The sequence below is a fragment of the Bufo gargarizans genome, chromosome 7, assembly GCF_014858855.1.
Source record: "Bufo gargarizans isolate SCDJY-AF-19 chromosome 7, ASM1485885v1, whole genome shotgun sequence".
Taxonomy (NCBI): domain Eukaryota; kingdom Metazoa; phylum Chordata; class Amphibia; order Anura; family Bufonidae; genus Bufo; species Bufo gargarizans.
Window position 1 is genome coordinate 14,264,018 of NC_058086.1, and position 144,179 is coordinate 14,408,196.

The 144,179-nt window shown below is 44.9% G+C and overlaps 1 protein-coding gene across 1 annotated transcript; it reads left to right on the forward strand.

The window, feature by feature from the left end:
- Positions 1-4,330: 4,330 nt before the first annotated feature.
- On the forward strand, positions 4,331-106,288 carry TNRC6B (trinucleotide repeat containing adaptor 6B). The gene is given in 25 exon segments (XM_044301510.1): positions 4,331-4,385; positions 7,935-8,018; positions 12,283-12,378; positions 56,285-56,372; positions 59,733-60,102; positions 64,337-66,775; positions 77,278-77,436; positions 77,607-77,782; positions 81,041-81,115; positions 82,653-82,698; positions 82,812-82,960; positions 87,760-87,930; positions 89,890-90,015; positions 90,122-90,253; positions 90,984-91,082; positions 93,698-93,731; positions 93,734-93,859; positions 94,049-94,174; positions 94,502-94,678; positions 96,254-96,400; positions 97,210-97,293; positions 97,725-97,961; positions 101,295-101,365; positions 102,156-102,295; positions 105,142-106,288. Coding segments are annotated over 23 exon segments (5,577 nt in total). The 5' UTR covers positions 4,331-4,385; positions 7,935-8,018; positions 12,283-12,343; the 3' UTR covers positions 105,512-106,288.
- Positions 106,289-144,179: the final 37,891 nt, after the last annotated feature.

Below are 144,179 nucleotides of genomic sequence, written 5' to 3' on the forward strand. Positions count from 1 at the left end.
GGGCTTTGTTGGTACGCCCTACATCCTGTAGGCCATCCAAGCAATATGGTCCAGCCCATCTTCTCACTCCTCACCAAGAGCATTATATGGCTATGTTGGAGTGCTATGCTTACTGTAGATCCTTAACCACAAATAGACAACCAGACAGTCACAGAAATAGTTCACCCTGCCTGCATTGCCCCCAAGGTAGACCGCCACCGAGGCATGGCGGCACCCATGCCTCGGTGCAGACACGGCCGCAGAAGCCGCCAAGCCTGCAGACACGGCCGCAGAAGCCGCCAAGCCTGCAGACACGGCCGCAGAAGCCGCCAAGCCTGCAGACACGGCCGCAGAAGCCGCCAAGCCTGCAGACACGGCCGCAGAAGCCGCCAAGCCTGCAGACACGGCCGCAGAAGCCGCCAAGCCTGCAGACACGGCCGCAGAAGCCGCCAAGCCTGCAGACACGGCCGCAGAAGCCGCCAAGCCTGCAGACACGGCCGCCAAGCCTGCAGACACGGCCGCAGAAGCAGTCAACCCTGCAGACACTGTGGTAGAAGCTGCCAGCCGATCATAAACAACTGCACTAGATAAGCCCAGCAGCAGAAAACAGACAGTTACAATGCGAGGCTGCAGGAGCAGTCATCCCAGCAAGCATAAGCACAGAAGCAATTGCTCCATAGGCACATGAAGCCATTCAGGCATATACTAAAGGCAGTCAGCCAGGAAAGCCAGCCACAGACGCTACAGGCGTACAGCCAACCAGGCATCGTAGGTATAAAGCAAGACATTCAACCAAGCAGGCATAGATGCAAAGGCGGTCAACCATACCGGCATCAGAATTTGGATAAAAGCAACATAAAGGGTCCAAAGGCATACAGCCAGGAAGGCCCGAAGTCCAAAGGCAGACACCCGGGCCCCAAAGCCCTGAGGTAGACAGCAAGGCTCCGAAGCCAAATAACACAAATACTCACTGTAAAACCTTTGCTTATTTGGAAGTGACATCCACTTCTTGCGTTTTCTCCTTCTCTGGACCGCATGCATAGGAAAACGCCACTCCAGAAGAGCCGAATCCCTGCTGGGTCCCGGCAGCATGCTGAGTCATACAATACCCCACATGGGGCTGCTTCCATTTCCTTTAGGTTTCAGCGTGGCCTGACTCCTATTAAGGAGCGCACACGCACCTGCCGCAAGAGCCAGGTGGAAGCCCCGAACCACCACCGACTCCTAGGGTCCTGCCAGCCCAAAATATGGGCAATAGTCCCCAGCAGGTATGTACCTCATAGACTTCCAGAGCATCTCTGGAACTTCCTTGCTATGGGTAAGAACCTGAAAGAGAAACTGCAGGTCTCCCACTGAAAGACGAGCAGGGTCCAGAACGAAGGATCACACTTGTGTGAAACAGTCCTTAGGCCTCATGCACATGGCTATTCACTTCAATCGGGCCGCAAAATATGCGGACAGCACTCTGTGTGCTGTCCGCATCCGTTGCTCTGTTCCGCGGCCCCGCTAAAAAAATATAACATGTCCTATTCTTGTCCGCGCTTTGTGGACAAGAATAGGCATTTATATTGACGGCCACCCGTTCCGTAAATTGTGGAAGGCACACGGGCGGCTTCCGTTTTTTTGGCGTATCGGCGGTTTGGTCGTGTGCATGAGGCCTAAATCGCACAGTCAGTAAATGTTTATTATTTTTCTCAATTCTGACTTCCCTAGTAAGTGACTGGTCTTTTTTCTTCCGACGAAGCTGGGCAGTCAAAGGATAGGTCTGAGGGCCATCTAGGGACAGTCAGAGAGGGTTTCCATCTACAGTTAGGACACAGGGACATTTGTAGGGGTTGAGACCCAGCATCTGTCTCGCTCTTATTTCGCTATCCCTGTTTTCTTCCTAACTCACCCTCTGAGTGGGCCAGTGAACATACCTCCTGGCTGCATTTTTTTCTTTCCCTACCAGTTCACCTAGGTTGTCAGGGACATGTTACCTCCTAGTGAGGATTTTGTTACATGTCCATTTCTGTTGGGCCTATCATTTTAAATGGTACTATTAAAGATACATTTTAAGGCATTCCAATATTCAATTTATTTGACTAAAAACATCCGAAGTCGATTCGCATAAAACTTTGTTAGAACACTGTACAGAGCGAGCGCTCCGTACAGTATTAGAATGTATTGGCTCTGATGAGCCGACGTTATTACCGTATTTTTTACTCTATAAGACGCACTGGCCCATAAGATGCACCTAGGTTTTAGAGGACAATAGGAAAAAAAATATTTTTCCATCAGACCACCAATGTTAATCAGACCTCAGCTGACAGCCCCCAGTCTCATGTTTGCAGCCTGCAGCCCCCAGCTTCCTTTATGCAGCCTCAGGTCAGATAAAATAAAAAATCACTTACCTCTCCTGCCGCTCCACACCGCCAGCGCTCCTCATCCTTCTTCTCATTCGGCTGTGCTGGGAATCGGCGCGCACAGCGTGAAGGAAGCGCTCATTAGTATTCGTCCCATAAGACACAGTGCGTCTTATGGGGCGAAAAATACGGCACTTCGCGGGACTTTGTGTAATAACTTCAGAAATGTATTTGTACTGTAAAAAGCCTTTTACTGAACTCTAGTTTGGTTCCAAGGTTGGAACCAAAACAAGGTTTGGTAAAAGTTTTTTTACAGTGCAAATTAATTTCTGAAGTTATTACCGGAAATCCCACGAGACTTTGCGAAGCAATACCTTCGCTCATCGGAGCCAATACATTCTAATACTGTACAGAGTGCTCGCTCCGTACAGTATTAGAACAAAGTTTTATGCAAATCGACTTCGGATGTTTCATTTGAAGTCGATTCCCTCATCACATCATTAGATTATATAGTTCAACATCAATCCTTCATCGAAAATGACACTTTATCTAAGGGCTTATTCACACGTCACTGAATCACACGTGTGCTGTCAGTGTTCTCCATAGACTGCACACGGATCCATTGATTGTCATGTGTTTATTCACACATCCTTGTGTCCACAGACAGTGTAAAAAACAAAAACAAAAAAAACATGCAGTACTTTGATCCGTGGGGTGGACCAAACAAGCCCATTGAACACTGACCCCTGTCACAGACATGTGAATAGCTCCTAACAGATCACAATTTTTGTGTTAAAGGGATTATCCCTGATTTGTTAACTACGGAATTATTGGAATCTTTAATAAATCCTCACAAGCGCCACATAATTTCATGTGACGCGCAGAATTAAAGGGGTTCTGCAGTTTGTTTAAACTGATGATCTATCCTCTGGATAGCTCATAAGCACCTGATCGGCGGGGTCCCGGGGCAGCCGCGCTCCAGGAGTGCCGCAGCCTTCTCGCTGTTTACCGCAGGCCCAGTGATGGCACGACTTGTATCAACTGGACTGGGCGTGCTCCATTCAAGGGAACAGAGCTGCCGCTGCCTTATCAAATAGCTGACTTGCGGGGGTCCTGGGTGTCGGACCCCCGCCGATCAGATGCTGACGATCTAGCCAGAGGATAGATCATCAGTTTAAATAAACTGCAAAACCCTTTTAAATTGCTACGTAGAAGAAAACGCGCCCACGTCACGCGAGAAAAAAGATTTTAAAGGGAACCTGTCACCGGGATTTTGTGTATAGAGCTGAGGACATGGGTTGCTAGATGGCCGCTAGCACATCCGCAATACACAGTCCCCATAGCTCTGTGTGCTTTTATTGTGTTAAAAAAATGATTTAATACATATGCAAATTAACCTGTGATGAGTCCTGTATGTGAGATGAGTCAGGGACAGGACTCATCTCAGGTTAATTTGCATATGTATCAAATCTGTTTTTTGACACAATAAAGGCACACAGAGCTATGGGGACTGTGTATTGCGGATGTGCTAGTGCTATCTAGCAACCCATGTCCTCAGCTCTATACACAAAATCCCGGTGACAGGTTCCCTTTAAACTCAATATACATCAAAAACATGGCCCCTGATGCTCGTCATGGTGATCGCTATGGAGCCGCACGTAACGTCACAGCCTATAAGGACGCCCATTGGCAGCCTGTCCTCAGCCTGTGGTTGGTGGCCCAGAATCCTCTCGAAATGACTTCATTCCCGCAGTAACAGGGAAGAAAGAGACTTGGAACGCACACGCTCCCGCGTCATGACGCCATCACGTCTGTCTAGCGTCCACTGCGCCTCTCGGAAAGGCGTGTTCAACGCAGGCCCAGTAAGGAGCCAGGACTAATAATGAGGCGGGCCTCTGCGATTGACAGTCAAAACAACCAATCCGAGTTCGAAATCTCGAAGCTGTGGTCCAATAGGAGCGGCAAAGGGGCGTGTTCTTGTCGAGTCATGTTGTGGTGTTGTTGCCAGTGGGCGGAGCAGTCTGTGGTGCAGTCAGGCAGGGGAGCGCGGAGTTGGCGGAGGTGGGAATTACCGGGGACCGGTGAGAGGGGATGACGGGGTGTCTGGTCTGTAGGGTCCGCGGCTGCTCGCTGCCGTCATGTGGACGCGTGCCTGTGCTGAGTATGAGGAGGAGGGGTGGGGGGGGGTGTGTGTCTTCAAGGCCTACGGTTCGTGGGAGAGTGTGAGGTGCATGACCTGTGGCTGGGGGCAGCTTCTAGTCTATGCTGTGTTCACACGGTGCGGCTTTGTGGTGTTGCAGGGTTCTGTGCGTATGGACCATGTATGTAATATGCAGTGTCCATGTTCTGTAAGTAGGGGCACAGCCCTCAGTGCAATATGGAACAGGGTATAGACTGGCACACTGGGCAGGAATGTGGCACTGGCTGCCCACAGGGTTGTTCTATATATTTGTCTCTACCGTTTATATGATTGCTGGCAGGCCGCGCCGTAACCTGGTGGAACGTAATGTTTAGGGCCTGTACATACATGCGTTATATATATATGTGTTTTTTCTTTGCTACCTGCGTTTGTGTGTTTCTCTGCTGCTTTTTGCACACAGTGGGGGTCATTTATCAGTGTGGTGTTGTACGTCTTTCTTTGATATCCCCTGCGCTGCCACTTCATTTATGACAAGGTGCAGGCCTTGTCATCCTCCGCCAGGCCAAGGAGTCTTGACTGAAATATACTCTAACCCCTGACTGGACAGATTTCGGTTGTTATTTACGCCAGGGCCCCCCCGATGGCCACACACCACCCCGCCAATGTCAAGGGCATCATAAAATGCTACCTGCACCTAAATGTAGCGTATAACTGGGCTGTGCAACTTTTTTACACAAAAAAATAGACTGGCGTTGGGGATGAGCGAACTTCTGTTCTCAAGTTCGGTGTACAAGGTTCGGGTTATCTAAGAACTCCATATGGATTCCGCTACCACGGACCGCCATAAGTTAACCCGAACCTTGTACGCCAAACGTTTTTGAAAAGAAACAAAAAAAGCCACATAATGAACAAAACTGGCAGTAGTTCATTATGACCTTCAGCTGTCAACCGCCTCTAAAAAAAACTATGTGTGAAAGCAGCCCGATCCAGTGCCCATGAAAATCGGTGGACGCCGCTCTAAGGGTGTATTCACATGCACCTGATTTGTTGCATTGCTGTTCCATACATCTGGATGCGCAGACTATTCTGGGCTGGGTGCCGATCAGGAGCCCCTTTTTCTATTACCGCCATAAAGCTCCTGTGTGGACACTGGCATATGACACGACAGATCCGCTGCATGGCAGCTCCTGGCGCTTGGTTTAGTGGATGTGTCAGGTTTCCGGTTTTCCGCAGTATGCATGGTGCAGCAGACTGACAGCGTTTGCTGTACTGGGAGACACTCCCTGCGTGTACCCTGAGCGGGTCCAGTCACCCAGCAGATGCCACTAGGCAGCTATAATGGCATGAGATCCTGGTAAATCTGCTCCACGCTTACCTTACACCACATGGAGTTGCTGCCGATGCCCATGTAGAAAAGCACTTGCATCCATTGCCTTTCCCAGATGGCCCCTGGGTCTTCTACTGTGAATGTGATGAAAGTGTCCAGCACAGATCCGTGGCATCCAGGGAAGCGTGGACGGTCCTGTGCCTACGCTTACCGCTTTCAGGTCATGCGCAGTATAAGGCTACTTTCACACTTGCAGCAGAGTGATCCGGCAATCTGCATGCAAACTGACAGCATTTGTAGACTGATCCGGATGCGGTTCCGTCTCGCAAATGCATTGCAAGAACCGATCTGTTTGTCATATGGACAAACTGATCCGTTTCAATTTTTTTTCTTCACATTTTTAAACGTTTGCGCAGACTGAAAGGACTGATCCAGCATTGCGGTATTTTTAATGCCGTATCCGGCACTAATACATTTCAATGTAAATTAATTCATGCATGCTGCGATATTATCTCCGTCCTGAAAAGCCAAAAAGACTGAACTGAAGACATCCTGATGCATCCTGAACTGATTACTCTCCATTCAGAATGCATGGGGATAAAACTGATCAGTTCTTCTCCGGTATTGAGCCCCCAGGACGGAACTCGGTGCGGGAAAAGAAAAAACGCTAGTGTGAAAGTACCCTAAGATGCGCCATTTTGGGAAAGCTATGGGTGCCCGTGCTTGTTTACATTGTTACCCAGGGGCACCAGGGACAACTCTGTGCCAGCTAAGATAAACCCAGAGGGGATTTACCAGGGTCTTATGCCATTATTCACTAGTGTATGGCATTACTTAAATTTACACGCAAATTGAAGATTTTGGGGAAATGCACCACGTTTTTTTAGTAGGTGCGCTCCATAGTGTATCTTGGGCTGTTGGAAGCCAGAAAATGACATGTACGTCCTCTATGGGCTCTAGGGCAGTTTCAGACAAGTGTGTTCACTACATGAAACACTCTGTGGGACCGTAAATACCCCATAGTGACCAGACCGCAGGGCATTATAATGAATTATACTGCTGTGTCTCTGCTTGACTTGAACTGTAATAACCTGTTCTGGCGGCAATATCTGAGTACGAGTCATTACAGTGGAGGCCGGGCAGAGACACACAGCATTATAATGCTGTGTGGTCTGATTACAGGAGTGGAGGTCACTACGGGAATTCATGCTCCCGCACAAAGCACGTTTAACACAGTGTTGTGCAGGGGTTTTATATTGATGGCCAAGGCTCAGGATAGGTTATCAATATCTAATTGACGGGGGTCTGACACCGCGCTCCGTGCAGGCACTGCTTCCTCTTCATTACACTGCCCGTCGTCTTGGAAGTGAGTGTAGTTGCATGTTCTTGTAATAACCCATGGGAACACCAGGCAGTGTATTGAAGAGGAAGCAGTGCTTGCATGGAGCGCCGTCTCCTTCATACATGATCGGTGGCGGTGCTGAGTGTCGGACCCCCACAGATTAGATATTGATGACTTATCCTGCAGCTAGATCTTCAATATAAAACCCCTTTAATATATCTCGTGTCTGTGTGTTTAGGCCGTTCAGAGTAGTAGGGTAACAGTGCTTGTAATGGTTGGCGCCCAGCTTTTGTATAACTTCAGAGATAATTGAAGTATAGGCCGGGCCCAAATCCTGGCCGGACCATGGATCTAATGACCCGAAGTCAGAGCATCATAAGTCCTTATCAGGCTGTCAGTTCGGGTCGTCGCGGTCCAGGCTGGAATTTGTGACCATGATGTGGGTCTATGATGGCTAACCTTGACACTCCAGCTGTGGAGAAACTACAACTCCCACGATACACACTTGCTTGGCTGTGCTTAGAACTCCATAGAAATGAATGGAGCATGCTGGGAGTCGTAGTTTCTCCCCAGCTGGAGTGCCGGAGGTTAGTCATCACTGGTGTGGGTGATGAAATGCGTCCTGTCGTGTGACAGCCATGTATTGATTTAGAGAGTAAGTTCCCTTTTATTGCTCGCGCTGCAGTATAGAGTATGGGGTCCAGGAGATGGGCAGTCTGACATCTGCATATTGCAGCACATTTGGGGTCAGAGGCCTGATGCTGTCACGTTGCTTATCCCTTGTTTTCTTTCTATTCACAGGTCTTTTGTCTCTTACTCTGTGCACTGACTCTACCCAGGATTTGACGCCTTGCTGGCTGTTGTCACACACAGAGCTGGTGAAAGGTACGATCACGCATTCGCACCCCACGGGTGCATCAGCAAAACCATTCAGCCCTTCATAGTGTTAACAGTTGCAATGGACTTTTTTCTTTTTAATAATGATGATTTTCAGCAGACTGCTTTTTTTTTTTTTTTTTTTTTTTTACTCTGCAACATTATCTATTTGCTTAAAAACCCACAAAAATACATTTTGGGGATCATTTATCAAACATAGCAACCAATCAGATTCCTCCTTTCATTTTGGACAGCTCTTTTGGAAAATGAAAGGTGGAATATGATTGGTTGCTATGGGCAACGAAGCCAGTTCTACTTTACATTCATTCAAGGTGCAGTCATTTTATGTGCAGCATAAACAAAAGATCACCTGCTGAACTGGAGTTTTGGGTGGTTGGTAGCACATTTACACTGGCCATCTGTTCACCCGAGTCATCTTTCCAGATTATTGTCCCAATTATCTACCCATGTAATTTGGCTCTAAAAGTCAGGTTAGCAGTTCTAGATAGAGCATTATAAATTTAACACGCACTGGCACCCATGGCCATGTCGTCTTTTTTTTTTTTTATGGAACCTCTGAGATGTTTTAAAGGGTGTTGTGGAAAAATAATTTTGGTATTGATGGCCTATACTCAGGATAGGTATACTCGCCCACTGCCTATGAGTTGTTTGAAGAGACTACAGCCCTCCGTTAAACACTGTGGCTTCTTCCTAGGCCAGTGCCATCATGTTCATTGGTCACGTGACCTAGGTGCAGGTGAGCTGCAATACCAAGCACAGCCACTATATGATGTACAGCGCTGTGCTTGCTAAGCTGCGTGTAAGCCCCTGTGTTTAATTAGACCCCTTCAAGCAGCTGGTTGGCGGTGGTGCCGGGTGTCGGACCCTGCAGATCTGATATTTAATGATCTATACCCAGGAGAGGTCGTCAGTATTAAACACCAGGAAAGCCATTTTAACCCTATAACCGTTTTGCCCAAGCTGTGCTCTGGCTTTGAGAAAAGGCACTGACAGTTCAGCCTGCGCAGAGCTCAGGCATCAGGGGAAGGCCCGCTTTAACCTCTCATATCTCAGGCTTGTTAACAGCTAGCGATATAAGATTTGATTTGGAAGCTTTAACATGGGACCATAATTACAGCATGATCTCCTCCACCTCAGGAGATATGGCTATTACAAATTGGTCAGGAGTGAAAGCAAGGTTCAGCTGCTTTTACTCCTGACTCGATTTCTAATGGCTATATCTCCCTATGTAGAGGACATAATGCTTGTTTTGTTAAAGAGCCTAGACTGTCATATTTTTTTTTTTTTTTAAACCTAATTCCATATATCTATGCATATATTGGGGCCAGGCATTGAAAACGTCATCACGCCTGGCCCTGTCAATCAAAGTGGAGAGTGCAGCAGTTGCAGAGAGAGATGAGCCTGTATGTGTAACAGCAACGGCCCCGTTGCATCTAGAGGCTCATTTGCATATACTAAAACACAATTTGTTTTCAACAATGCAGGACATGGCGTTAAAGAAAAAAACAAAAACTTTATTGGAAAAAATGGTATAAAAGGCTATCTGCCCACCAACTTATAATAAATAAAAAAAGGAGGGTAGGGAATAAATAACACCCCAAGAGGCGTACAGCTTGGTTACCACTGCTAGCTGCGCTAAATGCCCTGAGCCTAGCTGAGATGATCACACCTTCACTTGGGGCAGCAGCACTTGTGGTATCACATCCAGCAAACGCACACTGTATAGGGGGTGTAACTAACAGACGCCTCCAGGGTCATACAGACACATATACACCAATCTGTGACCTATCTGCTATATTTCTTTCAGTCCTAGGTACACTAGAAAAAACGGTGCAGTCCTGACCACCCAGTCTGTTTCCCTAAACTAATCCTTCTAACGTAATATTGAGGGTACGATTATAACTCTCCTAAGTGCTCTACGCGTTTCATTGCTGCTATAAGAACAGCAACTCGTCAGGAGCGGCATAGAGAAGAGTGAACTGTATCAATAGACATAGTACACTGCGCGCCACTGGTGGCGTGCGCGCAGCAGAACAGAGCCTCTGGCACTATGATGGCCGCCAAGCGCTGCTCCTAAATAGCAGTAGCCACACCCCAGGGGAGGACCCTGCCCACAGGACGACGAATCATGCGGGAAGGTAACAGAAGATGTGCCTTTCCCCTTGGGTTACGTCATTGGCTTGATCCGAGGGTGAGAACAATATCTTTATTTAAGGTGAATCCTAGGTGGCTTAAAGGGGTTGTCCAGGTTCAGAGCTGAACCTGGACATCCCTCCATTTTCACCCCGGCAGCCCCCCTGACATGAGCATCGGAGCAGTTCATGCTCCGATGCTCTCCTTTGCCCTGCGCTAAATTGCGCAGGGCAAAGGCATTTTTCTGAGTTCCGGTGACATACCGGGCTCTCTATGGGGCTGACAGGCAGCCCGGTGACGTCACCGGCACTGATGGGCGGGATTTGGCTCTGCCCTAGCCAGTAAAACGGCTAGGGCAGAGCTAAAGCCCGCCCCTCAGAGCCTGTGACGTCACCGAACACACTGCTGGGCGGAAGTTACCGCCCGGCAGTGTGTTATTGAAAACACAAGAGCCTGTGCCCTGCGCGATCTAGCGCAGGGCACGGGAGCGCATCGGAGCATGAGATGCTCCGATGCCAGGCTCAGGAGGGCTGCCGGGGTGAAAATAAGGGTATGTCCGGGTTCAGCTCTGAAACCCGGACAACCCCTTTAAATACTTTTCCCATGTAGGGGACATGGCATATCATGTCGCTGGGCATATGTAGGGGAGATATCAAAGCACAATTAAGTACAGTATGTGTGTAATGCCCAACACCTTCCGTGTGTGTGTGTGTATATATATATATATATATATAATACCCGACCCTTTCTTTATTAAGAGGAGCAGTGGAAGGAAAAAAGTGCCACAATAGTATGCCATCTTGTCATTATGACACTATAGCATGTGTGTGTAATACCTCACGCTTGGTGTCACGCGACAGTAGATACAAGGTTTCATATATCCCCCATACCGCCACATAATGTCACTAAGGACGTGAAGAGGTATATCGATAGGATCGATCAGGGCGTAAGGAGGCTTTTCAATCAGATATTCGTAGTGCCCACCACCTACTTAGTAGAAAACGGCAGTGGATGCAATCATATGACTGAAGTGCCCTACTAATATGCAATCATACTGTTCCATTATTTACAACATGGATGCATATAAACGATAGCCTCTTGCCATGCATCATACCTGAACATAAATTCACTGTGACACTATTGTATAGAGCTATTGACAGTTAGCCATGAAGATCGGAATCAAGCAGTTTATTGACGAGGCAAGTGTCAGAAATGAACTCATTCAGGCCCTTAGGTTTCACAGTATGTAGCCTGAAGGCCCATTCCGCTTCCTCTTTGTCCGTGTCGCCTCCTCTTGGGTTGGCCTCGCATGCTCAATCCCCTGGAAACTCGCACAGTCAGATCTCCCTAAACGGAATGTCATTACGTGCTGTGACAATGGGTTGTTCAGCGATATTTTTTTAAATTATAAGTTGGTGGGCAGATAGCCTTTTATACAATTCTTTTCCAATAAAGTTTTTTTTTTTTTTAACGTCATCTAACCTTCTACTCTGATAAGCGTAAACATACTATCACTTTGAAGTTAAGTAATGCAGGACATGGGACCAAATCTGTTGAACATGGGTACAAATTTGCTGACAGATGCCCTTTAAACAGAAGTAATAGATGGGAGAAGGATAGAGCACTTTCGTCATATGATTATTCCTGAGTGGTCGGAGATGCCATTAGAACTAAGGGCAGGGAGTAGCACTCGGGCACCAGGGCTGATTTCCTAAATGGCACTCTAGTAACTTTACCTCTGGGTTAAGTGGCAGAATAAACCTGTAGGTCTCTACGAGTTACCTATACATTCAGCAGCATTACAACCAATTTCTGATAAGTGGCTGCACACTAAAGTGTTAAATTATCCTCTTGTCATTTTCTGACCTCATGAGTCCTGCAGGCTTCGCTGTAGACCACATTTGTCTCGACCTGCTGTATACACGAGCTTGCTCTCAAGAGACATTACTTGCCATGCCTACACGTTTATTAGTTAAAATGTATTTATGCGCAATCCATATTGCTTTTTTGTTCACAGGTATGCCCAACATAAATTGCCTCTGCATCCAGTGCAGTCGCAGCCATTGTACGTGATCTACGCACTGATTGCAATCTATTTTTCATCTGTTTTTGCCTCTAGACAATACCTGCGTGTGATTCTTCACCATTTTGCACACCGTTTTTCTTTCCCATGCAGACGAATGAGGGAGAAACACTTAAGGAAAGCTGCCCCAAGGTCAGTGCAAGCAGCGTTTTGGTGGTTTGAAGTTCCATAGTAGATAAATGGCCCCAAATAAGAGCAATATAGAAAAGTTATTAAAGGGGTTCTCTAAAACTTTTATACTGATGACCTATCCTCTAGGTAGATCATCAGTTTCTGATCAGTGGGGTCAGACACCTGGGACCCCCACTGATCAGCTGTTTGAAACTTCATTAAAGCTCTCAGTAGCATTTCGGCTTTCTCTCAGCTCACCAAGCACCGCACCGTACATTGTACAGCGGCTGTGCTTAGTACCACACCTCAGCCCTTCAGCGGGGCTGAGATGCACCTAGGTCATGTGATCGACGTATTGTCACATGACCTAGGACAATTTGCAAGAAGGCTGCGGTGCTACTGCGAGCGTTGGTAACTTCTCAAACAGCTGATTCCTCGGTGTCAAATCCCCACTGATCAGATATTGATGACCTGTCCTGAAGATAGGTCATCAGTATAAGGCTCCATTCAGACGTCCGTAGTGTATTGCGGATCCGCAATACACCCGGCCGGCACCCCCATAGAAATGCCTATTCTTGTCTGCAATTGCGGACAAGAATAGGACATGCTCTATTTTCTTGCAGACCGGTAGATCGGGGCTCATAGAGTGCTCTCCGCATGTCTTCCGGCCCGATAGAGAATGAATGGGTCCGCACCCGTTCCAGATAATTGCGGAACGGATGCGGACCCATTCTACGGACGTCTGAATGGAGCCTGAAAGTTTTGGAAAACCCAGGAAGATTTATTTTTAAAGAGGTTGTCTCACTTCAGCAAGTGGCATTTATTATGTAGAGAAAGTTAATACAAGGCACCTAGTAATGTATTGTGATTGTCCATATTGTCTCATTTGCTGGCTTGATTCATGTGTCAATGACATTATACACTGATCCTTTCCATGGTTACAACCCCCTTGTAATCCATCACTGGTGGCCGTGCTTGCACACTATAGGAAAAAGCACTAGCCTATGTGCAGTCCCAGGGTCCCAGCCACCAGAGAGGTTGATTCTTTTTCCTATAGTGTGCAAGCACGGCCACCAGTGATGGATTGCAGGGTGGTCGTAACCTTGGAAACAAGCAGTGTATAATGTGATGGAAAAATGAATCCAGTCAGTAAGCAATATGAACAATAACGATACATTAGTAAGTGTCTTGTATTAACTTTCTCTACTTAATGCCACTTGCTGAAGTGAGAAAACCCCTTTAAGGATACAGATCAGAGGGGGTTGGAGTCACTGCACTCCTCCACCAACTCCCCGCCACTGCCATTCTGACTCTGCTCCAGTTGCTGCAGTTTTTCTTGGTCCTGGCTCCACATGGTGGAGAGGTCTGCCCAGCTAAGTACTGGTCATAATGGTGACCCTCCTTAGCCTGTGATTGGCATTTCTGGCTTGTTGAACCAGGACCAGAAGTGTAGTACATGTGGGACTGGCATAATGACAGTGGGGGGGGGGGAGGCTGTAGGTGAGTAATGATTCTTTTTATTATTTTTTTTTATTTTTATTTTTTTTAACCCTTCTGACCTGTCATATTAAAAACCATTTTCTCTATAAAGCCCCTTTAAAGTATATGCTGATATAATAGCTTTGAAAATCAATACATGATCAGTGTGCACAGTTAAAGAGAATCTGTCATTAAAAAATCTATTTAATGGGCTCCTTTCCCACAACAATTTTTCCAACTACCGATCATAGGTTTGAAAAATTGCTGCAGAGGATCTGGTGGACACTTCAGTCCTAGCTGGCGGTGGGTTTCCTCCTGGCAGTGAGCATACTCGTTGCCTAGTGTGGCAGGCAGTATTGTAGGAGTAAGGCTGGTTCTGCATGGCGGCTTTGTCCATGACCCACAGATTGCAGTGTAGCACTGCTTGAATGGGTTCACATAGCGACTTGAAATTTACAGCAACCCAGCCACTGCAAGAAGTTTAGTTGGGTTAGATCTCTTTCTGCCAGATTGTGGCAGCTTATGGCTCAACACTTACATTACTTGAGATTTAGGCAGCTTTACGCTGCAATCTGTGTGTTACGGGCAGCGTCGCTTTGTAGCCTTTGCCTTACAGATCGTGTCACTGAGTATTATGCCTTTTGTGACAGAACAGTTGATCCACGATAAGCAGTAGTTTTTTCATTGATTTCCTCGTTCACATTGAGCAGTCTCTTGTAGATAGCAAACTGTGACGATAATTGTGTGGGTTACGCAAGGCCATGAATTGGTGCATCTTCATCACTTTTATATCGAAAGTTTTAATCATTGTTCAAATGGGTTTTCTGAGTTTTTACCACTAATGACCTATCTTCAGGGTAGGTCATGAGTATCTGATTGGGGAGGGTCTGACACCCGGGACCCCTGCCAATCTGCTGTTTGAGAAGGCAGCAGTGCTCCTGTGACCGCGGCTAGATTCTCGCAGCTTACCAAGCACATCACTGTACATTGTATCGCAGCTCAGCCCCATTTACGTGCCTAGACCACATGACTGGTGAACGTGCTATCGCTGGCCTAGGAAAATCTGTGAGAAGGCTGCGGGAATCACAGGAGCGACACTGCCTTCTCAAACAGCTGTTTGGTGGAGGTGTCAGACCCCCACCAATCAGATACTGATGACCTATCCTGAGGATTAGGGATAAGCGAACTTGTGTTTCAAGTTCGGCATACAAAGTTCTGGTTATCTAAAAATTCAGTTATGGATTTGGCTACTACAAACCATAAGTTATGGTCCGTAATGGATATAAATATAGTGACACCCCCCTCTCCCCCAGTAGTGGCCTCTTTACAATGCCCTATGTATATGTGCTTCACCAGCCTCTCCTCTGTAATGCCACCAGTAGTGTCCACGACCACAAACGAAGAAAAATACAAAATACTCGCCTCACTCCCGCTGTCTGCAATGTAAGCCTCTTTCAGCCTGTTGCCCTGGCTGCCTTCATCATGGCACAGGTGGCCACAAATGTTATCGTGACCTCTTGCGCTGGGTCTCTGGCGGTGTGATGAAGTTGTCACGCTGTCTGTGACCCGGTGCAGGATGTCGCAATGATGTCATTGCCCTGGGGCCTTTATAGCCTACAAGACTGAACGTGGGGACACTGGAACCAATAGTTCCTGTCCCCGTCGTTCAACTCCGGGGCCCCCTGTGGACCAGTAACAGATGATCCTCTGCCTAGTACTGGTCTGCGGCCTGGTGGTTGGGGATATCTGTACTACATCATTCAGTGAGAATAATAGAAAGTTCAGCAGCTCTCACCTGCCCTTCCTCCAGCTGTGAGCACGGATAACCTGAGTCGGGTAACTGAATGCAGAAAAATTTTAAGAAAAATCCAGCTCCACTTGTATAAAGGAATGTGTTTATTTTGCTTGCGATAAAATCTCATCCATAGGTTACGAAAATTAGCAGTCTTGTCTACGCGTTTCGGGCTACCAAAGACAAATTTCAGCCGTTCCTCATGACACCTAGTGTCATGAGGGGGCTGAAATTTTTCTTTGGTAGCCCGAAACGCGTAGACAAGATTGCTAATTTTCGTAACCTATGGATGAGATTTTATCGCAAGCAAAATAAACACATTCCTTTATACAAGTGGAGCTGGATTTTTCTTAAAATTTTTCTGCATACAGCATTCAGTGATCCAACATTAATGACGTGTTCTCTTAACAGGTAATAACTGCTATTCGTGTGCATTTAGCCTAAACGTTTTATCCCACAATCAGGATTGTGTGCGGATTTCCGTGTGGGAAAATCCGCACTGTAGGTCATGTACATTGTATTTGATGCAGATTTTTTTCCGTGTGGATTTTGACCTGCGGTGCGGATTAAAAAATCTGCAGCATGTCTATTTATTTTATTTTTCTTGACTGGATTTTATTCATTCACTTAGGAAAATCCGCACTAAATCCGCATGCAAATTCACACCACCTGATGCGGATTGACTGTACAGATTTGCCTGCAAACACCTGCGGATCTAGTACGGAATCTCCGCACATGAATCCTGGATGTGTGCATGTACCCTTAAGGTGTTGGAGGAGGAATTGATCCGCTTTAGGCCTCATGCACATGACCGTTGTTTTGGTCGCCATCCGAGCCGCAGTTTTTGCAGTTTGGATGCAGACCCATTCACTTCAATGGGGCCGCAAAAGATGCAGGCAGCACTCGGTGTGCTGTCCGCATCCGTTGCTCCGTTCCGTGGTCAGCAAAAAAATATATAACCTGTCCTATTCTTGTACGTTTTGCGGACAAGAATAGGCAGTTATATGAATGGCTGTCCGTGCCGTTCCAAAAATGGCGGAATGCACACGGACGCCATCCGTGTTTTGCAGATCCGCAATTTGCGGACCGCAAAACACACCGGTCGTGTGCATGTAGCCTCATAAAGTCTCCTACATGAACTAATCTAGCAAGATCTTATTCTGTGCCAGATTCTCTTTTAATTTGAAAGTTGTTTAATTTATTGTGTCATTTGTGGTTTGTGGTGAGAAGGAGGTTTTGGAAAAAGTACTTTCTGACCATGACATTTCCAACTGGCTATAAAACGATTAGTTACTGAGCACTGTTCTTCCTCATCAGACCAATGGTTTAGTGGTTCTGGACTTACAGTTTTATCACTTGTGGACTTTTGTGTGACCAACAGCTGTTTTATGTAAAGCTTATTGTGTCTGAATTTACTATGTGGACATAATGAAATATCTAGCACCATCTAAAGAATTTTCCAACAAATGTTGCAGCGTAAAAAAAAAATAAAAGTGCAGAAAGTCTAGAAAACAATGCGATCCCCTGATAAAGAGGGAAAATTATCTGGTGGCTCGCCTGGCCACGCTGGTGGGCACTCTGGTGAGCTTATGGGTTGCCTTCACGCATCGAGAGGCTCGTGGGTTCACTACTCTACACGCTGGGGGGGAGGGGGGTGGGGCTCGTGGGTTCACTACACACGCTGGGGGGGGGGGGGGGGGGATCTTGTGGGTGTAAAAAGCATTGCTTCCTATAGGCCTCATGAACACGACTGTTTGTTTCTGTGTCCGTTCCGCCGATTTTTTGCATTTCTGATGCGGACCAATTCATTTCTATGGAGCCGTTGAAAATGCGGAATGTCCACAGTTTGTTATCCGCGTCCGTAAAAAAAGAAATATAACTTGTCCTATTCTTGTCTGCGAAAAACGGTTAGCGGACCTATTACAGTCAATGGGACCGCCAAAAATGCAGATGCACAACCGTCTGTCATCCGCATCCGTTTTTGTAGAATCAGTTGCCTGGTGACTAGCATATATACCAGTATCCTGGGTGGTGATAGTAAAATTACACTTTTTATTTAACCTTCCTTTTTTGAGCGGTCCACAAAAAATAAAACTGGCGACACACTGAAACAAAAACGGCAACGGATAACAGATCCCCAATTAGCAAAAAAAAACTGTCGTGTGCATGAGGCCTTACAGTGAGGAACAGAAGTATATGAACACCCTGCGATTTTGCAAGTTCTCCCACTTTGAAATCATGGAGGGGTCTGAAATTCACATTGTAGGTGCATTCCTACTCAGAGACAGAATAAAAAAAAAAATCGGGAAATCACATGATGATGTATGATTTTTTTTTAAAGAATGTATTTGTCTTGCACTGCTGAACACAAGTATTTGAACACCTGAGAAAATCAGTGTTAATATTTGGTACAGAAGCCTTTGTTTGCAATTACAGAGGTCAGATGTTTCCTGTAGCTCTTGACCAGGTTTGCACACACAGGGATTTTGGCCCACTCCTCCACACAGATCTCCTCTAGATCTGTCAGGTTTCGGGGCTGTCACTGAGCAACACAGAGTTTCAGCTCCCTCCAAAGATGTGCTATTGGTTTTAGGTCTGGAGACTGGCTAGGCCACTCCATAACCTTGATAAGCCTCTTACGGAGCCACTCCTTAGTTATCCTGGCTGTGTGCTTCGGGTCATTGTCATGTTGTAAGACCCAGCCACGACCCATCTTCAATGCTCTGACTGAGGGAAGGAGGTTGTTGCTCAAAATCTTACAATAAATGGCCCCATTCATCCTCTCCTTAATACAGTGCAGTCATCCTGTCCCCTTCGCAGAAAAGCACCCCGAAAGCATGATGTTACCACCCCCATGCTTCAGAGTAGGGATGGTGTTCTTGGGATGCAACTCATCCTTCTTTTTCCTCCAAACACGGCGAGTGAAGTTTAGACCAAAAAGTTCTACTTTGGTCTCATCTGACCACATGACTTTCTCCCATGCTTCCTCTGGATCATCCAAATGGTCATTGGCAAATTTCAGACGGGCCTGGACATGTGATAACTTGAGCAGGGGAACCTTCCGTGCAATGCATGATTTGAAACCATGACGGCGTAGTGTTCTAACGACAGTGACCTTTGAAACTGTGGTCCCAGCTCTCTTCAGGTCATTGACCAGCTCCTCCCTTGTAGTTCTGGGCTGATTCCTCACCGTTCATCAGTGATACCCCATGACTGACAGTCATCTTTAGCCTCTTCCATTTTCTAACAATTGCTCCAACAGTTGATCTATTTTCACCAAGCTGCTTGCCAATTGCCCCGTAGCCCTTTCCAGCTTTGTGGAGGTCCACAATTTTGTCTGTGTCTTTTGACAGCTCTTTGGTCTTGCCAATGGTAGTAGTTGGTGTCTGACTGTGGGGTGGACAGGTGTCTTAAAAGAGCTCAGACAGGTGCTACTAAGGTAGATTGAGTGGAGTAGTGGTGGACTTTTTAAAGGCACAATAACTCAAATACTTATGTTCAGCAGTGCAAGACAAATACATTTTTTTTTAATCATGCAATGTGATTTCCTATTTTTTTATTTATTATTCTGTCTCTGAGTAGGAATGCACCTTCAATGTGAATTTCAGACCCCTCCATGATTTCTAGGTGGGAGAACTTGCAAAATCGCAGGGTGTTCAAATACTTCTGTTCCTCGCTGTATGTTTTCTGTCTTTAATCATCTGGGCAATACAGAATTACCTTTTGAGGGGCCTGAGCTAAAAGATATATGATGTTTTTTCATTTTAACTAGTATGTGGTCTTGTTACTTTAACATGTGCTTAGCTCACATGCAGGTGACATTGTGTGTATTACCGTCTCAATATAATTTGTGTGTAGGACTTAAACTTCACATAATAAACCTCCACACAGCAAACCCTAAGGTATGGAGGTGGGGCGGATACTGTACCTAAATGGCCTGGACATTATCCCCACCAATTAGGGACAGTGTCCATGGCGCCTACCATAGGGTTAGGGTTTGTTCTGTAAACCAGAAGAGCACACTATTTCCACAGAGCCTGAACTGAGCCGGTAGAGCATGTGCTAAATTGGCACCAAATGGTCAATAGAAAAGAACAGAAGAACTCTCTCGTGGCCCTCCCTCCCATGGAAGCTTTATTGTAGACACATAATAGACAACCGCATCATGCACATGAAGAAACTAGAACAGAGCTCCGCAGTCAAAAGCCGGTTCTCATTTCCTATTGCTTTCCTAAGGCCCAGTGCCTGCCATTGAGAAAGATGTCAAGAGGTGCAAAACAGTCTTTGGCCACTAAGCTTGGTTCCAGTTTCCTCATGCATCATGCTGCTGCCATGTATCTTCAGTAAACTTTCAAACGGATAAATGGAGCGTCTGCTTTTATTTTCATAGCAACCAATTAGATTCCACCTTTCATTTTCCAAAGGAAAGGAGCTCTGAAAAATGAAAGGTGGCATCTGATTGGTTGCTTTGGGCAACTGCACCAGTTTTCCTTTCCACCAGTTTTGATAAATCTCCACCTTTGTCTGTTTTGCATATTGCAGAGCACCACCTTTACCATCCCATTACTTCAGATGTGCGAGATGCTCACATAGTGCCAACCAGAGTCTTGTACCCTCTTTGTGTAACATAGAAATTGCTGATAAAGTTCTATCCCTGGCATGGATACCACAGTGTTTGCCCTTCACCATGCCAAGAAACTTGTTTCGCCTCTTTGATCTCCACATTGTCTAATAATCCAAAACAGCTCTTTCATACCTTTCACTCCCTAACGCTTAGACGCCTATGGCAGATCCCGTGCTGAGGACCTGATAATTTTATGCCGGATGTTGTAAATTTGATCTCCCTTCACCCAAGTAGCATTGATCCCCTTCCCTTCTGCAGCCTGTCTTCTTCACGCTCAGCATTCTGCCCAGTAACAGAAGTCTTCTCCAGGCTCCTAGGTGCATTAGTGACCCTGTTCTGGCATTTTTCCAGTTTTGTATGGTACCACAGGGCCTTTGCTCTTTGACATTGTGATACTAATAATGTTATGTTAACTCTCAGAGCGCATTCACATGACCATGCTGCGCTTTGTGGTCCACAAATTGCGGATCCGCAAAACACGGATGTCGTCTATGTGCGTTCCGCAATTTGTGGAACGGGCAGCGGCCCGTTCGCGATTACAGACGAGGTTAGGACATGACCTATATTTTCTGATTAATTGAAATGAATGGGTCTGCACCCGTTCCGCAAAATTGTGTAACAGATGCGGAGCCATTCATACGGTCTTGTGAATAAGGCCTTACACAGTCATGGTGTGATGACATCCATACTGTTCAAGCATTATATGACTTTCTATCACATGCTTGTTAAATGGGTTGTCCATGATTTATTATATTGATGGCCTATCCCCAGTGTGGGCCATCTTATCTTATTTACGAGAGTCCAACACCCTACAACTTTACCCATAAGATGTTCGAAGTAGCTCCCGCACCAAAACACCACAGCATTATCCTGTTGTATAGTGGACGGAGCTGGTTACTGCAGCATTAAAGTGAATTCCAGAGTTTTTTTCTTAATCAGCCGTTTGTTGGGGGGGTATGGGGTGTCGGACGATGTTGATAACTTAGGCTGCATTCACACAACCGTATTTTTCATGTAGCTCCAGTCTGCATTTTTTGCAGATCGCACACGGACCTGTTTATTTCTATGGGGTCATACAAAAATGCAGACAACACACGTACTGTATGTCATCCGTGTGCTGTCTGTGTCCGTGCAGCCATTCTGCAAATTATAGAACATGTCCTATTTGTGTCCGTTTTGGGACAAGAATAGACATTTCTTTAATAGGGCTTGTAGAATATATAGGATGCACACAGCCAGGATCGGTGGTGCGGACCACAAAATGGATATGGCAGTGTGAATGCAGCCTTAGGCTAGGGCTACATGGCGACACGTGTTGTGGAGTGCATTTTACGCCATCCAAATCATTTTCATTGCAACACCATTGAAATACCTTACATGAAATGTGGCACGTCATGTTTGTCAAACATTAATTGTTGCCATGTAGCTCTACCCCTAGCCGTATCCTGATAATAGACCACCAATGTTAAAATCCTGGACAGCCCCTTTAAGGTTATACAAGAGGTAATCCTAAAATCTTGAATCACGTTACAGACGTGAGGCTTTTTTCACTCTGCACTCTGGAACAGACGGCCTAGAATGCCATCGCGCTCAGCAGCCCGGATTGTGGGTTAAATCCTCTCTGCAGAACATGTGACTTTCTTTGTATATTGTAATTAGCAGCCTTCCTGGGAGCATCGGGCATTTCCCATCCCTGGCAGATTGGAGGGCGCTCAAGCGTGTAATCTCGTTTGGCTGACATGATATTTTTGAGTTACTTAAACATGTTCTTCACAGGCTTAACCCATGTAATGTCAGAATTTATGTGCAGCCTCATATAATGTTGTGGTACTCCAAGCTCGTTTTTTTTTTTTTTTCCGGGGAAAAGACGCTGGTTATATCACCTTGAGACAAAAAAAAAAATGTAAAATGTCATATTGTAAACGCATTGAGCAGACAAGGATTGCTTTAGGGTACTTTCACACTAGCGTTATTCTTTTCCGGCATTGAGTTCCGTCCTAGCGGCTCAATACCGGAAAATAACTGATTAGTATCATCCTAATGCATTCTGAATGGAGAGCAATCTGTTCAGGATGCATCAGGATGTCTTCAGTTCAGTCTTTTTTACTTTTCAGGACGGAGATAATACCGCAGCATGCTACGGTTCTATCTTCGATTTTTTTTTTTTTTTTTTTTTTTTGCCATTGACATGCATTAATGCCGGTTCCGGCAAAATGGATCCGGCATTACAGTCTGCGCATGCTCAGACCGCGAAAAATGTGAAAAAAATAAAGGTCACATCCGTTTTTCCTGATGACACCGGAGAGACGGATCCGGCATTTCAATGCATTTGTCAGACTGAGTCTGCATGCGTTTTGTCGGCTCTGGCAGGCAGTTCTGGCGACTGAACTGCCTCCTGGAATCCTCTGCCGCAAGTGTGAAAGTACCCTTACTCTGCAAGATCTCTGCAGGAAACAATTGTGGCAGAGTGATGCATCTTTTGGTTGTCTCTGCACTAAAAAGCAAGGAGTAGATCTACGGCATTTTCTGACGCAAGTCATTGTAAATTGGTCAATCCTCTCAGGCCAAGCTAAACCCTGCCCACCCTTCTCATCACTTTTGAAATCATCACGGGAAGCGCAAAGAGCAGAAAGTCGCATAGTTTTACAAAAGCCATTGATACATTTTCCCCTTTGTAATATACCTTAATTGAGAAAAAAAAAACAAAACCCTCTTCCACCACTTTTGAGACTCCCCCCTTGCGTCCTGCGCAGATCACTTACTCTCAATTCAGTCTTCAGAGAGACAGATATAAATACAAATTATTAGCTCAGATCAGGTCTGAACTTTTTTTTTTTTTTTTTTTTAATATATATAAATTGTTGCCCCACTACTGGATTGACAGCTACACTGTCCCGTATCGTATATGCTACCTCTGCCTCTTTGTATTTGAGAGATCGTTTTGACCAGCTCCTATCTCCAGAGTAGGCCCCCACCCAAAGTAAAGAAGAATGCACTGTGCAAGTGCAGACACCCTCTGTTCGCCGCTGTGAGAATTCCCCAAAATAGTTAAGTACCGACTTGGCTATTTCCAGCAGTTCTATAAAGCCGAATGGAGAGGTGGCCGTTCATGCGCAGTACTGTCTTCATTCACTGCTACAGGACTAGTGAAAATAGGCAATTGCGCTTGCTCTGTATTTTCAGAACTCCTCTAGCAGTGAATGAAGAGTACACGGCGACTGCGCTGCATGCTCTTCTTCCCTTCGAGGGCCGTGTTCTGGAGATAGGTGCAGGTCCCTAACTATGTGCCATCAATGTCTGGATGGGCATACCTCTTTTAAAGGCTTTTAGGTGACTTAAAGGGGCTATGTAGGGATTGAAAATGATGACCTATCCTTAAGATAGGTCCTCATTATCACATTGGCGGGCTGGCCTCTTCTAACAGCTGATCGGCGGGAGTCCAGGGTGTCGGACTCCCACCGATCTGATATCGATGACCTATCCAGAGGATAAGTCACCAATATAAATTCCCAGTTAACCCCTTTAAATATTGGTAACCTATCGTCAGGCTAGGTCATCAATATATGATCATGAGGGTCCAACTTCCAGCACCCCCTGCCAATCAGCTATTGGAAGTGGGCACAGCCTTGTGTGTGCGCTGTGTGGCCTGTGACATTACCAGCCGCCATACAATGTACTGCACAGTGCTTGGTATATAGGAGGGATGCTCAACCTGCGGCCCTCCAGCTGTTGTAAAACTACAACTCCCTTGATGCCCTTCTGTAGGATGATAGCTGTAGGCTGTCAGGGTATGATGGGAGTTGTAGTTTTGCAACAGCTGGAGGGCCGCAGGTTGAGCATGCCTAGTATATAGTATAAAGATGCCACAGCCCTAGTCTCTAAACAGCTGATTCGTGGGGTACCATGTGTTGACCCCCACCGATCTGATAATGAAGACCAATCCTGAGCAGTCGTCCAGACTAAAAAAAATGACCCAGAAGGCAGCCATTGGCTCCTAAACTGAAAAATGTAGACGCCAAATAAAAATTGTAGCAGTCAAATTTAAATACTTATATAATTAAGGTTGTAATTAAAAAGGGCTTATTGTGTGCAGTGCCCCAGATTTCTCGGTGTCCTCATTCCTCATTTTCACTTTTTGCAGCTCATACTAAACTTTGTTAAAAGGTTTTCTGTCCGACTCCTGTTTATTGGTACAGATGCGGGGTGTTGATGGCCTATCATGAGGCTAGGCCATCTATATAAAAAATTCTGGGCAATCCAGTTTATGGCCACACCGTTTTTGTGATTTAGCACATGTGCTGGTTAAACCTACAGGTCTTTTATTTATTTATCCTCGGGATAGGTCATCAGTATCTAATAGGTGGGATACTAGCACCCAGGACCCTCGCCGATCAGCTGTTTGAGAAGGCAGCGGCTCTTCCTAAGCACAGCGCCATACATTGTATAGTGGCTTTGCTTAGTATCGCAGCTCAGCCCCATTTACTGAGGAGGCCCATTATAGAAATGCCTATTCTTTCCCACAGAACGGACAGGAATAGGACATGCCTCATAATTTTTGCGGGGCCACGGAACGGAGCAACGGATGCAGACAGCACACAGAGTGCTGTCCGCATATTTTGCGGACCTATTGAAATGAATGGTTCCGTATACGGTAATGAACGTGTCGTCACTGGCCTAGAAAACACTGGAGAAGGCTGCGGCACTACTGTGAGCTCAGTTGTCTTCTCAAGCAGCTGTTCGGTGGGGGTCCCAGTGTCGAACCCCCACCAATCAGATCCAGATGATAGGTCATCAGTAGTAAAGTCTTGGAAAAACCCTTTAACCACTCAACTGTTGCGGTAAATAGCAACCAAGCGATTAGACATGATGAAATCGCGATACACTGCACTACAGAAATAGTGAAGTCTATGGTACTAGTGCAGCTCATCATGCACAGCGCTGTCCATTGTGTAGCTTCAGAAATTCACCTTTAGGCGCAAGGAACCAACGCAACAGGAAGAAGTAGAAGAATAGTTTATTTGAAGCAATAAACATGTTTTAAGGTTTCAGTGCACGTGCTCCAACATATAGGACTTATATAGCGTATTTAGCAGATTTTTTTTACCGAAATCTGTGGAAATCCCTGACAATTATGTAACGAGGTCAATATAAAAAAACAAAAACATGCAGATGTATTGTACTGTACTGGCTGAGGCTTGACAGTGCTGAATCTGCAGCAGCTGCCTCTACTTCTTGCTTGATCTGACCTTGCAGTAGGTGTTTGCTTTGGCATCGAAAATGTTGCATGGTGATTGTGCCATTTCGACTCCTCGGCTACACAAAATACTATCAGTGACAGTTGTTTTTAAATGTGACCGTGCGTTCTATGCAGATCCAGGCAGGGTCATTTTGTGCTCCAGGGATATTATGGGTGGCAGACCATCTGTCAATTAGGGTTCATGCACACTGTCGTATTTGGGACTGGTACAAGTCCTGGCTTTTATGGACGCAAAATACAGTGCTTATGTTACACTATGGTGGTTACAAGATATACGCCATGTTTACGTCTCATGCACACGACTGTAGCCTATTTTACGGTGTGCAAATTGCGGATCCGCAAAACACTGATATCGGCTGTGTGCATTCGTCATTTTGCAGAATGGAACGTCCTGCAACATAATAGAACAGTCCTATCCCTATCCATAATGTTTTGCAGATAGAACGGACAAATGGACGCAGACACCACACGGTGCGCCGTCCACATCTTTTGCAGCCCCATTGAAGTGAATAGGTCCGCATCCGACCTGAAAAAAAAAAGCAGATTGGATGGGGACAAAAAATAAGTTTGTGTGCGTGAGCCCTTACCTTTAGGCCAGACACACAAAAGCGAGTTCAAGTCGCTGCGTGTGGCAGTATACATTTCCGTTCTGAACTCTACTCCTCTGACAGGATCGCACAGCGGTATAATGATTTATAATGCTGTGTGTGCCTGTGAGACCTGGAATCCACTGAATTGCACTGACAGAATTATGTCAGTGTAAGGACTCATGCACACGGAGTAACTTCTGGGCAAAAAAACAACAAAAAATGAACGTACACGGAAAGAAAATATGTTTGTGTGCATGAGCCCTAATTCAGTAGATTCCAGAACTCTCAGGGTTACACTGCATTATAAATTATAAAAAAAAAAAAAAAAAAAATGTTCCAAAACAACATCAGCCGTCTTCATGATAGAAGATGGCCGCAAAAACGTTTCCCCCCCCCCCCCCCCTCCTCTCCTGCCGGCAGGGTTTTATTTATGCAAATTCTGGCATAATGCACAAAAAAACACACTGGGAAAAAAAGGGTGGTTTTCGTGCTGAATTTTGTAGGTGTATTTTTAAAACCTGTTGTGTGAACATATCCCAAAAGTACTTAGAGCTTTTGTCCGGTATTAGAAAAAACATGTCTGCTTTCTTCCCAAAACAGCACCACCCCTGTCCACAGGTTGTGTCTGGTATTGCAACTCAGACCTGCAATACCACACTCCACCTGTGGACAGGGGTGGGGCTGTTTTTAAAAAAAGGCAGCCGTGTTTTTCTAATTCTGGACGCCCCCTTTAACCAGTGTAAATTAGCCATAAGGTCTATGCACCATTTTGATTATTCTGTTGCCGTTTGTGTTCCCTAATCTTATGCGACTTAAATGTGACTTATGGCCATATTGCAGAATTTCCCCATGATTCTTGTCTGTTTTCTAAGATTTTAAATTTTTTGAGCAATTCAGCATAAAAAATAAAACGCAGACTAGAATAAAAATATATTTAAGAAACAATGTATTTAGAGTGTATATTCTATGTACACCAGACGTCAGAGGAAAGCTCCGTGTTTGTGTCTCTTCTGTCTCCTCTGGTTACTAAGAAATCACGTAACCTGGCTGCCAAACTGGTTGCTGCCCCTTTAAGGCTGGCAGCCCCTCCCCCTTTTTTTCACTTGCTCTCCTGATTGACAAGTCTAGCCCTGGTCACATGACCTGCCTCTATTTGAAGGTCACAAAAAAAGCTGCTTCCTTCAGAGAGGGAGAGCGAGCTAGAGGGAGGAGAGAGCAGAGAGAACGATCAATGCAAAATGGCTGCCAGTCTCTGGTTTATGCACATTTACCTTTAAAAGAAAGCAAGGAACGCCGAAGCCCGTCTGGAATCTGTTGTTGTCGTTGGTTTTTTTTCAATTCCGTCTCTTTTTGTTTTGTGTGTTTTCCTCGTTTATTGTTGGGGGTTTTTTTTTCATTATTTTTTTTTTTTCTTTTTGTACTGGATTTACCTTGTATGCCTCAAATCGCTGGATTATAGCACAGTTGCACTTTATAAGGTCAGTACCGAGAAACGTCTCCTTGCTCCTGCTTGTGTTTGCAGTGTCATTTCAGCAGCAGGAGGAGAGCGGCGCAGCGTTTGTGTGTTTTTTTTTTTTTTTTTTTTGCTTTCGTTGTACACATTGTTTATATTGTCGGTGGAAAGCCTCCAGATGATTTGCTGCAGTGTCTCTGCCTTCGCTCCTGTGCACGGGAACTTCACTCCGTCCTAATGATATAGGATTAAATGCAATTATTGCGCGCCCCAGGGGGGGCTCAACAATGTTTCCCCCTTTTTTCCTCTCCTGCCGGCAGGGTTTTATTTATGCAAATTCTGGCTTAATTTGATAAAGGAAAAAAAACGCATCCGTTTCAGCCTGTGCGCCGTCTTTGCGCGCCGGGGCTCAGGCAAAGCAAAGGGTTTTTTTTTTGTGATATTTGCAGTTAACTGTATATTTCTAGCTGCAGATTACGGCAGTGAATGTTGCTTCAATATCAACGGATTTGCATTTTCAAAGCCTCTAAAGGCCTAACAGGAGGGGAGAGAGAAGGAAGGAAGGGAGGGGGGAGGAGGGAGAGTATGGTGGGGGTTGGGGGCATTTTTTTCTCCCTGAATGCGTACGAGCTACTGTATATATGCAAACTGCAGGCATCTGCAATGTTTGTGACCTGCGTCTACTCGGGATTTTATTTTAAAAAAAGCTTGAAGGGGTGTGTGTCTGTGCTCCGTGCTGGGGAAAAGGTGCTAATTATTGTTTGAGAGCAGTGTCACCTAGGATTAGATCTCTCTTCGGTGTGTCTCACTTAACCTCTTCCTTTCTGGCACAGGGAAAAAAAATATGTTGGCAGACATGTCTGCAAGTACGAAACGCTTCCTTCCCGTTTCAATGTGTACGAACGTGCCAGCGAGCGGTTAATAGACTATCACCGGGAACCGATGAGTGTAGTTTTAAGTCCTTTAGTTTGTGCCCGGGCGGTTTTGTAATCCGGTCTCGGTTAGTGCCGGCTGGCAGTACAGATCCTGGTGGACTGGGCCTAGGTGTTCACGAGGTGATTTTACTACATACCTATGACACACAGCTCATAATGACAGGTTGTCCCTTCTGCCGTCATCGCGTAGGATCCGCTTCCAGGACAGCCAGATGTTTTCTCCATTATCGTACTGATCGGCATAGGTGAAGGAAAGGTAAGGCTACTTTCACACTGACATTTTGGCTTTCCGTTTGTGATATCCGTTCAGGGCTCTCACAAGCGGTCCAAAATGGATCAGTTTTGCACTTAATGCATTCTGAATGGAAAAGGATCCGCTCAGAATGCATCAGTTTGCCTCTGATCCGTCTCCATTCCGCTTTGGAGGAGGACACCAAAACGCTGCCTGCAGCATCTTGGTGTCCGTCTGACGAAACGGAGCCAAACGTCCCCATTGACTTACATTGTGTGTCAGGACGGATCCGTTTTCACTGACACAATCTGGCACAATAGAAAACGGATCCATCCTCCATTTGACTTTCAGTGGTGTTCAAGACAGATCCGTCTTGGCTATGTTGCAGATAATGCAAACAGATCCGTTCTGAACGGATGCAGACGGTTGTATTATCTGAACGGATGCGTTTGTGCAGATCCATGACGGATCCGCACCAAACGTGAGTGTGAAAGTAGCCTAACGCTAGACCTGTGCGGTCAGAAGTTTTTTTTTTTTTATGCTGCTGGTGTTTTTGTTGCCTTTTTTTATCTGAGCTTGTCTTGATATTTTGGCCTGGTTCACACAATGCGGTTGCATTATTATTTATTTTTGTTAACTTTTTTATTCTATTTTTTTTTTTTTTTTTGCCAAAGCCGCAAATCCAATTACGCATGGGGTATATATTCCAACAGGATGGAGAAGCTGTGGATTTGTGGGTGGAAGAGCCACAGCATTTACAGAGGCAACAAAGTGGAGGAGATTATACAAATGCAGCAGAAAAAAAGTGGACATTGACCCGCGCTGCACCCCGGTTTTCTATATTAAATGTCATCCACACCTGCCTATTGTAGCAGGCCAGCAATGTGATATGTGTACGGTATTATGTATGGTGGAAGCTTGACTGTACCACAGTGTCTGCTGTTGGGGGGTGTCAATTTTTCAACACGCTTAAGGCTACTTTCACATTAGCGTTGCAATAATACAACCGCATGCATCCGTCATGAATGGATCCGGTTGTATTATATCTTCTATAGCCGTTATGGATCTGTAATGATCACCATTGAAAGTCAATGGGTGACGGATCCGTTGTCTATTGTGTCAGAGAAAAGGGATTCGTCCCCATTGACTTACATTGTGTGTTAGGACGTCTTGCTCCGCACCACATCGCGGACAAAAAAACGCTGCTTACAGCGTTATTCTGTCCGCGATGGGAGCGCAACCAAACGGAACGGAATGCTTTTTGGTGCATTCAGTTTTGCCCCCATAGACGATGAATGGGGACAAAACTGAAGCGTTTTCTTCCGCTATTGAGATCCTATGACGGATCTCAATAGCAGAATTGAAAACGCAGATGTGAAAGTAGCCTAAGCCATCTTTTCTTCAGGAGATAAGCGTCAAAAGTGTCCGGCAGTACCTTATGTCAATGTTGAAGTAAACACGCATGCTTGGCAGATCCAAGAGTGCATGTTTAAGGAGGAGCTGTAGGATGAACACTCATTTAGGGCTATCTCAATTTTATATTCAAATTAATGAGAACTGAGCTGAAGTAAGTCTGTGCTGGAAACTACCCCATAGATGGAGCTTTCTGTCCACTGTGTTTCTGGTGCTAGCGGCTCTCGAAAAAACTGATTGACGGGGATGGTGGGTGTCGGACCCCACTGATCTGATATCGATGACCTCCTGAGAGAAGGTCATCAATATCTAAGTATCAGCCTTCCCTGTATGAGTGTGTATGTAGAGGTAAATGTCAGTCCCTAATAGGGCCGCCCACTGGACTCCTAAGACAAGGATTAGAGTAGAGATTTAGGCTACTTTCACGCTTGTGGTAATTCCAGCATTGAGATCTGGCAGAGGATCTCAATACTGGAATTAAACTGATCCGTTTTAATTTTGCACATCAGGATGCATCCGTTCTGTTAGGACACGGTTGTGTGAAATCAGAACTGAAAAAAGTGGATCCGTCACTAAATACATTGAAAGTCAATGGGTGACAGTTTTTTAGGCTCCATAGATGGATCCGTCACCGTTGACTTGCATAGTTTTCAGTGCCAGATCGTTTCCCCCTCCCCGTTTTATGACCAGATGCGAAACCACAGCTTGCAGCAGTTTTGTGTCCGGTCACAAAATGGAATACTGCCGGAATGGAAGACATTCTGAACGCATCTCTTTCCATTTAGAATGCATGAGGACTAAACGGAAACGTTTTTTTTCCGGTATTGAGATCCTATGCTGAATCTCAAAAATAACAACGCAAATGTGAATATAGCCTTGGGCTCCATTCACACGTTCGCAATTGTTGTCTGCACCTGTTCCGCAATTGTGCAAAACGGGTGCGGACCCATTTCTTCTCTATAGGAACTGAATGGAGGTGGAGAGCAAACTATGTGCTATCCTCATTTCCAGAGCGCGGCCCCGATCTTCCAGTCCGCAGCTCCGGAAAAAAAATAAGCATGTCCTATTCTTGACCGCAAATGCAGACAAGAATAGGCATTTCTATGGGGGTGCCGGCCGGGTGTATTGCGGATCCGCAATACACTATGGACGTGTGAATGGACCCTTATAGGAGTGAAATGCAAGTTAGGCCTCATGCACACGGACATTTTTATTTTTTGCGGTCCGCAAAAATTGTTCCGTGATCCGTGTCAGTTTTTTCTTCCGTGGGTCTTCCTTGATTTTTGGAGGATCCATGGACATGAAAAATGAAGAAAAAAATCTAAGGCAAGTTTGCCTTTAAAATGATAGGAAAAAACAGACACGGATCACGGACGCGGATGACAATCTTGTGTGCAGCCGTGATTTTTCACGGACCCATTGACTTGAATGGGTCCGTGAACCGTTGTCCGTGAAAAAAATATAACAGGTCTTATTTTTTTCACAGGCTGGAAACACGGATCACGGACGTAGATGCCAAACGGAGCATTTTCCAATTTTTCCATGGACCCATTGAAAGTCAATGGGTCCGTGGAAAAAAACGGAACAACGGTCGTGTGCATGAGGCCTTACACTGACTTTTCTATCGGTATCAGTCCGCTCAGCTCTGTAACATGCTACCTACAGTTTAATGCAAGCATCCTCAAACTGCGGCCCTCCAGCTGTTGTAAAACTACAACTCCCACAATGCCCTGCTGTAGGCTGATACCTGTAGGCTGTTTGGGCATGTTGGGAGTTGTAGTTTTGCAACAGCTGGAGGGCCGCAGTTTAAGGATGCCTGGTTTAATGTAATGGGTCCCTTTAGGCTACAGTCCCACAGCATAAGGGCTCATGCACATGATTGTAGCAGTTTTGCGGATACACTGATCCTGGCAGTGTTCATGCCATTATTTTTATTTATTTTTACTTCTGAGAATGGGACATATTCTAGATTTTTGCAGGGTCGTGGAACGAACATACGGCATCTTATGCAGCTCCAGTGAAATGAATAGGCGTACATCACATCCTCCACAAATGCGGTCCGAACATACGATTGTGTGCATGAGGCCTAATGCAGTATCTGAAAAGTGAATGAGATTTGACAAATTTTACACTTTGCGTATGTTTTCTGTGTGGATTTTACAGTCCGCATTAGTTGTTGGTGCGATCCCGTTCCTTGTGTATAGCGGTTTTCCCCATGGATTTCACTGGTGGTGTTAACCAGAAAAGCCATATCAAATTTGTGCCAATTTCTGAGTTTTTGTGAGATTTTCTGCATGCAAATCTGCATTGCTTGGGAGTATGCTAAGATTATGTGGATGTGTATACGAGCCGATACATCTGTGGCCAATTTTTGTTCACACGTTCTGAAAATGCTGCATGTTTCCCGTTTTCCTGCTGCAAGTCTGTGGCAATGTATGGTACCAAAGTAAGCAAAGCGGATGAATATTTGAGAAATTTTGAGAAATATTCAAAGCTTCAAAAAATCTGCATCGTAAATTGACCTGCAGATTTCATGCACAGAATGAAATCCAAAGTCATTTCCATGGCAAAGTCGGCGTGTAATTAATGTAGTTTTAGCTGCAATTTTTACTGTGACAAAATCCACACTTGACTTTTCAGCTGCATTTTATGACCAGTTTGGTTAGTCATTGCTAACGTGATTCTTCAATAAATGGACACCACAGTGGCTAGCACTGGTGCACTGCAGCCCTAGGGGCCTAGGTTCAAATCCAACCAAGGACAACATGATGACAATGTCTATAAAGCGCTGCAGAATATTTGAGTGCCATATAAGTGAGTAAGAAGAAATACCTACCTAGCAGGTGCCCCAAATTGTTCAGCAGCTCTGCTCCTCACCTTAGACACCTTCAGGGCAAGGCCTGATGGCACGGCTGGCCGCATGAGACCAAGCCGATGTCCACGCGCAGCAACCATAGAAGTAGCGAGAGTACCTGTGGGTGAATACAGCCACAGGGCGATTAAATGTCACATGTGAAGGAGAAGATCTCTTTACTTCAGTGAGTAAATGGGTCCCTCCATCGGGCTGGTATGTAGGTAAAGGTTGATATTAGAGAATGTTTGGTAACCTGTTTGCTGTAAATGATTAATGCTAGAAGCATTCAGGAATAGACCCGGGGCTGATAATCTTGGAGCTTCCACTGGTAAATTGTCTTATGGAAGTGAAATTCTGGAAACATTTGTTAGGGTAGGCTCACACTTACCTAAAACAGATCCAGCAGGCTGTTCCGGAAGAGAACAGCCTGCTGGATATCACCGGATCCAGCTTAGCCAGATACTGCCTTCTTTGCTGGACCCTATTGACTATAATGGACTCTGGCCACTTTTTACTTAAAGGGGTTCTCTGGGAATTAAGAAAATGAAAATACTTAAATATTAATTTAGTTTAAATATATTCCCAAATAAATTTCATTAGCTAAAATGGTTCATTTTGTTTGGGGAGAAATAAAATGGCTGCCGTCCTATTAGTACACACAAAACCTGTCCTAATCACACAGCAGGGCAAGTTACTTCACAACACTGAGGTAAAGAGCTTCCTCATCCTCCTCTCTGCTAGTCAGGGATTATGATCCTGAATACAGAAAATAAGATCTTCAGCTGAATCTCTATAGGAATGGAGTTCATGAGGAGACATGAAGTACAGAGAGGACGGACAGGACAGACTGTGGTAATTAAGACTGCATACAAGTGCTGCTTCTCATTAATTACACCCCCACTATCCTCTCTGTACTTTATGTCTCCTAATGAACGCCATTCCTACATAGATTCATCTGAAGATCATATTAAACTGTGTATTCAGGATCAGAATTCCTGATGGCGCAGCTCTTAAACTTGTCCTCCTGTGTAATTAGGACAAGTTTTGTGTGGACTAGTAGGATGGCAGCCATTTTATTTTTCCAAATGACTGCTCCCCTGACAAAAAGAGCCATTATAACTAATGAAAGGTATTTGGTAATATATTTACAATGAAGTAATATTTAAGTGTTTTCTTTTTCTTAATTCCCGGAGAACCCGCTTTAAGTGCCAGATTTCAGATTTTGCCTGCAACAGCTTTTGGCCAGCCGAAACCCAGAGCTCATGTAGGAAACCAGGCAGATCCCCCTCCGGATCCCATTATAGTAAAAGGGGTCTGGCATGGAACAGCAGTACACAGCTTAGGCTGGATCTAGTGAGCTCCTCTGACTGGTAGATCCTTTATCTATATATAGAGATGATATCTGTCATCCTAATCCTGACTGTAATGGTAAGCAGGTACCTACAGTAACGTGAGGGGGATTTCACATCAGCGTTATTTTTCCGTTCTTCTGATCAGTCAGAAGAACAGAAAAATAAAGGAAAACGGGTCTTGTGCATCAGTTATGCGTAGTTGGCATCCGTTTGAGCCATTTCCATCAGAGATCCGTTATTTTAGACGGTCTAAAAAAAAAAAGAGATGGAAATGGCTTAAACAGATGCCAAAGGGGCAGAACTGATGCACAGGATCCGTATTTTATTTTTAATTTTTATTTTTTTACTCTTTATTGTTCTGTTCTTCTGACTGATCAAAAGAACTGAAAAATAACGGCGATGTGAACTCCCCCCTAAAGCCTCATTCACACGTCTGTGTTCCACGGACATGTGCTGCATGTGTTCTCTATGGACAGCACACATCCCCATTCATTTTAATGTGTGGATTCACACATCAGTGTTTTAGCACTTGTCCGTGGATCCGTGTTTTTAGCACGGAAGCATGCACTATTTTGTCCATTTTGTTTAAGGATCCATCACGTCCATTATGCCGTCTGTTTCACGGATCATTAGGAAGAGATGCTTTGAAAATTTAATTTTCAGCTGTGCAGGGTCAGTGAAACACGGACGGCACACAGACCGCAAAAAACGGACACACTGATCCTTCACAGGCATCTTCACGGATGCATCGCTGACCACCACCTCACTGATTTGAGCATGGAGACGGATGTGTGAATGAGGCGTAACCTCTACAGGCCAGGAAGTTGCGTTGTAAACACATTTCTTTAACCCATAATGATGAGGCATGGCACCCACGTCGCTCATGTGGACATTTTAACAGGACAGATTTGCTTTTTTTTTTTTTTTGGCTACCTTCACACTCGTGCTTTGTGCGGATCCGTCTTGAACACTATTGAAAGTCAATGGAGGACGGATCAGTTTTCTATTGTGCCATATTGTGTCAGTGAAAACGGATCCGTCCCCATTGACTTACATTGTGTGAGAGAACTGATCCGTTTGGCTAAATTTCATCCGACGGACACCAAAATGCTGCAAGCAGCGTTTCGTTGTTCGTCTCCAAAGCGGAACGAAGACAAACTGATGCTTTCTGAGCGGATCCTTTTTCCATTCAGAATGCATTAGGGCAAAACTGATCCGTTTTGGACCGCTTCTGAGAGCCCTGAACGGATCTCACAAACGGAAAGCCAAAATGCCAATGTGAAAGTAGACTTGGTGCTTGGTATTATTGGATGAAAAGGGTTAGGAGCCGGCTCACCCTTCCTACCCGCTCCCAGGATCTGTGTGCTGCATGGACCCTGCTTGTAAACATGGAAAATGCAAGTAGAAAATAGTCCAGCGTCTCAGAATCCATCAACAATCCATACGTAACAAGTATGTCCTGAGGAAGGACATGGAAGCTGTTCGGAACGCGTAGGCGTTGTTTGGTCCTTTTTGCAATCATACATCCCTGATTTATGGATTCTGAGATGCTTGAACTATTATTTTTTTTTTCTTTATATTATTGGATTCATTTTGGATTTTTCATTTTGCCAATACTTTACAATTCCTTTGCTTTGTTGGGGCGTACTGCCATGAAATCACTTCATTTTTGTGGTTTGCCAAGTTGTTTCTCTTTGATTTTAACCCTTGTGGTGTAGTTGCTTAATTTTATGTCAATAAAACTTCTATTTTTGTTGTGTACAACTTTTTAGGTGTCCCTTTCGTATAATCTCGTTCTACTGAGACATATGTAGCCCACTTTTTCTGTTTTTCCCTGGTAGGGCGGATCCGGCATTCCGGTATTTTAAATGCTAGATTCGGCACTAATACATTCCTATGGAACAAAATGCCGGCATTAAGGCAAGTCTTCAGTTTTTCTTTGGCCGGAGATAAAACCGTAGCATGCTGCGGTTTTATCTTTTCCCTGATCAGTCAAAAAGACTGAACGGAAGACATCCTGAGCGGCTTACTCTCCATTCAGAATGCATGGGGATGAAACTGATCAGTTTGATCGCTGATTTCAGAGGTCTTTCACTCATAGGCTAAAATTAAAGGGCATCTGTCAGCAGGTTTATACCCATAAAACTGGCTGACCTGTTACATCTGTGTTGGTCCCATGTTCATATGTGCCCGCATTGCTGAGAAAAATAATGTTTTAATATATGCAAATGAGCCTCTAGGAGCAATAGGGGTGTTGCCATTACACCAAGAGGCTCTGCTCTCTCTGCAATTGCCGTGCCCTCTGCACTTTGACTTTAAGAGAAGTTAGAGCCAGGTGTGATCACATTTACACTGTCTGGCCCTGTCAATCAAAGTGCAGAGGGTGCCGCAGTTGCAGAGAGAGCAGAGCCTCTAGGTGTAATGGTAACGCGGTAAAGGCTCCTAAAGTTTCATTTGCTCATATTAGAATATCATTTTTCTCAGCAATGCGGGCACATGTGAACATGGGTCCAACACAGATGTCTTCTGCTGCCAAGCGCACATGTATCAGGTCAGCCAGTGTCATAGGTACAAATCTGCTGACAGATGCCCTTTTAAGTGGTTGCTGGACCTGGAAAAGGATTATTAATGAGCTCCTTCTCGCCACCAACCTTTTGATTGACAGTTTTCTCCCAAGGAAGGTATTTTGGGAGAACACAAGTTTATGAATGACCGTGACTCTTCATTGGCAGCCGTGACTCTTCATGTGGCTGCAGTGGTTATACAACAAGTTCTCAGCAACCACTTAATAAGCGACAGACCTGAAATCAGCGTGTCTGTCACCACTTTATGCTGCCATTCGTGTGGACACAATCAAGTTGTTGTCGCCTGTGAGATACTGATTGCAGTAAAAATGTCTATTTTGACCTATAACTAGAGTAGATAGATGGTCCTGAATTTTGGAACACAGAGTCAGCAACCCTATATGGGCCCTGCACACAATGAGCAGAGTTCACTTGATTTCCTAATGGATTTTCTGTGACCTCAACCTTCTGAGGCAGAGTCCAGATTGATCTCTCGCTAGAACCTGACCTCACCAGTGTCTGTACACATCCCTGTGTTGTCTGGAGGAGCCAGTATTGTCCCTGAGGTCATTGCTAGGATAGCAGGCATGTACTGTATACATACCTTCTGCCGGGAGCAGGCGTGTTATCTGCATGGTAGTGGAAGGGGTAGGTTCATTGCCTGAATGTGTCTGCCAGAGAAGCAGTAGGCCGTAGGTTAGCACCTATAATGGTTGTCACTTTTTTGACCCATTTCTTACCAGGGATTTTTCACTCTAGTTCTAGGCCGGTTCTCCAGGTAGCAGGTTCTTGGGGTATTGTATATTGATAGAAGTCTTTAAAGAAGCATCAAAAGAATCCAGATAGTCAGTGAAGAAGGATCTCCACCTAAAATAGGCCAGTTTTTAAAGGGACAATACCATCAAATTTAATTTTTATTTTTTAATTGCATATTAACATTCTATATGTGAATATTCTTTGTAAAAAAAAAAAAAAAAGTTATTTATTTTTTACAAAAAAATGAATGTACGGCACATGATCTCGGAAGTGCCTGCAGCATGTAATTAGACCAGGAGTGGTGCTCTGGCCCGGTAAGATGCTTTTAATAAGTGCTAATTAAGGTGCCGTTACTGCAAGGGGGGCATATTACATAAAAATAAAACATCTCGGATAACCCCTTTAACTCTGTCAGACCATCACTGTGACCAGAGCGAGAAGGGGATGAGTCACTCAAAAAGAGCATTACACATTGCACTATAAGAGCAATGCCCTTCTGTGGCCATCTTTATCTAGGCCTATAAGAAGAGCAATAGAGTTGTTATACTGTTATCCTAATTCTACAAATAGTTATTATACTAGCAGGTAAAGTAAACATTTTTTTTTTTTTTTATCTATATAGAAGGTTTATCTCTCTGTGCTGACCTCTCCAGAACAACAAGATTTAGTATTTAAAGGAGTCATCAGTATCTGATTGGCTGGGCTATGACGCCCTGGACCCAAATTAGCTGTTTGAGAAGGCACTGCTGCTTTTGTGAGTGCCGTGGCCTTCTGCGTGCTTACCAAGCATAGCGCTGTACGTTGTATAGTAGTGAATGGGGCTGAGCACGTTACCAAGCACAGCCGCTATACAATGTACGGCTCTGTTCTTGGAACGCTGTGAAAAGGCAGCGATGGGCTCGTCAGGTGTCGGCAGGGGTACAACACCCGCACCCCCATGATCAGCTATATGAATCAAGGCGTGCGTGTGGTCTCCTGTCTATCTTCCTGCTTGCCATAGACATAGCAGCAGCGAGCAGGAAGAGCCAAGGGAGACTGCATTCACGCGCGGCTTCGTACAGCTGATCGGCGGGGGTGCTGGGTGTCGGAAGAGCAAAAATATATAAAAAAAAGTTATTTTGAGCGGTTAGTATTAGTTTGCGCTAAAATAACTGATCCGGCTTTTTTTGAGCATCAGTTATGATCAGTCTGTGTCACTTCCGTCAGAGATCGGTTATTTTTGATGGGAAAGTACTAAAGAGTTATTTTTAGTGCAAAATGATTATAACTGCTTCTCAAGATAAAGTTTTTTTTTATTGTTTATTTTTCTGTTCTGATGGATCAGAAAAATGGAGATGTGAAAGAGCCTTAAGACCTCGTTCACATCTCCCTCAAGCAGATCCGGCACAAATGGCGGCTGTTGCAGTCAGTGGGGATCTGGTGATGAACTAGAGAATCCGGCAGTGCTGGATCTGGCAAAGTCCGGGAGGCTGTATCTGCTTGATGGACGTGTGAATGAGGCCTTATGTATAGATCTCTTCTTCCCAGAATTCCAGAGGAGCATTTGTGGCCTATAAGACTTCTCACGCCGATTTTAAGGGGTATTCCAGTTGGTTGAAGTTATCCCATATCCACAGGATAGGTGAAAGTCCTACCACTGAAACCCCCACCGATCATGAGAACAGGGGCCCCATACCCACTACAGCCCCCCTGAAAAGAATGGTGGGCATGTGTGTGGCCACTCCATTCATTTCTATTGGAGTTCTGGAGATGGCAGAGCGCTTCTCGTTCTTGTGATCAGTACATACATACATACACATTTTTTGCTTTTTTTTTTTTTCACTATAATAAAAAAATGCTTGTCCAGCGTTTTAGATTTCCCATAGACCTTCAGCTAACACCTGGATCTGGTGTGTTTTGCTGCAGAAAAATGCAACCAAAAACCTATGCATGAAAGCACCCTTAGAGCTTATACACACAACCATATAGTTATTGCGTCCCGCCATATACAAATACTGGCCGTGTGCATGCTGCAGTTTTTTCATCTCCTTCACTAGAACTGTCTATTCTTGTCCACAGAACGGACAAGGACGGGTTACGTTACTGTAAATTGTGAAACGTTCACATGGATGCAGACAGAACATGGATGACGTCCATGTGCTGTCTGCAATGAATGGGTCTGGGTGTGGTCCACAAAAAAAAAAAAAGCCTATCAACTTTCAGATTCAATTTTTTTGGAATATATAAAAATACAGTTACAAGATGTACGGTAGTACAATTTTTTTTTCTTTCAAACCTCAGTATGTTCTGAATGGCTTTTTTTTTTTTTTTTCCCAGGTGTTTTTTTCATAGACTTCTACACCAGGGAAAAAAGCCTGACAAAACTAAAAACGCCAAAAATGCATGCCTTTCATGTCCAAAAAATCTGTGTGAAGGAAGCGGTAAAGTGTCCTGCCCCTCAGTCCACCAAATGCTTTCATAGACTGGCAGACCTGAATCTGCCAGCTGAAATACGGAACGAACACTAATATGCGCCCACATTACTGCTGTATGAACGAGGCCTTACATCATTTGGAATTGCTTAGGGTACTTTCACATTTGCGACAGAGGATTCCATCAGGCAATTCCGTCGCTGGAAATGCCTGCCGGATCCAGCAATCCGTACGCAAGCGGTTGCATTTGTGAGACGGATCCGGATGCAGATCCGTCTGACAAATGCATTGCAGTACCGGATCCATCTTTCCAGTTGTCATCCGGTATTTATTTATTTTCTCATTTTTAAAGGTCTGCACATGCGCAGACCGCAAAACTGGATCAATTTTGCCGTAACACTTGGGGCCGGATCCAGCATTAATGCATTTCAATAGAAATTAATGCTGGATCTGGCATCAGTGTTCAGGATTTTTGGCCGGAGAGAAAACTGCAGTATGCTGCGGTATTTTCTCCGGCCAAAAAACGTAAGAGGGACTGAACTGATGCATACTGAACGGAATGCTCTCCATTCAAAATGCATTAGGATAAAACTGATCAGTTCTTTTCCGGTATTGAGCCCCTGTGACGGAACTCGATACCGGAAAACAAAAACGCTAGTGTGAAAGTACCCTTAGAGCTTGTGGTTAATTTTCCAAGAGTTGAGAAAAACGGCTAACCCTGGGTTCACACCTGAGCGTTCGCGATGGAGCGCTCTGTATGCGCGATTGTACCAGCGTTTACAATCGCGCATACAGAGACAAGCGAACGCCCATTGTCGCGCGTTCCCGAAAGTCTGTGTACGGGAACGCGCGACAAAACGCCCCAAAGAATCTCAAGAACTTTTTTGAGCGTCGGGCATTTTACAGCGCGATCGTACGCGCTGTAAAACGCCCAGGTGAGAACCATTCCCATAGGGAAGCATTGGTTTGAACCCAGCGTAAGGCTTCGTTCACATCACCGTTCAGCCTTTACGTTACGGGACAGGAAACCGGAAAGGACTGATTTGGCACATAACTGAGCCGAACAGAGCCCACAGGCTCTGTTAGGTTTCCGTTCAGAAGATGATTTTGGAGCGGAGACAAAAGTTGTGCATGCAGGACTTTTGTCTCCGTTTAAAAAAATATCTTCTTCTGAGCGGAAACCTAACGGACCCCATTATAGTCTATGGGGCCCGTGGGCTCCGTTTGGCTCGGTTATGTGTCAAATCCATCCTTTCAGTTTTCCTGCCCTTAAACAGGGCAGGAGAACGGAAAGGCGGAACGGTGATGTGGACGAAGCCTAATGCTTCTTAATTTAAAGGAGTTATTTTGTATAATCCATATTTATCACCTATATATGCAAGTCCTAGGACCCCCAAAATCACTAGAAGGAGGTTCTTTGATCACTGTTGCTCCTCATTGCCGATTTGAATTGGGAGAAGATTTTGGAACGGCAGTTGAGCATGCAGGATTGACAAAGTACTTGACGTCTCTTTTCCATAGAGTTGACTGTATCCCAACTTTTCCTGATGGATTATTTAAAGTCTCTGGGTACCTCAGCATATGTGAATTGACCTTATATCTAACCATATTATTGCAATCACATAGGTCAAACCCTCCCACAAAAAGATTTATTCTCTGACCTGTTAGAAAGATACATGATGTAAATTGTAGTGAGGGCAATCTTTTAACCGTTGACTGTATGTGAGTTATAACTTCCCTTCTGATACTTATCTGTGTCATGTGACCAACACTCTGCCTCTCCATCTGACACAGGACAGGAAGTCAGTTTCTCTATTTATTCCTATGAGACTGAGATTGAAGCTCCCATAGGAATACATAGATACTTGGAAAGTCACATGACACAACTGAGAATTGGAAGGGAGGTTATAACTCGCCAATACAGTCTCTGGTAAGAAGATTACCTTCACTACAGTTTACATCATATGCCTTTCTAACAGTTCAGAGAGTAAAACATTTTATGGGAGCAATCCTTTAAAATCCCATGGGACTTTTGAGAGGAAAGCTGATAGTCTATGACTTGTTGATCTAGAAGAAGAAAAAAAATACTTTTTAATTGTTTGATCACATATTGCTAAATGATTTGTTTAGCATCGTACATGGTCTCCTCCATAATGTCGCTATAATAATGCAGTAATCTTCTGTGGGTTTTCCATTTATTATATAAAACCAGCTCCCATCGAAAGTTTGTTTGACAGCTGGTTACTTGGCTAGAGAAGGACAATACCAGCGTTGGGTTGCTATTTGCAAACTTCAGGTATTCCACATTGTATAGGGAGCGGCTTGTATACATGTTCTAGCATTACCACATAGTTGGCAACCGCTGAATGCTAATGGGCACTTACCTGTCGGACAGGTATCGTTTTTTTTTCCCTCTTTAATCATCTCTGTGAACATTGCACACCTCATTAGTTGGGATGCTATTTGATCCATAACGTTGTTGGATAGACCAATACCCGTATACAGGTGGCAGATGGTCCCGGCACCTAACTTTGGGATGATATCCAGATATCTAGGAAAATTCATAATTTCAGCCTCTAATAAAGTCTTCTGACTGCTTGAGTGCTGTAACTGGATTTGGTATATTGTTCACCCCAGATCTAAAATATTTGGTGTAGGTAAAACCTGCCGTGAAAGACATGCACCACACACACTTTTTGCAAAGGTCTGGAAGTCCACTTATAACATGTGTGGATTTGCTACAGATTTGTGGTGGAGTAAATCTGATGCATCGGAACATACCCTTGAAAGTGTCTTCCCATCTTAGAATGTGATGTCATATTGCTAGAATACACCATCACTTTATGATCACTGGTGGTCTGACCTTTGGGACCCCCACTATCCTCAAAAAGCATTGCAGTAGCATTTCATTCCCTTATGTGTTCCTTACCCAGAAGTTGGACCTCATAAATGATGGTATATCCTGTGCCATCACTGAGTATACCACTTTAAGGGCCCGTTCACATGATGGTATTTCCCAGTGGAATTTTGGAGCTGATGGACTGTGGACAAGTGGTGCCTGACTCCCATTGTATGCACACCAACGGTTTAATGCCAGAACACGTCAGGGAAGCCCAGTCTTTTCTTGGCACAGTGAGTGGACGGCCATAGCTTGAAGCCATGGTGAGTGTCCGCCTAAGATTTAGCTGCATTCAGTGGAGCTTAGGTTCTCCATAGCATCTAAAGTGAACAATCGTGGCAGAAACTACCTCAAAATCTGCTGCGTGAATGGGGCCCTAAAGGGGTTGTACCAGTAGGACAGCTGAGGATAGGGGATAAGTGTCTGATTGGTGGCAAGTAGTTACTAAATCGGACATCAGGAGATAGGACAGGTCCTCTTTTAGGGTATGTTCACAGCATGCAGCGGTATTTGTCCATCCAAATCCCAGCATTCATGTTGTAAAGCGTGCAAATCACTGCCAGATGCCATTATAGTTAATGAGGATACTGCGGTGAGTGGTAGAATATAGCGATGCCGGACCCAGTACACTCTGACAGTCTGTTCCCTGACGGATCTGGCAACCGCATATGTGAACATGCCTTTAAAGTAGTATTTCAGGCTCACAGACAGATGGCATATGATGGTGGGACTCTCGGACTCCCGCCTGTCCTGAGAATGAAGGGCTGCAGTCCGGATTAAGTTCTGCCGCCCATTTGTTCATTCTGCAAAGCCAAGATTTTAGTAAAGACATTCACTTGGGCTGCAGTATGAAACCACATGTTGTATCCAGCCAAGCGTGCTTCAAGTCTTTGTACAGTCTCATGCATGGCCCCACTGAAATGCAATAACTCTGTGTTTGTGATCTATGTCACTTGGATCCCAAATATGCTGGTTTGCCAAAGGCCTTGGACTCCTTGCCAGCATTTGGGGGTCCACAGGCGTCCGCCACAGTGTTAGAGTCCAGCCTAAATGCTCATGCACTCAACCGTTGCTTCAGTCCGCATTTTGTGTGGGTCGGATATGGGCCCTTTTACTTCAGTGGGGCCGCGCGGTGTGCCGTCTGCATCCGTATGTCCGTTCTGCAGTCCCGCTAAAAAATAGAACATGCCCTATTCATGTCCGCATTATGGACAAGGACTGGTCTGTTATGAGCCGGACGTTCAGTACTGAAAAATGCCGGTATCCTTGTTTTAGGTTGTGACATGTGCATGAGCCCCAACTCCTACAGCCCTCATTGCACAGCACTTCAGCTCTCCATATCTTCTCGTTTGTACATGCTGATCATTTACCGTAGTCTTCTTGAGACCCGCATGTCACCTAAACACAAGTACAGTGTCTTTCCTATCACACAGCCTCTTCGCAGTGCCCTTCCGTCCAAAGTATCGTGTGTCCCTGGTTGGAATCTGGCACCAGTAGGAGTGTTGTCTTCTGGATGGAGAGGCCAGCTAAGGCTACTTTCACACTTGCCTTCGTCGGTCCGCTCGTGAGCTCCGTTTGAAGGAGCTCACGAGCGGACCCGAACGCCTCCGTCCAGCCCTGATGCAGTCTGAATGGAGCGGATCCGCTCAGACTGCATCAGTCTGGCGGCGTTCAGCCTCCGCTCCGCACGGCCAGGCGGACAGCTGAACGCTGCTTGCAGCGTTCGGGTGTCCGCCTGGCCGTGCGGAGGCGAGCGGATCCGTTCAGACTTACAATGTAAGTCAATGGGAACGGATCCGCTTGAAGATGACACCATATGGCTCAATCTTCAAGCGGATCCGTCCCCCATTGACTTTACATTGAAAGTCTGAACGGATCCGCTCGGGCTACTTGCGCACTTAGAAATCTTTCTAAGTTATTAATGCAGACGGATCCGTACTGAACGGAGCCTCTGTCTGCATTAATATGATCGGATCCGTTCAGAACGGATCCGATCAAGCGCAAGTGTGAAAGTAGCCTAACCTGTGGTCCAGATAATACAGTAGATAACATGGCATGTTTGCTTAGTTAAAGGTAGAGTAACCAAATGTTTTTTTTATTTCATTGCTCCTATATTTGTGCAGTGGTTGCTCAATTAACAGGAACTACTGCCGCATAGACGCCCGTAGAGTTGTGTGCCGTCCTCATCCTGATCACAAGTCTCATCTTGATAGAACCGTAGGTTGTGAAGTGTTTTTGTGAATGTCTGTGATCCAGCCGTGGAGGCAGAGACTGTACAGTGAATAATTGGGGTTAATCCTTATCCAACCCCTGTCTAACGCCACCCCACTGATAGAGGACAGTAGAACATCAAAAAATGACCCGTTCTTTAAAGAGGACCCCTCGCCTCTACAGACATGTCATAGTATCTACTTGCATTCCCCATGTAATGATTCTTGACAATTGACAACTAAATATGCATGACTAAACATACAAGGAAGGGTTGTCAGTCGCTGATAGGACCGCCCACGTGACTCCTAGGCATAGCTTCATGCAGATGCCCGTTGTTGTGGGCCGCATCCGAGCCACAAGAACTTCACTTCAATCGCGCCGCAAAAGATGTGGACAGAACTGTGTGCTGTCCACATCCGTTGCTCTGTTCCGTGGCCCCGCAAAAAAAATATAACATGTCCTATTCTTGTCCATTTTGCCAACAATAATAGGCATTTCTACAATGGGCCGCCCGTTCCGTTCCGCAAATTGTGGAAGACACATAGGCGGCTTCCTTTTTTTGCGATAAAAACGGAACAGTCTTGTGCTTGTAGCATTATACAGAAGATTTCCCCATATCAATCTGCTCAGATACTCCTGCTCTATAACATGCTGCGGGAGATTTATGAAAAACTGGTATAAAGGAAAACTGGCTCTGTTGCCCATAGCAACAACAAAAAAATACTGAAACGTGAAAAGTGGAATCTGGTTGCTATTGGCAACTAAACCAGTTTTGATAAATCTCTCCTGCTGTCTGTACAGATACACTTTAGGGTTTGGACGGGACCCCATTATTCACATAAAGAACAATGTGCAAGTTCCTATTTCTTCTCCACCAAACACACTTACATTTTTCACACTGTGATTTTGGTGCTGTGGAAATCCATCATGTATACTGCGGCGGTTTCTGCCATGGTTGGTCGCTTTAGACACCACGGACCCGCTCGTGGCCTTGCTCCATTGATTGGAGCTAATCCGCCAGCAGACAGTGGCCACAACGTCAAGCGGCTGCTATCCGCTCGCTATGCCACGAAGAGACATGTCTTTTCTTGGCACAGTCCCGGCTTTTAACCGCCAGGGAGCAAACTGCAGTGCTGCCTCCCGTTGAAAACAATAGGCGGCGGACACCAAGCGTCCGCCACCGGAATTTTGGTGCAGTGTCCTCCATGTGAACAGCCACTCAGAGCATCCAACCTCCCAGTGCGTGAACCTCCTGGAGCATAGTCCTCATTTGGGAGTGTTGCAACCTTTTTTCCTTCTCCTTAAAGGGAACCTGTCACTGGGATTTGATGTATAGAGCTGAGGACATGGGTTGCTAGATGGCAGCTAGCACATCCGCAATACCCAGTCCCCATAGCTCTGTGTGCTTTTATTGTTTAAAAAACCCGATTTGATCCATATGCAAATTACCTGAGATGTGTCCTGTACGTGAGATGAGTCCAGCATGAAGGAGCCCAGCACTGCCCCGCATCCTCTGAATCTCCTCCTTGCTCCCTGACGTCAGAAAGCCAGAGCGCCGTAATCTCGCGATGCGGGAGCTAGTGTCCTTTACTGTGCCAAGCAGAGAATCACTGAGCGCTTCAGTATGACCTGGGAGGTTACTTGGCTGTGTGCTTGATTTTATGTATCTGGAGGCAATGGTTTTGAAGCACTGGTCATAATTGGCCTAGTCCATGAGTTGGACGGGGATTCTGAATCACTGGTTGTAAACCATTATCCAGAGAACGCATGATGATGTAAGCCTCAGTCAGTGCAGTGTATGGTTCCGTTTAGTGTCAGACTAGGGTGCCCACCAGTGGAAATGATTTTGGGGGCCCACCCTATAGCTATATGGGAATATTGGGGTACGTTCACATGGGACATAAAAGCTGCAGATTTGTTGCATGCGTATCCACAGTGTTTACGTGCCAGCAAAGTGGATGCGATTTTAAGAAGTCTCATCCATGTGCTTTGATTAAAATTCACAGCATATTCGTTCTGCGTCCAATGTGCACTTTTATGCAGATTGAACACGTACCCATTCATTTGTATGGATCCACAAAAAATGGGGACATTATACGGATGTCATGCGTGTGTTGCCCACATGTCTGTCCCACAAAAAAAAACATGGGTCTTGTCCGTTTCTTTACAAAAGTGCGAGCCCGCAAAACCAATTCGGTTGTGTGCATGAGGCCTTAATTGGACTGCGGTGCGGATTATAAATCGGCAGCTTGATGTTGGGAGGGATTTTGCTGCTGCAGATTTTTTTTAAACACATATGAAGTATGAACATTGCACCAAACTGTATTGTGCACTGCTATACAGCAATATGGTAGGCCATCAGTACTGATGATGGAGGCCTGAACTCCGGGTCCCTGCCAATCATCACAGTAATTGGAGCACCGGCCTTCCTGCAAGTCGCGCACCCCATTTCTAAAAAAAAAAATTTTCTTGTTCGCACAGACTATGAATGGCTGCTCCTAAAGACTGCTGTCCTGTTTAGGTAAAATTGCAGATGCAGCCATATGTACATGGATAAACGTGGTGCAGAACTCACAGGAGCGTCATACCCTTCAGTGAGATGACGTGTAACCTCAGAGGCCACATCGATAACTCTGAATACAGATAATGTATTAGATGTTACCTGCAGTCCTATGTAACACCACAGATAACAGAGTACAGATAATGTATTAGGCTACTTTCACATTCGCGTTTTGTGCGGATCTGTCATGGATCTGCACAGACGGATCCGTTCAGATAATACAACCGCCTGCATCTGTTTGTATTATCTGTAACATAGCCAAGAAGGATCCGTCATGAACACCATTGAAAGTCAATGGAGGACAGATCTGTTTTCTATTGTGCCAGATTGTTTGACTCGGAATGGAGACGGAACGGAGGCAAACTGATGCATTCTGTGCGGATCCTTAGCCGTTCAGAATGCATTAGGGCAAAACTGATCCGTTTTGGACCACTTGTGAGAGCCTTGAACGGATTGCACATACAGAAAGCAAAAATGCCAGTGTGAAAGTAGCCTTTGATGCTACTTAACACTAAACTGTCTGAGTGGAGACCCCCTCCCCCACCACCCATACATTTACTGAGGGGGGTGGGGGTTTAACAAGTCCTGGAGGCTGTATTTTTCCAACCAGCCCCCTTCCCATGTAACTTGTGTCCTCCTCCGGGCTGTGTTCCTCTACTGCAAACAGGACCTTCCAGTCACTTCCAGCTTGTGTGCTGTGCTGATGGGAAGATGTCCTGGTGGAGAAAACCAGGCCCAGCGCGGGTAGGCTGCGGCTCAGTGTTAGGACTCATCTACACCACCTTAGCTGTTTTAACACGGATACCAGCTGTCTGTGTTCCACATTTTGCAGAATGGCACGTCATGCCCTCTGTAGAATTGTCCTATCCTTAGAATAGGACATGTTCTTTTTTTTTTTTTTTTTTTTTTGCGGGGCCACAAATTGATATTTATCAAACACGTAGTGCAACAGCACTCTACAATTCAAATAAAGTACAAAGGTATATTGTATTGCCAATGCTATGCTAATAAATTAGAGATGCTTAGCAAATACATTTTGTACAAAATTATTTGAGCCCGTCTGCCGCACGCCAAGGCGATCTCTATAAGGCTACTTTCACACTAGCGTTCGGGCGGATCCGTTCTGAACGGATCCGCTCATAATAATGCAGACGGAGGCTCCGTTCAGAACGGATCCGTCTGCATTAAAATGGCAAAAAAAAAGCTAAGTGTGAGAATAGCCTCGGACGGATCCGTCCAGACTTTCAATGTAAAGTCAATGGGGGACGGATCCGCTTGAAGATTGAGCCACATTGTGGCATCTTCAAACGGATCCGTCCCCATTGACTTACATTGTAAGTCTGGACGGATCCGCACGGCCAGGCGGACACCCGAACGCTGCAAGCAGCGTTCAGCTGTCCGCCTGTCCGTGCGGAGGCGAGCGGAGCGGAGGCTGAACGCCGCCAGACTGATGCAGTCTGAGCGGATCCGCTCCATTCAGACTGCATCAGGGCTGGACGGCTGCGTTCAGGTCCGCTCGTGAGCCCCTTCAAACGGAGCTCACGAGCGGACCGACGAACGCTAGTGTGAAAGTAGCCTTAGACGGGTCCTAACACTAAAGCTCACCTGTTGGGTGCCATAACAGGGACCATGAAATTCAGGAAGTGTAGGTACCACATGCATGCTGGGCCCCTTTTGGTTTATATCTCTATGGTGCCAAAATGGCCTCCAATGAATCCAGGGACTGCAAATACCAGCATGCATGCTGAGCAAACTATGTACTCATGCTAATTAAAATCAGCCCATGACGCAACACAGGCCACAGCAGTGCACCACCAAATAGGAGTCAGCCACTACTCCCATACAAATTGATATTTGTCATCAATATCCCATCGGCAGGGGTCCAATTCCCAGGATGATCAGAAGAGCGTGCAGTGCTCTGTGAGAGCTTAGACCTCTTCCTAGGCCTGTGATGTCACTAGGTCATGTGGCCTAGGTGCAGCTCAGTCCCATTCAAGTGAATGGGGCTGTGCTTGGTAAGCTGTGAAGAGACCGCAATGCTAAACGGAGCTCTGGTAAGCGCAGCGGGCTCTTCAAAGAGCTGATCGGCGGGGGTTGTGAGAGTGGGACCCCCCGCCGATCTGATATTGATGACCTATCCCAAAGATAGGACATCAATATAAAAATTTTGGATAACCCCTTTAAAGGCTATGGAAAAGTGATTTTAGTGGTTACTTTGATTGAAATAAGTTGCCGTTAGTTTCAGTCTTGAATTTTTATTTATTTTAAGATCCCTGATATTCAGTTTGCAACCTGCTCGTAACTTCAAACCTTTCTTATGTACTTGTGTTCCTCCCAGTAATAGATGCTGGACCTGTGATTCCTGGATGCTGCTGCCTTCCCCTTTCAAACTGTCCGTGCTCTCCTCATCTACAGCCTTTGTAAACTGCCTTTCTTAGGGCTCTTTAAAAGTGTTGCGCAACTTGTGTTTTAAGTTCAGCGTCTAAAGTTCGGGTTATCGAAGCATCGCGTTATGGATTCCGCTACCACGGACCATAATGAAATTTGGAATCCATAACGCGATTCTTTGTTAACCCGAACTTTAGACGCCGAACCTAAAACACAAGTTTGCTCAACACTACTCTTTAATAATGGCGGAGGATTGGGCAAGTTGCTGGAAATGAGTTTTCATAATAATGCTGCCAATGACTCATCAAACAAGAAAAAACGTTCATTTTTCAGACGATTGTATCTTTAGTTCGGCACTAATGGATGGATGTGTGTCAGATTCAACAGCATCTACAGCTAGGTGAAGGACTTGCGCGTACTCTGCAGGAGCAAAATGATGATTCTGAATCAACACAGTTATATATTGCAATATCTGGCAGCTTAACCAAAATGCTCCTTCAGAAAGGTCCTGAGTTTCATAATTTATCTTCTGGTACAGCTCTAATGAATATCCCTTTGTAAGAGAAGCGTCAGTGAGTGACAGTATGATCTGTCTTCTAGCCTGGAGTATTTTGGATTGTATACCTCGTTTGCTTTATTGCGGTGACCTCAGATGATGCTGAGTACATTGGAATCCTCCTCCAATGATTCTTCCCCAGACAGTTGGGTGTGGTACTCCTAATTCCTGTGTAATCTACCCTGTGCAGGCTGATCTGTAGAAATGCAGATAAAATAAACTCCTCTGCAGTCAAGTTTTTATTGATGTATGACCTTTAGCTGGCCAGACACTTTACATTGCCGGAAACTTGTACATTTTGGCTTGTTTTTATGCGTACATGTTAATTCCCCCAAACTATAAATGTGATTGCTATGGTCCTATATATGGGCTGATTACTTTGCCCGTATCCAACCAATGGAAATGAGGCCTGACATCTGATTTTCTAAATCCTTAAATTTTACTTTTCCACTTTTTATAAAAAGCAGTGTTAAAACGGTTCTGTCTGGATTCCACTGTGTGAAGCCTACAAATTTTCCATGCATTCTTATTCACATAGGTGTTTACAAGGATATGTTCACATGGACTAAATGCACATAAAAAAAATCCTTTTTTTTTTTTTGCCATGGAATTTAGATTTGGGGCTTTTTCACACGAACGTGCCTTATATTGCGGTCCGCAAATTCTGGATGTCGCCCGTGTGCCTTCCGCAATCTGCGTAACGGATGGCACTTTATAGAAATGTCTATTCTTGTCCGCAAAACAGACATAAATAGGACATGACTCATAAATTTTGCAGGACCACGGAACGGAGCGACTGATGCGGACAGCACACTGAGTGCTGTCCGCATATTTTGCGACCCCGTTGAAGTCAATGGGTCCGCACCCGAGCCGCATAAAATGCGGCTCTGATGCGAAACCAAACCACGGTCGTGTGAATGAGCCCTTACTCTGCAGATTTGTAGTTTGTCATGCCAATAATGCTCATTTGGCCATGGATTAGCCAAGAAGGACACTTTTTTTGGGGTGGGAGAGGTTTTTATTCTGAAAGCCTATGAACCTATTCTTTAAGGGGTTATCCTACAAATTTAACCCACTTTTTTCACTCGCTTATCTGGAGGACTTTCTTCCTTTTTTGAGGGAGGGCGGCAGCTCATTAAACACTCATCTCCCAGGAAGCATTGCAGTTAGCGCTTGTTAACCCCTTTCTCCCCTGCATTGAAAATGGTCCCTCACATATAGCCCCGATGAGTGATGTGATATGTAATGCCCCCACAGTTTTCTTTTCCACTATCTTTAGAGACATAGAGCTACCGTGTGTGTGTATATGTATATATGTGTGTGTGTGTGTATGTATATATATATATTACACACGGTAGCTCTATGTCTCTACATATATAATTTTTAATTTATATTTATTTAATAAATTTTTTCTTTTCTCTAGGAATTTAGAAGTAGGGATAAATACATGAAAGGTCTCTGGGCTGGGTCAATATGAGATTGCTACGCTGGCATTGAGAGGAGGGGGAAGGGAAGCAACTGAGCGTGTTAGTCCACCTCTGAATGCAGGAGAAGGTGGTCCAGAAGGATAGACAGCAGAGGGCGCTACCAGAAAGTAAAATGTAGTGTGGATGACAAGCAGAAAAATATTTTATTGCATGTGTATTGCTGTAATGCTTTATTTTAAATTCCCTATTTGCTGCTTTTTTGTAATACTTTTAAAGGGGTTAAGCTGCCTGTGCACTGTCAGTGGAACTCTCATTCAGTCAACATCCGTTCCTCAACTCCCCCACACTCAACCAAGCATGCATGTGTTTTCAATGGGGAATAAGCCACTGCCAGACCTCTGGCAGGGGCTATTTCCTATGGGGTCATAGGATCAGACATATGATCTCCCACATACCCAAACTTTCTTTCCCTTGACTTCTGCCATCATTGAAGAGTCAGACCACCACCGTATAGCTTAGTTGGATATTCCTTCTTCTCTCAGCATCTATATAACGTATATGGATGTCTGTACTAGTAAATATATGGTGGGGTGTGATGAAAGGAATCCTAAGTCTTCTACTAGGCAACATTGTCAAAACACATAGCCTGTAGCGCACATCTCTGTTAAAGGGGTTGTCCAACTTATGGAAAAAATAATATGAACAAAGGTAGGGAATGTAATAACGTAGCGAAAGAACCATCGCTCACCTATTGAACCCCTACTGCTTCTCTGCCTCTTACCCATTGGACCCCCTCCGCTCCTCTGCCTCCCTCTGATCATTAATAACCTGGCTACAACACTCGTGCCTGTATACCCACATGCCTGCTGCAACCAATAATAGGCTTCAGCAGTCTCATGCCATATACCATCGAGGCCAGCAATGGTCACATATGTATATAGACACATTACTGGTGCAGCCAAGTAATCAAAGACTTGAGGGAAACAGGGAGAGGCTGTGCAGAAAACAGTGGGGAGTTGGTGGGTGAATATTGGAGTTTTTGTAATGTTATTAGGGTTCCTCACTTTGGCCTCATTTTTCTATAACTGGTGCTTTAAGAGGTATGGCATGAAGCACTTGATGTTTACTGGACCATAATTCTCCACAGCTCCGTTCCTGAAAATTAGATGCAGAGAAGTTTCTGACAGACTGCTGGGAAAAGTACTTGCATTTATGAATTTGTCTAATGTAGAGTCTAATAGCTTATTCCAGTGTATGTGAAGTGTCTCCATTTAGTGGTAGGCTATTGGGTAGCAAACGCTTGTTGGAGGATGGCCAAAAGGCCTGTGGAAGGAATATACATTTCCATAATTATGAAAGGGTTACAATTTATAGTCGCATTGATAAAAACTTTAAGGTGTTCGACTTCTCAACTTACACTTTTTTTTCAATTTGTGCATAGCCTTCTCAATACCTCAATACAGAAGGTAAAATCTTTGTGTGTGTGTATATATATATATATATATAATATACACACACACACAGTTTTCTTTTGTTTTTTTAATAAGGTTTAACCCCTTGCTTCTGGGTAGGTCCCCTTTTCTGACATATATGCATGTGACAGCGGTAGAGCGCACACTGCTTCTGGCAGAGGCATTACGCACCTCACTGATCTCTGCCATCCCTGGTCCCACCTTTACACATTAAATGGCAGGGAGACACCTGCTCAGCCAATCGCTGGCCACAGCTGGGACCCACGTCCGTCAGTGATTGGTTGGGCAGACGTTTCCTGCTTGTTGAGCCGGGATCGGGAAGCAGAGATGGAACATCAGTGACAGAGGATCGGTGCGGTGAGTAATGTTGCCCCTTATATAAATACCCCTAAATGTTACCATATAGTTAACCCAAAAAAAATTCAAAAAAATAAAACATTTCGCTTTGGGAACAACAAGGCTTCAAATAGCCAAGTTAGGCTTTGTTCACATGTCTGTTGGGAGATCCGGCAGGCAGTTCCGGCACAGCAGCCTGCAGGGTACCCATTGACTGCAATGAAGTCCAGCGGAGATCCGAAGAATTTATAAATGCCGGGTTTCCGGTGAACAAAAAGCGCTGCGTGCAATGTGTTTTTGTTTGTCCGGCCGATAGACTGAATTTGCGCTGGATCTCCGAAACAGAGATGTGAACGCAGCCTTACCAAAATGGAAGCGTTGTGGTTGACAGAATGAGAGGAGGCTGAAAGGACAATACAGGTCCTTCTAAAAAAAAATTGCATATTGTGATAAAGTTCATTATTTTCTGTAATGTACTGATAAACATTAGACTTTCATATATTTTAGATTCATTACACACCAACTGAAGTAGTTCATGCCTTTTATTGTTTTAATATTGATGATTTTGGCATACAGCTCATGAAAACCCCAAATTCCTATCTAAAAAAATTAGCATATCATGAAAAGGTTCTCTAAACGAGCTATTAACCTAATCATCTGAATCAACTAATTAACTCTAAACACCTGCAAAAGATTCCTGAGTAGAGATGAGCGAACTTCTGTTTTAAGTTCGGCGTCTAAAGTTCGGCTTCCGGTTAGCGGAGAATCCCGATCTGGATCCGGATATGGATTCCGACTTCCGTTGTGGTCCGTGGTAGCGGAATCAATAATGGCCGATTATTGATTCCGCTACCACGGACCACAACGGAAGTCGGAATCCAGATCGGGATTCTCCGCTAACCGGAAGCCGAACTTTAGACGCCGAACTTAAAACAGAAGTTCGCTCATCTCTATTCCTGAGGCTTTTAAAAACTCCCAGCCTGGTTCATTACTCAAAACCGCAATCATGGGTAAGACTGCCGACCTGACTGCTGTCCAGAAGACCATCATTGACACCCTCAAGCAAGAGGGTAAGACACAGAAAGAAATTTCTGAACGAATAGGCTGTTCCCAGAGTGCTGTATCAAGGCACCTCAGTGGGAAGTCTGTGGGAAGGAAAAAGTGTGGCAGAAAACGCTGCACAACGAGAAGAGGTGACCGGACCCTGAGGAAGATTGTGGAGAAGGACCGATTCCAGACCTTGGGGGACCTGCGGAAGCAGTGGACAGAGTCTGGAGTAGAAACATCCAGAGCCACCGTGTACAGGCGTGTGCAGGAAATGGGCTACAGGTGCCGCATTCCCCAGGTCAAGCCACTTTTGAACCAGAAACAGCGGCAGAAGCGCCTGACCTGGGCTACAGAGAAGCAGCACTGGACTGTTGCATGTCATTCGGAAATCAAGGTGCCAGAGTCTGGAGGAAGACTGCGGAGAGGGAAATGCCAAAATGCCTGAAGTCCAGTGTCAAGTACCCACAGTCAGTGATGGTCTGGGGTGCCATGTCAGCTGCTGGTGTTGGTCCACTGTGTTTTATCAAGGGCAGGGTCAATGCAGCTAGCTATCAGGAGATTTTGGAGCACTTCATGCTTCCATCTGCTGAAAAGCTTTATGGAGATGAAGATTTCATTTTTCAGCACGACCTGGCACCTGCTCACAGTGCCAAAACCACTGGTAAATGGTTTACTGACCATGGTATTACTGGGCTCAATTGGCCTGCCAACTCTCCTGACCTGAACCCCATGGAGAATCTGTGGGATATTGGGAAGAGAAAGTTGAGAGACGCAAGACCCAACACTCTGGATGAGCTTAAGGCCGCTATCGAAGCATCCTAGGCCTCCATAACACCTCAGCAGTGCCACAGGCTGATTGCCTCCATACCACGCCGCATTGAAGCAGTGATTTCTGTGAATGGATTCCCGACCAAGTATTGAGTGCATAACTGAACATAATTATTTGAAGGTTGACTTTTTTTGTATTAAAAACACTTTTCTTTTATTGGTCGGATGAAATATGCTAATTTTTTTAGATAGGAAATTTGGGTTTTCATGAGCTGTATGCCCAAATCATCAATATTAAAACAATAAAAGGCTTGAACTACTTCAGTTGTGTGTAATGAATCTAAAATATATGAAAGTCTTATGTTTATCAGTACATTACAGAAAATAATGAACTTTATCACAATATGCTAATTTGTTTTAGAAGGACCTGTATATTCAATGGCCCAAATACTCCTCGGAGTGAACATTGTGAAGCAGGAACTTCTTGTAAGCCTTTTTTTTTCCGTTTTCTAAATGTTGTCCTTGTTTTTTTTTTGTTTTTTTTTTTCCAGAGAGAAGGAGCAAGAAAGGGAAGAACAGTTAATGGAAGACAAGAAAAGGAAGAAAGAGGATAAGAAGAAGAAAGACGCTGCTCAGAAGGTAGGCTCTTCTAGCCGACCGGCTGATATTTTCAGGCTTTCTTTTGACCTGTAGAGTGACCTAAGACGGTGTGTCTACTTAACAGAGCCTACTGGTTGACCTATGCGGGTTTGGCTGTTGTAGTCGAGAACTGTGTTAACCGAATTCACTGATGCAGAATCCAAATATTTGAATGTGTGTATATATATATATATATATCTATATATCCACATTACAGTACACCTTCCTAGCTCAATAAGCAGGAAAGCTAACAGGATTGCCGCTTCTCCTCCTGCTTTGCCGTGAACCAGGCAACTTATTGTCCATGTTTTCAGTTCGTCCCTTTTCACTGTCAGGAATTTTTATTTTATTTTATTTTATTTTATGCACTTATATAGCGCTACTAAATTTCGCCGCGCTTTACAGACATTAGCATCAAGCTAATGGGGCTCTTTCTGTTACATTCTTAAAGGATCATTGAGTGTTCAAAAAACTTCCATGTGTCTTAGTGAGCTATAAAAAGTTATTTATTTATTTATTTTTTGGGTGGTGGCCTGAATGCTCTATAACAAGGAGAGAGAAGTGCTTGCATATTGTGCTCTCGCTCTTCACTTCAGAAGACAGGCTCAGTAGAAAGTCTGTCTGTCCTCTACAGTGAGGGGAGAGAGCACGATATGTGAGCATCTAGTTCTAGGGATCGGGGGTTGTCCCTTCACAATCTGATACTGGCAACACTATACACTATACTCGCATACATTTAGCCCCTCAGATGCCATGGTCAAATGTGATCACGGCATCTGGGAGGTTAAAGACCGGGAGTGCGCGCTCTCGGCCGGGAAGATCAGATGAGCCAGATGTAGTGTGCAGCATCCTCTGTACTCAGGAGTAGTACAGGGCTGCTGCACATTTAGTTGCTATTAGTTCCTATTTGTTAGGCCTTATTCACACGATCGTTTTTTTTTTTTTTTTTTTTTTCCTGAGTGTACGGGCCGTTTTTTGTTTTTTCTTTTTCCCCCCTGTGTTCCGTATACGGAACCATTCATTTCAATGGTTCTGCAAAAAAACAAAAGAAAAAAAACAAACGGAATGTACTCCGTATGCATTCAGTTTTTCCGTTCCGTTGAAAGATAGAACATGTCCTATTATTTCCCGCAAATCACGTTCCGTGGCTCCAATGAATTCAATGGGTCGCAGAAAAAACGGATCACATACGGAAGCAAAAAACGGAACAACGGATCTGTGAAAAACGGACCGCAAAACACTGAAAAAGCCATACGTTCGTGTGAACTAGGCCTTTGCATGCACTACTACGTCTGAAGCGGGTCGCGGACCCCTTTTCAAGTGAATGGGTCCGCGATCCTCATACAGCTACCTCACGGTCGTTCCCGTGCATTGCGGACTGCAATTTGCAGTCCGCAGCACGGGCACTGAGTGCTTATTTACGCTCGTAGGCATGAGCCCTAAAGTTGATGACCGGTTCCCTTTAAAAGGTTTTCTTGGGCTAACAGAAGGGAAATGCCATAAAATATCCTGATAAATCCCCCGCCACTCCTGCAGCGCCCCCACTGTTGCTTCCTCCCAGGCTCTGTTTACTGCAAGGAAGTGCCTGTCTAACCCGCGTAACTGCCACATCAAATCGCTGGCATTAGCGGTCAGATGCTGTACAACTCAGAGGCTGTTGATTGGTTGAAGCAGTCACATGGGTAGACGGGCACACTGCGACATTGCGGCATCCAGGTAAGCGAAGACTGACAAGAAGCATCAGAGTGGTGGCTTGGGGATTTATCAGGTGAGTAATGGGTCTTTTATCGATTTATGGTATTTCCACGTTTTAACCAATTTTTTTCCGCTCTGAGGAAACTCCTTTAGTGAACTTTATGATCATATTTTAAGCTGCTTTTGGAAGAAATAAATGTATAATAATACGTTAATATGTATGTCTTTTTGCTGTGGAGTTTCTCAGAAGTCTCTGTCTGTGCATGTAAGATACCTGCGTCCTATGTAGGTTGACATCCTCCCGCAGCTTTCCTTCCCTCTGGGACAAGTGATTACGGTCTGATGTGAAAGCACTTTGGTTTGAAAACCACAGATTCATTGATACAGAGACCTGTTCCTCAGACTTCAACCTAGCAACAATTAATGGCCAATTCAACCCGCCTCGTTTCTGGTGGTGTTAATGTCCCTTAAATGAGTCCTGTCATCTCTTCCATTTATCGTCTGACTTGCTATGCTGTCTGTGCACCTACATGACGGTATAGGCTAACTTTTCTATATTTGCATATGTATCAAATCAGTGGTTTTACACAATAAAAGCACACAGAGCTAAGGGGACTGGATATTGCGGATGTGCTAGCGGCCATCTAACAACCCATGTCCTCAGCTCTATACACAAAATCCCGGTGACAGGTTCCCTTTAACTTATGGTCCATAACAGAATTCTTAGATATCCCGAACCTTGTACGCTGAACTTGAAACACAAGTTAGCTTATCCCTAGTCATTATGTAATACATTTATTCTGGTACAATTCCGGACAGTAACATGACCGCAGATACAAAATAAGTTACAGGTATTGTCCAACCCTGGATCAAAATCCTAAAGGGCTCAGAATACAAATAAAAAAGGCACTCCATGTCAGATTGTAGAAGTCCCTGTGTTGCAGCGCCATTGCCACATCTGGTGCCGGGCGCGCCGTCTACAACCACATGATGAGAATGAAAGTGCTTCATCGTACCACTGCCTCAGTGGTGTGGCTGTCCGGTTTGGAGGTAGATCATAACCCTTTTTCAGTAGCTCTTGCTCCTGTGTCGGTTGCTTCCAGTCCAGACCATATACCTGCTATTGATGATGATGTTATGAGTATTCAGTTCTGTATTGAGAAGAACTCTCCGTAGGGTGAAAATCAGAACATTAGCATGGAAATACCCAGAGCAGTGGAGTAGGGAGTCTGTTTCGGGTGGAATTGAGACTCCAATTCCGGCTTCAAAATCTTATTTTATTAATTAAACAATTTAATTTATTATTTTATTTAATTAATGTGTTACATGCACAGCATCTTGCACAGTTACTTTTAGACGTGGAGTCGGAGCTGGAGTTGGAAGTTCGGCTTTCTGGCTCCACGGTGATGCCCTGATATAAGTGTAGGTTTCCCCCATTTTATCTATGGTGTTTGCCCTGTTGGTAATGTCTTCCATTCCTCACCCACCCCTCCTTTAAAAAGATCAATGCTATCTTTCATCACTGACCATAATTGTACATGATGCTGAGTTCAGCCCGCTAGGTATTTAGGTGTGTAGTTGTCTGATTGCTTAGGAATCTGCCATTTTTATGCAGTTGTATTTTTATTCTTTTTGCTGTGTCATTAATTTATTTTCCTTTTATAGGTCACAGAACAAAAAACCAAAGTGCCCGAAGTGACGAAACCAAGTTCAAGCCAAGCGACGGCCGCCAGCCTACCTGGCAGTTCCCCCTCGCCACCAGTCAATGGTGGCAACAATGCCAAAAGGGTGGCAGTGCCGAACGGACAACCGCCCAGCGCCGCCCGCTACATGCCTCGGGAGGTGCCACCGCGATTCCGCTGCCAGCAGGACCACAAAGTGTTACTGAAACGTGGGCAGCCCCCTCCGGCGTCCTGTATGCTGCTGGGGGGAGGAGCAGGGACTCCCCCCTCCTCCACTGCACCAGGAACTAGCCCAGGCAACGCACAGCCAGGGACAGGAGCACTGCTGCCGGGGGAGAGTGGACCCGCTACAGGTAAGGAAAACTTTGACATGGTTTATAATTGCAATGTCATAGACAAGGGGGAAGCTGGCTAGCCTCGACTTGGCTTAAGGTCATGCCATCAATATCACATCAGCAGAGGTCTGGCACCTCACGCTGCCGCAGATCAGCTGTTCGGCATAAGACCACCTCCAGAAATAGGCGCCGGTCCAACGCATCTCCGTCCATTGTATAGTGGACAGAGCTGGTTATTGCAGTACTTCTCCTATTCACTTAAGTGGAACCATATAAACTATTGCCAGTGGACACCATTCAACCCACAGTTACGTAACCGAAAACTATACAGGTTAATAAAATACCCCTGTATAAATACTTGGGCTCTAAATATTATCTGACAGTAAATAAAAGTTTAAGAGCCCGCAGTGCAACTATATAAGCAATAACCTCAATGCATGGGGGCGGATTTATCATGAGGGAAATATTCAAAGTCCGTTTTCCTTGAGTCTGTGTTGGAATACAGACAAATTTATCAATTGTCACACATTGTTTGGTAAATCTGATGCATCTTTAAACCTAAGGGCCCATTCACAGGGCGGACATTACTGCGTAATTTTGCCGTAGACAACCACACCACAATTTCACCCAAAAACCTCCAGCAGCCAATGTCCCTCCTGCATCCCATTTATTTTAATGAGACAGCTCCTAGGATCGCGGAGCAGTGGCTTAGTCTACTTTCACACTGGTGTTTTTTGGTTTCCGTTTGTGAGATCCGTTCAGGGATCTCATAAGCGGTCCAAAACGGATCAGTTTTGCCCTTAATTCATTCTGAGTGGATAAGTATCCGCTCAGAATGCATCAGTTTGGCTCCGTTCCGCCTTCATTCCGCTTTCGAGGCGGACACCAAAACGCTGCTTGCAGCCAAACTGAGCCAAACAATGTAGGTCAATGGGGACGGATCCGTTATCACCGACACAATCTGGAACCATAGAAAACGGATCCGCCCCCCATTGACTTTCAGTGGTGTTCGACTGCTATGTTAAAGATAATACAAACTGATCCGTTCTGAATGGCTGCATGAGGTTGTTTTATCTGAACGGATGCGTTTGTGCAGATCAATGACGGATCCGCACCGAATGCGAGTGTGAAAGTAGCCTTAGAGCCGCGGCCGCTCCAAGAATGGGCATGCCCGTTCTTGAGGGGCTGTGCATAAGGCACGCTCTGCGTTCCTCTAGGCTGCCTATATATGGGAGGAAGAAAGCCTGAGGGCGGGTTATCAGCTGAATTTTGGGGCAGCTATCTGTGCCAAAATTGCGCTGTAAAACAAGGCCCTAACACTTCTTTCTAGAAATGCCCACTCCATTTTTCCTACTCCACCCTTGTACTGGATATAACTGCTAATACAGATCATGATGCTCACCTTAGCAAAATGGTGCCCTGGCGTCCTCAATGCGCATTTTATGGAACTAACCAATGGTGCAATAGGTTATTTTTTTACATTGACCACCAACCAATCACGGGCTAGCCTTAGAATCACATGTGTCTGATAATACTTAGCGCCAATGTCTCAGCCCATGTCCAGTTCTTACAGTCTCGACCTCCCCACATACATGTGCGCTCAGTTTGGCCGAGCTAACGTTAGTCTAATCATGTATATGGCTACCTTGAAGGGGTGTTCCAGGTTTAACTTATTTTCTTTTAATTCTTCCACCCCTCCATCTATTCTTGACCTATGAAGAGGAAGCCTACTAAGGGTGGGTTCACATCACGTTTTTCCCATCCGTTTATAGTGTACATTAAACGGATGCCTCAGACTCATGCCATACAGTGGCAGCTGTTCATCATAGAGTTCCACTGTAAAAAAAAATATATATATATATATATATATATATATATATATATATATATATATATATATATATATATTATTTACAAGAAAGTGGGGTCCTGTGTTTTTTTTATTATCATTTTTTTTTACGTATACGTTAAACGGAGGCATAAACGTGGTGTACCCATGCTTAGTTCCTGACCGCCACTCTTTTCTGGCTCTGCGGTTCCCCAGCTATCTTCACTGCGTTTCGGTCCCAGTTTCAGTCATTACCTGGGTCATGTGCACCACTGTAGCAAATGACTGGACTTAGTGGTGAGGTGTCTCCAAGCGGCATGTGACCCAGCAGTGATGTGTCTCTTCAGGGCACGTCACCACTAAGGCCCGTCACTGATTGCAACAGGACTGAAGTGCATTAAAGACGGCCAGAGATCCACAGAGCCAGAGCCGAGTGGCGGGGAGAAGTCTGGGCAAGGTAAGGTTGGTTTGTTCCAAAACAAGTCAATCCTGACCAACCCCTATAACTCAGGAGCCCTTTTAACTCCTAGACAGAGGAGTATCAAAGGTGACAAAAATACATCTAACATAAGACGAAATTATATGGCTTATGACCTAATGGCAAGCAACATTGTACCAAGATGTTCCATGTGCCACTGGGGCACAAAACTACCTGCAGAGGAGATGCAGACAGGGGCACCAAGAGCTACATTTGGCTCCTGAGCCACTGGTTGGTGAACAATTGCATAATGTGTGTGTTTTTGCTGTGTTTTTTTTTCATTGTTAGGTGTTGTTTAGGCATAATAGCTCTCTAGTTTTGTGCTGCTTCTTTGCTTTCCAAATGTTTTGGCCTATTTAGGATAAAAAGTAGATATTTGGAGGCTTGTCTATCAGGCTATATCTTTGCAGTAGTGGTGTGATGTAGGATGCATTTGGAATAGGAGCGTACTCTTCTCTGCATGTGGCAGGGTCTCTTCTGAACACAAAGGCCCCTTTCTGTAGAAAGCTAGCAGTGTACATGGTGTTCTGGAATAGCTTTTCAGGCTGTAAGAATCTCTTTCACGTATTGAGGCCTCTTGAGGGGCAACCCTTGTGGTGTCCAAGACTTCTGTCCAGACATCTGTAGACTCTTATGTAGGCCCAAAAACTTGGCTTTTATCCTTCAGAGTGGAAACAGAAACAGTTCTCCGGTGATGTGCGTACACTCCGGATGTCCCTGTCAGTGGACCCATAAAGAGTTATGCACGGAAAATGCTATCTTAGAACCGAGTTGGTTCTTCAGTAAATTAAGTTTCCCTATTTTATTTGAAATGGGTGTTTTATACTTGCAATGAAGCTTTCAAGTTTTGTTTCATAACTATATAATGGTGGCCGGGAAAACCTGCTGTATTCTGTGAGGCAAATATTTCTAATTTACATTTTTTATGTAATTAAAGGCATTATGCAATACTATAAACTGCTGGGCCCCACACCGCCGCCGCCGCTGCTGCTTATCCCCGTGTGCTGATGAAAGCATCCATGTTCGGGGTGGGAAGCAGCCAATGGCAGACTAGAACGAGCCTCCCTAGCATCGCGGGTGACGCTATGGAGGCTCTTCCCTGTCCCCGCCTGCCATTGGCTGCTTCCTTTATCCCATCGCGCCCCAACCCCCCATTTTTACTCACTTCGGAGCAGGAGGAGTTGCATGTGCCCCACAACTCAGCTGACTATAGCACTAGGCTGTCTTCGGGGGTCCCATACATTGTATATGGTGCAGGAGGGCACGTGCATGACTGCAGCTTCATTTAAACTCCTCCTCCTCATTGTAGAGATCGGTGTTGGTCCTAGCCATGGGGCCACCAGCAATCAGATAGTTAACACTTGGGCCGCTTTCACACATCAGTGAATCATGGACGTGTGCTGTCCGTGGTCTCCATGGACAGCACACACATCCATTGACTGAGTGTATTCACACATCAGTAGTTTCCCGTGGGTCCGTGGTGACAACACAGAAGCATGCCATATTTCGTTCTGTGATTCCAGATCTCTTGCTTGCATTATATTCTATAGGTCCATGAAAACCACTGACGCAACACTGATGCCATCCATGTTTAGTTCTTGGTCTTCGCGGATCATAATTCTTTTTTTTAAGCCTAGCAGTGTTCATGAAATACGGGTGACACATAGAGGGCAAACAGACAGATTCTTCACGGATATTTTCATGGATGAACCTCTGACCATCTTGTCACGAATGTCATCACGCATGTGTGAAAGAGGCCTAATCCCGTGGATAGGTGATGAATGTGTTTTGGGCGACAACCCCTTTAAGGGGGAATGTTTTCTTGTACACACAGTAACTATAGACCCTTTTCTAAAATATTTATTGGATTACAGCTATGTAATGATGTGTTAATATTTACTGCTGAATTTAAATTTGAGTTTAATTTTAAGTTCTATTTTTTCCAGATTCATCGTCAGGGGCAGCTGCTACTTCAAATTATGCAAATTCCACTTGGGGCTCGGGAGCCCCATCCAGCAGCGGCCCTAACACAAACCCTCCCCACGCCTGGGACAAAGTGATTGTAGACGGGTCGGATATGGAAGAGTGGCCTTGCATAGCCGGCGTGGACGCAGAGCCCCCTTCCGACAACGCCACAGACAACAACAGTGCCTCGAACCCAGCCTCGGAGAAGGGTCCCCCACAAGGAAGCGCCACTAATCACAAAGGAAGGGGGGGCCAAGGCCAACAACAACAACAACAGCAGCAGCAGCAGCAGCAGCCTGGCAGTGAATGTATCCAGGGGGTATGGAAAGCTGACCCCAAGGCTAAGCCCGTCCCGTCTTCCAACCCTGCTACAGAGGGCGTTAATAGACTAGGAAACTGGAGGAATATGGGTGGGTCTGAAAGAACGGGGCCTGCCTCTGGTTTCAGCAATTTTAACCCAAATACCAACCCGTCGGCTTGGCCGGCCCTGGTTCAGGAAGGTAGCAGGAAAGGGAACCCAGAGCCAGATGGCAGCTTCTCCAGCGCACAGCTTGGCCCCACGGGTCCAACCTCTCGAGAGCAGCAGTCAAAGATGGAAAATGCGGGTGCCGGTTTTGCAGCCTCAAGCAGGGAGCCGGCAACAACCCATCACACTGACGGACCAAAAAATGGAAACACTAACTCTACAAACTCAAATTCTTCAAATCCCCTTGACAACAAGGGTACTGCCTTTGGGGCGGGGGATGCCTGCCGAGGTTCTGACCTCTCTGCTCAAAGCACTGGAGAAAGAAAGAATGGAGGGGTTGGCACTTGGGGGACAACAAGGGGTCAGTCTGTCACAGGAGATGCCAACAGTGGACATGGCAATTCTGGAAATAATGGACGAGAGAGGGAGGATGCAAGGAAAGTGTCTTCATCTCATAGACCCAATGGGTCCAGGGGAGATTTATGGGATAGTAAAAGTGGTGGAAATGGTTCTTGGGGATATGGCCCACAGGCAGATCCTGGTGAAGTGAAGTGGGGTGAAGGGAACAAATCATTGGCAGGTGGGGTGTCTCAGGGAGAATGGAAGCAGCCGTCTGGACAAGGACAAGAGGACTTAAAAGTTGGAGATTGGGGGGGTTCAAGCCAAGGAAATACTAGCACTGGAGCATGGGACAATCAGAAGGGTCACTCACTATCCGACAACCAGGGCAACACGTCATCATCGGCCTGCTGGGGCCGCTCTTCAAGCTCTGCGGGGAGTGAGGCAGGTGGGCAAAGCACTGGAAGCAACCCCAAGGCTGGGGGTAGTGGAGACAGCTTGAACTCCTGTAATAGGCGTTCAAATAGGCCTACTCTTCCAGATAGTCAGGCTGTTTTGCAGTCGATGCTGAATCGAACAGACTTAGATCCCAGAGTACTTTCTAACTCTGGCTGGGGCCAAACCCAGATAAAGCAAGATGCAGCATGGGATTCAGAGGAACTTAAATCTCGACCTGATGGTAAAGCAGATCGTGGCACTGAAGGCTGGGAAAATACATCACAGGCAAAGAGCTCAGGGGGTTGGGGGGACGCCCCCAGCCAAAGCAATCAAAATAAGTCTGGTTGGGGAGAATCCCCTGCCCCCGTTTCATCTGGTCAGGAATGGAAGGACACCAAAGCAACTAGCTGGAATGACTATAAAAATAGCCCATCTGGTTGGGGTGGTGGTGGAGGGAATGGTGGTGGGGTTGGTGGTCGTCAAGAGGAAAAGGCAGGTCCTGGATGGAAGAATGATAATGGTTCAAGTACTGAGCAAGGTTGGGGTACTCGACAAATGAATCCTGGGAGTGGATGGTCTGCTGGAAAGAATGGATGGGGAGGAAGCAACAGTGAGGACATGGAGCCTCCCAAAGGCCCTGTTGGCTGGGACGGTTCAGGAAACAAAGCTTCCTCTGGCTGGGGAGAAGTAGGGCAAAATGATGTTGGGTCTTGGGGCAATGGGGCTAATGTTAACCAAGCTTCTCGAAGTGGTTGGGAAGAGAGTAAAAGGCCACCTGGAGGGGGTAGTTGGGGAGAAGCACCTAGGCCTCCCGTACCCTGGAACAAGCAGCAGGAAGCTACACCAGCTGTACAGTCTCCTGGCTCTTGGGGCCCTCAGGCTCCAGCATCTGGAAATGGGCGGCAACCACCCACCCCAGGTTGGAAAGGTGGTCCTACCCCTACAGTGTCAAAGGATGAAGAGCCAAGTGGCTGGGAGGAGCCAACAACGCAATCCATCGGACGTAAAATAGACATTGATGATGGTACTGCGGCCTGGGGTGATCCTAACAGTTACAATTACAAGAATGTTAGCTTGTGGGACAAGAATGCGCAAGGAAACCCTGGACAGTTGCCACGGGAGCAGGGAATGCCAGGGTCAGTAGCCAGCAAGGCAGCGCCATCCGGTATGGGTCAAAGTAAGTTTTGTGACTGTGCAATCTGTATTATTTGCATTTCCTTTCAAGTCGTGTAGAGTTAAAATATTAATATTGAACCTGTCAATTATACCTAAATGATGGCATCAGCATGATCTGGTTTAAGTGATTTACCTTGGTAATCCACAGAACCAGATGGTGCCATCTTCTCAGCTCACTTTGGATCTTGCTTAGTTTGGTACCAACTTGAATGACAGGAATGGAGTGTTAGACCAGATTCACGCGAGCATAATGTGGATGCGTTTTCTGCCTGTATTTTGAATGTGTAAAACATCCGATCACAGATTTAGCTGACCACAAATCATAGGATCATAGATCGCCATGATGGTGTGAGTTCTGATCTGTAAACCTGCAGTCACACATCCAAAATACCCCCTTATTGCCCCCTTGTAAATGTTTCCTTAGGGTATATTCAGTTGGTGTTGTTAAAACTGCCATAGTGGCACCGTCCTTTACACACTGAAATTTTAGTTTTTTTTAAAGAAAAAAACTATTTTTAAAAGAATCTGTAACCATGAAAATGCAGTGCTATCTGCAGGCAGCATTAGGGTTGGACTGGCTCATCAAAACCGTGATTGAACATTTTACCTCAATTATGATTAATGAACAGCCGCAGTTGGAGCAGAGGTGGTAGGCGGCCGCAGTTGGAGCAGCGGTGGCAGCAGGGCCGTCTTTAATATTGATTAGTCCCTGGGTAAAAATTTACTTGGGGCCCCCTGGATCCCGCCTTCCTACACCTTAGCAGGCAATCACGCCCTCCACCACAACACACACACACAAAAAATCCACACATCTGGTAGAGTAAAGTGAATGACTGTAAATACTGATAACTCCAGCGGCTCAGGATCAGTGCTCTGGGCAGCTGGGCTCATGCTGGAAGTGGGCACCGCTCTGCAGGAAGGAGACCGGGGCTCGGCTCACCCTAGTGTTACAGTGCACCCCAGCACCCTATAGTATATAGCAATCCACAGTATGCAGTATAGCACCCTATAGTATACAGCACCACACAGTATGCAGTATAGCACCCCACACTATACAGCACCCCACACTATACAGTAGAGCAGTATAGCACTCCACACTATACAGCACCCACAGTATACAGCCCCCCACAGTATACAGTACAGCAGTATGGCACTCCACAATATGCGCCCCCCCCCCACCCCCCACAGTATATAGCACCCCACTATACATGTATCTTCACCCAAAAAACTCCACAGTTAAGGGAAACTTCTCCTGCAACACTCCTGGTAGGACCTGTGATGACCTCATAGCCATGTGACCAGTAATATTGCTAGGTTACTTGTCACATGGTGATGTCATCTAAGGTCCTAGATCACAGCTCACAGTACGCAGCCTGGACTCGGTGCCGGCAGGCATGGCATAGCAGCACCCCCTGTGTAGCTGACAGCCTGACACCCGGGGCAGAAGCTAGCAGGGCTCAAGAGGCAGCTGCCTTGGGCCCCCCAGGAGCAACTGGGCCCGGGGCAGCTGCCCCTTTTGCCCCCTGGTAAAGACGGCCCTGGGCAGCAGAGGGGGGAGGCGGCCGCAGTTGGAGCAGCGGTGGCAGAGGGGGGAGGCGGCCGCGGTTGGACAGTTGGGCCCCAAAGATCCAGGAGAAAAGTACCATTTAGAGCTGCCTTTGGAGCCAGTCACTTGCCGCAAGGGGCTATTTCTTTGATTCAAAACCTATTAGGTTTAATAAGCCTATTTATTGATAATGGAGGGTTGGGCCCAATGAACCCTAGTCCGACACTGGGAAGCATCTTATAGAGCAGGAGAAATTGAGCAGATTGATAGTTTTTTGGCAAAGCCTCAGAAAAGTTTGTACTTTATACATTAAATATCTGCTCTTTCTGAGCTTAGGACCGCCCACTTGGCTACTGTCAGTGATTGACAGCTGCGTGTTCACACTTATACAGGGAATTCTAGCAATCTCTGATAGAACTGTCCACTTGAATGAATAGATTACTAGTTTAGCTTAAAGAGGACCTTTCACCACTCCTGACCTGCCTATTTTAATAGCTATATGCATTCCCCACGTAGTAACAATTCTGGAGCATCTATTCTTATGTCTGTATGTTGTGCAATTCCTTTATTATTTGCACTAGAATATATGAATGAATTGCTAGCAGTCTGCAGTAAGGCTACAGTGGAGTGGTAACCAGTTGGGGTGTGTAGCTGCACAGTCTGAAAATGACAGCGCTGATTGGATAGTCATTCTGTGCAGGTACACACCTGTCCCCAACTGGTTACCTCCCCTCTGTACCCTTACTGTAGACTGCTAGCAATTCATACATAACTTATAGTGAAAATAATACAGGAATGGCACAACATAGAGCCATAAGAAGAAAGGCTCCAGATTTGTTATTACATGACGAATGCGTGGAGTTATTAAAACAGGAATGTCAGGAGTGGCGACAGGTCCTCTTTAACATATTACCAAAAACACTAAAATCAATCTGCTCAGCAACTCATGCTCTCTACCATGCTCCCTGTATATTGCGCTGCATTTTCATGGTGACCGGTCCTCTTTTTAGCGTTGTGTTTTTTAGTTTTGTTTTTTCTTTCTTTCTTTAATTAAAATATAATTTCCAGGTGCAATTTATGTTGATCCTAGGGCTGCAATCTATGGATGTCTCTTACGGTGACCATACACATTAGGTAGAAGTTGTTCATCTGCTGTTCAGCCATCAACCAATCATCGATCATTTCACAGACACGTCCATACACATCTACGTCCATATTGCCCTTTATACACCTCTACGTCCACATTGCCCTTTATACACCTCTACGTCCACATTGCCCATACACACTCAATCCAAACGGGCGATGGACGTACGTACTTTTGAAGAAAGCTCTCTTGTTTGCAAACAAGCTTTCTTTGAACTAAAGAGTTTTCCTTCTACTATTGGACAAAAAATATTAAACCCAGCAGAGCATGATAAGGCTACTTTCACACTTGCGCTTGATCGGATCCGATCATATTAATGCAGACGGAGGCTCCGTTCAGTACGGATCCGTCTGCATTAATAACTTAGAAAATTTTCTAAGTGCGCAAGATGCCTGAGCGGATCCGTTCAGACTTTCAATGTAAAGTCAATGGGGGACGGATCCGCTTGAAGATTGAGCCATATGGTGACCTCTTCAAGCGGATCCGTTCCCATTGACTTACATTGTAAGTCTGAACGGATCCGCTCGCCGCCAGGCGGACAGCTGAACGCTGCAAGCAGCGTTCAGCTGTCCGCCTGTCCGTGCGGAGGCGAGCGGAGCGGAGGCTGAACGCCGCCAGACTGATGCAGTCTGAGCGGATCCCCTCCATTCAGACTGCATCAGGGCTGGACGGAGGCGTTCGGGTCCGCTCGTGAGCTCCTTCAAACGGAGCTCACGAGCGGACCGACGAACGCTAGTGTGAAACTAGCCTAAATGTTATTGATCGGCTGAAACAATAATTTACTGTAAAGTTTCACCAGAAGAACGTTATTTTTGGTTGACATTGTCCATTTTGCTCAACTTCAGACTGTTACGTATGGCCACCGTTAGTGCTCATGCAGACTGTGTAGAGACCACTGCAAGGGGTCTGTACGGCCCCTTACTATGGAGTTACACAGCCATGCAGGGCTTGGTTAGACTCCGTGTACAGAGATATTCTGCCCTAGATGCAGTCCTGAAGGCGTCTGATGGACCATGCATGCATATGAAATGAGAGGCATTTGGAGGGACAGTAGAGGTTTTATAGACCTCCGTGGCAGTCCACTCTGCACAAAATGGAGCCGCAGTAAAATGAGGTGTATGATCTCTCAGCTGGAGTCACAAAGTTAGAAGTGGATCTAAAAAGAATGACTAAAATGGTGTGACCCCCACAGGGAGGCCGCTCAGACGGTAACCAGTGGCTGCACAAGTTTGTGGCAAACTTTTGTGAACATTGGTTTCCGCTAATGGCGGTGGTTTGGCCGCACCACGGGATTACACCTGAAAGTCATTCTACATTGATTGCTGTAAATCATATAAAGAAGCATGTAGGTAACAGATGCTCTGCATAAGCAATTCTCTGTGGACACAGAGGTTTCTCAGGTGAGAATTACAATAATTATGCATCAACTGGAGTCGCCTGCAAAAAAAATGTTGCTAGGATCAGAAGTGTCTTTTCATAGAGCAGGGGTGCCAAACGGCGAAATCATTACCACTCATAACCGAAGTGTCCACACTACATATACCGTTAGTCCCGATATACCGCGGTGTTAAGAATCAGCGATATTAGCATTTCTTAATTATTGTGGTATTTTAGTAACGTCATGGGGCAGTCGTGCACTAAAACATCAGCATGGTGTTCATCGTCTGGAGTCTGCACCGCCGCTATATCTGTCCCTACACAGCTTGTATAGTTATATGGTGTACAGCACAGTGCATACAGGGTGCAGGGTCAGTGTGTACAGTTATATGGTGTACAGCACAGTGTATACAGGGTGTAGGGTCAGTGTATACAGTTATATGGTGTACAGCACAGTGTATACAGGGTGCAGGGTCAGTGTGTACAGTTATATGGTGTACAGCACAGTGTATACAGGGTGCAGGGTCAGTGTATACAGTTATATGGTGTACAGCACAGTGTATACAGGGTGCAGGGTCAGTGAGTACAGTTATATGGTGTACAGCACAGTGCATACAGGGTGCAGGGTCAGTGTGTACAGTTATATGGTGTACAGCACAGTGTATACAGGGTGTAGGGTCAGTGTATACAGTTATATGGTGTACAGCACAGTGTATACAGGGTGCAGGGTCAGTGAGTACAGTTATATGGTGTACAGCACAGTGTATACAGGGTGCAGGGTCAGTGAGTACAGTTATATGGTGTACAGCACAGTGTATACAGGGTGCAGGGTCAGTGAGTACAGTTATATGGTGTACAGCACAGTGTATACAGGGTGCAGGGTCAGTGAGTACAGTTATATGGTGTACAGCACAGTGTATACAGGGTGCAGGGTCAGTGTATACAGTTATATGGTGTACAGCAGTGCATACAGGGTGCAGGGTCAGTGTATACAGTTATATGGTGTACAGCAGTGCATACAGGGTGCAGGGTCAGTGTATAGAGTTATATGGTGTACAGCACAGTGTATACAGGGTGTAGGGTCAGTGTATACAGTTATATGGTGTACAGCACAGTGTATACAGGGTGCAGGGTCAGTGTGTACAGTTATATGGTGTACAGCACAGTGTATACAGGGTGCAGGGTCAGTGTATACAGTTATATGGTGTACAGCACAGTGTATACAGGGTGCAGGGTCAGTGAGTACAGTTATATGGTGTACAGCACAGTGTATACAGGGTGCAGGGTCAGTGAGTACAGTTATATGGTGTACAGCACAGTGTATACAGGGTGCAGGGTCAGTGAGTACAGTTATATGGTGTACAGCACAGTGTATACAGGGTGCAGGGTCAGTGTATAGAGTTATATGGTGTACAGCACAGTGTATACAGGGTGCAGGGTCAGTGAGTACAGTTATATGGTGTACAGCACAGTGTATACAGGGTGCAGGGTCAGTGAGTACAGTTATATGGTGTACAGCACAGTGCATACAGGGTGCAGGGTCAGTGTATACAGTTATATGGTGTACAGCACAGTGTATACAGGGTGCAGGGTCAGTGTGTACAGTTATATGGTGTACAGCACAGTGTATACAGGGTGCAGGGTCAGTGAGTAGTTATATGGTGTACAGCACAGTGCATACAGGGTGCAGGGTCAGTGAGTACAGTTATATGGTGTACAGCAGTGCATACAGGGTGCAGGGTCAGTGAGTACAGTTATATGGTGTACAGCACAGTGTATACAGGGTGCAGGGTCAGTGAGTACAGTTATATGGTGTACAGCACAGTGTATACAGGGTGCAGGGTCAGTGAGTACAGTTATATGGTGTACAGCACAGTGTATACAGGGTGCAGGGTCAGTGAGTACAGTTATATGGTGTACAGCACAGTGTATACAGGGTGCAGGGTCAGTGTATAGAGTTATATGGTGTACAGCACAGTGTATACAGGGTGCAGGGTCAGTGAGTACAGTTATATGGTGTACAGCACAGTGTATACAGGGTGCAGGGTCAGTGAGTACAGTTATATGGTGTACAGCACAGTGCATACAGGGTGCAGGGTCAGTGTATACAGTTATATGGTGTACAGCACAGTGTATACAGGGTGCAGGGTCAGTGTGTACAGTTATATGGTGTACAGCACAGTGTATACAGGGTGCAGGGTCAGTGAGTAGTTATATGGTGTACAGCACAGTGCATACAGGGTGCAGGGTCAGTGAGTACAGTTATATGGTGTACAGCAGTGCATACAGGGTGCAGGGTCAGTGAGTACAGTTATATGGTGTACAGCACAGTGTATACAGGGTGCAGGGTCAGTGAGTACAGTTATATGGTGTACAGCACAGTGTATACAGGGTGCAGGGTCAGTGAGTACAGTTATATGGTGTACAGCACAGTGTATACAGGGTGCAGGGTCAGTGAGTACAGTTATATGGTGTACAGCACAGTGTATACAGGGTGCAGGGTCAGTGTATAGAGTTATATGGTGTACAGCACAGTGTATACAGGGTGCAGGGTCAGTGAGTACAGTTATATGGTGTACAGCACAGTGTATACAGGGTGCAGGGTCAGTGAGTACAGTTATATGGTGTACAGCACAGTGTATACAGGGTGCAGGGTCAGTGAGTACAGTTATATGGTGTACAGCACAGTGTATTAGGGATCGACCGATTATCGGATTTACCGATATTATCGGCCGATATTCAGGATTTTGAACACTATCGGTATCGGCATTTATTTTGCCGATATTCCGATAGTGTATGGGGAACACAGATCGCGCTGCTGACAGCGCTCTCCATGTTCCCTCAGCAGCAGCACAGGGGAGAAGGAAGCAGTGTCTCCTCCCCCTGTGCTGCTGCTGCCGCCAATGTAAGGACAGGGGACAGGAGGAGGGGAGGAGCTATGGCCACTGCGCCACCAATGAAGCTTAATCTATCATTCATTCATATACAGGAGGCGGGAGCTGCAGGATCACATAGCCGGCTCCCGGCCTCTATGTTGCTGTAGCTGCGATCTGCGGTAGTTAACTCCTCAGGTGCCGCGGATCGCAGCTACTGCTCATAGAGGTCGGGAGCCGGCTATGTGATCCTGCAGCCAGCTCCCGCCTCCTGTATATGAATAAATGAGAGAATAAGCTTCATTGGTGGCGCAGTGCGCCCCCCAGTATCAGACATTGGTGGCGCAGTGCGCCCCCCCCCCCCCCCCAGTGGTGGCGCATAGGGCCCCCCCACCCCAGTCGCAGTGCGCCCCTCCACAGGATCCCCTCTCCCTTGCTCCTCCGATCGGAGCCCCAGTGTGAGCTCCTATTCACCCTGATAGATCTCTATCAGGGTGAATAGGACAAGGATTCTAGTCCCTAAGGGGGCTAAAAGTTAGTTAAAAAAAAAAAAATTACAAAAAAATAATAAAAACACCAAAATATTAAATATAAATGAAAAAGAAAGATTTACAAAAAAAAAATACACATTAACAATAAACATTAATTTTCAGCAGATTTGTGGGAATTTTTTATTTTTTTTTTCAAAAATGAAAATTCCCAGAATATCGGTATAAATTATCGGCTATCGGCCTGAAAGTTCACAAATTATCGGTATCGGCCCTAAAAAATCAATATCGGTCGATCCCTACAGTGTATACAGGGTGCAGGATCAGTGTATAGTTATATGGTGTACAGCACAGTGTATTCAGGGTGCAGGGTCAGTGTATAGAGTTATATGGTGTACAGCACAGTGTATACAGGGTGCAGGGTCAGTGAGTACAGTTATATGGTGTACAGCAGTGCATACAGGGTGCAGGGTCAGTGTATAGAGTTATATGGTGTACAGCACGGTGTATACAGGGTGCAGGGTCAGTGAGTACAGTTATATGGTGTACAGCACAGTGTATACAGGGTGCAGGGTCAGTGAGTACAGTTATATGGTGTACAGCACAGTGTATACAGGGTGCAGGGTCAGTGTATAGAGTTATATGGTGTACAGCACAGTGTATACAGGGTGCAGGGTCAGTGAGTACAGTTATATGGTGTACAGCACAGTGTATACAGGGTGCAGGGTAAGTGTATACAGTTATATGGTGTACAGCACAGAGTATACAGGGTGCAGGGTCAGTGAGTACAGTTATATGGTGTACAGCAGTGCATACAGGGTGCAGGGTCAGTGTATAGAGTTATATGGTGTACAGCACAGTGTATACAGGGTGCAGGGTCAGTGAGTACAGTTATATGGTGTACAGCACAGTGTATACAGGGTGCAGGGTCAGTGTATACAGTTATATGGTGTACAGCACAGTGTATACAGGGTGCAGGGTCAGTGAGTACAGTTATATGGTGTACAGCACAGTGTATACAGGGTGCAGGGTCAGTGAGTACAGTTATATGGTGTACAGCACAGTGTATACAGGGTGCAGGGTCAGTGAGTACAGTTATATGGTGTACAGCACAGTGTATACAGGGTGCAGGGTCAGTGTATAGAGTTATATGGTGTACAGCACAGTGTATACAGGGTGCAGGGTCAGTGAGTACAGTTATATGGTGTACAGCACAGTGTACAGGGTGCAGGGTCAGTGTAGTACAGTTATATGGTGTACAGCACAGTGTATACAGGGTGCAGGGGTCAGTGTAGTACAGTTATATGGTGTACAGCACAGTGTATACAGGGTGCAGGGTCAGTGTAGTACAGTTATATGGTGTACAGCACAGTGTATACAGGGTGCAGGGTCAGTGAGTACAGTTATATGGTGTACAGCACAGTGTATACAGGGTGCAGGGTCAGGTATACAGTTATATGGTGTACAGCACAGTGTATACAGGGTGCAGGGTCAGTGTAGTACAGTTATATGGTGTACAGCACAGTGTATACAGGGTGCAGGGTCAGTGTATAGAGTTATATGGTGTACAGCACAGTGTATACAGGGTGCAGGGTCAGTGTATAGAGTTATATGGTGTACAGCACAGTGTATACAGGGTGCAGGGTCAGTGAGTACAGTTATATGGTGTACAGCACAGTGTATACAGGGTGCAGGGTCAGTGTAGTACAGTTATATGGTGTACAGCACAGTGTATACAGGGTGCAGGGTCAGTGTATACAGTTATATGGTGTACAGCAGTGTATACAGGTGCAGGGTCAGTGAGTACAGTTATATGGTGTACAGCACAGTGTATACAGGGTGCAGGGTCAGTGAGTACAGTTATATGGTGTACAGCACAGTGTATACAGGGTGCAGGGTCAGTGAGTACAGTTATATGGTGTACAGCACAGTGTATACAGGGTGCAGGGTCAGTGAGTACAGTTATATGGTGTACAGCACAGTGTATACAGGGTGCAGGGTCAGTGAGTACAGTTATATGGTGTACAGCAGTGCATACAGGGTGCAGGGTCAGTGTATAGAGTTATATGGTGTACAGCACAGTGTATACAGGGTGCAGGGTCAGTGTATACAGTTATATGGTGTACAGCAGTGCATACAGGGTGCAGGGTCAGTGTATAGAGTTATATGGTGTACAGCACAGTGTATACAGGGTGCAGGGTCAGTGAGTACCATATGGTCCTGCTTCTGTTTAGTCCCCTGCCACTTCTTGGTCCCTCGTAGGACCAGGTCCTGTGATCGAAGTGGCTAATCGCAAGCTTGAGTGGTCACAGTGGCTTGAACGTGACGACCAGGACACAGTCCCTTTCCTGGTCTTGTGAGAACTGGAAGCAGCGGGGTAGGATCAGTGGCATCACAGTAGACGGGTCAGGATTTTTGTTCAGGGTCCCAAGGGGCTTCTCTGAGGCCAAACAACCCCTGTAATTCTTCAAATTCCCCTACTTCTACCATCTAAGGGTCCATTCACACTACCGTAAAATCGGTCTGCATCCGTTCCACAATTTTGCGGAACAGGTGCGGACCCATTCATTTTCAATAGGACCGGAATGTGCTGTCCGCATTTGCGGATCCGCACTGCCATTCCACCAAAAAATAGAACATGCGGACAAGAAAAGGCATTTTCTATGAGAGTGCCAGCGATGTGCGGTCTGCAAAGTTGCCGGTGTCTGTTTTGCCGATCTGCAATTTGCGTATCCGCAAAACGCATACGGATGTGTGAATGGACCATAGGTGTGATGAGAGCTCTTCTGACGGATCTCACTCTGAACTAGACTGAGCAGCCTGCAATGTAGGTGGTCCAGTGCGGGCTGAAGAAAAGAAATGGTTGGAAATTTTTAATTGGAATCGATTACAAAAAATTCTACCAAGTAAAGGATGCAATTCAATTTAAAAAAAAAAATAAAAAAAAAATCTGCAACTGTATCAGTCAATTGCCGATCCACCAAGATGTGCTTTATCACTAGATTTGAGTCCACTTGCTCCAATCCCGATCCTTGTGCCATCTACCAAATTTCTTATTTTCATTTGTATTCATAGTTTGGAGCAAAAATAAGGTTCCTCCTACTGATAATGGGACATCAGCCTGGGGCGAACCGTCTGAACCTGCTTCCGGATGGGGAGAAGGAGAGGAGACAGGACCTCCAACCCCAGGTTGGGGAAATGCAGCCCCTGTAGCTCCCAGTGCCATGAAAACTGGTGAGTGCCATTGTGAAGACATGGTGGGCGATATTCTGAAGTTTTGGGTTTACTTTTCTGTTTTTCCTGTTTTTACATGCAAAAAAACAAGTGAGATCTGCAGTTATACTGGAATAAAATAAATGTTTTGAAATTAAAAGCAAAAAGAATTATAAGTTTTTCATATGCAGGTACAAAAACTATGCAAGATGGCTGGGGAGAAACTGAAGGACCGGTGTCTGGGACGCGTCACAGCAGTTGGGACGAAGAGGAGGAAGGTGGTGTCTGGAATAGTGCAGGATCTCAGGGAAGTGGCTCCTCCCACAATTCGGCAGGGTGGGGCCAAGGAAAGAAACCACAGATCAAGGTGAGGCTCTGGTGCCGTGGCAGCTTTGTGGTGCTTTTCATCAGTTCTCCGTTGTATTGTACATATAGTCTCCTATAAAGAGTAAATGCATTTATATAAAAGATGTGTACCAACATATTTTCTTTTATGAATTAGAGCATGTTGGCACATATTAGACCACACCTTTTCTTGCTTAGCCACGCCCCTTGTCAGACAAAACTTGTATAGAGCACATAATAAATATGGTGTAAAGCATATACATCATTTTTGACAAAAACTGAAGCCAGCATTCTGCCTCGTAAATCTCCCCCATCTCCTGTTTCTGTCTCTTAGAGTATGTTCACACTGCGCTTAAACCGCCTCCCATTATTTTCAATAGGAGTCCTCGCAACTTGTGGCTGAGGATTTTTTACGTGCAGTTTTCCTGGCCACACCAAGAATGAACATGTCCATGCTTAGCAGCTTCACCCGCAAAAAACACGAGAAACAGCGACATTAAAGAGGACCTGTCGCCTCTCCTGACATGCCTGTTTTAATAGCTTTATGCCAGGGGTGGCCAACCTTGCAGACACAAAGAGCCAGGAAAAAAAAACTTATGACTACAAGGAGCTACAAACTATACATCGCGCGGTTGTGATTTTTTTTTTATATCTTTTTGCGGCGTTCACCGCATATGAACTATTTTTTTTCTTATAGTTCACACTTTTTTGGGCATGGCGATATGGAAGGCTACTTTCACACTGGCGTTTTTAATTCTGTTTGTGAGATCCGTTTCGGGGATCTCACAAACGGATCAGTTCAGCCCCAATGCATTCTGAATGGATAAGGATACGTTCAGAATGCATAAGTTTGGCTCCGTTCCGCCTCCATTCCGCTCTGGATGCGGAGCCAAGCGGCTCCGTCCTGACTTACAATGTAAGTCAATGGGGACGGATCCATTTTCACTGACACAATATGGTGCAATTGAAAACGGATCCGTCCCCCATTGACTTTTAATGTAATTCAAGACTGATCCGTTTTGACTTACTTTTTATTTTAAAAAGTTTGCATTATAGGTGCGCATACCAGACGGATCTGCACGTAATGCAGGTGTTAAAAGAGCCTAATATGTTTATTTTTTATTGTTTGTAAATTTTATATGTAAAATTGAGAAGGGGAGCAATTATTATTATTTTTTTATTAGCCCCCTTAGAGGCTAGAACCCTTGTCCTATTCACCCTAATAGAGCTCTATCAGGGTTAATACGACTTCATACTCTCCCTGCTGCCCTGTGCATAGTACACACAGCAGCAGGGAGCTTACCATGGCAGCCAGGGCTTCAGTAGCGTCCTGGCTGCCATGGTAATAGATCGGAGCCCCAGGATTAACTGCCACCAATGAAGAGGGGGGAGGGGACCCTGTGGCCACTGCCACCAATAATACTACTACTTGGGGGTGCGGCACCTGAGGGGTTAATTTCCTCAGATCACACCATTATTGAGGCCGGGTTTGTGATACCACCGCCGGCACCCGTTGCCTCCTATACTTGAACTAATGTGTTAATTACATTCATTGGTGATGCAGTGGCCACAGCTGCTCCCCTTCTCCTCCCTGCTATCTCCCCATCGGTGGCATCGGCAGCCGCGTCACAGTAGGGAGGGAGGGACTCCCTCCCTCTCCACGCGCGTGCCATGTTCTCTATTAGGCGGCGCAGCTGCTTCCCATCTCCACCGCTAAAGCCGCCCTTGATGTGGCAAATAGCCGCATGTGGCTCGAGAGCCGCGGGTTGGCCACCCTTGCTTTATGCATTCCCCATGTGATAACAGTTCTGTAGCATCTATTCTTATGGCTCTATGTTGTGCCATTCCTTTATTACTTCTACTAGAATATATGAATGAATTGCTAGCAGTCTGCAGTAAGGGTACAGAGGGAAGGTAACCAGTTGGGAGTGTGTATCTGCACAGTCCAAAAATGGCAGCACTGATTGGATAGAGTGAGTCTGTGCAGGAACACAACCCCAACTGGTTACCTCCCCTCTGTACCCTTACTGCAGACTGCTAGCAATTCATTCATATCTTCTAGTAGAAATAGTAAAGGAATGGCACAACATAGAGACATAAGAAATGATGCTCCAGAATTGTTACATGGGGAATGCATAAAGCTATTTAAACAGGCATGTCAGGAGAGGTGACAGGTCCTCTTTAATGTTGCTGTTTCTCGTGGTTTTTGCAGGGGAACTGTCCTTGTCCGTAATGCGGACAATAATAGGACATGTTCTGTGTTTTTGCGGAACGGAAATATGGACATACGGAATGCACACGGAGTAACTTCTATTTTTTATGCGGACGACCCATTGAAATGAATGGTTCCGCATACAGCGTGGCTTAGCAAGAAAAGGTGTGGCCTAGATGCTCCAGAATTGTTACATGGGGAATGCATAAAGCTATTACAGCAGGCAGGTCAGGAGTGGTGACAGGTCCTCTTTAATGTTCTCACCAGTTAGCTTAGAAAATGGCGATGCAAAGAAATGTTAGATTTTATCCAACTTGGGCTACATGCACATGAACGTATTTTGTTTTTGTATCTTTTCCATTTTTTTTTTTTTTTTTGTGGATAGGATGGGGACCCATTTATTTCAATGGTTCAGCAAAAAATGCAGACAGCACACAATGTGCTGTCCGCATTAGTATGTCCGTTCGGTAGCCTCGCAAAAAAAGTTGCAATAGATCCGCAAAAAAAAAACAGATGCGGTCGTGTGCATGTAGCCTTATCCTGTAAAAAAATAATGGAATGGAAAATTAAAAACCGTTATAGCTATTGGAATGTAGGAAGGAAAAAACAAAAATGGGCCTGGTCCTTAAGTGGTTAAAGTCTGTGGCGTTATCCAATATAAAAAAAAAAAAAAAAGAAAATGAATCTTGGCAAAAGTGCTAGACTGATTGTGAAAGAAAAGTTATGATGTTCTCTGCAGCAAAAAATCCTGTGCTGCTTCTAGGAAAGCTAAGGTTTGTCTTTAACTAACACAATGAGTTAATAAGGGTCGTCGGAGAGCAGATCCGTCAGGGTGATGGCTCCTGCTACACCGTGGCACTAGTCTGAACAGAGCCTAACATATAGTGATCTTCATGACGTGAGTTTTATTAAATTGGGACAAATATGATCACACAATACAAGTATACCATTATAGGGGTATCTAAGGCGGGGGTGGGGGTGGAGTACCCAGTTAGTGGTTAATCTTTGTTTTGCGTGAAATTCTCTATGTAAATGAAGCCTCACAACCGAATGCCTTCTTACTTGCAGGGTTCCCTAAAAGGGGGAAACAATGATTCCTGGATAAACCCATTGTCCAAGCAGTTCTCAAACATGGGATTACTGGTGAGCGCCATTACCTGTATTGAATCTGCCTAGCTTCTGAATGATTGATAAATATGTACTCCTCTATATGAATTGGGCCAACCACCCAATAGCCATCACCTCTCTGCCAGAAGAAAGAAGAACTGGCACTATGAATTTGCTTTCCTTCCTTTTGTTCTCACTTTTTGGAGTGATTAGACTAAGGGTACATTCATATGACTGTATGTGCAGAGTAGCCCGCCTCCAGCGATGGTATGACAAGATGAAGGAGCAAGTGGATGTTTTTTTTTTTTTTTTTTTTTTATGACCCTCAAGTCACCGTTGGGCACATCGGATTGTGTTGGCCGGTACTGCTTGCAGGTCTTCAGCAGTGATGCTGCAGAAGAAATAATGTCCTGCTTTTTCCAACAAGATTGGTCAACATGCCGCACCTCACAGAACTCAGTGGAACGGGTTCCTGAACTGCTTACAGAGGAACGAACTGTGAGCAAGGGGTTATGTCCACCACGTTCTCCAGACCTGTCCTCATGAGATTTTTATCTGTGGGGAACGATCCACGTCCCCTGGAGGAACTGAAGAAGAACATCACAAATGCCATCTGCAGCATCAGCCAACACAATCCGAAGTGCCAAAAGATGCAGAGACGTGAACAGGGACAACTTTCTGCATCTTTTGTGAGTATTAAAAAAATAAATAAAAATAATCCACTTGCTCATTCATCTTATCGCTGGAGGCGGGATACTTTCTTGTGTCCACAAAATGTGGATCCACACATCGATGTTTTCCGCCAAATACGGTCTTGTGAATGCCCCCTAATGGGTATATTTTAGGGCGCTGCTGTAAAGGCAATCCTCTAATGTGTTAGACATTATGGTACTTAATGAATATTCATTAGGGGGTTCTTGGTATGGGAAACCATGAAGGATGAATTTCAAAGAATAGAATGAGAGACCTATGGATATATTTTGTGACTTTAGCCCCTTCACGTAGGGCTTCACGTCTTGCAGTCTCCACTATACCTGAGACGATGACCATGCTAAAGACTTGTTTATGTCTGCGTGGATTTCTATTATATTTAGTAAGAAAAATATGGATTGCCTGCCGCCTTCCCTTTCTGTCCATCATCCATTGACTATAACGGTAAAAAAAAGAAATTAAATTAAATTCCGTCATATAGTCATTATTTTAACGGAAAGAAAAGTCTTGTAGGTAGAATTCTCTTCTGCCAAGTATACTGGAAACCTAACTGATGCAAAATAGGGATTAAAATACTTTTTTTTTTTTTTCGTTCGTCATACGGAACAGAATAACAAAAATTTGAGTGCTGATAAATAAGTCCTAAGAATATGAGCATTTTTTTTGTATGTTTTTCCTGGCTTTTCTTTTCATTATTATTTGGTTTTTTAGCCTTTTTCTCTCAGATGCTTGTGCTGAGGCTACCTTGTCTGGTTAATGTCTCGAGTGGTTTTAGAGTGGCACTTAGTCCTTAAATGGTCTCCTGTCCCTCGTTCTCAATCTACCACACTAATTGATCTGTTCCATTTTTCTTCCTATGTAGAGCCAAGTGGATGACTCATCTGCTAGTAAGATGGACCACCCCGTTGGTGAGTTTTATGTTTGCATTTTAGTCCTTTTCTGCATGAAAACTAACATCACCTTTCCAGCGATTGAGTACCAAAAGTTAAGATTGTACCCCTTGGATTTTTTTTGTCCACAGGTGTTCTTCCAGATAAGAAGTTTGAGGCGGACAAGCGGGGAGTGAATCTCGGGGATTTCAATGATATGATGCGGAAGGACCGCTCTGGCTTCCGTCTGCCCAATTCCAAAGAGATGGGAGCCGCAGACAGCGGGCCTTATTTTGAGAAGGTGAGCATTTATCTTTGTGGTCAAGTCAGAAGGCTTCCCCATCAAAACACGTCCCTACCGTTCTCCATGATCAAGAGGCTTCTGTAAGCTCAGTTTACACAGTTAGGGTATGTGCTCAAGGCTTAAAATACACGTTATGAAAATCCAATATGTATTTGCAGCAGGATCCATGGCAGGATTTCCCGGCTGACCACGGAGCTATGGCGCAGATTCAGCTTCGGATTAGACATGTCAATAAGGCTAATCTGGCTACACAGCAGATGTATATAATAAGGCGACACTGTTTTCCATTGGAGACAATGGGCAGTAGATTTCAGCATGGAATACGTGCCATTATCCGTGTGAAATTTAGGCTGCGTGAACATGCCCTAATATTGTGATAAACATAGTAAGCGGAACATTTTTTTTTATGTAGGTCTGTTATGGTCTTCCCTAATTTCCAATTAGTGACTTCTGATTTGGGACTTGACCACAGACGTAACTAGAATAGGCTGGTCCTCACACTAAGCTTTTATATGCTCCACCTGCTCCCACACACTTATAATTAAACAATAGGGCATTTATTAATGCTAGTGTTTAACGCCGGTCTTATTAACCCCTATACCTGGCTGTGGCTCCGCCAAAGATGTGAAGAGGCGCGGGCCTCTGCATAACTTCGGTGGATCCTCCGCCACTTCTAAATGTAAGCCATTTTCTGAGCTGCCTTACATTTATACCGTTTTCTATGCCTAAAACGAGCATAGAAAATAGTAGAGACGGGCCTGCCAGCCCTTCAGTGCACACGCCCACTTTTTTTTTTTTTTTTTTTTTTTTTTTTTTTTTAGACCTGGCTTGAGCGGGGAGAAGTCGCAGATTTCTGTTTAATGACCCCCTAAATCCCTTAACCCCTTAAGGACATAGGACGTACCGGTACGCCCTATTTCCCGAGTCCTTAAGGACCAAGGACGTACCGGTACGTCCTGACTTTAAAATCGGCATTCCGGCGCCGCAGGGGTTAATTTGAACAGGATGCCGGCTGAAATCATTCAGCCGGCATCCTGTTAAAACGCCAGGGGGGGTCATGTGACCCCCCCGTGTCGGCGATCGCAGCAAACCGCAGGTCAATTCAGACCTGCGGTTTGCTGCGCTTTTTGCAGTTTCTGATCCCCGCGGTCCCTGACCGCGGGGATCAGAAACTTTAGAGTGTCTAAAATCAATATAGTGCACCCCTGCATGATTTGATGGCAGCGGGTGGTGCAGGGGGGGTGTCGCAGGCGGTGGGGGCGTTGCGGGAGGCGGGCGGTGCGGCAGGCGGGATCGCGATCCCCCGCCCGCCTCCCATTGAATAATCGTTGGTGTACAGTGGGTATACCAGGGTGCCAGCACATTGCTGGCACCCTGGTATAAACGGCTGACATCGTTGATGCGATGTCAGCCGTTTAACCCTTTCCATACAGCGGTCCGTACGGACCGCTGTATGGAAAAGGTTAACAGTAAAAGGGAGCTCCCTCCCTCTCCGATCGGGGGGCTGCTGTGCCTTTGCAGCCCCCCGATGGGAGAGGGAGAGAGCCCCCAGACAGCCCCCCCAGAGCCCCGTCCTTACCCTTCCCCGTCTGCGCAGTTCTGACCATAACTGAGCAGACGGGGAAGGTTCCCATGACAAAAGGACGCCTGCTCAGGCGTCCTGCTGTCCATGGTGCTGAACAGATCTATGCTGAAACATAGATCTGTTCAGTGTAAGTAAAATACAGTTACAGATACCTATATAGGTTCTGTACTGTATTTTACAGACATCAGACCCACTGGATCTTCAAGAACCAAGTGGGTCTGGGTCAAAAAAAAAAAAATAAGTGAAAAAAGTTAAGATAAAAAAAAAAACAACATTTATCACTGAATAAAAATTAAAAAAAATAAAATAAACTACACATATTAGGTATCGCCGCGTCCGTAACGACCTGATCTATAAAACGGTCATGTTACTTTCCCCGCACAGTGAACGCCATAAAAATAAAAAAATAAAAACTATGAGAAAATTGAAATTTTGCCCACCTTACTTCCCAAAAAAGGTAATAAAAGTGATCAAAAAAGTCGCATGTACGCCAAAATAGTACCAATCAAACCGTCATCTCATCCCGCAAAAAATTTGACCCTACTCAAGATAATCGCCCAAAAACTGAAAAAACTATGGCTCTTAGACTATGGAAACACTAAAACATCATTTTTTTTTGTTTCAAAAATAAAATCATTGTGTAAAACCTACATAAATAAAAATAAAGTATACATATTAGGTATTGCCGCGTCCGTATCGACCGGCTCTATATAAATATCATATGACCTAACCCCTCAGGTGACCACCATAAAAAATAAAAATAATAAATTGTGCAAAAAAAGCAATTTTTTGCCATCTTACGTCACAAAAAGTGTAATAGCAAGCGATCAAAAAGTCATATGCACCCCAAAATAGTGCCAATCAAACTGTCATCTCATCCCGCAAAAAATTAGACCCTACTCAAGATAATCGCCCAAAAACTGAAAAAACTATGGCTCTCAGACTATGGAGACACTAAACAATTTTTTGGTTTTAAAAATGAAGTTATTGTATAAAACTTACATAAATAAAAAAAATTGTATACATATTAGGTATCGCTGCGTCCGTGACAACCTGCTCTATAAAATTACCACGTGATCTAACCTGTCAGATGAATGTTGTAAATAACAAAAAAAAAAACGTGCCAAAAAAGCTATTTCTTGTTACCTTGCCGCACAAAAAGTGTAATATAGAGCAACCAAAAATCATATCTACCCTGAACTAGTACCAACAATACTGCCACCCTATTCCGTACTTTCTAAAATGGGGTCACTTTTTTGGAGTTTCTACTCTAGGGGTGCATCAGGGGGGCTTCAAATAGGACATGGTGTCAAAAAAACCAGTCCAGCAAAATCTGCCTTCCAAAAACCGTATGGCATTCCTTTCCTTCTGCGCCCTGCCGTGTGCCCGTACAGCGGTCTACAACCACATATGAGGTGTTTCTGTAAACTACAGAATCAGGGCCATAAATAATGAGTTTTGTTTGGCTGTTAACCCTTGCTTTGTAACTGGAAAAAAAATATTAAAATGGAAAATCTGCCAAAAAAGTGAAATTTTGAAATTGTATCTCTATTTTCCATTAAATCTTGTGCAACACCTAAAGGGTTAACAAAGTTTGTAAAATCAGTTTTGAATACCTTGAGGGGCTTCCAAAAACCATACAGCGCACCTTTCACTCTACGCCCCGCTGTGTGGCCGTACAGTAGTTTACGGCCACATATGGGGTGTTTCTGTAAACGGCAGAGTCAGGGCAATAAAGATAGTCTTGTTTGGCTGTTAACCCTTGCTTTGTTTGTGGAAAAAATGGGTTAAAATTGAAAATTAGGCAAAAAAATGAAATTCTCAAATTTCATCCCCATTTGCCAATAACTCTTGTGCAACACCTAAAGGGTTAACGAAGTTTGTAAAATCAGTTTTGAATACCTTGAGGGGTGCAGTTTATAGAATGGGGTCATTTTTGGGCGGTTTCTATTATGTAAGCCTTGCAAAGTGACTTCAGACCTGAACTGGTCCCTAAAAATTGGGTTTTTGTAAATTTCTGAAAAATTTCAAGATTTGCTTCTAAACTTCTAAGCCTTGTAACATCCCCAAAAAATAAAATATCATTCCCAAAATAATTCAAACATGAAGTAGACATATGGGGAATGTTAAGTCATCACAATTTTTGGGGGTATTACTATGTATTACAGAAGTAGAGAAACTGAAACTTTGAAATTTGCTAATTTTTCCAAATTTTTGGTAAATTAGGTATTTTATTATGCAAAAAAATTAATTTTTTTGACTTTATTTTACCAGTGTCATGAAGTACAATATGTGACGAAAAAACAATCTCAGAATGGCCTGTATAAGTAAAAGCGTTTTAAAGTTATCAGCACTTAAAGTGACACTGGTCAGATTTGCAAAAAATGGCCTGGTCCTTAAGGTGAAAATGAGCCTGGTCCTTAAGGGGTTAAAGAGGTTTTCTTAGACTTTTTAATACTGATGTCCTAAGATGGAGATCTCATGTCATCTCCGTCACGCGGCCTAGGTGCAGCACAGCCCCATTGAAGTTAATGGGGCTAAGTGCGATACCAACCAGCTGCTGTGCTTGTTGAGCACAGAGAAGACCACAGTACACAGAAATGGCAGACCCCTGCCGAACAATAACTGATGACCTATCCAAAGGTAATCAGTATTCAGTATAACCCCCCCCCCCCCAAAAAATATATATTTCCCTCTCCTCGCTGGCTGATCCTCTCTTTGGCCCTGCACACCGGTACGGTCACCTTCAGAGCCTTGTTTGTCAGACTCTGCAAGGCCTGCATTGCATCCCTCCATACAAGAGTCTTGGTGCCATTCCCCACTTTGCGGTATATATGCCACATTCAAGCAGACTCCTGATTGACAGCCTACAGTCTATAGCCACCTGTAACTGGCCAATGGAGACCGCACTGCAGAATGCCATGCAATTATTATTAACAGTTACATTTCTTTAAACCCTGAGTGGAATATATGTCCTGTCTGGTTCATGAACGCCACGTTTTGTATAGATATTGATGGATGGTGCCTTCCTAGGTGATCTTTTATGGTGGTGTTTTTTGCATGCTGTCTACTTAAGAACAGATTTTCGAATGTGATTGGTAGAACACTGACACATCTTTCATTTGCACTCAATAGAATTTCTCTGTCTGTCTCTCCTTTTCCCTCTCGCCTTCTGCTGCATCACTAACCAACACCCCTTGACTGGCTTTAGCTGACTTTGCCTTTCTCCAATCAAGACGGGTGCCTTGGGGACGAGGCTCCGTGCTCTCCCTTTTCTCCCTCCCCCAGCTACAAGCTATCTCCCTCCGGCTCCTCGCTCCCATCCGTGGGCCTGGGGGCTATTGGTTCGGGCCTCAACCCCCAAACCTTCGCTGCTAGACAAGTAAGAGTTGTGTGCTTTGGATCTCCTATTAAGGCAGCCTATCTGTGCAGTGGAATATTAAAAACCATATTGTTTGGACCCATTCTGTATAAATGATAAAGCTCTGAATCATTGATCACAGTAATTACTTTTTAAGTTTAACCATGACCCTCCAATAGCTTTGTCACTAGATATTTGAAAGGGTTTCTGTCACCAGATTTAACCCCATTAAGCTAGCTGACATTAGCGATGTGCTAATGTCAGCTGATCCTAACTAGCCTATTCCTACTTTTATCTAGGACCCTACCTACCTTTCATAATATGCTAATTAGCCTCTAGGAGCAGAGGGGCACGTTGTTCCTGCTCCTAGAGGCTCCGTTCTCCCACCTTTGTCGCCTCCCTCCAAGTCGTGATTGACAGGGCCAGGCAGCGCTCGCATCTGTCTGCCAGCCCTGTGCTTTGGGGAAACCTCGCACCGTTCAGTATTCGGCACAGGCGCGGTAAGGAAGGTGGCAGCCTGCGAGCGTCTTTCCCTCACTGCGCCTGCACCGATTTCACCAGAGCTCAGGGCTGGCAGACAGATGCGAGATTCTGGAGTAACGGGGGCATAGGTAAAAGTAGGAATAGGCTTGTTAGATTCAGCTGACATTAGCACATTGTTAATGTCAGCTAGCTTAATAGGGTTAAATATGGTGACAGAAACCCTTTAACCTATAGCATGGCCTGTATTTTACAATCACTGAGGTTTTGGGGAACCACCCAGTGCAGGTGAATGGTTTTTGTTTGCAGAGATTTTTCCCATTTTATATATGCAGCGCCAACCTATTCCTCAGCGCTGCCCAGAGATTGTCTCCCCCATCTGACACACAATTTCTATTGTTTTTGTGGATTAAAACAAAATATACTACTTTATTTACTCTAAGTATAAACCTATAGTACGACCTCTGTCTAGTGTTCTGTGCATTTTGTCCGCATCCAATCTGCATTTGTTACGGGTCTGATGTGAACCCATTCACTTCAGTGGGGCGGCAAAAGATGCAGACACTGTGGACTGTCCCCATCCGTATACCCGTACCGTGGCACCCTAAAAAATATAGAACATGTCCTATTCTTGGCCGCATTACTGACAAGGATATAGGACAGTTCTTTTATGGGCCAGACATTCAGTTCCACAAAATGTGGTGGGCATATGGCCGGTATCAGTTTTCTGCGGACCGCAAAAACTGCAACTGCTGTGTTCATGATTCTTTAGCACTGCGCAGTATGACGGGGCAACATGGTGATACCACCTGTTTCCTTTCTTTTGTGTTTCTGTAGCCTTCTGATGGTGCTAGTCTTGCCATCAAAAAACTTCTGGACCTGTTATAAGTAAATACGATCAATATAAGAATGGTTCCATGAAAATATTAAGGCTTTGTATAGAACGTTTAAGGGGTCTGTGACTTTATATGGCTAACAAAACCCAGTACATTTAGTACTCAAAAAACATAATTATTATTTTTTAACAAAAATGGTACTTGGAACTATCCAAGAGCTTCATGTCAGCATAGGTTTACTTCAGTGACTTTAGCTGTCCTTTTTGAGTTTCCCCAGTTGGAGGATGTTTGTGGATTTCACTAATTATCGCTTCAGCTTCTGTTTTTTGTGCGTTTCTCTTCCTTTCCTTTTTCTGGAATGTGGTAGTGTAGTGGGGGATACCTGATCAGAACATAAAAGGGGTTGTCTAGTTTCCAATATTGATGACCTATACTCAGGATATGTCATAAAAATCAAATCGACGGGGGTCTGGCGCCCCCGCCGATCAGCTGTTCGAACAGACAGCAGCTCTCGCTATCGACTGATATACACTGCTGACTTGAAGACAGGCCATCAGTATTGGAAACCAGACAACCCCTTTAATGTACAGCAAATAATTTTTTACTAAAGTACAGGCGCCAAAAAATAAATAAATAAATTCTTCTCTTGCTTTCCTGCACTTAGGGTGGCAATCACGGTCTGTTCGGGAACAGCGGTGCACAATCGCGAGGCATGCACAACCCTGTGCCATCGCTTAATTCATCTCCCAACCTCCGGGCACAAGTGCCTCCCCAGTTCCTTTCTCCCCAGGTGAGATCATAACCTATTCTATGTGTTATTTTTTATTTTATTTTTTTGGCAGCAATTTGAAAAGCTTTAGATTTGTTTTACTTATTTTTTATTTCTATTATCTTAGGTCTCAGCCTCAATGCTGAAGCAGTTCCCTAACAGCAACATGAACCCTGGACTGTTCAACATGGGGCCCCAACTCTCTCCTCAGCAGATTGCCATGCTGAGCCAGCTTCCCCAAATCCAGCAGTTTCAGCTGGTGAGTAGAGAAAAGCAATAGTACCAACATAAATCTCGTACATGCAGACCCATAGCAAACCAGAGGGGAGGTTTGATCTAAGGCTACTTTGACACTGGCGTTTTAGATTCCATTTGTGAGATCCATTCAGGGCTCTCACAAGCGGTCCAAAACGGATCAGTTTTGCCCTAATGCATTCTGAATGGAAAAGGATCCGCTCAGAATGCATCAGTTTGCCTCCGATCCGCCTCGATTCCGCAAGCAGCGTTTTGGTGTCCGCCTGATGATGCGCAGGCAAACGGATCCGTCCTGACTCACAATGTAAGTCAATGGGGACGGATCAGTTTTCACTGTAACAATATGGCACAAAAGAAAACTGATCCGTCCTCCATTGACTTTCAATAGTGTTCAAGACAGATCTGTCTTAGCTATATTACAGATAATCCAAACGGGTCCGTTCTAAACAGATGCAGACTGTTGTATTATCTGAACGGAAGCGTTTGTGCAGATCCATGACGGATCCACACCAAACGCGAGTGTGAAAGTAGCCGAATATGTGCGGCCAACTTGAGGCCAAATGGCAGAGCCATGTGCTGGGTGCTATAGGGTAACACCCCAAACCCCTGCTTATAGCATGCATCACCATTTTATTTATCAGGAACCCAGGTCTGACTTTATCTGTGCCGTCTGCTAAGTGCAGCATTACTGTATGGTGTTTGTATTTTTGACTTGGCTGTATTTATTTCTTCAGGCCTGTCAGCTCCTCTTGCAGCAACAACAACAGCAGCAACAGCTGCTGCAGAACCAGAGGAAGATCTCGCAGGCCGTCAGGCAGCAGCAAGAACAGCAGGTAACCATCTACCTTGTACCTGAAATTCACTTCTGATCAATTAGAGGGTGTGCATTTTAAATGCAGGTTCAATCTTTATGAATGTACCCTTCTCAGCCTTGTGACCTTTCTGAGTGTCTCTCCCCCTTTTCTGAATATATGTGGATGTTACAGAGGAGCCTCTTCAGGGGACCTTCTAATGCTCAGTAGCGTTGGGCTCTGTGCGTCGTCCCCAACGCTACATGTGGTGCTCTCTCCAGCACTCTGTCTTCCGAGTTGGATTATGGTGGAGGGGGTAAATATGATGTATGTGCGCAGGCTGTGAGTGCACCATAAGTTTGGATTCCCCCTGCCCCAACTAAGCTGACCTGCTTCTGCGTCAGCGGCTATTAGAGCATGCGTCGCCGTCCAGGCCTTCTTCTGCGATCTGCCTCCGAACCCTCCGCTTCAATTCTTTCCCCAGTGGATCCTCAGAGTCCGGACTGGTCCGGTTCTCGGTGGGCGCACCTGACGGACAAGTGCGTCCAGGTACTGGCCAGAACACTGTGTGTCGCCGGCACTTGAGGTCGGGGCTTCGGCAATGTGGTAGGCCGTAACCTAGGTATGTGTCGGGGCCACCTCCAAAGTTGGCGGAATGCGGCCAGACCTGTCCCCTGCTGCTCTGGAGTTTTCAAATGGAAAGTGGGGTTTTGAAGCCCCAGATGGCGATAGATTGAGGTTTTTGTTGGAGGAGCAGTATTTCTTGCGTCCTCTCACTAGCGCGCCAAGCCACGAATGTACCTTTCTATATAAACTCGTTTCTACGTATCCTCCATCTACGTGGGTGAATTCTAATTATCTGTAGTCTGGAAAGAAGTGTGGTCACTGCTTGCTTAAAAATAATAAATTCAAACGCAAAAAAAAAAGGTTTGCAGTAAAATAAATATAACAATGTATTTTTCCCAGAAATTTTTATTTTGTGTTTAAAAAAGAAGAAATGGTCACATATATGGTACTGCTACAATTTGAATGACCCATTTAGTAAAGTTGACACGTTAATCTGCATATTGTAAAAAAAAATAAAAAATAAAAAAAAATGCAAACTACAACATAATAGATTTTTTCCTCATTCTTCTACTACAGCTAATTTTATTGCCTGTCATTTTATTAAAAAATGGGGTTCAGAACAAGGTGTAACAACTGTGATCTTCTGCTTTAGTCTAGTTTCAGACGAGCGTGTCCTGTGCGGAAACCACATTCCGTCTGCCAGCGTGATTCCTTTTATGGACACTGCTCATTTCTCAGGAGCACATGGCATTGTACTGACGTATAATGCTGTGTGTCTCTGCATGACCTGTATCTACTGAATCAACATACTGACAGCATTATGTCAGAATAAGGGCTCATTCACAGGACCTTAAATGAATGGGTCTGCAAAAGATGTGCACATCCGTAGTTCCATTCTGCGGCACCGCAAAATATATAGAGCATGTCCTATTCTTGTCCGCAATTACGTTTTGCATTTTCTGTAAAGGGCTGGCCGTGTACATGTTTTTTGGATCTGCAATTTGCGGACCACAAAACACTGGCATCTGAATTCTGTAGAAGTAAGGTTATGCAGAGAGATACAGCATTATAATGCCGTGTGCGTCTGAAAAATGAGAATTGTGCATAATGGGGAATTACACTCGCACACGGAGCGTGATTTCCATACAGGACACGCTCGTCTGAAACAATCCTTTTTTTAGTCCTGGCTTCTCTCCTCCTTGAACTTGACATGGCTTGGACTTTCCACTCTGCCAGTAACTCGCCTATTTTCGTAACTCCCAAATGAATGGAGAGAGACTTGCGCGCATGGCCACCTCTCCCTTTATGACAGAGCAAGACGTTCCCCATTCTCCCAGAGGTGGGAACCGCTCCTGTAAGAGATTTATGGGATTTACAGATGGGAATGTGTTCGATTTTCAACTTGTTATACTTTTTTACCATGTCAATTTAACGCGATCCTTTCCTCTTCTTTTTTTTGTTTTTTTTTGTTTTATGTTTTTTGTTAGTTTGTCAGACGTGTTAGGCCCCCAACTCCCACGGTAACCCCTTTTGAGGGTGCCAATCTGGTGACAGATGGAACCCCTAATTTTACCTAACCTACTATCTATTCCACGATTGCACGAATTTTAATCTAGTTTTAAACCAGCACCTGGATCTGAATACTTCTGTCATTTCTTGCAGTCATTTACTGAAATCTATCTGTTTAAGCGCCACCTGCTGTTTGCAATTTTTTTTCTAACTTCTTGCAGTGATGAATAGGTAAATCTCTGGATCCATGCGAGTTACAGGGCTGGTTCTAGCTTTGTTAGAAAGAGGTGCACAGTTTACTCAAAATATGATGTCTGATTTTCATTTTTTACATAATTCATGAATAACCCCTTTAAATGCCCAGCTGTAATAACATTTCTTGCACAACATTATAAGTAGGTGGCGAAATTATGCCAAGAAGTTATCCAAGAATTATTATTATTTTTTCGTAAATGCTTAAAAAGCTAGTGAATATGTGTGTTATACATGTATTTGCTCTTTTTCAGTGGTCTCTAGCCTTACACATTTAGTTTTGCTTTTTGTAACGTTATTATTGAATTGCTTATTGATGCTTTTTCCAGCAATTGGCTCGAATGGTAAGCGCCCTCCAGCAGCAGCACAGCAGCAGAGGCAGCCAGGAATGAAGCACTCTCCTTCTCACCCAGCTGGACCCAAGTCTCATCTTGATCCTGTAGGGCTCTCAGACATGCAGTCCAAAGGGCACATGCCTGGATACGGATCAGGTTAGTGATGGCCTTCAAAGAAATGTGGATTTTTGACAGGTGAACTGGATAGATAGATAGATAGATATAGAGAGAGAGATGGATGGACTTGGTTTTGGATGATGGAGTCATTTAAAAATATGATTAGTTCAAAACTGATTTATTGCAACTTATATATAGCCTTAAAATATAATTTCTTGCCATCTCTAGGCTTTAGCTCAAGTGGAATGGATTACGGAAAAGAGGCTGGAGTAGAATCCCGCTTTAAGCAGTGGACATCCATGATGGATGGGTTACCTTCTTCAGTGTCCCAAGATGTCAGTCTACCTAAAAATGGTAAGTATTATTATAAAGATGCCCCATGAAGCTAAATTACCATGTGGTGCCAGATGACATGATAGGAAAAAATTAAAGATTAGTAAAAATGTCTAGAAAGCAGAAAGGAGACCTCTAGATGATCACATGTGGCAACATCTTTTTTTAAAACTGGATTCCTCCAACAGAAATCTATTGCACATATTTATCTGTAAATGATTGGAAGGAAAGCTAAGCACTGCCAGAGCAGATGCCAGGACGGGCGAAAAGTGTACATTTGGTGGTTCGAATAGTGAAGAAAGTCGCGCTCTGAAGTATTTTTATAATCTCCACTCTTTCTAATCTCAGGCTCCATTGCACCCCCAGGGAAGAATCGTGGTGGTTCTCCCTACAACCAGTATGACATGATGCCTGGAGATTCTGTAGGATTGCATGGAGGGCCAACGGGTGACAGCTGGTTACCTGCCAAATCACCTCCTTCGAACAAAATGGGAAGCAAGTCAATTAATACCAGCTGGCCCCCAGGTGAGTCTTTCAAGTTTTAGTAATGATTGTACATATTCATTTTGAATCTTCAGGTTGCTGACGTCGAGGCTGTGCTGCATATTTGGTGTGGCAATAAAAACACAAAAAATGCATGTGTTTTTTTTTTAGGCAATATACCTGCATTTATGGTGCATTTTCTTCCAGCAAAGGGAAAAAACACAGCAAAACTGAATTGCACCAATTACAAAATAGTTACATTGGTGTAATTTGTTTGCTATGTTTTCACCCTTTGCTGGAAGAAAATGCACCATAAACGCTGGTATTTTGATGCAAAAACCTCAGTGCATATATATTTTATTTTTTTATTTTTTTGCCACCTCCAAAATGCAGCACTGCCATGAAGTATGGCAGCACCCCTAGTTGTGAGTATGGGACAGTAGATCAACGGTGGGGCTGGAACTCACAGCATCATTGATCACTATGATGCAGTAAGTTCAGCTCACATGAGCCGTGGCCAACCCAGGCCGTTACTTAGTGGCCTTTACTCAGTCTGCATTTCACAGACCACACATGGCCATACGTTCCTTGGTTCCTTGATGTGTTTGTGGAATTCAAAATCGGAAGTGGATCATAAAAGGAGAGAAACTATTAAGGACAGTTACTACTACTATTTTATTTTTTAATTCACTCCTGGTTTTGGCTTCAAAAACTGCATTGCAAAACCTGAAGGTTAAGCTCAGCCTTAGACTATATTTAAAGGAATTTGATATTGATGGCTTATCCTCAGGATAGGTCATCAATATCTCATAGGAGAGGGGTCGACTTCCACCCATGAGCTGTTGGAAGAGCAGTGCTCACCAATACTCCCACCCATCTGATACTGATGACTTAACCTGAAGATGCGCCATCAATATCAAAGTCTTACATAATACCTTTAAACGCTGCAACTGCCACCCACTTGTGGTTAAATCCCCACCCACTCTTTATATCTGCGTGCTTTTTAAGGCAAGGCCCTTGTTTTACCCACAAAAAAGCTTCAGCTATTGGCTGCCATGGGTGGGCAGGGATTTGGCAGCTGCAGAGTGTTAGCCCAACATAAGGCCCCGTTCACATCTCCATGTCGATTTGATGTCTGGAAAATGTATCCTTGTTTCATCCGTAAAGATGTCCATGATGAATCTGTGTTTGGTCCATTTGTCTGTTTTTCGCCTCCATATTCCACGGACACTGCTCAGCTCAACACTAATTTCCAGAGCTGCTCCTATTATTGGTCCATGAAACCCTAACAGAGCATGGATGTCATCTCAAAGGGCATTACAGACTAAAGTGTGCACCAGTGTGAACAAACTCATTAAAATCAATGGGTGCATGTGCTGCCCGTGGAATAAACGGTTAGCACACAAAAAAGGAAATGTGAACGAGTAGTGTGATGGCTGCTAGCTGTCATATTTTTATTTATATGCAGTTTTACGAATTATTTCGTGATTTCCTTGTCATAAACTATCTTTAGTGATTTCCTTGTCATAAACTATCAAAATGTGCAAGTTTTCCTCAACAAACATGCAGTGTTCATTGTAAACATAATTGAAATCGTTGTTTTAATGCATTTTGCAGAGTTTCAACCAGGCGTGCCATGGAAAGGAATTCAGAATATTGACCCAGAATCCGACCCTTATGCTACCCCTGGCGGTGTGCTAGGGGGTCCAGCCCCATCTCCCATCGTAGATACTGACCACCAGCTACTGCAGGACACCCCAACAGGTAAGTTGTTAATCAGTATTATCACCTTAAAGGGGCTGTCTGATGAGAACAGCTTCTGTGAATAGGGGATAAGTGTCTTATCAGTGGGGATCCAGCAGCTGGGGCCCTCACTGATAAGTCACTGTCCTTACGACAGGGGCCTGTCCATTGGAATGTAGCGGCAGGTATACGTGCATGTCTGCCATTTCATTCAGATCTGTAGAGATAGCCGTGTACAAGTGCTCAGCTATCTCGGGCAGGCCCATAATGGTAAATGGAGCAGGAGGGCACACGTGAGTTCGCTCCACTCAAATGGCAGAACATGTTTACTATGAATAAATGGATCACAGACAGAAATGGCTCAAACGGATGGCAAATGGGCATTACTTTTGCACAGGATCCGTTTGTTCATTTTTTACAGAAGAACATAAAATGAATATGATGTGAACTCTCCCTAAATGCCATATAATCATCTCACAAACACATTGGTCAACAATAACCAGAACGTGACCAGCCTCTTTAATCTTGTAAGGGCACAATCACGTGACGCAGCTGTAAGGGCCGCACTGGGCCCTGTATCTGCATCGTAGCATGCTAATAAATTTCTCTTCTAGGTAAAATGACAAAAAAGTTGCAATTTACTCCAAAATAAAGACCAAACCTGTTTGATAAATCATTGCCTCAGTATCTACGGTAAATTATTGTATGTGTTCTAGGTTTCACCACAGGAGGGCAGTGCAATCTCAATGTTCTTGTAATTCATGTACTTTTTGGGCAAATTAACATGGGCAACGCAGCAGATAAGTATTTTCTGGTATTTCATCTTTTAGGGTCCACTTCTTCCCTCAACACCTCGCTGCCTTCACCTGGTGCCTGGCCCTACAGTGCCTCAGAGAATATCCACAGCACTTCAGGTATTGACTCTATATAATGTATAAAGTCCTAGATATAATCTGAAATATTTATATTCACTTAAAGGGTTTTCTTGGATTATAATGCTGATGAATTGTCCTGGACGGGCCATCGATGTCATATTGGTGGGGCTCAAACAGCTGACCCTGGGGGAAGGGTGCGCCAGAGTTGGACCTCCACCAATCTGATATTGATGAACTCTTTTACTATCAGAGCAATCTTCAGCAGTCCCATAGAGAAAGAACGGAGCAGCAGCGCTCAGTGCCTAGACTGCTACTCCAATCACACCTGTAGCGGGACCCCCGTTCTCTGTTTCAGTGGAGGTCTCAGCTAGTTTTATACTATCCGTTGGATACGGGATGATAATGAAACCTGGCACAATGTGGTATATGCTGCTTTACAAAAAAAAAACATGTGCATTTTGTTTTACTAGCACTCTCAGCAAAGTTTGGAGACTATAAATCCACCTGGTCACCAGACCCCATTGGACACAACCCCTCACATCATTCAAACAAGATGTGGAAGAATCAGATGTCCAGGAATAGCCCTGGGCTGCCTCGCCCCCCTCCAGGGCTCACCAACAACCCCAAAGTCAACAACTCCCCCTGGAACAGCACAGCCCCTCGGTCTGCCAGAGGATGGGGGGCACAGGACTCCAGGATTTCATCTGGTAAATGATGAATGGACCTTCCCTGTTCTTGTGTTCTAAGCTTTCTTACCTTGTATTGTTTGCTCATGTTTCACACTGCATGGTCGCATTACAGTTTAGATTTCTTATATATATTTTTTGGGGATCCAGTGATGTTTAGGGGCAGCTAATTTGACATTCACTAGGACATGCATTTTTGTCACCTTTATTTTATTCGTACAGCGCATACATTTTGTTTACCAGCTGTAGTAGTCTCCTGGTTGGATGCTACAGCTGTCACTCAGCAGAGGGGAGGGGCTGTGAAGCAGCTTAAAGGGAACCTGTCACCGGGATTTTGTGTACAGAGCTGAGGACATGGGTTGCTAGATTGCCGCTAGCACATCCACAATACCCAGTCCCCATAGCTCTGTGTGCTTTTATTGTAAAAACCCAAGGGCAGAATATAGAATATTTGACACAGTCCTGACCGCAGTATCTGAGGAAAGGGATTTAGGAGTAATTATTTCAGAAGACTTAAAGGGCTTCTGTCACCCCACTAAAGTGATTTTTTTTTTTGGGCTGGTGAAATTAGTTATATTGCGATATATCACAATATAATTGTGTCACTTACTTTGATCCAGCAGTTTCTTCAAAAAACGAAGTTTTATCATATGTAAATTCGGTCTCTAACAGCAAGTAGGGCGGCTACTTGCTGCTAGCTGCTGCAGAAATCCGCCCTCTCATCGTGTTGATTGACAGGGCCAGCCGGGATCTCCTCCTCCGGCCAGCCCTGTCGGCATTTCAAAAATCGCGCGCCTCTGTGGATTCGGCGCAGGCGCTCTGAGATGAGGAGGCTCGTCTCCTCAGCACTCCCTCAGTGCGCCTGCGCCGATGACATCACCGAAATAGAAGACGTAATCGGCGCAGGCGCACTGAGGGAGCACTGAGGGGGACAGAGCGCCTGCGCCGAATCCACAGAGGCGCGCGATTTTTGAAATGCCGACAGGGCTGGCCGGAGGAGGAGATCCCGGCTGGCCCTGTCAATCAACACGATGAGAGGGCGGATTTCTGCAGCAGCTAGCAGCAAGTAGCCGCCCTACTTGCTGTTAGAGACCGAATTTACATATGATAAAACTTCGTTTTTTGAAGAAACTGCTGGATCAAAGTAAGTGACACAATTATATTGTGATATATCGCAATATAACTAATTTCACCAGCCCAAAAAAAAAAAATCACTTTAGTGGGGGTGACAGAAGCCCTTTAAAGGTGGGAAGACAATGTAATAGAGCAGCACGAAATGCCAGCAGAATGCTTGGATGTATAGGGAGAGGTATAAGCAGTAGAAAGAGTGAAGTGCTTATGCCGCTGTACAGAACACTGGTAAGACCTCACTTGGAGTATTGTGCTCAGTACTGGAGACTATATCTCCAGAAGGATATAGATACTCTAGAGAGAGTTCAGAGAAGAGCTACTAAACTAGTACATGGATTGCAGGATAAAACTTACCAGGAAAGGTTAAAGGACCTTAACATGTATAGCTTGGAAGAAAGAAGAGACAGAGGGGATATGATAGAAACTTTTAAATACATAAAGGGAATCAACTCGGTAAAGGAGGAGAGCATTTTTAAAAGAAGAAAAACTACCACAAGAGGACACAGTTTTAAATTAGGGGGGCAAAGGTTTAAAAGTAATATCAGGAAGTATTACTTTACTGAGAGAGTAGTGGATGCATGGAATAGCCTTCCTGCAGAAGTGGTAGCTGCAAATACAGTGAAGGAGTTTAAGCATGCATGGGATAGGCATAATGCCATCCTTCATATAAGATAGGGCCAGGGGCTATCCATAGTATTCAGTATATTGGGCAGACTAGATGGGCCAAATGGTTCTTATCTGCCGACACATTCTATGTTTCTATGTTTCTATTGTGTAAAAAAAACGATTTGATACATATGCAAATTAACCTGAGATGAGTCCTGTACGTGAGATGAGTCGGGGACAGGACTCATCTCAGGTTAATTTGCATATGTATAAAATCGTTTTTTTTACACAATAAAAGCACACAGAGCTATGGGGACTGGGTATTGCAGATGTGCTAGCGGCCATCTAGCAACCCATGTCCTCAGCTCTATACACAAAATCCTGGTGACAGCTTCCCTTTAATGCAGAGAGCACTTAACAGTGAAGCCCTGCCTCCAGCGCACTTGCAGAAACCAAATTTGGCACAATAAAACTTTATATTCGCACTACTCCTGATGCGAAAAACTCCACTAAAAGTATATTTGTCCTGCTGTTCCCAGCCGCTACTTACTCCTGGTAGCCATTTAGCATGGTCAAAGCTGCTGACAGATTCCCTTTTAATTTAACCGTTCACCTTAGGGTGCATTCACACAATCAGAGGGACAGCAGACAAATATTTTCCTCACATTTTTACTCTGGATAGATCATCAGCATCTGATTGGACGGGGTCAGACACCCAGGATCCCCGCCGATCAGCTGTTTGAGAAGGCAGCAGCGCTCCGGCCTTCTCATTGTTTACCGCTGGCCCAGTGACGTCACGACTAGTATCACTGGCCTGGGCGCGGCTAAGCTCTGTTCCCTTCAATGGAGCTTAGCCGCGCCCAGGCCAATGATACTAGTCGCGACGTCACTGGGCCAGCAGTAAACGGTGAGAAGGCCGGAGCGCTGCTGCCTTCTCAAACAGCTGATCGGCGGGGATCCTGGGTGTCTGACCCCCTCCAATCAGATGCTGATGATCTATTCCCCCCCCCCCCCCCCCCCCCCCTGATTTCAAAGCCCTTTCCATGTTGAAATTAACGGGCACTGTCAGTAGATTGGAGCGTGCATGGTTATCGGTGAGTCTGATGAGAGAATAATCAGTTGAATTGCGAGTTAGCAGCAGTGTGTGGCTGGCCTTAAAGGGAACCTGTCACCTCCTAAATGCATGTAAACCCGCCAGCAGTACCTCAGGGTAGCCTGCAGTGTGATACTAATCATACTTTTCATCCTGCAGTCCGATGCTGCATAAGGTCAGAAAACTAACTTTTCTCCTCCGTCCGCTCATGCGCGAGACTAGGGAAAGCGAAGCTGAATTGCGGGCTGTCACTCAAAGGCAAGAGGAGGCATGGTTACCTTGACTTGATGCAAGGAGGCCGCTGCCCCTTTGACTTCATGCCGACATGCAAATTGGTGCGGACAGAGGATAAAAGATAGTTTTCTGACCTTATGCAGCATCGGACTGCAGGATGAAAAGTATTATTAGTATCACACTGCGGGCTACCCTGAGGTACTGCTGGAGAGTTTACATGCATTTAGGAGGTGACAGGTTCTCTTTAATATCAGAAAGTATAAACTATGCTTTTTTTTAAACTTCTATAGGATCTACCTGGAGTGATGGCAGTTCTGTGCGCCCTAGTTATTGGCTGATCCTTCTTAATCTTACACCACAGGTATGTTGTTCATTGACGATTGTAGAAATAAGTTTAGCAAATATTTTTATTGTTTCCATGTGGGGCTGAAACGGTTACTCGATTAAATTGCGTAATTCGACACCCAAAAATCTTCGCTGCAAATTTTTTGCATCGAAGATTCGTTTGTGTCATGTGACCACGGAGCGGGAGTTAAGCGCTTGCTATAACTCCCGCTCCGTGGTCTCCCGCTGCGCTTGGAATACTCACCTTTCCAGCAGGGGGCCTCTGGACACTTCACAGTGCGTCCATGGTCCCGGGTTGCACGGACCACCTAACGTACATACGCCATGACCTGAAGCGCTGTGTGACCCTGCTGGAAAGGTAAGTTGGTGAAACCGAGGGGGTGGGGGCGTGACTAAGGTTGGGCGTCCGGAGTGCACAGCGTCATAGCAACCAATGACTCTGTGCAATCCGGGTGTCGGGAGGAGCAGGGCAGTAGAGACTATGGCACAATGGGGGGGGGGGGGCGGAGAGCTGATGGCACTTGGGTGGCGGAGAGCTGATGGCACTGGCGGAACGGACCTGATGGCACTGGGGGAACTGATGCACTTGGGCTGATCGCACAATGGGGAATGAAGGGTGTCGGGGACTAATGGCAGGGAGTCTTATCAGTCTTTATAAAGGAAAACAGTCTAGTAATTAATTTTTTCTTATTAGATTACTCGATTCATTGTAAAAAAAAAAAATCGATAGAATACTCTATTACTAAAATAATCATTTACTGCAGCCCTATTTCCGTGATATTTTTTTTCATTTTTTTTCTTTGTAGATCGACGGCTCCACACTCCGGACGATCTGCATGCAGCATGGCCCCCTGCTGACATTCCATCTCAACCTCACCCAGGGCACAGCTCTCATCCGATACAGCACCAAACAGGAGGCAGCCAAGGCCCAGAATGCCCTGCACATGTAAGTCAAAAGCATTTTTATAATAACTGGAGAAAAGGAGTGCTAGCTATTTGAGTCAGAGGTATCTGTCTAATTTATTTATTTTCCAGGTAAGTAGTGCAATGCTTAACCACTTCTCCCATAAAGATCCCCTTCCTGTATTGATGAAGAAAAGCCTTTTCCAACCCCAAAAGCTCTGTTGCCTAATCCCTCGGTACTTTCAGTACCTTGTTGCCACTACTTCCTAAGCTATGAACTGGTTAAATTAAAGCCTACACCTATGCTGTCAGTTTGTATTCTGTTATTTAGTAGAATCTGACAGAATATAAATATTTTATGGTTAAGCATTTTGGATTTTTATAAGAGACTTGCAGTCAGCTGGCAAGCACACATCTACCTAGTCAGAAGGATTTATTTGCAAGTATTTGGTGACTGATTCCTTTTAATCTGTCACCAAATACTTGCAAATGAATCCTTCTGATTAGGTAGATGTGCGCTTGCAAGCTGACTGCAACACGCTTTGTCCCGTCTTCATTGGTGGCTCCAATTCTGAGAAATGTATTTTATTTTATAACTTTATTAAGCAAATTAGACCTTTGGTGCAACAAAGGTGTTGCTGTTGCTCCACTGCGCACCCACCACCCAGCCTTATCTGAGTGACAGGCTAGGACTCAGGGGTAGGCAACCTCCGGCTCCCCAGCTGTTGTGAAACTACAACTCCCAGTATGCATACTTGCTCTGCTAAGAACTCTCATAGAAATGAATGGAGCATGCTGGGAATTGTAGCTTTCCACAACAGCTGAAGAGCCGCAGGTTGCTGATCCCTGGGCTAGGTAGTGTAGACCTAATCACACCTGGCCTTGTTCAGCCCAGTGATCAGCGCAGTACAGTAATGAATCTGTACCAGACATGCGCTGATCAGAGGCGAACTCACATCTGCAAGATTTCAAGGAAAGGCGTGATTACATCTACACTTCCTGGCCCAGTCACTCAGAGTGGATTGGAAGGAAAGGGGGGTGGAGCAGAAAGTGGGTGCAACCAAGGGCTTGTTTGCATAAACTAAAATGTCTAATTTCTCGGAATTGGGGCCACCGGTCAAGACGGAACAAAGTGCGTTGCATTCTGCTGACAAGCGCACATCTACCCAGTCAGATATTTACAGGTATGTGGTGACAGATTCTCCTTAGAGATTTTCTACTTTAATAAAAAGAAATATAGAGGTGCTTATTAGTGTCTAAATGCCCACCAGATGTTGCCATGATAGATCAGAAGTAATTAATTTTAGTTGTCTTGACTATCCCGGTGATGAACTTTTGTTTTAATGCCGGCAGGGCTTGTTGTGCGTGGAATTACCAATTAAAATGAATGCAGTTTCCATGATTTCTCTCCCCTCTCACAGACATAGCCTCTATTTACAGCCTGCATGGTTCTCTATTACAATTTCTAAGGCAGTGCTGGGAAGAGGGTATGCAAATGAGTTCTTAACAAGCTGTGTTTTTAATACCACCAGAGTTAAGGTAGCTATTCTGTAAGTCAATGTTTGACCTTTTAAAAGGCCTTGAGACATGAATTGGATAATAAATAAGCCAGCATCCCATCTGCAGACAGCTGTTTCAAGGCGATTGCCCCTCATCAGTGCAGAGCAGAGAGTACTCGCATAACTGGGCGAGAGGCCTAGGTCAGGATTTTGGGGACTACAATAAAGGTAGTGCTGTATTTGCTCCCTCTTTACACTGTTCTTTTGCTTCCCGGCATGTGAAACACAATCCTCCAGAGTATTGCAGATGAGAGCCATGTGATGTCTAGTACATCATGCTGCACATGTTTGGGCACTCTCCATTGAAATGCATTGCGATAACGGTATGTGATGCGATATTTTAAGGGAATTGTGCTAGAGGTCTATTTGCTTGGATTTTCAAGGCAAAAGCATACACAAATTACTGATAATGCAGAAATGTAGTTATGCTTAACTCAAGAACTGAAATGCACAGTGTTTTTCAAAATAAAACATCTTTTACTAAATTAAATAACATATTTGCATTACTGCAAAAGTACAAAATGCAAAACTTGCCATTTTCTTAATAGCACTACACAGAACAGATAACTAAAATAGAATAAATAAAAGAACATTTGTTCATTAAAATAACGACTTGCCTTCAGCAACTCCTCCCTCCCCATACTGTAACTGATGTATCGACGGCCGCGCTGTGCAGCAGTCCCAGATCTCCAAATCGGCAGTAGCTGTGTTTTTAATGTTTAGAAGAAGGGAGTCCAGCTTGGTGGGTTAATTTTTATTTAAAGAGGACCTTTCACCGATTATTACACTGTGAACTAAGAACACAGACATGTAGAGCGGCGCCCGGGGATCTCCCTGCACTTACTATTATCCCCGGGCACCGCTCCGTTCTCCTGCTATGCCCTCCGGTATCTCCAGTCACTAAGTTATGGTAGGTGGAGTCTGCCCTTATTCTTCTGTAGCGCTGGCCAATCGCAATGCAGAGCTCACAGCCTGGGAGAAAATAGCCTCCCAGGCTGTGAGCTCTGCGCTGCGATTGGCCAGCGCTAGAGCAGAACAAGGGCAGACTCCGCCTACCATAACTTAGTGACTGAAATCTCCGCCTACTATAACTTAGTGGCCGGAGATACCGGAGGGCATAGCGGGAGAACGGAGCGGCGGCCGGGGATAATAGTAAGTGCAGTGAGATCCCCGGGCGCCGCTCTACTTGTCTGTATACTTAGTTCACATTGTAATAATCGGTGAAAGGTCCTCTTTAAGTATGTTGCACATACTAACTGAAAAACTTAGTAAATGTATTTATTTTAAAGCTTTGTGCATTCATTATATATGTTATACCTCTACACCCTAGGTGCGTTTTGGGTAACACGACCATTCTGGCGGAATTTGCAACGGATGATGAGGTGAGCCGTTACCTTGCACAAGCTCAGCCACCAACTCCCTCTGCTCCTGGCGCAGGCTGGCAGCCTTTGGAAGTGGGACAAAACCATCAGGCTGAATCGGTAGGACCAGCCCTTAACCTTTTTGGAGGGACTACAGGGCTGGGACAGTGGAGCAGTGGCGGTGGTGGTAGTGACCTGCCAGGCGTATCCCTATGGGGTACTCCAAGCTACTCATCCAGCCTGTGGGGGGTGCCCAGCACAGAGGACGCCCATCGGATGGGCAGCCCTGCCCCTTTACTACCCGGTGATCTATTGGGAGGAGGGACCGACTCAATATGAACTTTTGAACTTTCAACTCTGACCTCGTGACCTTTCGGAGCAGCAGCAGCACTAACTTGACCTTTTTGTGTTTTTGGTTTTTTTTTCTTATTTTTTTTCTTTTTCAAAACTTGCAATAAATACATTTTTTTTTAAACGTAAGTTGAAAAAAAGAAAACTGAAAGTCAAATCAGGTGGGTGTGAGTCAAGACTCTTGATCGCCAACTTACAAATGCCTGCGGTCACTATTAAGAGTGTTTTTTGTTATTTTATTCCCTTTACTCTTTTTTCATTTTTTTCTTTTTGTGCTTGCAATTTCCTTCCTCTCCCCCCATCGGAGATCAGAAAAGGGGGGAGGGAGGGGTCCTGAAAGAAATGGTCTGGGGGGAAGGGAGATGTCGAAAATGAAAGAAGAAAAAAAAAAAAAAAAAAAAAAGGACAAAAACACATATCAGTCTTGAAATACTTGAATAATGAAAGCCAATGTTGAAAGACAATGTGAATTCACAAAACCAACCATTTAAGAGTCATTTTGTGCTGGGGGGTTCAGAGTGGGGTGTTTTTGTTTTATTTTACATGGCATTTTTTGGGACTGCTGAAAACAAATTATGTTGGTGCAAAAGTTATTATTATTTTTTTTTTTTTTTTTTTTTTTTTTTTGAAGATGCAGGGAAGAGGGGTATTTAAAATCTAAAAAATAAAAATAAAAAGAACCAGTTTGCTGCCAGAGCGGGCTGTGACATGTCGCACATTAATGCACTAAAGTTCTCACTGGTAGCAAAGTGCTTTACCCATTAATAGAGCTGTTTTGTGTTCGGGGTAAGTGAGTGAAATGCTCCTCTAACATGCATTTAATGAACATTTCAAGGCAAAAAGTGGCAACATAAGCACCTATTTCTTTCCCAGCTTGGGATGGCGGGTGGTTGGCATGGCTGGCATAGAAAACCAAATTGTATCTTGCTCATCTTGTATTGTGTACTGTGACAGTCATGACTTTTATTTTGTCTCTCCCTTTCACCCGGTTGCCCATTGCGGGCACACCTTTCAAAGATTTAATGTAACTATCCAAGATTGTTTTTTATGGTGTTCCTCAAGCATCTGCAACACGCTGCAGGAAAAACTGCCTGCCGGGGGCATAGGCTTCCAGTTAGATGACTATTACAAAAAACAAAACAAAAAAACTCTCCCCCCACGTGTTAGGTTGTTTTTGTGTTGATTTGTACCCTTTTGTTATGTTCCTGGGAGCTATGCATATTACAGTGCATTAAGTCCACAGGATCCGTATGTTATATTTGCTGCCAGAGAGGCCTTCACTTTCTAGATATGTTCTGGTAACCGAAGGGTCAATGTCTGAACGCTGATCTCTTATGGGTGGCACTTAGAATTTATAGTTGCCTCATGGATTCTTGGATGTCTGTGTCAAAATGCAATGCGAAGATGGCCAGTGGCACAGCGGACTTCCACAAAGAACAGCACTTGGCACTCGTCTATAGGGTAATTCTGTATGGGATTTGTAAGATAAAATTAAATGACAGCAATGCACAGTAGTAGATTGTGTTCGGCTTGGTTAACAAGCCTTGTGTACTTGCTGCATATATTGCACTGCCAGTCTAGACACCTGTACCTGAACCATCGCTTTTATTTCCGCCTCCACTGAATACCAGTAGCAGCCATTTCTAAATGATCCTTTTACCACTGCAACAGGCAAAGTTAATGCAAACTAAATCTCCAGGTAAAACCTCAATGTCCATTTAATGCTTTCCTTCCGGGCCTCTAACAAATTCCAGCCCTATGTAAGTCTCAGGGCTGTAATGTGATACGAGTGACAAGCCAAGTTTGCCTTATATCGGATACGTTGGTTGTGCCTGAATCCAGTCTTACAGACCAACCCAATGGGTTCATGCCCAACGTGCGTGTTTAATATAATGCACCTCTGGTTGTCACTGGTTTGTGTAATCTGCTGCTAAGTCTATTGCTTCTTTTTCATAACCTGCGGATCTGCATCTTTGAAACACTCGTGTTCTCATTACTAGTGTTATTATAAGGGGGGAAATTACAATATATTTCCATATTTGTGTGATTGGCACAAATCTTACATTACAGATGGGCACAGGGTCTCATTGATGATATGCTGTCAGTTCTGTTAAATATTTCAGTAGGCACAAACTAATGTTTCATTATTTCTTTCTTTTCTGTGATATTTCAGTCCGTCTTAGGATACCTGTACATGATGCAGAATATGTGCAGTTTTTCCACACTGATTCCCATGCGGAAAACCCGCAGCGTATTACAGTACCAGCAAAGTGTATGAGATTAAACAAATCTCTCATACACTTTGCAGATGTTTTCTGCAGAATATCAATTATGTTTGCGGTTTTAGGTGCTGATTTCACCCTTTTCAAATGAAGGAGAGATCTGAGGCAAAACGGCACCGAACACTGCTATTAGAAATTGCGGTTTAATGCAGAAACACACGGAAATTCTTGCGTATCTTCTGCACGTTCACCCGCATCCATGTGCAGGTAGCCTTAAGGCTCCATTCAGACGAGCGATTATCGTGCTGCGGACTGGCAGTTCAGCTCCTGTCCTGAACTTCTAGCACTGCCGGAGTCGCATAGCGTTATATTGATTTATGATGCTATGTAACCTTTTACAGTTCTGGAATGTATTGGATAACACTGACCTATTCCTGTCAGTGTTATCCAATACATTCCAGAACTGTAAGGGTTACATAGTATCATAACGCAATATAATGCTATGTGACCCCGGCAGTAGGACGGTTGCTGCGCTGCGATTCCACAGCGTGACACTCTGTCGTCTCAAAGGGTCCTAAAGAGAACTTGTTAGCAGACAGATCTCTGCTAAGCCACCTCATGACTATAAGGCCTCATGCACATGGCCGTTTTTTGGATCCTCATTTTTTTAGGCTAGCACACGGACCCATTCGTTTCAATGGGTCTGCATAAAACAAAAGTCATCCATGTTCTCTCCACTTTATAAGTCCGTTGAACATGTCCTATTTTTGTTCATATTGCATGGTGACAAATACTGTATTTTTTGTGGATCACAGTATGATCGTGTGTATGAGGCCTAAGATGGTGGGTGCTGGACTACCGATCCTGCTTCAAGGCATAAGAGATCACTTGCTGCACCTAAAATAGACATCCTGGGGATCATTTGACAGGCTAAGTTAGAACTATTTTGTAAAAAGAAAATTAAAATAAAAGCGGGTCACGTGATCCCTCTTGGCTTAGGCTACTTTCACATTAGCGTTTTCAATTCCGCTATTGAGATCCTTTATAGGATCTCAATAGCGGAAGAAAGCGCTTTAGTTTTGTCCCCATTCATTGTTTAATGGGGACAGAACTGAACGAAATGCATTCCGTTCCTTTATGGTTGCGTCTTCATCGCGTACAGAAAAACACTGCAAGCAGTGTTTTTCTGTCCGCGATGTGGTGCGGAGCAAGATGGATCCGTCCTGACACACAATGTTAGTCAATCGGGACGGATCCGTTTTCTCTGACACAATAGAAAACGTATCCGTCCCCCATTGACTTTCAGTGGTGTTCAAAACTGATCTGTCATGGCTATAAAAGAGATATAATACAACCGGGTCCGTTCATGACTGATGCATGCGATTGTATTATTGTAATGGAAGCGTTTTTGCAGATCCATGACAGATCCGCAAAAAACGCTAATGTGAAAGTAGTCTTACTGACGTGTTTTACATCCAGCTCATTTAGCTTGCTCGTTTTGGCTAATATATAATAGTTGTCTGTTGACAGAGTCTCTTTAATATGTAAATTACAATATGCTAACTGGTATGTGCACCACGATGGCACCTCTACATACCTACACAATCGTCCTATTCAATATGAATCTTGTTTGTCCGGCATTTTATTGGTTGTTTGTGTTGGCACGCTTTTATTGTGTACATATTTCTTTTTAGCCTTTTTAAACATCTTGTGCTGGACTGAGCAGTAGACTTCATTGGGGGCTGGCTGATTACTTGTAGGTACCTTTCAAGCAGCAATGTTTTTCATGTTCCCTGCTCATTTCCTGCATTGAAACACAAGATGTATGTCTGGAAGTCTCACATGTATTTGTAGAAACTTAAATTTGAAGTCTTAGTTCTTCAAGCACCCTCCAAGCTGTGATCTTGTACCTGAAAACGCAGAGGTTCCATTCCTAAAGCTCGTCATTGTGCCTCTCTACATAGGCTACACACAATGACCTCCCTTTTTGTCCAGACTGTCCCACAACTGTAAATCTAAAAGCGATCTTCAGTCAACGTGAATTTTGTCTATTAGCTCTTGGAAGAGTGCTTAAGTTCTTATGAGAATTACAATCAGGAAAAAGCTTCTGACTCATATTTCCTCTCCCTAGCAATAGACCAAGTCATTCGTGGCTGGGTTCTCAAGCAGCGGCCATCAACATGGTTTCAAAATTGATTTTTATTGGCCACATAGTTATGGAGGTAAAACTTCTTACCCTCAAAACTGCGCCTCCTTAACAATCAACTTGAAAGCCATGTTGGTTCTCATTAAAATTGCATGTCTGAGCAGTCTTCGTCCACAACCTGGCTGCAGTTTTGTTTTCTGAATGGGTTCCATGACGCTAAACGCCTGCTAGCATTGTGATGACCAGCTAGGTACCTTATGCTTCCTACAATTAAAGAACTTTCTGACTCTTAGGACAGGTACATGGATATCTTGTGGGAATGTTCAAAACCTATAGGGAACATGCCATTCGTGTAGAAGTAGGAACAAGCTTGGTTGGTTACTTGTCTTGTAGACTTCTTCCCATCTTCATCAGCACTTATCCCTCTCTTCACAATGCTTGACTTGCTGTTGTAGTGTGACATTTCATCCCTTACATAGAGTTCTTCCATGAAGAATATTTCCTTTCTGGAGATCACATGAGGTTCATAGTGTACAAATAGGACACCTTTTTTTTTTTTTTTTTTTTTTTTTTCTTCTGTAGACCAGGTCAGTCTGAAGGCTTCAGTAGACACTCTGACGGTCAGTCAATGAAAGTCAAATGAATCTGTAGGCGCAGTGGTGGGCTCTCCTGTATGTTGGAAGGTGATTATACATAAATATTATGAAGGTACTGGTTTCTCTGGCTGGTCAGTATGTGCCTGTATCTATGCATTATTGTCAGCTGTCTAGTTAGTAATTATTGTGATGCTGCTCAGCACTGTTGGCTGTGACTATACTCTGAGTATAAGACTGAATCAGAGGCTAACATTGTTTTTTGTTCACGCGTTTTGTGGTGTTTTTTTGGTAACTTTTGTACAAGCTTTGTGTTTGTGTTGCTTAATTTTTTTTCTGAAATCCATGACTCCCAACATACCTATTCTGACATGGAGAAAATATGCAGTAGTGCTCAGTAGTCAACAAGCCATCCGCCATGAAGTATGTCCTACTGGTTGCTGTGGGTTAGTTCACCTTATGCACTTATGTTGATAAGTGCTGGCCAGGGTCAGCTGGAAAGCGAGGCGGAGGTGGGAATACGTTGGGGAGCGCGAGGGGGCTAGCATCTGACACCCTTAATACTGTAGGATGCTAGGCATGTCGCTGTTAGCTCAGCAATGTCACCTGATGGAGCTGCCATGAAATATCCACAAAGACACTTAGAGGACCTTTCATGGGTCCAGACATTATGAAATAAGTAGCAGGTTATGTAGGGCATAGAACAGGGATCTAATAGCGCTTACTATTTTTCTGGGCGTCACTCCGTTCGCCTGCTGTGCCCCTGTTGAATTCTCCCGCCTAGTATGCTAATGAATAGCATCGGTACAGGGAGGAGGAGATGCCAGGGTTTCTCGATGGGCGTCTCCTTCTCCCTGGCTGTAGCGCGGTCCAATCACAGCAGAGAGCGTCACAGCCAGGGAGAAGGAGACGCCCATTGAGAAACAGGGCAGCCTCTTCCTCCTCCCTGTACCAATGCTATTATTCATTAGCATACCAGGCGGGAGAATTCAACAGGGGCACAGCGGGCAAATAGAGCGGCGCCCAGAAAAATAGTAAGCACTCTTAGATCCCTGCTCTATGCCCTATATAACCTGCTACTTATTTCATAATCTCTGGTCCCATGTAAGGAACTCTTTAGATCATAGATGTAACTGAATGAATGAGAATTAGTGATGTAAAGTGTGACTAGGAGCAAAGAAGTAGTCGGTCAGATCTACCCTGCTTCAGCTTACGACTGGGCATTTTACCATTGTGCCATTTCATCTTCCATTAATCCTTCTGATATTATTACTACACTATATTGAGTCCCAGCCTCTGTTCATGATGTGTTACTGGGGCGGAAGATGGCTGGGTGCTCACTGTTCCATGGAAATAAACGTTACCCAAAGGAGCACTCTAAATTTTTACCCCCTTAGTCATCTTCAGCGTGACTTAAAGGGGTGTTCCAGGACTTAGATATTGATGGCCTAATCTCAGGATAGGTAATCAAAATCAGATCTTTGGGGGTCAGACACCTGGCACCCTCACCAATCAATTGTTTAGGGCAGGAGCTGGAAAACTGCATAATGGACGCAGCCAAGAGCAGAAGGCTCCATCTTCTGTGTAGCGGTGTGAGGCTAGGTCATCAGTATCGAAGTCCTGGAAAGGCCCTTTAATACTAATAGATTTTGAACATTTCAACCATTTCACTTCCAGTTAAGACTCTTACTTGTGGAGGTAACCCGTGGCAGGTAGCCCATGTCCACCGCTTTGTCCTTTTCACGACCCTTGCCAGCTCACCATGTACCCAGCAACCCCTAACACATTTAGGTCTATTCGTTGCCGTGTGTGCACTGTACGTCAATGTCAAAGGCTGCGTCTTTCCAGCAGAGGTTACATTACTATTTGTATGTGCTGCTAACGTTAATTGTACATTACTTTGTTCAACTGAATCTTATTAGTTATATATTATGCATTTAAAGGGACAGTATACACTGTTTTATAGCTAGTGCGTCTTCTCTCTCTGTAACCCAGGGGCATACAAAATCCTTTTGCATTTTGAGATATATATTTTACATCATAGTTATGTTTTAGGGGAGGGGGGGGGGGGGGGTGGATTCTCTACCAGTCACGTCCTGAACACATTGGAGGCAGCCATTGAGTGAGCACAAGCGATACTCAGGAAGATCTGTGGCGAATGATTTGAAACCGTAAAGCTTCTTGTTGACTTTATTGTGCGTACTGATTGACTCCACTGTGTATCTGTGCAGGATGCACTTTACTATATTACGGTGAATACCTCTTCATGTGGATAAACATGCAACTCATCTGTATTTGACTTTTTTTTTTTTGCACCCCAGCTGAAATGTGCAGAATTCAGGGAAATGTAAAATATCTGTACCTCTTAAGATGTTCGACTGTGGCCACAAGGCTATTCACAGGGATATTACTTTGAAGGGGTTGTGAGAGCGCCACGCTGTGTATGATGATGCAGGCCGGGTGACAGTCTTAAGTTCACGAATACATGTCTACAACTAAAAGGTGCTTATCGGTAAATGATTATATATTACTTGCAGGTGTATTGTGGGCAGTTTCCAAACCCTCCCTAGTTGTTGCCTCTCTGCCGTGGCTTTGGTGATCTCCAGGTTGCCAGCATGCTATAGACCGCATACTCTCTGAAGCTTGCTTTCTTATGTATTTTACTGGTACCTCTATTGCGTCACGTTTCAACCATCTACAAATCTGATCAAAACTTGGGGCAAAGAAGTGTTTTTACTCATGGCGACCAATCTGTCTTCATACATTTTTTGTAAAATGTGGTTGCTTGACATTTGTAACACCTGTGTTACACTGCCCCTCCACGTCCACTAGTTCCGTGACCACCTTTAGGCCCCATGCACACAGCCGTGTTTCACAGCCGTGTGCGGGCCGTGGAACCGCGGCCTGGATCCCTCCTGAGAGCAGGAGAGCACGGCGTCACTGGTTGCTATGACGCCGTGCGCTCCCTGCTGCCGGCACAGTACAGTAATACACTGGTATAGATCATACCAGTGTATTACTGTACTGTGCCGGCAGCAGGGAGCGCACGGCGTCATAGCAACCAGTGACGCCGTGCGCTCCTGCTCTCAGGAGGGATCCAGGCCGCGGTTCCACGGCCCGCACACGGCTGTGAAACACGGCCGTGTGCATGGGGCCTTATTTTTGGAGATTTAAATTTTCTGGGTTTTGTTAAATTTCCTTGGCAGGTTTGCAGGTGAAGCCAATTCCAGTTTTAGGTGGTACTGAGCTGCTATGGTGCTATTTATGACCAGTCTGTCTCGCGGAGTTTGGTTTAACCTTAGAAATGTGACTCTGCCCTGTGTGCATCGGAGAAAATGCAGCGCAAACCAATGATCATCTGTTCAGCACTTACTGCAAGTCCTATTGATTGTGCTGTTATTTCTTACAGCCAGATCCAGACAACCGTATTAAAGGGTTTGTTTCCATAGCTCCCATTGCAGTGGTTTGGAGAACAAGCTATGCTTCTTCCATAACCCCCGTAGTTATGGAAGCAGTGTAGCCTGCTGTGCCCCCATTCACTGCAACAGGAGCTAAGGAAACAGCGGAGCACCGGCCTGCTTGGTTGGTACCGTAAGCCTGACCGCCTAGAGCAGGCATGGCCAACCTGTGGCTCTCCAGCTGTTGTAAAACTTAAACTCCCACCATGCCCTGCTGTAGGCTGTAGGCTGCTGGCTGTAGGCAGTCTGGGCATGCTGGGAGTTGTAGTTTTGCAACAGCTGGAGAGCCTCAGGTTGGCCACCTCTGGCCTAGAGCTTAGTCCCATCTTGCTGTGGAAACGCAGAGATGGAACAACCCCTTTAAAGAAGAGCTGCAGTGAAGCCTTTTGTAGGACATGGACGTCGCCAGGTCTGTGTTCCTTGAGAGATTGCATGTCCTGCGTTTCTACATACAGACCGTCAATCTATGTGGGGAAAAACGCAGGCATGAATTGCACTGTTGACGTGTAAAGGTCTGTGTTGTTTGTTGCACACATGGATGGAATATGCACCTGTGTGGATCAGGCCATACTTACATATTCGTACTTCTTTCTTGGCTTCTGTTCATAATAGAGCGGTGACTGCCATGCTAGATTAGTTATTGGACTTTAGGTATTTTTGATGGCACGAATAGTGCTGCAGGCTGCGATTTTCTTGCCATCAAAAATACTAATGCCTTCAAGGAATCTAAAAATGCAAGTGCAAACAGAACCTTAAAGCTTCTGCACATGCCAAATGCAATGAATGCTTGTGCCGATGCAGGGCAAATTGCTCTTGAAGCACGGCATTACCAAAATGCCTTCCTGCAGCTCGGAATTGTGTGTATGGCCCTAAATGTAACGTATTTGTAAGACGGCAGTCATGTCACGTAATGGAGGGCATGTAAGATCTATTAGCTGCGGTAAAACTGAACCCAACCAAAAATATTGTTTCATCTATTGACCATCCTGTTCTACTGAACTGAGATTATGTACGCTGTCGGTACCAAACGTTGCCTAATCTTTACCTACTTTGTGCATTCACACCTTGACATGTTCTAGATTGGCAAATCTATAGACGTAAAGGGAACAAGATCTAATAACGTAGCTTAAAATGCATGTAACTCAAGGGTACTTTTATACTAGCGGCAGGACAGATCCGACAGGCTGTTCACCTTGTCGGATCCGTCCTGCCGCTATTCCGCTGGACTGCTGGTAAAGAGTCAGACATGCAGTACTTTTAGTCCAGCGGCCTCTCACCGTGCACTGCCGTGCTGCCCTGGAGCTCCGCCCCCGTCCCCATTATAGTCAATAGGGACGGAGCGGCGGCACAGCGAAATAGCGGCAGGACGGATTCGTCCTGCCACTAGTGTGAAAGTAGACTAAGTCATAAGGAACATCAGTAAGACTGGGATAACCCATATCTGTGTAGCAAGTGATCTCCATACCAAGTTTAAGATTTCTCAAGCCGAATTGTCTGTATCCTTATATCTCCTGAAAATCTTATTGATAAAATTCAGCAACATTAAGCATTTCCCACATTCCAAAAGTATCCCAAACACCATGCCACTTTTTTGTCCATGTTTTTTTTTTTTGTTTTATGGTATTGCAGATCAGTTCCATTCACTTGAATGGGGCTGAACTGCAACCCCAGAATCCTTGACCCATCCCATGAACAAGAAGTTGAACATCCCCCTTTGAGAATGGTAGACGCAGACAAGGAAACCCATGATGGGATTTCTGCTGAGCAAAAGTGCCTGTGATTAACATATGAGAATATTATGATGACGTACACACTCGTTCTCCATCTCTCAGTATATTTGTAGCCATTTCCATGTAAATGCAGAACACTTTATAATGTCACATGTATATTCTATGATTAGCTCTTGGACTGTACTTTTCCACCCTATGAAACCCCCATCCAAAAAGGTTTAATTAAAACGTTAACAGACACTTGTTTCGTTTTGCAGCTGCTTAACAATTGTATGCAAGTTAGGGTAGGTTCACATCTGCGCTAGTGAACTCCAGTAGTCTGTTCCAGCAGAACAACATACTACCAGAGTTACCGTATCTGGCATATCCAGGTGCTCCTGAACACCACCGGATCCCCTTTGACTATAATTGAAGGTTTCCGGCACAGTTGACCATTTTTGGCTGGGCAAATACAGCTTCATGTAGCGGTATTTGGCCTGCTGAAAGCCTGCATTTTTATTCCGGACCCAGTTATACTCAATGCAGTGTCCAGTTGTGCCAGATGTGGCAACTCCAGTACAAACTATGATTGCACTAGTTCTGATGTAAACCAACCCATTGTGTGACTTTTATTGTGACCCTTTCATTTAATTCTTCAATTTGTAAAATGTATGCATACCGCCAGACTGTTGCATTTACTAGTCAAGTAGATTCATTCCTGCATTGACTGTCCCTTAAACTACAAGTTCACCTTTTAAGATCATTTAATGTTGCACATATTTTGGAACAACTGATCGTGGTTGAGATGAGTTTTAAAGCTCTGGTGGCTGATCGAATCCTAGTCCTGATAGACTCCTGAGCTCAAAAACCTTCACATCCCAGAATGAAAAGGAGCATAGTGTGGCCTGGACAGACACTGAACCAGCGGGTAGCTGCTCTGAGACTAGATCTAAGAAGAACCCTGAAGACTCCTGAATGCTTCTCTGGACGTGAGAAGTCTATATAGATGTACCACAAGTATTATCTCATAGTATGTACAGAAAAACTAGACCCATTCTGTAAAGTTGACGAGAGAAGTGAGATCAATGCAATACATATTATACCATGCACAAAAAAAATGAAACCCCCTTGTGAATCTATGACATCTGATGGACTGTTCTTAACAAAAGCTTCAGATGACAACTAGCCACTATTTGGAAGGTCCAACATGGAATAACTCATCTGAACAAGTAAATGTGACCAGTGTTCTAATCCTGCATCTTGTTTCACAGTTATCTGGTGTCCATGGCCAGCTTTAGATGTTAAAAGGTGAACCACCACTTTACTCCATTATTTGGGTGTGAGTGCTATGGGGTGACCAGTCCACAATTGCAGACGTCTCAGAGCATCACAGGAAAATAATGGCTGAACAGGACAATTGGGTAGAGTAAGAACCATACTACAATACTATTTCATCAGGTTCTAATTGATCTTCAGTTTTGTTTGTCTTTTCTGGTGTTTTATGGCATTTTTAATTCTTTTTTAAAAATTGCCCTGCAAGAAACCGCTTCCTGTTTTGCACAACTCGGGAATTTCTCTACGTCTGGCATGAGCAACACTCAGCGTTTCAGCAGTTGCTGGAGGTTGCTCCTTCATGATTTAATTTGGCTTCTAAATGCTATTGTTGGAGGTTGTCCCCGATTTAATGATGCTTCTAAATATGCTTGGATGATTCATTGCCGTTTCATGTGTAGATACAAGAACCAGAAGATGCATATTAACTCTGCTTTGGTTTTATTCAATTTTCCTTATACTGTCTTGAGTTACCAGGGTCTGAATCTACAGGCATTCTGTGAGAAAAGCTTCTGTTCCTAGATTTACCTGTCCACATTGATATCGTTGGACAAAGAGGCCTCTTCACAACCAGTTAGAATCTCACCTTTTAGGGAAAGTGATTTGATATCCCATCCAGCATATTGTTCACCCATAGTCTTGGGGTTTATTTTCTTGGAGCCCCTTTATGTCAATCAAGTTTTATCTGTGACCTTTACTTAGTGAAGCATGTAGGCAATCAGTTTACCAGCGTCATCGCTGATGGTCTACGTCTTATGCCCTTCAGAATGGTAGCATATCTACTTTGTGAATGCAGCAGTTGTGCTTGGGTGGAGGACTTTCATCAGAGTTCAAGATGCATGGTATGAAATTGTAAGTTGGCAGTTGTTTGAAATGTCACTTTGTGGTCCAAAAGGGTATGTGCTGCTACAGTTGTCCAAGGTCATGTTTCAGTTGTTGGTGGTTTTTGATAATCCTTGTGGCACTGGTAACAAATAATGGTGAAAAGTATTTACCTCATTCCAGAATGTTTACAGACCTGAGGCATCTTTTTCGAGGTGTTACCCCCTCCAGTAAGTGACGTGCACGCTTTCTTCAGATTTCAGTCTCTTTCCGCTTAGCCGCACAATATCCAGAGTTCTGTCCATGACATTCTGTCCTTGTGGTGTACAAGCAAATGTACCACAGGAGGAATAGCACCTTTATTGCCTCCTCAGCAGTGATAAAGGTAATGCATCTTCCCTTGTTTTCTCCATGTGTATTTCTTGCACACAGAAGCCATGCGCCTGTCTTGCTTGTTCTGTAAAGGGGGTTGATCTCCCATTTGATATGCAGTTATGGACATTGAGCCCATGCCAGTTTATCATCCTTTAGATTCTTGGCAGAAATGTTGTTTTCTGTACTCAAATAGTTTCCCATCTCTAGTCAAATCTATGGGAGTTAAAGTGGTTATGTTATCTAAGTCATTGGTAGCCTATTACTAGGATATACCACCAATGTCAGGTGTGCGATTGCCCATAGAAGTGAATGGAGAGCACACTGCACTTTACCGGCTGCCTCTCCATTTGCCTCTTGGGACTGCCGTAGAAGTGAATGGAGGGGGGTCTCCTCTCTGGGATCCACTTCTACCTGACATTGGTGGTATATCCTAGTACTATGCCTCCAGTGTTTTAGATGAGACAACCCCTTTAAGAAGAAGTAGTAAAGCAAGCTTGCTCATGTCTCGGATAGGACCCCCCTTTAATATTGTCCTATTTGTAACATTGTCCCAGATTCTGCCTCTGAAGACTACATATGCAAATGTAATTGTATCCCCTATGTTACTTTATAGCGCCTGATGTTACTTTTTTCTTTGTGGAAGGTGGGAGTGAGGGTTATTTGTAGTCGCACAACTGCCTGTGACCAACCGTTACCAGTGCAATCAGTGAGCGGAGACAGTCATGTGCACTGCTATTTTAGGCTGCCTAAATTTTCTATTTCAGTCAGTGTTTTAGGAAAGTGAGAAAAGCACAGATTATGAATACTGAATGCAGAGAAGCACTGTTCACCGAGGGTGTCGTTACCAAAATGAAACACTTGTAGAAGTAAAAGAGGTTCCCAGATTGGATAACACTTGTGGTACGGCCACACGGAGGGGGATTTCTGCTGCAGATTTTATTACATATGGATTTGTCACAGAGTTTTCTGAATATTTGCCATAGAATTCCCCAGTGCATTTCAAATAGTGAAATCTGCAGCATGGATTTTCCGAGAATTTAATATTGATGTCCTGTCCTCAGGATAGGTCATCAGTATCGGATCAGTGGGGGTCGAGTACTGCAGCTTCTTCCTAGGCCGGCGATGTAACGTTCATCGATCACGTGGCCTAGGCGCAGCTCAGTCCCATTTAAGTCGTATCCAATGCACCTGGAGTGCGCCTTCTTCTTCAAACAGCTGATTGTCAAGGATCCCCACTGATCACATACTGATGACCTATCCTGAGGGGTAGGTTGTCAGTATAAAACTCTGGGGAAAACCCCTTTAAATCGGCACTGCAGGTCAATTCCGCTGCGGGTCGGCTCAGGTTTTTTTATGCATGTGGATGAGAGTGCATTCACAGGACCTTATGTATTTTCGGTCTGCAAAACGCTGATCTGCAAAAAATATAGGCGTCATCCGTGTTGCATAAATTATGTATTTTTTTTTTTTGCTGATCCACTCTTACAATCCCTATTCTTGTCTGCAAAACAGACAAGAATAGGACATGTTCTATGTTTTTTGCAGGGCTACAGAACAGACATATGGATGCAGACAGCACGTCCTGTCTTGTCCACATTTTTCTGAAACTATTGAAATGAATGGGTCTGCATCCTATTCGCAAAAAATGTAGATTACCGTAGATGCAGACCAAAAATACGGTCGTGTGAATGGGGCCTGAGAGTTTGTAAAATCGCATCTACTTTGCTACTTTCCAGAAAATCTGCAGCATATCAGCACTGTGTGGCCGTACCTTTTTAATAATCTCGCCACTCATGGATGCAAAACAAAGAATAATACAGGTTTTCTGATGGCAAAAACCTTTTTTGTGTTTGTAAAATAGCTAAATTATTGGTACTGTGCCTGTTTGTTTTTTTAATAGTAAATTTAAGAAGATTTATGCAAGGATTGCCGTCTGAGAGAAGACTTATTTTTATAACCAAGTGAAGAAAAACTAATTTGTAAAGGATTGCTGAACTACAATTTTGCATACATTTAAGGCTGGAGCTACATGGCAGCATGTGTTATGCCGAATTGCAGCGAAAGACAGGTCCTTCTATTGTTTAGCCTGCTGCGTGATGGCGATGCTGCATAATGCACCATGCTACCTGGCGAGCAGCAATGTCCAATTACTCTGGACACGGGTGGTCTTATGATGTACAAATGTTGGACATGTATCCCTAGCCTAACTACTGTGAATATTTTGGTAATACAAAATTTAGTAATCAGTTTGATCCATAGAAAATACCTCTATGGAATGTGTACCTGAAGTTACGTTCCGAAGCTACACACAACTTTGCCAAACCGTAGTAAGGCCTTTTGAAGCAATTTTGTTAGGGTTTTATCACATCCCATAGGTGTTAAAGCTATTGAAATCTGACATCCAACAATGCACTATATATTATTTTTCTAAGATTGCGCCTGTAAGAGGGTACTGAGCTTTGAACTAAATTTCAGATTGACACGGAAGGGAACAAATCTCAAAGTAAAAATATTTTTGAGAGGAAAACTGTTTATCGTGCATAATTGTGTTACTTGGACTTTTCTCAACTAACCAAAATAAGCAAAAAACAAACAAAAAAATGTATGTGTATTGCTATGAATTCCTCTTACTTGTAATGTTTAATTTATCAGGTTTGGAGTAAAGGCCACATTATTTTCTATCGTCTGTTTATTGTCGGTCGGACTTAAACATTTTACTCCCCTCCCAGCCATTTCTTAAAGGGGTATTTAGTGTTAGATCTTGAAAGGTAACGCTTATTTTAAAACCTGGTGCAATGCTTTTTATATAATCTGTTCCTAATTCCACCGAGTTTTTAAATGAGCCTTTTTCATGCCGTTTTTATTTTTTATTTTTAGAAGGCTGCTCTTCTGTAATGTTTCGAAATCTCTTCAACCATCTACAGCCTTAGGAAATTACTCCATGATGTAGATTGGGGATTGGATCTTAACTGACTGTCCATTGTTTACAGTCCATAAATGTGCATCAGGTCAGCGCCATCCCTCCCCAGTCCTTTTAAAGACCGTGCCCCCCTTCCTTCCTGCTGTTGCCAAAGGTAGCATGTCAATGGAAGCTTTTCATTCAGTTACCAGTTTTTTGACCGTTGACTTTTTGAGCTCTTACTGCTGGATGTTCGTTCTCAGACCAAATGTATCTTGAAATCTGCATATTTGCTTTTGACATTGAAATGGCAAAGTCTATAACCGAAGAGTCATCTGGAAAATGTCTTAAATAATTTTCACAATTTTACGTATATTAAACACCGTAACATGTAAGAAATTCTGTCTGTTGCAGGGTTTTTATTATATATCTATTTTTTTATGTTTACTAGACTACAGTTAAAATGAAAAACTTGCTTTCCATCATATTTTACGTGATTCTTGAGCCCCTAGGATTTTAGGGGGGAGGGTTGTGGACTAGGTGTGAGCAAACATGGGTCAGCTGCAATAGGTAAGAGGAAGGCAATGTAATAGAAGACTGGCACTGCTACTAGCGCTCTCCAGTGTACATGTATGCAGTGCCTCTGATCAGGGTGAAGAATAGACTCAATTAAGCCACCTCCAAGAGGTTACAGTAAAGTGTCTTGCACATATATTGCTGATACACCAGTAATAGAAATACCTGGTCAGAATATATTTTCATCCTTTACATCTTTGTCTTTTTTTATATAGTCATTATATTTTGCTGCCTGATCAGCATATTTGAGCCTTTTGGCAGTTAATGATGCGCAGATCTCCAGATTTCAGTGTTTTGCTAAAAACTATATACTTGAATATGCTGTGCTCTATCCAGCAAAGCATTATGGGTCTTGATTGGTAAGCATTGGCCGGGCCTGGACACCTCCTAAGCTCTGTAGTTGTCCCTATATCATGGCTATTTGCGTGCAGTGCTTAACAAGCATGATCCATAGCTACATTTTGCTTCCGGATGTGGAATATAGGGAAGCTGAAATGCCCAGCCAGTGTCCTGTGCAGGCAGAGGAGATATCTAAGGTCCTTGACATTCTGTCCATAAACTTCCAATAGGAAGGCAACAACGTTGGCAAGTTCAGTGCTGCTGAAACAGCAGGACAACCCTCCATTCTTGTAGGTTGCTTAAGACACAACAGATAAAAATGGAATAGGAGTCCAGATCCTGCCTATTGGCCAAGCAGGAGTGACCGCTGTTGTGTAGCCTTCAGCTGGCCATACACATCAGACCCTGCTGGGTGGCTTCAGCCTGATAGTTCCCCTATCTTCACCACTGCAAAAAAAAGAATGGACACATTCAAGCAGACCTGTTCTTGGGGAGATGAGCAGAAGCAGATGTGTCTTGTAGATGCTCATCTCTCTTTGGTATTTGTACGGGGGATTCAGCCTGAATCCTAGCTCTATCTCAAATGTGCATGGCCAGCTTTAGACGCTGCTGACAGAACTCTGCTTGGCAAGCAATCTAAATGGGGAAAAATTGCTATAATCAAGAGGACACTGCGGAGTTTGTGTATAGGTATATGTTACATTTGGTAATTTGAAATACAATGGGCTATATCGCGAAATCCATTTGTGTTCTCAATTTGTACCTTGACTGGTCCACGCCAAATCTTGGCCAGATGAACTCTCGACAAAATCAGGTTCTTCAACATCTTCTAACTTCCTCAGGCTGAATAGTTGGGCGCACCGTAAATGTTTTTCATCTTTAATATCTTCTTGTTTAGCCTCCAATTCCAGCAATCACATTTCAGCATATCCATCTAGCACAGCGCCTCCCGATTTTTATTTTATTTTTTTGTTTTCTGTAGACCATGTTTTAAATCTTATATAGTATTGTGGTACTTACAAGAAGGAAATTTTATGTTTTGTCAGTTCCTGCAAGCTAAAATGTTTAACTCTATAAGTTGTGTATAAGCTGAGACTGTAGTTATTATTTTACAATTCTTTGTGTTTTGCAGCAGCTGGTACTGTATCATTACATATGACTCAGAGACAACAAAAAAACAAAACCCAAATTATTGGGATCTGGGTGGGGTTTGCCAGGATTTTTCTGGATGCTTTGGTTAATGTCTGTGTAACTTCTCAAAATACCTGTCAGATGTTATATATTTATCCATTCTCTACCAGCAGCTCCTAAAATGAAGGGTGAGTCTGGTAGAAAAGGGATTTACATGTGGAGTCTTCTGAAAAAACTGAGTTTTTTTTTTTTTTTTGTTTAACTTTTCAAAGGGGACAAATGTGGGAGCTTTTAACAAGTTTTTTTTTTCTTGTTTTAAAAAAACATTTGATTGTATTATGTGCAACTTTGTTGCTTCACATTATAACTACGACAAGATATTTTTTTTGGGGGGGGGGGGGGGAGGGGGGTTCTTGGAATACAAAGTCTATTAAAATGTGTTTGGCTGCTAAAGCATTAATTCATTTGGCTCCTGTCATTATTTCTTAATGTGTCTCATTTGACATCTAAATGCATTTTATGTGCAGCAAGGCTTTGTGCACGCGACCGTATTGTACAACCTGGAAATCGAAGAGGTGGAGGTACTGTAGTTCCATATGCCAGCTATTTCATACGCATGGTCCTTTGGAAGCCTATTAAGGTATGTCCGCACGTAGCTGTAATGCTGCTGGAGTATATACATACAAATGCACACCAGATTGCAGATTTCAGCTGTGTCACCCAGCGAGTATTAAAAAAAAAATATATATATATATAATATATTTAATCACTCTCCTCCCCTGGTTCCCTTGCCTTTTCTCTGTACAACCCAGGCTCCTGCGATGTATTCTCCAATGCGGCTGCTGCAGCCTGTGAGTGCAGTCATTTATTTTTAAAGTGCTAGTTTTGTGCACCTTTTTTTTAATTTAGGACTTGCGGATTTTGCTGCAAATCCGTGTGTAATGCACCGAAAAATATGCAACACTTGTGTTTGGTGCAGATTTTGACTTTAGAGTCAGTGGGGGAGGTTTCACAACAATTCCGTGTCAAAAATTGCCATGTTGCTTTCTACATGGAAAATGTACATGGCATGTGGATTAGATTTGTACAAATCTCATTCACTTTGCTGACATTCTAAGGGCTCTTTCACATCTGCGTTATAGTCTTCCGGCATAGAGTTCCGTCGTCGGGGCTCTATGCCGGAAGAATACTGATCAGGATTTTCCTAATGCATTCTGAATGGACAGTCCGTCCTTCAGGATGCATCAGGATGTCTTCCGTTCCGGAATGGAACTTTTTTGGCCGCAGCAAATAGCGCAGCATGCTGCGCTTTTTGCTCCGGCCAAAAATCCGGAACACTTGCCGCAAGGCCGGATCCGGAATGAATGCCCATTGAAAGGCATTGATCCGGATCCGGCCTTAAGCTAAACGTCGTTTCGGCGCATTGCCGGATGCAACGTTTAGCTTTTTCTCAATGGTTACCATGGCTGCCGGGACGCTAAAGTCCTGGCAGCCATGGTAAAGTGCAGTGGGGAGCAGCATACTTACCGTCCGTGCGGCTCCCGGGGCGCTCCAGAGTGACGTCAGGGCGCCCCAAGCGCATGGATCACATGATCGCATGGACACGTCATCCATGCGCATGGGGCGCTCTGACGTCACTCTGGAGCGCCCCGGGAGCCGCACGGACGGTAAGTATGCTGCTCCCCGCTACTACTATGGCAACCAGGACTTTAATAGCATCCTGGGTGCCATAGTAACACTGAAAGCATTTTGAAGACGGATCCGTCTTCAAATGCTTTCAGTACACTTGCGTTTCTCCGGATCCGGCGTGTAATTCCGGCAAGTGGAGTACACGCCAGATCCGTACAACGCAAGTGTGAAAGAGGCCTTATCCACAGCAATTCCTGTAGTCCTTACAGTGGAAGGTTTCCCTCAGGATCTTCTACTGGAGAAGATTTCAAACTAAAAAGCTATGGGCCCAATGGATACTCCAGAGAATTCAACCCAGTATTAGCTAATCAAATCTTCCCTGTGCTCTCAGAATACTAAAAAGGGGTTATCCCATCAGTAATGTAAAAAAATAAATAAAATCAGACGACATATAGTACGACAGTTTTTCTAACAAACTTAGAACCGCCTGTACCTCATGTGGATCCAGAGATCTGCCCATTCATTGCTGCAATTGCTCTGCTAGATTTATTTCAAGCTGGTGGCAGTTGGAGTATGGAATTAAAGGGTTATTCCCCTCTGAGACAATGGGGTCATATTGCTAGGATATGTCCCCATTGTCTGATAGGTGGGGGGGTCACCGCTCCCATTCATTTCTATGGGGTTGACAGAAATGGCTGAGCCAGCATATGGTTATTTTCAGCGGGCTCATAGAATTGAATGGAGGGCAGCCGCGTGTGTTTCCTCCAAGACTTTGCCGGCTGCATTTTCGATATAGGTGCGGGTCTCAGAGGTGGAATATGCACCTATCAGACAATGGGGGATGGAAAAACTAATTTTATAGGGTTTCTGTCATCAGAAAAATCGTTATGTAGCTGGCTGGCATTGGCAATGTGCTAATGTCAGCAGAACATAACTATGATTTTTAACTCCCTGCCTGCCGCCGTTTCCTCAAAATAAAGACTTTTATAATATGCTAATGAGCCTCTAGGTGCTAGTAGGGCGTTGCTGCAGCACCTAGAGGCTCCGTCTTCTCACCCTTTCGCACGCCCATGTCCAGTTGATTGACGTCCTAGTTCTCCTCTGTGCCCGTAAAATTCTGCGCCTGGGCCGTCCCGTTTAGCATTCGGCGCAGGCACAGTGAATGAAGCCGGCAGCAGGAAGAGCGTCTTTCACTCACTGGTCCTGCGCTGAATACTAAACGGGACGGCGCAGGCGCGGGATTTACGGGGCACTGAGGAGAACTAGGATGTCAATCAACTGGACATGGGTGTGCCAAAGGGTTGAGAGGACAGAGCCTCTAGGTGCTGCAGCAACGCCCCACTAGCACCTAGAGGCTCATTAGCATATTATAAAAGTCTTTATTTTGAGGGAAGTTGATCCAGAGGAAGGCAAAAAAAAAAACTGTGAGGTAGAAGCCAATTTTCCTCACTTTAGGGGAATAAAAATTCCTTCCCGACTCCAATCAGGCAATCAGAATAAATCCCTGGATCAACGATCTCTCTCTCTAGTAGCTATAGCCTGTAATATTATTACGCTCCAGAAATACATCCAGGCCCCTCTTGAATTCCCTTATTGTACTCACCATCACCACCTCCTCAGGCAGAGAGTTCCATAGTCTCACTGCTCTTACCGTAAAGAATCCTTTTCTATGTTTGTGTACAAACCTTCTTTCCTCCAGACGCAGAGGATGTCCCCTCGTCACAGTCACAGTCCTGGGAATGAATAGATGATGGGATAGATCTCTGTAATGACCCCTGATATATTTATACATATTAATTAGATCTCCTCTCAGTCATCTTTTTTCTAAAGTGAATAACCCTAATTTTGATAATCTTTCAGGGTACTGTAGTTGCCCCATTCCAGTTATTACTTTAGTTGCCCTCCTCTGGACCCTCTCCAGCTCTGCTATGTCTGCCTTGTTTACAGGAGCCCAGAACTGTACACAGTACTCCATGTGTGGTCTGACTAGCGATTTGTAAAGTGGTAGGACTATGTTCTCATCACGGGCATCTATGCCCCTTTTGATGCAACCCTTTATCTTATTGGCCTTGGCAGCAGCTGCCTGACACTGTTTTTTGCAGCTTAGTTTGCTGTTTATTAAAATTCCTAGATCCTTTTCCATGTCAGTGTTACCGAGTGTTTTACCATTTAGTATGTATGGGTGACTTGCATTATTCCTTCCCATGTGCATAACTTTACATTTGTCAGTGTTAAACCTCATCTGCCACTTATCTGCCCAAGCCTCCAATCTATCCAGATCCCTCTGTAGTAGTATACTGTCCTCATCAGTGTTAATAACTTTACACAGTTTAGTGTCATCTGCGAAAATTGATATTTTACTATGCAAGCCTTCTACAAGATCATTAATAAATATATTGAAGAGAATAGGGCCCAATACTGACCCCCTGAGGTACCCCACTAGTGACAGTGACCCAATCTGAGTGTGTACCATTAATAACCACCCTCTGTTTTCTATCATTGAGCCAGTTACTTACCCACTTACAGACGTTTTCTCCCAGTCCGAGCATTCTCATTTTATATACTAACCTTTTATGTGGTACAGTGTCAAATGCTTTGGAGAAGTCCAGATATACGACATCCATTGATTCGCCGCTGTCAAGATAAAGGATATGGAGTCTAGGATGAACCTGTTTTGTTCAAAGGGCATGTATGGGTCTGTAGAGAGGAATTGCTTTAATAAACTCCTGGGTTGCTTTGGCTTTATGCTTTTGTTTCATTGGTCGGCGTTTCATAATACAGATGGACAATCAGTTTGGCCAAATTTGAGCACACAGTATGTCTGTGAAAACCCCAGAATTCATCCGCCTGCTTCTCTCCTATGTCACATCATCAATAAACACTAGGGACCCAGTGCCACTGGCAGCCATGCGTGCCCAAGCCATCACACTGCCGCCTCCGTGTTTTACAGATGATGTGGTATGCTTTGGATCATGAGTAGAGTTGAGCGAACACCTGGATGTTCGGGTTCGAGAAGTTCGGCCGAACATCCCGGAAATGTTCGGGTTCGGGATCCGAACCCGATCCGAACCCGAACCCCATTGAAGTCAATGGGGACCCGAACTTTTCGGCACTAAAACGGCTGTAAAACAGCCCAGGAAAGGGCTAGAGGGCTGCAAAAGGCAGCAACATGTAGGTAAATCCCCTGCAAACAAATGTGGATAGGGAAATTAATTAAAATAAAAATTAAATAAATAAAAATTAACCAAAATCAATTGGAGAGAGGTTCCATAGCAGAGAATCTGGCTTCCCGTCACCCACCACTGGAACAGTCCATTCTCAGATATTTAGGCCCCGGCACCCAGGCAGAGGAGAGAGGTCCCGTAACAGAGAATCTGTCTTCATGTCAGCAGAGAATTAGTCTGCATGTCATAGCAGAGAATGAGGCTTCACGTCAGCCACCACTGCAACAGTCCATTGGCATATATTTAGGCCTAGCACACAGGCAGAGGAGAGAGGTCCCGTAACAGAGAATCTGGCTTCATGTCAGCAGAGAATCAGTCTGCATGTCATAGCAGAGAATGAGGCTTCACGTCAGCCACCACTGCAACAGTCCATTGGCATATATTTAGGCCCAGCACACACACAGGCAGAGGAGAGAGGTCCCGTAACAGAGAATCTGGCTTCATGTCAGCAGAGAATCAGTCTGCATGTCATAGCAGAGAATGAGGCTTCACGTCAGCCACCACTGCAACAGTCCATTGGCATATATTTAGGCCCAGCACACACACAGGCAGAGGAGAGAGGTCCCGTAACAGAGAATCTGGCTTCATGTCAGCAGAGAATCAGTCTGCATGTCATAGCAGAGAATGAGGCTTCACGTCAGCCACCACTGCAACAGTCCATTGGCATATATTTAGGCCCAGCACACACACAGGCAGAGGAGAGAGGTCCCGTAACAGAGAATCTGGCTTCATGTCAGCAGAGAATCAGTCTGCATGTCATAGCAGAGAATGAGGCTTCACGTCAGCCACCACTGCAACAGTCCATTGGCATATATTTAGGCCCAGCACACACACAGGCAGAGGAGAGAGGTCCCGTAACAGAGAATCTGTCTTCATGTCAGCAGAGAATTAGTCTGCATGTCATAGCAGAGAATGAGGCTTCACGTCACCCACCACTGCAACAGTCCATTGGCATATATTTAGGCCTAGCACACAGGCAGAGCAGAGAGGTCCCGTAACAGACAATCTGGCTTCATGACAGCAGAGAATCAGTCTGCATGTCATAGCAGAGAATGAGGCTTCACGTCACCCACCACTGCAACAGTCCATTGGCATATATTTAGGCCTAGCACACAGGCAGAGCAGAGAGGTCCCGTAACAGACAATCTGGCTTCATGTCAGCAGAGAATCAGTCTGCATGTCATAGCAGAGAATGAGGCTTCACGTCACCCACCACTGCAACAGTCCATTGGCATATATTTAGGCCTAGCACACAGGCAGAGCAGAGAGGTCCCGTAACAGACAATCTGGCTTCATGACAGCAGAGAATCAGTCTGCATGTCATAGCAGAGAATGAGGCTTCACGTCACCCACCACTGCAACAGTCCATTGGCATATATTTAGGCCTAGCACACAGGCAGAGCAGAGAGGTCCCGTAACAGACAATCTGGCTTCATGTCAGCAGAGAATCAGTCTGCATGTCATAGCAGAGAATGAGGCTTCACGTCACCCACCACTGCAACAGTCCATTGGCATATATTTAGGCCTAGCACACAGGCAGAGCAGAGAGGTCCCGTAACAGACGATCTGGCTTCATGTCAGCAGAGAATCAGTCTGCATGTCATAGCAGAGAATCAGGCTTCACGTCAGCCACCACTGCAACAGTCCATTGTCATAAATTTAGGCCCAGCACCCAGGCAGAGGAGAGAGGTCCCGTAACAGACAATCTGGCTTCATGTCAGCAGAGAATTAGTCTGCATGTCATAGCAGAGAATCAGGCTTCATGTCAGCCACCACTGCAACAGTCCATTGGCATATATTTAGGCCTAGCACACAGGCAGAGGAGAGGTTCATTCAACTTTGGGTAGCATCGCAATATAATGGTAAAATGAAAATAAAAATAGGATTGAATGAGGAAGTGCCCTGGAGTCCAATAATATATGGTTATGGGGAGGTAGTTAATGTCTAATCTGGACAAGGGACGGACAGGTCCTGTGGGATCCATGCCTGGTTCATTTTTATGAACGTCAGCTTGTCCACATTGGCTGTAGACAGGCGGCTGCGTTTGTCTGTAATGACGCCCCCTGCCGTGCTGAATACACGTTCAGACAAAACGCTGGCTGCCGGGCAGGCCAGCACCTCCAAGGCATAAAAGGCTAGCTCTGGCCACGTGGACAATTTAGAGACCCAGAAGTTGAATGGGGCCGAACCATCAGTCAGTACGTGGAGGGGTGTGCACACGTACTGTTCCACCATGTTAGTGAAATGTTGCCTCCTGCTAACACGTTGCGTATCAGGTGGTGGTGCAGTTAGCTGTGGCGTGTTGACAAAAGTTTTCCACATCTCTGCCATGCTAACCCTGCCCTCAGAGGAGCTGGCCGTGACACAGCTGCCTTGGCGACCTCTTGCTCCTCCTCTGCCTTGGCCTTGGGCTTCCACTTGTTCCCCTGTGACATTTGGGAATGCTCTCAGTAGCGCGTCTACCAACGTGCGCTTGTACTCGCGCATCTTCCTATCACGCTCCAGTGCAGGAAGTAAGGTGGGCACATTGTCTTTGTAGCGTGGATCCAGCAGGGTGGCAACCCAGTAGTCCGCACAGGTTAAAATGTGGGCAACTCTGCTGTCGTTGCGCAGGCACTGCAGCATGTAGTCGCTCATGTGTGCCAGGCTGCCCAGGGGTAAGGACAAGCTGTCCTCTGTGGGAGGCGTATCGTCATCGTCCTGCCTTTCCCCCCAGCCACGCACCAGTGATGGACCCGAGCTGCGTTGGGTGCCACCCCGCTGTGACCATGCTTCATCCTCATCCTCCTCCACCTCCTCCTCATCCTCGTCCTCCTCGTCCTCCAGTAGTGGGCCCTGGCTGGCCACATTTGTACCTGGCCTCTGCTGTTGCAAAAAACCTCCCTCTGAGTCACTTCGAAGAGACTGGCCTGAAAGTGCTAAAAATGACCCCTCTTCCTCATCCTCCTCCTCCTCCTCCTGGGCCACCTCCTGTTCCATCATCGCCCTAAGTGTTTTCTCAAGGAGACATAGAAGTGGTATTGTAACGCTGATAACGGTGTCATCGCCACTGGCCATGTTGGTGGAGTACTCGAAACAGCGCAACAGGGCACACAGGTCTCGCATGGAGGCCCAGTCATTGGTGGTGAAGTGGTGCTGTTCTGTAGTGCGACTGACCCGTGCGTGCTGCAGCTGAAACTCCACTATGGCCTGCTGCTGCTCGCACAGTCTGTCCAGCATGTGCAAGGTGGAGTTCCACCTGGTGGGCACGTCGCATATGAGGCGGTGAGCGGGAAGGCCGAAGTTACGCTGTAGCGCAGACAGGCGAGCAGCGGCAGGATGTGAACGCCGGAAGCGCGAACAGACGGCCCGCACTTTATGCAGCAGCTCTGACATGTCGGGGTAGTTGTGAATGAACTTCTGCACCACCAAATTCAGCACATGCGCCAAGCAAGGGATGTGCGTCAAATTGGCTAGTCCCAGAGCTGCAACGAGATTTCGCCCATTATCACACACCACCAGGCCGGGCTTGAGGCTCACCGGCAGCAACCACTCGTCGGTCTGTTGTTCAATACCCCGCCACAACTCCTGTGCGGTGTGGGGCCTGTCCCCCAAACATATGAGTTTCAGAATGGCCTGCTGACGTTTACCCCGGGCTGTGCTGAAGTTGGTGGTGAAGGTGTGTGGCTGACTGGATGAGCAGGTGGAAGAAGAGGAGGAGGAAGCCGAGAAGGAGGAGGTGGCAACAGGAGGCAAAGAATGTTGCCCTGCGATCCTTGGCGGCGGCAGGACGTGCGCCAAACAGCTCTCCGCCTGGGGCCCAGCTGCCACTACATTTACCCAGTGTGCAGTTAGGGAGATATAGCGTCCCTGGCCGTGCTTACTGGTCCACGTATCTGTGGTTAGGTGGACCTTGCTACAGATGGCGTTGCGCAGTGCACACTTGATTTTATCGGATACTTGGTTGTGCAGGGAAGGCACGGCTCTCTTGGAGAAGTAGTGCCGGCTGGGAACAACATACTGTGGGACAGCAAGCGACATGAGCTGTTTGAAGCTGTCTGTGTCCACCAGCCTAAATGACAGCATTTCATAGGCCAGTAGTTTAGAAATGCTGGCATTCAGGGCCAGGGATCGAGGGTGGCTAGGTGGGAATTTACGCTTTCTATCAAATGTTTGTGAGATGGAGAGCTGAACGCTGGCGTGTGACATGGTTGAGACGCTTGGTGACGGAGGTGGTGGTGGTGGTGTTGGTGGTACATCCCCTGTTTGCTGGGCGGCAGGTGCCAACGTTCCTCCAGAGGCGGAGGAAGAGGCCGAGGCGGCAGCAGCAGAATAGGCCGAGGCGGCAGCAGCAGAAGAGGTAGCAGGGGGAGCCTGAGTGACTTCCTTGGTTTTAAGGTGTTTACTCCACTGCAGTTCATGCTTTGCATGCAGGTGCCTGGTCATGCAGGTTGTGCTCAGGTTCAGAACGTTAATGCCTCGCTTCAGGCTCTGATGGCACAGCGTGCAAACCACTCGGGTCTTGTCGTCAGCACATTGTTTGAAGAAGTGCCATGCCAGGGAACTCCTTGAAGCTGCCTTTGGGGTGCTCGGTCCCAGATGGCGGCGGTCAGTAGCAGGCGGAGTCTCTTGGCGGCGGGTGTTCTGCTTTTGCCCACTGCTCCCTCTTTTGCTACGCTGTTGGCTCGGTCTCACCACTGCCTCTTCCTCCGAACTGTGAAAGTCAGTGGCACGACCTTCATTCCATGTGGGGTCTAGGACCTCATCGTCCCCTGCATCGTCTTCCACCCAGTCTTGATCCCTGACCTCCTGTTCAGTCTGCACACTGCAGAAAGACGCAGCAGTTGGCACCTGTGTTTCGTCATCATCAGAGACATGCTGAGGTGGTATTCCCATGTCCTCATCATCAGGAAACATAAGTGGTTGTGCGTCAGTGCATTCTATGTCTTTCACCGCTGGGGAAGGGCTAGGTGGATGCCCTTGGGAAACCCTGCCAGCGGAGTCTTCAAACAGCATAAGAGACTGCTGCATAACTTGAGGCTGAGACAGTTTCCCTGGTATGCATGGGGGTGATGTGACAGACTGATGGGGTTGGTTTTCAGGCGCCATCTGTGCGCTTTCTGCAGAAGACTGGGTGGGAGATAATGTGAACGTGCTGGATCCACTGTCGGCCACCCAATTGACTAATGCCTGTACCTGCTCAGGCCTTACCATCCTTAGAACGGCATTGGGCCCCACCATATATCGCTGTAAATTCTGGCGGCTACTGGGACCTGAGGTAGTTGGTACACTAGGACGTGTGGATGTGGCAGAACGGCCACGTCCTCTCCCAGCACCAGAGGGTCCACTAACACCACCACGACCATGTCCACGTCCGCGTCCCTTACTAGATGTTTTTCTCATTGTTATGGTTCACCACAACAACAAATATATTATTTGGCCCAATGTATTGTATTCAAATTCAGCGGGATATAAATTTGAGGCCTAGTATTTAGGCGCTGGGTGACCGGTATGGATTTAGTGACAGAATTAGACTTGGAAATGCACAGAAGCGTGTGTGTGAAGTTATTCTGAATGACCCTATGTGCACCTTGAATATTATATACCCTTTTTGGGATAGATTTCAAATAGCTCTGATATAGCAGGAACCACTAAATTATGAAATTGCTAAATTGGGAATTGTACTTCAACCCAGAACAAAAAATGTGCTTTGACGGACACTAAATATCTTGCCCAGCAACAACAGTACAGTGGTGGGTAACGAGAGATTTAGAGGGATTTAAATTTGAGGCCTAGTATTTAGGCGCTGGGTCACCGGTATGGATTTAGTGACAGAATTAGACTTGGAAATGCACAGAAGCGTGTGTGTGAAGTTATTCTGAATGACCCTATGTGCACCTTCAATATTATATACCCTTTTAGGGATAGATTTCAAATAGCTCTGATATAGCAGGAACCACTAAATTATGAAATTGCTAAATTGGGAATTGTACTTCAACCCAGAACAAAAAATGTGCTTTGACGGACACTAAATATCTTGCCCAGCAACAACAGTACAGTGGTGGGTAACGAGAGATTTAGAGGGATTTAAATTTGAGGCCTAGTATTTAGGCGCTGGGTCACCGGTATGGATTTAGTGACAGAATTAGACTTGGAAATGCACAGAAGCGTGTGTGTGAAGTTATTCTGAATGACCCTATGTGCACCTTCAATATTATATACCCTTTTAGGGATAGATTTCAAATAGCTCTGATATAGCAGAAACCACTAAATTATGAAATTGCTAAATTGGGAATTGTACTTCAACCCAGAACAAAAAATGTGCTTTGACGGACACTAAATATCTTGCCCAGCAACAACAGTACAGCGGTGGGTAACGAGAGATTTAGAGGGATTTAAATTTGAGGCCTAGTATTTAGGCGCTGGGTCACCGGTATGGATTTAGTGACAGAATTAGACTTGGAAATGCACAGAAGCGTGTGTGTGAAGTTATTCTGAATGACCCTATGTGCACCTTCAATATTATATACCCTTTTAGGGATAGATTTCAAATAGCTCTGATATAGCAGAAACCACTAAATTATGAAATTGCTAAATTGGGAATTGTACTTCAACCCAGAACAAAAAATGTGCTTTGACGGACACTAAATATCTTGCCCAGCAACAACAGTACAGTGGTGGGTAACGAGAGATTTAGAGGGATTTAAATTTGAGGCCTAGTATTTAGGCGCTGGGTCACCGGTATGGATTTAGTGACAGAATTAGACTTGGAAATGCACAGAAGCGTGTGTGTGAAGTTATTCTGAATGACCCTATGTGCACCTTCAATATTATATACCCTTTTAGGGATAGATTTCAAATAGCTCTGATATAGCAGAAACCACTAAATTATGAAATTGCTAAATTGGGAATTGTACTTCAACCCAGAACAAAAAATGTGCTTTGACGGACACTAAATATCTTGCCCAGCAACAACAGTACAGCGGTGGGTAACGAGAGATTTAGAGGGATTTAAATTTGAGGCCTAGTATTTAGGCGCTGGGTGACAGGTATGGGTTTAGTGACAGAATTAGACTTGGAAATACACAGTAGCGGGTGTGTGTGAAGTTATTCTGAATGACCCAATGTGCACCTTCAATATTATATACCCTTTTTGGGATAGATTTCAAATAGCTCTGATATAGCAGGAACCACTAAATTATGAAATTGCTAAATTGGGAATTGTATTTCAACCCAGAACAAGAAATGTGCTTGAACGGACACTAAATAACTCGCCCAGCTACAGCACTAGGGACAGATTTAGCTGGATATAAATTTGAGGCCTAGTATTTAGGCGCTGGGTGACCGGTATGGATTTAGTGACAGAATTAGACTGGGATATGGCCAAAAAATGAACAGACTATTGCTGGTTAAATGCACTTGGTGTCACAGCTTCACCCTGATGTAGGCTTTAGCCAAAAAACAACCACACCATTGAGGGTTAAATGCACTTGGTCGCAGCTTGTGCTGGCGCACCACAAGACACAAAATGGCCGCCGATCACCCCAGAAAAATGAGACTGACAAACGGTCTGTGCAGCCTAAAAACAGTGAGCAATTGAGGATCAGCAGCTCAATGATCCACAGCTGCAGATCGATCAGTTAATCAAGTCCTTTGGAGGAGTTAATCTGCCTAATCTCGCCCTACTGTCGCAGCCGCAACCTCTCCCTACGCTAATCAGAGCAGAGTGACGGGCGGCGCTATGTGACTCCAGCTTAAATAGAGGCTGGGTCACATGGTGCTCTGGCCAATCACAGCCATGCCAATAGTAGGCATGGCTGTGATGGCCTCTTGGGGCAAGTAGTATGACGCTTGTTGATTGGCTGCTTTGCAGCCTTTCAAAAAGCGCCAAGAAAGCGTCACAAAAGCGCGAAGAAAGCGACGAACACCGAACCCGAACCCGGACTTTTACGAAAATGTCCGGGTTCGGGTCCGTGTCACGGACACCCCAAAATTCGGTACGAACCCGAACTATACAGTTCGAGTTCGCTCATCCCTAATCATGAGCTGTACCATGCCTTTCACATACTTTTTTTTTTTTTTTTCCATCATTCTGGTAGAGGTTGATCTTGGTTTCATCTGTCCAAAGAATGTTCTTCCAGAAGTGTGCTGTTTTTTTTTTTTTCAAGCAAAGTCCAACCTAGCCTTCTCATTCTTGAGGCTGATGAGTGGCTTGCACCGTGCAGTGAACCCTCTGTATTTACTTTCATGCAGTTTTCTCTTTATGGTAGATTTGGATATTGATACACCTATATCCTGGAGAGTGTTGTTCACTTGGTTGGCTGTTGTGAAGGAGTTTCTCTTCGCCATGGTAGTTATTCTGCCATCATCCACGACTGTTGTCTTCCGTGGGCGTCCAGGTCTTTTTGCATTGTTGAGGTCACCAGTCCTTTCTTTCTCAGGATGTACCAAACTGTAGATTTTGCCACTCCCTAATAGTGTATCAATTTCTCTGATGTTTTTTTTTCAGTTTTTGCAGATGAAGGATGGCTTGTTTCACCTGCAGGGAGAGCTCCTTGGACTGCATGTTTACTTATCAGCAAAATCTTCAAAATGCACGCGCCACACCTCAAATTAACTCTAGGCCTTTTATGTGCTTGAGAATGAAATAATGAAGGAATTTCCCACACCTGCCCATTAAACAGCCTTGGAGTCAATTGTCCAATTACTTGTGGTCCCTTTAAAAACAGGGTGCCACATGCAAAGGAGCTGCAACTCCTAAAAATCCAATGTTAATGTGGATACCCTCAAATGAAAGCTAAAAGTCTGGCCTTTATGTCCATGTCCGTTATTTGCTATAACTTGAATATGTTTTAGTAAACGGATAATAAAAACAAAATTTGTGTCCAAATACAGTACAAACCAAAAGTTTGGATACACCTCATTCAAAGAGTTTTCTTTATTTTCATGATTATGAAAATTGTAGATTCACACTCAAGGCATCAAAACTATGAATTAACATGTGGAATTATATACATAACAAAAAAGTGAAACAACTGAAAATATGTCATATTCTAGGTTCTTCAAAGTAGCCACCTTTTGCTTTGATTACTGCTTTGCACACTCTTGGCATTCTCTTGATGAGCTTCAAGAGGTAGTCACCTGAAATGGTTTTCACTTCACAGGTGTACCCTGTCAGGCTTAATAAGTGGGATTTCTTGCCTTATAAATAGGGTTGGGACCATCAGTTGTGTTGTGGAGAAGTCAGGTGGATACACAGCTGATAGTCCAACTGAATAGACTGTTAGAATTTGTATTATGGCAAGAAAAAAAGCAAGTTCATCCGAGTCAACAGCCTCAGAAATCGCAGGTTAACGGCAGCTCAGATTAGAGACCAGGTCAATGCCACACAGAGTTCTAGCAGCAGACACATCTCTAGAACAACTGTTAAGAGGAGACTGTGCGAATCAGGCCTTCATGGTAGAATATCTGCTAGGAAACCACTGCTAAGGACAGGCAACAAGCAGAAGAGACTTGTTTGGGCTAAAGAACACAAGGAATAGACATTAGACCAGTGGAAATCTGTGCTTTGGTCTGATGAGTCTAAATTTGAGATCTTTGATTCCAACCACTGTGTCTTTGTGCGATGCAGAAAAGGTGAATGGATGGACTCTACATGCCTGGTTCCCACCGTGAAGCATGGAGGAGAAGGTGTGATGGTGTTGAGGGGCTTTGCTGGTGACACTGTTGGGGATTTATTCAAAATTGAAGGCATACTGAACCAGCATGGCTACCACAGCATCTTGCAGCGGCATGCTATTCCATTCGGTTTGCGTTTAGTTGGACAATCATTTATTTTTCAACAGGATAATGACCCCAAACACACCTCCAGGCTGTGTAAGGGCTATTTGACCATGAAGGAGAGTGATGGGGTGCTGCGCCAGATGACCTGGCCTCCACAGTCACCGGACCTGAACCCAATCAAGATGGTTTGGGGTGAGCTGGACCGCAGAGTGAAGGCAAAAGGGCCAACAAGTGCTAAGCATCTATGGGAACTCCTTCAAGACTATTGGAAGACCATTTCAGGTGACTATCTCTTGAAGCTCATCAAGAGAATGCCAAGTGTGTGCAAAGCAGTAATCAAAGCAAAAGGTGGTTACTTTGAAGATCCTAGAATATGACATATTTTCAGTTTTAGACTTTTTTGTTATGTATATAATTCCACATGTGTTAATTCATAGTTTTGATGCCTTCAGTGTGAATCTACAATTTTCATAGTCATGAAAATAAAGAAAACTTTTTGAATGAGAAGGTGTGTCCAAACTTTTGGTCTGTACTGTATATATGGACCTAACTGTATCTCCCTGAAATACTAAACTTTAAAACAAGAGGAAGATTTATCAAAACTGGTGTAAAACTGGCTTAGTTGGCCATAGCAACCAATCGGATTCCACCTTTCATTTTCCAAAGGGGCTCTGAAAAATGAAAGGTAAAATCTGCTTGGTTCTCATAGGCAATAGCCAGTTTTCCTCTACACCATTTTTGATAAATCTCCCCCAGTATTGCGGCCAATTTTCAGTTTATAAAACATCGGTGACCTCAAGCAAGCTTTAAGGAAATAGACGGCTCGCACTCACCATCAGGCTTAGGGGCCCGTTAACATTGTGTTTTTTTTTATAGGAATTTTGGCGCCGACAGCTGCACCAAAACTTCGCTGGAATCCCACCAGCAGCCGTTTCCTTTCTGCCTCCCATTAATTTCAATGGGAGAAGGTGCTGAGGACCACGGACCAGTGGCTTGCAGCCGCTCCGAGAACAGACATGGCCCTTCTTGATTGTCACAGATGGTGTTGCAGAAAACAAGAAGTAACAAATAAAGATCCAAGTGACATGATCCCAAACTAAGGAACAAAAGGGTGAGCCCTATTAAAGCCCTATAGCTCTCCCTGACTGCTCAGCCCATGCAAAGATCTCTGTGATAGAAAGTTGCATGTCCACGTACCTAGACTGAGTGACGCCTGAAAACCCTATAATAGTGAGGGGACACGACCATCGGCTCCCTGCACTTAATACGGAGGGAGTCAGGGTCATCTAGAATCGAGCCAACAGGAAAACAAATAAAGGAATAGACTTATCTGAGAAACCAGCAGTAGCAAACTTCTAGCAGTGAGCACAATCCAGGAAGTAGTATAAACTGCAAAGTGAAGCAGTATGGGAGGGGATATAAAGGGAGGCAATCACTGCTAATAGATGACAGCTGGGAGAGGGAGAAGAGATGTCAAAGCGAAACCAAAACAAAAGAACATCATGCAGAAGGTACTGAAGAACGTCTGTCAGAACTTCTCAGATATCTGGCGCTGACATTGATGTGGCCACGGCTTTTAAGCTGCTGCTTCGCTATATCCGCGCTGCCTCCCATTGAAATGAATGGGAGGCAGAAATTTCACTGCAGGTGTCCGTGCCAAAGTTTCATGGCATAAGATGTCGTGTGAAAATACCCTTAGGCCTCTTTTACACGGACGAGAATTCCACGCGGGTGCAATGCGTGAGGTGAACGCATTGCACCAGCACTGAATCCGGACCCATTCATTTCTATAGGGCTGTGCACATGAGCGGTGATTTTCACGCATCACTTGTGCGTTGCATTAGAATCGCAGCATGCTCCTCTTTGTGCGTTTTTCACGTAATGCAGGCCCCATAGAAATTAACGGGGTTGCGTGAAAATCGCAAGCAAGTGCGGATGCGGTGCGATTTTCACGCACGGTTGCTAAGTGATGATTGGGATGGGGACCTAATCATTATTATTTTCCCTTATAACATGGTTATAAGGGAAAATAATAGCATTCTGAATACAGAATGCATAGTAAAATAGGGCTGGAGGGGTTAAACATTTTTTAAAATATTTTAACTCCCCTTAATCCACTTGTTCGCGCAGCCGGCATCTCTTCTTTCTTCAGGACCTGGGTAAAGGACCTTTTGATGACGTCACTACGCTCATCATATGGTCATTCACATGATCATCACATGGTGATGGATCATGTGATGGACAATGTGATGAGCGCAGTGACGTCACCACAGGTCCTTTACCCAGGTCCTGAAGAAAGAAGAGATGCCGGCTGCGCGAACAAGTGGATTAAGGTGAGTTACATTTTTTTTATTTTATTTTTTAACCCCTCCAGCCCTATTTTACTTAGCATTCTGTATTCAGAATGTATTATTTTCCCTTATAACATTGCTATTATTTTACCTTATAACCATCTACACAACCTTGAACCCAAACCTGAACTTCTGTGAAGAAGTTTGGGTCTGGGTACCACAGTCGTTTTTTTATCACGCATGTGCAAAACACATTGCACCTGCGCGATAAAAACTGAACAACGGAGCGCAATTGCAGTCAAAACTGACTGCAATTGTGTACCTACTCGCGCGGGTTTGCCACAACGCATCCGGACCTTATCCGGACACGCTTGTGTGAAAGAGGGATTCTGTCACCAGGATTATGCCTATAGAGACGTTCATAGGTGCAGTTAGGTCTCCTTCAGTATGTTTTTAATATACTTCTGTTACTGCCATCAATGATTAAGTTGATATAAAAATTTTATTTAATTATATGTTCATTACCTTCCTAAGGAGCCCAAGGGGGCTGTCCCTATTGCCGTTGGAGCCCAACCATGCCCCCTTCTCCTGGATCCCAGCACCGAGGAGAAGGGGGCATGTCATCCAGGCCCCTCTTGAACTCCTTTATTGTACTCACCATCACCACCTCCCCAGCACCCACATCCAAAAATGACCTCATTCCAGTCCTGATGTCACTGCCCAGAAGCACCGTAATCCAGCGCGGTCTTCTTTCCCGCCTCAGGGAATGCACGGGATTACACTTTACACTGCTAAATTGAGCAGACGTTTGTCAGAAAGGAAGTGTTCCTTCCTGACAATCGCTTGCTCGTTAGTGAAGGACGAACATTGGCCGGGACAGTTCGCGGTCAAATGTTCGTGAACCGCAAGTTCCAGCGGGCCCCATTTACTTTAACCCAAAAAACCTTCAGCTCATATTTGCAGTTACCAAATACTTTGTAGTCCCACAACATGGACAGTAACATACTAGAGGGGGATCAATGACAAAAATTGCAACAAAAAATGTTAAATCTTAATCAGGGGACATTTTTATGCTCCTTAAAGGGAAATTCTCTGAAATGTGTCCTGTTGGAGCCTAGAAAATTTTTATTTTAGGCCACAGGAGTAAGGGCCTTAAAAATTAGGCATTCACTTGCCATAAAAGAAATTGTGATTATGTGGCTCGAGGTACGTTATGTGGTCAATGGATAAAAATTTATTTTTCATTGGGGGGGGGGGGGGGGGGGGGCAACTAGTATATCACACCAGTAGAAATTATTTGTTCCAATAGCGTTTGGCGCTCTGTGTGGCTTCAGTATCGCAGCAGAACCGCACACAATTGCTGCACAATATAAATACATATAAAACAAAATTACAGAAATATAGTGGCAAATATGGGGGAGCTGCTCAAACCCCAAACACTGTAGCGTGTTTCTCATTGGGGGAGCAGTCCCACCGCATGTGGACTGCAGCAAACGACCATCCCCAGCAAAAAATGCGTACAATGGAGGATGTCGGCACGGTCCACATGCACCACAAAGGCATCCTACACAAAACGGAGCATTGTGCAGATGAAAAATATAAATATATAAATCACAGAGAAAAAATGCACCAAACGGATATGCCACTGACTATACTAGCTAGTCATACAAGCAGATATTAAAAGCTGATACTTTTGCCAATATATTCCTGTCAGGAACACATCGGAGCCCATCATGCACCACGTCACGGTCTCTCAGCATGGCAAGGGTCCTATCACTACGCTAACTATGCTGTGAACACGGTCTGATGAAATCCAGCTCACAGCCAAGCTTCCACACAACTGCATAGCAGTCGTTTTTTATGGAAAAACCCTTTACCAACATGAAAGGTGAACTTTCTTTATGAGGCTATATTTTCAAGAGGTTATGCAAGGCTAAGTTTTAACAGACCTCTTCAGAGAGACTGGCCCCATGGTGGGATTCAGACCTACCTGGTCCCCGCTGCTGGATTCAGGCTGCATTGTTCAACAGCTGCCTCTGCAGGTCCCGGATCTCTGGGAATCATCATCCTTTTTGGTGGGTGTCACACAACCTCACCGTAGCAGTGACCTGTCACCCATGCGATATGTTACTGGGTCACTTGCCACACAGGTGTAATTGGCTGCAGCGGTCACATGACGCCCATCAACAAGATGTTGATTCCCAGAGACCTGCCGAGACAGCCATAGAGCATTGCGGCAGCGACCAGCCACCCTGAAGAGGTAAAAAAGTTTAGTCTTGGATAACCCCATTAACTTTCAGTCACAACTTTACTATTGATGGCCTATTCTTAGGTTAAACGATCAAGATCTGATTGGCAGAGGTCCGACACCCCAACTGTTTCACAGTAGATCCGGCATTACACAGCCCCATTCATTATGTAGTGGACAGAGCAGTTACTGTAGCGCCTCTTCTGGCATCAAACCTACTCCGAAACATCTGATCAGCAGGGCTGTGTGGTGTCTGAACCCGTCGATCAGATATTGATGACCTGTCCTGAGGATAGTCCATCAATAGTAAAAGAGTAGACAACCTCTTTAAAGTGTAACTGCCATTTCACTACCAAAGATGAAATTCCTAATATATGTGATGCTGAAAGGCAGATATTCATGAAGCTTTATTTTTCAATTAATTTTACCTTTCTGATGTCTGTATTTATCCCTTAGCAACCCTATTTCTCTGTGCCTCTATTTCATCATCTTCCTAAGATGGCCTCTGCAGCACTTCCTGTGGTCATGTTTGCCATGTCCTCGAGGCCATCCTGTATTTCCCTCACTTCCGATAATCCCTTGCTCTCCTCACATGAACTAGCAGGACCAATCAGAATGCAGATAATCTCCCACACTACACCAGAGCAGGGTGTATCCTCTCACATACAGCTAACCAGAGACAACCCTGCAATTACATGAAATCAGAAGGCATTTGTTTTAGCCTCTTAATAGTCACCTGTCAGCTCTGCAGCTGCTCCCTCATTTTCCTCCACACTGACAGCTTTAGCTGCTCATATCTCTGGTTTGATATCAGCTAGAGATATGGGCTTTGTATTGTTTGAAAGCTGACATTCCAAGCATTGGTAGCATTATGTTCGGTACAAGGGAATAGATCCCTAATAGAAATCCAGATGCTATGAATGTATAAAAGCAGATTTTACCCACGATTATTCCTGACTCGATTTCTAAAAGGGACTCTGTTGCTTGGACTTTAGCTGTCATGGTCTTGTATTAAAGCTTTCAAACAAGACCAGTTGCATGTTTTTAGCTGCTACCATTCAGGCGAAAGCAGCATGGAGACGACTGCACATGACAGCGCTGTGAGAAGAGGCTGCAGAATAGGAGAGTAACACACATTTCTGGGAGTTATCAGGTAAAACTGACTATGATTAAATGTTAAAGCACAAAAGCATTTATACAGCAAGGTATACTATACCATTAGGGTATACAAAATGAAATGGCTGGGTTTACACTTTCAGGCTTGTTGATGCAATTGTGGATTCAAAAGAGGAGAGAACTCGGTCTTTCCTTTATACATGTCTTCAGTTTTATAATCCACTCCTGGCTTTGGCTTCAAGAAGTACATCAAGAAATAACCTAAATGTGCGAAATCAGGCTTAGGCTTTGTGCACACAAACATATATTGGAAGGGAACTATATCATACAGATCCTGAATACAGTATTAGGCTATGCATATCATTGTGAAAGAAATGTGTAAAAAAAAAAATACCAACATGCTACATCACGTGCCATATTATCCAATTGTCCCCTGTTTGGGGTATATTCACACACGGCAGATTTGTTGCAGAAATTTCTAAGGCTACTTTCACACTAGCGTTCTGCTGTCCGCTCGTGAGCTCCGTTTGAAGGGGCTCACGAGCGGACCCGAACGCTTCTGTCCAGCCCTGATGCAGTCTGAATGGATGCGGATCCGCTCAGACTGCATCAGTCTGGCGGCGTTCAGCCTCCGCTCCGCTCGCCTCCGCACAGACAGGCGGACAGCTGAACGCTGCTTGCAGCGTTCGGGTGTCCGCCTGGCCGTGCGGATCCGTCCAGACTTACAATGTAAGTCAATGGGGACGGATCCGTTTGAAGATGCCACAATATGGCTCAATCTTCA